At 45.4% G+C, this 144179-nt stretch overlaps 6 protein-coding genes, 3 long non-coding RNA genes and 2 pseudogenes across 11 annotated transcripts; 9 read left to right on the plus strand and 2 right to left on the minus strand.

Annotated features, from left to right (window-relative positions):
- Positions 1–1252: 1252 nt before the first annotated feature.
- On the plus strand, positions 1253–2451 carry LOC120712523. Its single transcript, XM_039998324.1, has 2 exons — positions 1253–1725; positions 1841–2451. Exons 1-2 carry the CDS (start codon positions 1382–1384, stop codon positions 2031–2033), a joined length of 537 nt encoding a protein of 178 aa, XP_039854258.1. The 5' UTR covers positions 1253–1381; the 3' UTR covers positions 2034–2451.
- A 20700-nt stretch (positions 2452–23151) lies between these two features.
- Positions 23152–30480, minus strand: LOC120712524 (annotated as a pseudogene). The gene is made up of 15 exons (XR_005690913.1): positions 30254–30480; positions 29492–29705; positions 29226–29414; positions 28970–29023; positions 27997–28425; positions 27867–27923; positions 27724–27755; positions 26897–27032; positions 26639–26809; positions 24932–25525; positions 24703–24840; positions 24220–24318; positions 23828–23928; positions 23647–23737; positions 23152–23553 (listed from the first exon to the last, which is right to left on the minus strand). The product of XR_005690913.1 is annotated as an AT-rich interactive domain-containing protein 4-like (transcript).
- A 1071-nt stretch (positions 30481–31551) lies between these two features.
- On the minus strand, positions 31552–32496 carry LOC120639209. Its single transcript, XR_005661325.1, has 2 exons — positions 32235–32496; positions 31552–32020 (listed from the first exon to the last, which is right to left on the minus strand). It is a non-coding gene; the product is annotated as an uncharacterized LOC120639209 (long non-coding RNA).
- Positions 32497–47464: 14968 nt separating this feature from the next.
- On the plus strand, positions 47465–48865 carry LOC120639210 (probable E3 ubiquitin-protein ligase RNF217). The gene is made up of 2 exons (XM_039915202.1): positions 47465–48442; positions 48659–48865. Exons 1-2 carry the CDS (start codon positions 47535–47537, stop codon positions 48729–48731), a joined length of 981 nt encoding a protein of 326 aa, XP_039771136.1. The 5' UTR covers positions 47465–47534; the 3' UTR covers positions 48732–48865.
- Positions 48866–52751: 3886 nt separating this feature from the next.
- LOC120713460 lies at positions 52752–53718 on the plus strand (annotated as a pseudogene).
- Positions 53719–71814: 18096 nt separating this feature from the next.
- LOC120712526 (probable E3 ubiquitin-protein ligase ARI8) lies at positions 71815–74856 on the plus strand. The gene is made up of 3 exons (XM_039998327.1): positions 71815–72556; positions 72658–72735; positions 74543–74856. The coding sequence occupies exons 1-2, from the start codon at positions 71868–71870 to the stop codon at positions 72728–72730; spliced, it is 762 nt and encodes a 253-aa protein (XP_039854261.1). The 5' UTR covers positions 71815–71867; the 3' UTR covers positions 72731–72735; positions 74543–74856.
- A 2387-nt stretch (positions 74857–77243) lies between these two features.
- On the plus strand, positions 77244–80361 carry LOC120712525 (subtilisin-like protease SBT1.5). The gene has a single exon (XM_039998326.1). The coding sequence runs from the start codon at positions 77528–77530 to the stop codon at positions 79964–79966; it is 2439 nt and encodes an 812-aa protein (XP_039854260.1). The 5' UTR covers positions 77244–77527; the 3' UTR covers positions 79967–80361.
- Positions 80362–87127: 6766 nt separating this feature from the next.
- LOC120712527 lies at positions 87128–88122 on the plus strand. Of its 2 annotated transcripts, XR_005690915.1 has the most exons (3): positions 87128–87275; positions 87654–87816; positions 88043–88122. It is a non-coding gene; the product is annotated as an uncharacterized LOC120712527 (long non-coding RNA). The 2 variants fall into 2 exon arrangements; XR_005690914.1 differs by lacking the exon at positions 88043–88122 and having other exon boundaries at positions 87654–87898.
- A 28717-nt stretch (positions 88123–116839) lies between these two features.
- On the plus strand, positions 116840–118806 carry LOC120713461. Its single transcript, XM_039999419.1, has 2 exons — positions 116840–117095; positions 117785–118806. The coding sequence occupies exons 1-2, from the start codon at positions 116840–116842 to the stop codon at positions 118804–118806; spliced, it is 1278 nt and encodes a 425-aa protein (XP_039855353.1).
- A 7296-nt stretch (positions 118807–126102) lies between these two features.
- Positions 126103–127877, plus strand: LOC120712528. The gene is made up of 3 exons (XR_005690916.1): positions 126103–126300; positions 126859–127063; positions 127379–127877. It is a non-coding gene; the product is annotated as an uncharacterized LOC120712528 (long non-coding RNA).
- Positions 127878–130434: 2557 nt separating this feature from the next.
- On the plus strand, positions 130435–131310 carry LOC120712529 (auxin-responsive protein SAUR76-like). The gene has a single exon (XM_039998328.1). It carries the CDS (start codon positions 130614–130616, stop codon positions 131184–131186), a length of 573 nt encoding a protein of 190 aa, XP_039854262.1. The 5' UTR covers positions 130435–130613; the 3' UTR covers positions 131187–131310.
- Positions 131311–144179: the final 12869 nt, after the last annotated feature.

Consider the following 144179-nt stretch of genomic DNA (forward strand, 5'->3'; position numbering starts at 1 on the left):
ACAACAGAGGTTCAGCATCCTGTTTGCATTAGATGCATGCATAGAATTATAGAAACAACAATAAGGTTGTTTGCATTGATTGATAACATAGAATCACCCTACAACGAATCTGACTTTTAATTTGAAAGCACGCCTCATTTTCTTGTATGCATAAACTGGTTCCGATTGCCATCTCTGGTTTACTTTAAAAAGGGAAGCCTAGTGATTTACTTTTAATTAGACTTATTAAAAAGGGAAAAGTCTGGTTTACACCCTTGAATTATCAAAAAAGTCTAATTTTAAATCTTCAACTACAAAACCAGAGAACTAGGGTCATCCAACTGTTGAAACCGACAAGTTCAGCCCATTGGCTGGTTTCAAAGGTGGTTTTGTATTTTTTATAAAAAAATAAAAATTATTATTAGATCTAACATACAAAAACTAATTCATGAACTAGTACCAAACTTTTTCTAAAAATGTAACATATCTATTATTCTCTATTTGAATCTTGTTTATTAAAAATAATAAGCATAATTGCAAGCAACCAAATACTATGAACATGAACAAATTGAATCCGAATAACTTATAAGTATTACATTTTAGTAAAAACCGTTGATACTTATTTCATAATTTTATGATTTAAAATGAATTACTTATGAATTTTTAAGTTTAAATTTGAATATTTTTAATTTTTATAAAATAAAAAACCACATTGAAACCACCCAAAGGGCCAAATTTGCTAGGTTTCAAGAGTTGGATGATCTTTGTTATCCAATTTTGTAGTTAAAAGTTGAAAATTAGACTTTTTTTTGATAATTTGAGAGTGTAAAACGAACTTTTCCCGCTTGAAAACAGGGATCCCAATAGACCTCAGCCTTTACTTGAAGACATATTACAAACTATAGAGATCTATATGCAGTCCTATCAAATGAATCAATTTACATTATATTACCATAAAACGTACCCAAATCGTTAATAAGGAGGAAAATTTAACATCTAGCCATCCAGGACAGAGTAAAAAGTGGCTAATCTCTTTTTTGTTTTGGCTAAACTTAAAATTTGAATGCAAAAGGTCATCTGGATTTTTTCCCAAAGTTGACATCCTTTTTCTTTTTGCACTGTTATAATATTTCTTTTGATGCACACACTGCCCCACACAAAACGGGTCCCAGCCCAAGAGATTCTTCTTCTATTATGATCATGTGGAAGCAGTGACAAAAGGCCTTTTGTGGACATCAAGCGGTTTTAAATACCGATCACTACTCCTCTCCCCTTCACCACCTCATCTCCCCTCTTTCTCTCTCCTACCCACCTATAGAAAGCTCTCCCGGTGCTCACCACCTCAAGTGAGGAGGTGAGGTGGGTGATCCCCACCCTCCTCCCCTCTCCACTCCTCACCGCCATGCTCCCGAGAAGGCAGAGCATCTTCCACCTCGGGGAGGAGGGTGGCGCCGCCGCCGTCCACCACCACCGCGTCGGCATCGTCGGCGCAGCCATGGCCGGAGCCAACGCCCGGCGCGCGCGCGATCGCGAGCGCCTCGTCGTGGGGCTCCAGATCCTGGTGCACCACCACCACCACAGCCATGGCCGGCACGCGCACGCGGCGGCGAGCATCGTACTGAAGCAGATGGTGAGGCCGCGCGCCGCGGCCGCCTCGCGCCACTCCGGCGTGCCGTGCAGCTTCCTCAAGGCCTGCTCCCTCTGCCGACGGGACCTCAGCCCCAGCAAGGACGTCTACATGTATAGGTATACAGACGACTGATCAGCAACGAACCTGCTGCTCGATCAGATCAGATGCATGCGAGGTGTCTTGATTGGCAGGGCGTCGATCGCTCACGCATGCATCTACCTGTTCGTGCAGGGGAGACCAGGGCTTCTGCAGCGAGGAGTGCCGGTCGGAGCAGATCATGGTGGACGAGGCGCGCGAACGCCAGGCGGCGGTGGCGGGGAACAAGGAGCGGCAGCGGCGAGGCCAGGCTCACCACCACAGCCCCCACTGCACGCCCAACCGAGGCCGCCCGCCGCCGAGGAAGCCACTTGCCGTCGTGGCCTAGCTAGGAGAGCTAAATACAAGGCAACGAAAAGACGATAGCCAAAGGCAATCATGATGCAGGATCAGTACAACTAGAACTATAATTAGTTAATTACAATAATCTGCTCTTCTTGTCATCACCGGCCTGATCGAGGAGGATGACTATTGGGGATGAACTCTACTAGCCTACTACACATAATAATTATCAATCAAGGAGCATGCGTGTGTGTGCATGCAGCGAAGAACATAGCATGGCGATCGAAGTGGGTTCAACAAAAGGAAGCAAAACTTTAGAGAGATCGATTGGGTGTGTGTGTGTTTTTTTTTAAAAAAATATGTTTTTGCATGTTGCAGTCTTGAAAGTAAAGGGTGTAATTTGCTCCTGTACTCTACTACGACATCCAATTGATTGGAGAGAGGTTAAGTGAAAAACAGGTCAAGAAGAGAGCACTGCCAGAAAAATTGGCATTTGTACCGGGCGGGAACCCCCTGTTAGTACCGGTTTTCCGCCCGGTACCGCCCCATCGGTACTAAACGCGCCTGCGTTTAGTACCGGTCGGGCTGACCGGTACTAAAAGCACAGTTTAGTACCGGTTCCTCGTTCCAGCTCCTGGCGCCGCAGGTTACCAACCGGTACTAAGTGTTTTTTGGTTTGTTTTCTTTTAATTATGTTTCTCATCTTTTCATTTTAGTTTTAGTTAATTAGTATTCATATTTCATAGCCATTTGCGTATTTGTATTCGTATCTAGCATTCATATATATTTGTTCGCGCAAAGCAAAAGCAATTATATATACATATTATATTGATATACACTTCATTAATTACAAGTACTTATAATAGTAGTGCAATTTTGAGTACAAAAATATTTACAAGTATTCATGATCATTAGTTTTTTCCGACAAGTATCCAAAAAGGAGAATAATACTAGTCGTCCTCATCGTCGTCGTTGTTGTCGCCCCGCGGTTGTTTCTATCAAGTCGACCCACGCTTATCCTTTGATCCAAATAAAATTCTCCTTTTCGATTTATGACCTTATCTAGAAGGAATCCACAAAGTGATTCTTGAATTGCCCTGATTCTTTCCGATTCGATGAGGTCCTCCTTCATATGTCAAATCTGTCAAGTGCAAACACCAAAATTTTCTATTAGTACCAGCATGGAATTAAATGCAAGAAATTGTTATATATTAATGTAACACGTACATCGAATTATTGTTGTGTCATCCTCTTGGTGGAGGAGCAAAAACAATGTATGTGCTCACATACATAGTAACCACATATGTTGGTTCCTTGCTTCTGTCTCAAACACTGTATATAGATGTGGGTTATGAAATATTCATGACGTTTAATGATATCACAGTAGATGCGCGATATGTATCCGTACCGGAAAGTCAGTTTTGATATAAAGATCCGAAGGCGATGTCGCGACTCCTATATGATTACGGATAAACCGAGCCCATGCGCTTTGAAGGATGTCTATGAGAGATTGATACTTTTCTTTTGGTTTCCGCAAGGAGTCGAACACCACAACTCGGGACCGATCGATTCAGTGAAGTGATGAAAAGAAGTTAAAGGACTCACTTAAATTTGTTCGATAAAATGAAGTGATGTAAAAAGTTAAAGGACTCACTCGAAGTTGTACGGCAATATAATGAATGTGCAAGCGTGCTGCCTATACATGGCCGTGAATATAATATTCTTGGTGCGATTTGGCCATTTGCGTACCGACTCTTCATTTACGACATGTGGATCAATGAAGCCGATGTTGTAGATCCCATTTTTTCGGCATTCTTGCACCTTCATCCTACACGATTAGAAAAACGAGGACGGGATGAGAAACCACAGACTTAGTATAGCTAGAGAGTATAGAAATGAGAGAGGAAACACTTACATGCAGAATGCACTAAAGAGGGACTTGTCTAGAGCATTTTGATGGAATAGATCCCACAGACTTACAAGTTCAATCCATACATCGTCCATCCCCCGATGGAAATGGCTATCTTTAATGCGAGCAACGAACATAATATTTCCCTCTGAAGAATATTTCATGTACCAGTTATGCAACTCACGCATTCTCGCTGGTAGTCTGTCAATCAACTCTGGCAACATAAGAGGTTGTCCCAGTACAAATGGTTTTCTGCCTGCTCCTTCGTGAACTGGGTGTTTTCCTTTCCCTTGCAGCTGAGCTTTTGAGAGCCCGGTTTCAGCCACAAAGTCTGCAAGTGCTTCATCCTCTTTTGAAAGGACCTTGAGATCGGGTACCCTTTGTTTGGGTTGTTCGCCGAGTTGGGGGACTTGGTTGTAGTTCCGATTACTCTTCTTCTCCCATGATTTTATAATCGAGCGGTCGTAGTCCGACAATATTTCTTTCTGCTTTGGTTGGCACATCATGGATAGAAAGAATTTCTTCCCTGCTGGATCCACTAGTTTCTTTGGTAGAGGCTTCTTTGGCTTCAACTGCTCGCGCACGTCTTTTTGCACATAGGCTGTCAATTCCTCATCGGTCATTTCGTAACCTGACTTTTCTGGCGGGGGCTTCTCTTTCTTCTTGCATTGTTGGGTCTTCTTTAGCCTTGGAGGTGGCGGTGGCGGAACCCAAGCACATTGCTTCTTCTTTGCGGGGGGCGGAGGTGGAGGAGGTGGCGGAGGCGGACTAACACTGGGGTCCCGGGAAGCAGCCGGTGATGGCGATGGACTAACGCTGGGGTCCCGGGCAGCGGCCGGTGACGGTGGTTCCACTGGCTGGTGACCTTAGAGACGGGCTAGGATCCCTTTCTGCGAACTCTGTGTTTCTTTGGGCAATTCTTATGTACTATTTTTTCCAACAGATCCAAGTGTGGAGGGCCTGTCCTAGTTCCTCTTCTCCATCGCCTCCAGGGATCTCGAGTTTGAGGTCTTCCCATCCTTTCTCGACACGGTCAACCATGACTCTAGCATATCCGTCTGGAATCGTCATGCCATGGATTGTCCTGCCTTGAACAGGAACATCAGCAATCCCGTGAGCGACTACTTTTAGTTTTTTCCTTACCTGATATACAAGCTCACAGGGGGTCCTCACGGCGATGTCGTCCACGGGGTAATGTTCTGCAACCGTTTCCTCTCGATCTGTAGCTGGGTGTTCCGTTGAAGCGACGCTGCTACGACGCTGCGAGCCGACGGGGCTAGTCTCCAACTGAGCCATTGATCTGGCTTCTGGTTGTTGCTACTGGCTAGCTGCGAGTGCACATTCGATCGAAGCAACCCAGGCACGCATCTTCTCTGCTTCTTCAGCCTTTCTTCTCTGTTGGCTTCAATACGTCTCTATGTCAGCGCTGAAGCCATGTTTTCATGGAACTACGCCCATGCCTCGCACACATCCTGTGTGTTCTGGTGTGCCAAGAGTGTACGTCAGCTCATCTTTCTCTCTGTCCGACTTGAAGCTGCCTTCGGACATGGACTTTAGTGCCACATCGAGCCTGTCGGCCACTTCCCTTATGGAATCGCTAGTGATGAATGACCCATCTTCCATATTCAATGTGCCTCCATGAGCGTAGAAGTAATGTTTTACTCGCAATAGCCAGTTGAAAGTCGCCGATACGATTCCTCTGGCAATGAGATCATCTTCCATCTTCTGCCATTTCGGAATCGCCGACGCATATCCTCCTTGCCCAAGATAATGGAAGTGCTTCTTTTTGCTCGCATTCTCTTTGGCTTGGGCTGTCTTCTTCTCGCTATCCTCGGACGATTTGTACTGCACGAAAGCCTCCCAATAAGGACGTTGATTCTTGAAGTCTTTCTCGAAGTCCGGCGTGAGTCCCTTTTTTACATAATCTTTGTTCAAATTTTTTTTGAACGTCTGAAAAGCAATAGCCATCGTCTTCATGACCCAATCCTTAAACAGTTCTTCTTTGTCCTCCGGAAAGCTGAAGTGTCATTTCACATCTACCCATAACATTTCTTTCTCGGTCTCGGGGACGATGTCAGCATCAATATATGTGGCTTTACTTTTCTTCCATAGCTTGAAGCTAATGGGAATGTGGTCCCTAACATAACATCCACATTGATTCACCACTGTCGTCTTCACACCCTTCGGAGACTTTGATTCACCGTCAGGATGCATCTGATGTCGTTATCAAAATCTGGGAATTCTCTATCCACATTTCTCCACTAGGACCCATCCGCAGGGTGTCTCAGCATCTGATCTTGCTTACGCTCTTCTTTGTGTCATCGCATCAATTTAGCATTGGATTTGTTTCTGAAAAAAACGCTTCAAATGTGGTATTACTGGGAAATACCACATCACCTTAGCGGGAACTTTTTTCCTGACGGGCTCCCTGTCGACCTCACCAGGATCATTTTGCCTAATCTTGTACTGTTTTGCATCACAGACAGCACAAGCATCCAGTTTCTCATATTCTTCGCCTCGATAGAGAATACAATCGTTAGGACATGCCTGAATTTTCTGTACCTCCAATCCACGAGGGCAAACAACCTTTTTTGTTTCGTATGTTGTAGAGGGCAGATTGTTCCCCTCTGGAAATATTTTCCTTACAATACCTAGTAGCTCCTCAAATCTCTTATCACTAACACCATTGGCAGCCTTCCATTGCAGCATTTCTAGTGTGGTACCCAACTTTTTAAGCCCTTACTTGCAATTTGGGTATAATAATTTTTTGTGATCCTCCAACATCATCTCAAACTTTTTTGACTCCTTCAAAGTTTCACTGTCTCTCTATGCATCGACTAAAACCTGACCTAGTTTGTCAGGTGGTTGATCTTCTGCAGAATTTGCTTCAGTCTCGACCATTGGTTCATCTTTAAAGGCACCTGCTTCATATAAGTGAGCCTAGTTTGTAATATTATTATCATCATCATCTCCTTCACTTTCTTGCATCAGAACTCCAATTCACCGTGCTTGGTCCAAAGTGTATAGTTATCCATGAAACCCTTTTAATAAATGTGGGCATGTAGTGTGTGCCTGTTAGAGTATTCCTTCTTATTTTGGCAAGTGTGGCATGGACAACACATGAAACATTTGATGACTTACGGGCCTCCGCCGCATCAAGAAAAGATTTTAGACCATTAATCCATGCCATGGTGCACCTGTCGCCGTGTAACGAACATGGCACCATTTATGTCATTTCGAGTGATTTTGGTGATCGAACGACAACGCAATCAATGGGACTAATAGTTTTGTTGAGTGGACATTTCTAGATCCCAGGGATGAAGTAAAAAGGACATGCAAAGTAAAACACGAAGAAAGAACTCAAAGAAACACTGAATTGGACGAGTTCTATTGAAATCAGTAGCACCAGAAGAACCGATGCCCATAGCATCGGTGCATCCGATGGTTGTCGGAAGATCCGATGGCATGGCTTTGGTGCAAGACTGAGCGCCTCTGGAGATCAAGTGAAGAAAAGAATGAAGCACCGGTTGAACCGACGGTGTCAAGAGAAGCGTCGGTGTAATCAACGTACTATATTCCAGAGATGATGTCAAGCACGAGGGAGCCACGCCTTCAGCACCGGTTGAACCAGTGGTGTGTCGGAGCAAGGCGTCGGTGAAATGACGTCAGCAAGGGCAACAGCTACATGGAAATCAAGAGGCACCGGTTGAACCGATACTAAGTCATCGGTTAAACCGGTGGTTGCCAACTCAGCTGCAGAAGCGTCTGTAAGGATCACCGGGGTGTCCGACCCTAGAGGGGGAGGGGTGAATAGGGTCGCTAATAGCTTCCTATCCTAGGGCTCAAACTACTTGCATAAGATAAACCTAACACGTCCTATACATGCTAGTTATGACTAAGGTTTATCTTTGCTACTCTCTACTTACCCCAAAATACTTGCAACCTATAGCCAATCCTAATCAAACTAACTAGGAAAGTAGAGGCACGCAAGATAAAGTAAATGCGGAAACGTAATAAGGTAAGTGCAAGAGGGATGCAAACTCCCGAGTATACACGGTCATGTAACGTGGTTCGGCACAAACGCCTACGTCTACGGGACACCGAGGCTCTTCCGATCTCCGTCTTGCACTACGCCACCAAGGCGATGCCGGCAAGCAAAGGCAAGTGCCCACAAGACACCGAGTCTCGTGCACCGCCACCGTCTCTCTCGGTCACCCAGCTGAAATCCACTACGAAGCTTCTCCACCAAGGAGGGGGTCTCCTCTTCCCCTGCACAAAGTGTCGTTGCCACTCCACACCAAGTTGGAGGGTCACACAACGGATCACAAGGATTGCTTGCCACAGCAAGACTTCTCTCAAGGGAGCTCTCGCAAGAACTAATCCCTATTACAAGCACTAAGCACTCTCACAAGTGTGCTTAAGCCTATATGATGTACAATGAAGCTCTATGATGGTTGGAGATGATCTTTGGTTCTTGTATACTTCCTTGGTCTCCAGCAACCTCAAATGAGCCGTGGGGTGGCATATATATATAGCCCACACACCCCAAACTAGCCGTTGGAAAAAGGCTGACAAAAAACGCTATCACCAGTTAAACCGATGCTCCCGTTTTTGTCATCACCGGTTTAACCGGTGAGTGCATTTTCCAACTAGCCATTATACTTCAACGGCTACCTCAATCGACCGACGTAATCAACCGATGCAGCGTGGGTTTAATCGGTGAGTGTAGTTGCTGAAAAACTAACTCTCTGGACAACTGCACCGACGTTCACCAATATCTAGCATCGGTTCATCTGGTGTATAGATTTTGCCTCAGCTGCTGAGTTCATTGCACCGACGTATTCAACTTTCCTGGTGTCGGTTCAACCGGTGTTACCAAAACTCCCAGATGTGCTCCAAGTCAATGCACCGATGTATGTAATTTTCTTATCGTCGGTTCAACCGGTGATACTAAAATATCTCTGTCTTGATTGTTTTGACTTGGTTTCTTCACGGTTTCTTCAATCTTCGAATCCTTTGGACCGAAGAGCTTTTAGGGCGCTGCCCTGAGACTCACTCAAGAGCTAACCGGGTAGCGGAACCCCGTAGGGGCGGCCCTTCGGGCCTAGCTATGCCTATCTTTTCTTTGTCATCACTTGAACCTAAAAGCCTGAGAATGGTCATCTTAACAAACATATTAGTCCAAGTGTTGTGTGTGTCATCAATCGCCAAAACATTATATTGAAATATGGCATGAGAGGCCATTTTCGCTACAGTGTCAGAGAAGCCAACGGCTAGTTTCAGCCTGTGAGTGACCGGAAGAACCAATACAGAAGCACCAGAAGTTCCGATGCCCACGTAGAAAACTGCTAACGGCTACAAATGGCTAGTTTTAGTTGGTGGCCTATATATATGAGTTCCCCCAGTCATTTGAAGTTTGCTGGAGTTGCTGGACATCCCACACACACCCAAGAACACCTCCAAGCCATCCAAGAGCATAAAGATCAAATCCTTAGTCCTTAGCACAAGCTTTGTGAGTGTTAGTGCTAGGTTAGCTCTTGAGTGAGTGATTAAGCAAGGTTTAGATCCTTGTGCTATGGTTCTAGAGTGAACCAAACTTGTATCTCGGTGCGCCGGCCTCCTTAGAGCATTGGTGGCTCGCCGGCACGTCAACGACCCTCCGGCTTGGTGTGGAGCGGCGTCGACGACATTGTGCGGGGGACGGAGACCCCTCCTTCGTGGGCAATCTCCCTTAGTGAAGATCGGGATCAAGGTGACCGTGATTGTGTTCACGGAAGAGACTTGATTGCCGGGAAGCGATACTCTTCGTGAGTGCTTCAACAACGTGGACGTAGGGGCGCCTATGTGGCAATCCGAACCGTGGGATAAATCCTCGTGTCGAGAGTTCGCTTCCTCTCATCCCTCTCTTTAAGCTTCCGCATTTCATATTGCAACTTGTGTGCCTTTACTTTCTTAGTGCAGTATCTTGCTAGGATTGGCTATGGTTGCAAAACTCTTTTGGGATGAGGGTTTCACACTAAGGTGCACCGTAGTTGCACATCTAGATAGCTTGATTTAGTTTAAGTTTTGTGCAAACTAGTTGGAGCCATATGTTAAGGTTTTAAGAGTGCCTAATTCACCCCCTCCCCCTCTTAGGCTAGAGCACCCTATCGCTTTCACGCCGTACATCCATTGTCAGTCCATCGTTCTACAATAAATTGGCAAATTTCACACTATAAAATTTACATAATCAAGCATTCATAACGTTGCAAAGGCATTTCTGTGAATTAGACATTCAAATGTAAAAGGTCTGTACATCCATTACATAACATGCTTAAAGTACAAAACATAATAAATTAGAAGGTCCAAAATAAAATATAGATTAAACTAAATGCTAGCTACCTAATACAAACTACTCATCATGAGATCTTTTGACCAATGCCTCGTGAACTGCCTCGCGAAGTCTTGACACAGAACGGTCATATTCCGCCAGTCCCGACGCTTCACGTCTTACATTATATCAAACCATCAACTCACAATCATCATCAGTACCATGCAACTCGACGTTAAATTCACGATGAAATTTACGGCTTTCTTTGCCAAGGGAGAATATATGAAAAGTTTTCTTAATCAAACAACGAATATGACCGCTAACAAGACCAACACGCTCTGCAGGGTGGAACTCAAGCGAATGACCGGTGCACTCCAATTGATTGCGTACCGCCGCCCGAGCCACAGCTCGAAGTTCAAAGGCATCATGTTGCAAAGGCATTTCTAAGAAGTAATATTAATAACAGGTTAATTATATGTCTCATTAAGAAACAAAACTAATTCCATTATAATAATAAAATAAATGTAAATAGCTGAACAAATTATTATAATAAAAATGAAAACATAAATCATAAACCACAATTATTTTGACACTCTTCAGTTCAACGCGAACACGTCGTTCCACGCCATAAGGGATGCGCAATCAATGTTCGCGGCTTTGTTTCAGGCTCACTTTCTCTAAAACCATCGAGAAGAAAAAAAATGTTTGTTTCGAAATATGTCTATGTCGTTAACCTTGACCCGGCGGTGATGACACTAGCATTCGGGGCTAGCATTGATATCCACGACACAGTGCAGTACAATAGGACCCGATGAAGGAGTACGACCTTGGTCCGGATAATTTCATTCTCAACTCGCTCAAAGATGGGGATTTCATTATTGGGACAAAGACCGTACTCCTTCATCGCATCCTCATATATACCGCATCGCATCGTGGATATCAATGCTAGCCCTGAATAGCAGTGTTTTCACCGCAGGATCAAAGTTAACGACATATTCATGATCCGAAATAATGATCCTAAACCCTAAATCCATATGAGCCCGAATAAATACATCATTAGAGTGCCAAAATAATATAACTAATAAATGCATAATAAATACCAAAATAATTAACCATGCCACTTGAAAAAAATTGAAAAAAATCACTATAAATTATTCACATTGAAACTATCCAATAGACCTTCTCCAAATTCAAGTAATGGGTTCTATACATCTAAAATCCATCCATAAATCAAAAACATCGTGCTCATTCTATATATTTCTAAAAATCACAAATTTCTCAAACTATAGAGCATGAAACAAATAATGAATACCATCAAATAAGAGAGGATGAAGTTGCAAACCTTTAGTGCACTTAGATGTGTGAAATTCCCACAAAACTTGAGAAAATAGGGCAGCATCTCCTCTCTAACTCACCATGGGAAGAAAGCCCGAGCTCGGTCAAATAGTTGGCTCGGGCTCGGGGAGGAAGAAGGCGAGCTGATTTATAGTGGCTGAATTAGTACCGGCTGGTGGCTCCAGCCGGCACTGGAAGTCCCTATTTATTACCGGCTAAAGCCACCAACTGGTGCTAAATGTGCTCGACTCCATTTAGTATCGGTTTGTGGCTCCAGCCGTTGCGCTCGGCTGTCGGTGGCGCACGTTAGTGCTGGCTGGAGCCACCAGCCGGTACTAAAAGGCTCCTGGGGTACTGTAGCTTTGGCCCGGTACTAAAGAGACACATTAGTACCGGATCAAAGTGGGCCCGGTACTAACGGACGCGGACGAATGAGCCGTTTTCTAGTAGTGGAGAACATGTTCTTATTCTCTCCTTTGAGAATTTTGCTAGGCTTTAGCTAGCTGCCTATGGGGTTCCTGACTTCATGTGGTGTAACCTGTTAGGCTGTTACAGAGGGAGCATGAGGCGTGCTTCTATTTGCTCGGTGTGGTGAAGTGTGTGACCATGCTATATACTTATGTGTGGTTTATGTCTTCATTCACTATAGTTTAAACTAGTCAGGTTGGCGCGCTACGCGCGCCTATAAAAAAACGTGGACCTAAAATATTAATAGAAAGATATTATCCATTACTATGTTCGAAGCAACATCGTATCGATGTATTGAGTTAAATCTAAAAATTACAGTAAAGCGGCATAGTAGTTTTATGTCTAAGAGCGCGCCAATCTCAAGCATTGTTAGTATAGAGGTACATGTAATTTTTCCTTAGGAATTTTTTTGTGCCAGTAGGTATAGTTTAATTACTTTAGTAAGAAAAAAAGTAAGATTAGAAATGAATGAACATTTTAATTATATTTTGTGGATTTACAGAGGGAAATCAAAACCCAAGAAGTAGTACAACTACCACATGTAAATATAGTATACAAAGTTTAGTTATTACTTTTGTATGTAGGAAGTAGTAAAATATATTTTGTATTGTCAAATAATGAAAGAAAAATATTTTTTTAAGATAAAGAGACTAACTTAATAGAATCGTGGGCCCCACGTGGGTCCCGCCTGAATAGTACGTGGGTCCCACATGGGTCCCGCCTGAATAGTATGTGGGCCCCACGTGAGTCCCGCGCAGGGTTAAACTATCCGACCGCTAACCGGTAACCGCCGGCCTCCGGTTCCGGTATACCGGTCCGGTTTGGCCGGTAACCGGTCGGAACCGGACAAATTCAAATTTGAATTCAAACTTCCCAGTTCAACCGGTTTGTACCGGTATACCAGCCGGTTTGACCGGTATACCGGCCGGTTTGTCCGGTAACCGGCCGGTTTGACTGGTAACCGGTCAAATTTAAATTTTTTTCTTTTTTGGTTTAAATTCAAATGCCCGCAAAGTATACTAAATAAATGTTTATATAATATATTTTAGTCTAAATGAACCCTCCAACCCTCTTTTGTACTACTTTACATTGTATTTGTATACTTTTGTATGCACGATTTTTTTTGTTTAACTTCAAATCCCCGCAAACTATAATAAACGAACGCATTTTTGAGAAAATTTGACACCATTAGATTTGTCGCATCTTGAAGTATTTTTAGGATTTTTTTGAGAATTTTTCATTTTTTTGAATTTAAATTTAAATTTTGAATTTGGACCGGTTTCATACCGGACCAAACCGAAACCGGTCCGGACCGGTTTGACCGGTTACCGGTCAAACCGGACCGGTTACCGACGGTTTGGGGAACCCTGGTCCCGCATGAATAGTATGTGGGCCCCACGTGGGTCCCACGTGAATAGTATGTGGGACCCGCATGAACAGTGCTCGGGGGCCACGTGGGGCCACGACTCATGAGGAGGCCCCAAATCTTGGCCCTTTAGTATATGTACTTAACTACAAAATGCTGCACTTTTGGCGCCCCCGAGAGGCCATTCACAGACATATAGATCTGTGTTTATAAAGTTTTGTTGCGGGCTCGGTCAAATTTGATTTGGGTTCTTAAATATATGTGTGTGAGGTATGAACCGTTGAAATATGTCTATGGATCGTCCATGTGTTTGTAGCGAAAAAGCTTGTATGTGACAGTCATCATAGGTGTCAAATATTGCGGCATATGTAGTGTGTAAATGTGCAAGGCAATTCAACCCATCACCGATACACATTAAGGGGTTGGTTTTGCAAAAGTTTGAAGGGTTTTCTATGAATTTGATGTTCGTGGAGTACAGATTGGTTTCGACAAAGTTTAGGAGTTTTTTCATAAAGAGTGCATGTTGATTTTGTTAAATTTCATGATGTCTTTTTGTTTTCGCCAAATTGGGGGGGGGGGGGGGTCGTAAAATTGCCGTCAGTAGAGTGCATGTCGATCTCGTTAAAGTTTAGGATAGTATTTTGTAAAATTAACATTCACAAAGTCTGGGTGCTCTTTTGCAAATTGCTATCCATGGACTACGGATTGATTTCACCAAAGTTCGAGGGATTTTTCACAAAATCTAGGTTCCCAACAGTTCCTGTCCGATTCGACGGATGAGAAATTCTGGCCTATGCGCGAGTGTGTTCAACTTTGTACTGGAAACAAAAGGCTACGGTAGTTAGGTTTCGATCAGTTGTGTCCAACGTGTGACCGGCAGGAAGCCAGGAACAGATTCCCTTGATCATCACTTTGGTAAGTGCTAGTTAAAGTGGATGCCGAGCTCGACAGATACCTAGCCAAGCTGAAGGAATTGTGGGAACTGGCCGGACGGAACAATGTCAATACGCCATGCCGTCTGCCACTTGTGCCGAGAGGACGAATAAGCCGGCTAGGCTCGGACGCGTGTGGAATCTCTCTCGCACGTACGCCCTCCACTAACCAAAGAAGATTCGGAGGTGGAATCTCTCTGCTGCAGCCGGTCACGATTTTGACTAGCACCCGAGTGGAATCTCCGCCAGGGCTATACATCGCCCGCGCGATACAGTCCATTTCCACCACCTAAAGAAAATTGATGGGCCGACGAAGTAATTTTGACCCATAGAAATATTCTGCTGTCATGGTTTGCTGATTAATTACATGGACACCATACATCTTGTCACAACCCAAAAAAAAATGAAAATGAAAATGAAAATCGCGCTCGGGCCCACCTGTCAGCCTCCTCTCTCCCTCCTCTCTGTTTTCTCCCGCGCGTCGCGGCACGCGTCGCCGCCGCCGGCCATCCTCGTGAGCCGCGCCACGTGCCGTTCATCGTCGTGTGCCGTGCCGCCCTTCGCTCCTCCCTTGCCCCTCTCCCTATCCACGCCCGGCCCGTCCCCGTTCCCCGCCTCAAACCCTAGCCCCCCTCCATTGCCGCCGCCGCCCCCGAGCTCCCGTCGCCGCCCGCCGCCGCGATTCGTCGCCGCCGGTGAGGTTCTCCCCGATCTAGCGCGCATCACGTAGCTCTCCTCCTCCTCCTCCGATTTTGGCCCTCACCCGGCCTTCTCTCCCTTCCTGCAGCGCCGGCGACGAGCGCCTCCGCCCGCCGCCGCCTCTGCTCGTCACGCCGCCGGTCCGCCGCCGCTCCTCGCCCGCACCACCTCCGGTGAGCCTCGCCGCCACCTCCGCCTCGCCGTGCGCGCCTCCACTTTCCCTCTCTGGCCCCGCCCCGTTGCGCCGCTTCGCGCCGCCGCCGCTCGCCGTCGCCGCGCACGCGCGTGCGCGCGCGCCGCGCGACGCGCGCGACGCCGTCGCCGCGCCCCGCCGTGGGTCAAGGCCCCAGGGTGGCCTTGACTCGGCCTGGTGGGCCGCTGGCCCGTGGGCCCGGCTTGTCAGCCGCTGTGCTGGCCGGATTTGGGTGCATCTAGCGATTTTGTTAGGGTTTCTTTAGGATTGTTTTATCTGCAACCTTGTAAAATCCATAGAAATTCATATATAGCTCCAAAAATTATGAAACTTGTTTTGTTGTATTCCTCTAGCTGAGATCTACTTAGGAAAAATATTGTTGTGCATGTTACTTTGTTGTAGATTTATCTATAGATTTATCTTGCAAAAGTGAGTTTATTGCTTGGTTATTTGTGTACTGCTAGAAAAATGCTAAACCAAATTTTGTTAGACTCCTTGTGAGGTGTAGTTTTCAGTGGTGCAGCTTGCTCATGTGTTTCCTTGCTGTTGGTTAGGTTTTATTTCGTTTTCGTGCTTGCTGTCCAAAATATGGTTTATTGTGGAACTTTGTGCTGGAAAGTGAGAAAATGGCAAAACCAGTTTTGTTAGCCTTGTGTTGCTGCCTAGTTTCAAAGATAATTTTTCTTGGATTTGTTTAGTTTAGGTTGCATGTCTTTCCTTATTTATCCTTGTTGTTTAGTTTATTTCTTAATTCTTGCATCGCATTCATGCATTTTAGTGACCGGACCGTCGGAGAACGAACCCGTGGAACCCACCGAGTCCGTGGAGCCTGAACCCGGAGCCCCGTTCGTGGTCGAGTCGGAAGTTAACCCAGGCAAGCAGCTAAGCATATCCCTTGTACCTATTTAATCTGATTTAGTTTACCTATCTCACTGGGTAATGTTGGGTTATATATATTATCTATGTATTGCATTCTTGTACCTACTTTGATGCACTAGTCTTCCTTGAATTGTTTAACCATGTCCTTGCCACATGTTAGTCAGTTATTAACTTAACTTGACTAGATGCTTAGCTCTGCTTAGAATACTTATATTGCTTGCTAGAAAGGAACGGTTTGGAGTATCACACTTACCTGTTCATCCTTGATCGCACTGGTTTGGTTCGGTGGCTAGTAAAGTTTTAGTACCGAGATTCGAGCGGAATGGTAGGGCCTAGAGAATGAAGTCACATGGGCATAGTCCGCTTGGATCGATTAAGGACCGAGTTGATGCCATCGGCCTTGAGCACCTTTCCGTGCTACCACATATCCAATATAATGGAACGGATGAGCCAAATACCTTCTTTGACTTGATCATTGGGGCCCGGTCCCAGATGCGTGGCCAGCGAGCTATGCAGGGAGGCTTAGCAGGTCCCCGAGTGGGACTATGTGTAGGAAAATTTAGAGATGTCCTCGGTGGAACTAAGTCTCCACGCGCAAGCTGGGCGTACCCTCAACGGTTGAGCCTGGTTGGGAACGGTTGACATGAGTACCCCTTGCCCGGCGTGATCGGTTGGGCGAGTCGCATGGTCCTCGCGTCGTGTGGGTAAAGTAGTACACCCTTGCAAGGATTTAATCAATTCGAATTGCCGCGCTCTCGGATATGAGCAAGCTCTTGGTTCGTCGAATTCTTCATAGAGAGTTTCGGTATTGTTGGCTTTGGTTTCATGTCATGTTGAGGATCTGTTATGTATATTGTGTTACTCTCTTAATCAACTAAAATTGTTTGGGTTTGGGCAAGATTAATTAAGTTTGCTAGGTGATAGTCTAGGCAGCTTATGCTTATGCAATAAGTACTTAAACTTAAAGCTTTTCCTTGAGCCTTTGCATGATCCTTGTTTATATAATCGCGTAAGTCTTGCGGAGTACCTTTTGTACTCAGGGTGCTTTCTAAACCTAGTTGCAGGTGAGCCAGGAGTGGTGTTCGGCCATTTCTACCCCGCCGATCCTAATGCGAGGGAAGAGTAGGCTGTTGCGGTTGTGGTGATGTCCTTGAGCAAGGCATCATCATCTTAAGTAAGTTTTATCGTAGCTGAGCTTCGGAAGAGCATGTATTTTCAATAAGCTCTAAATCTCTGTTTAATATGACTCGCGTGAGCCCAAGGCTTGTAAGTGAAGTTTGGACCCACCTATATCAAACTTGTAATATTAAGTGTATAAAACTGCTCTTTGTGGAATATTGGCAATGTACGCGCTTGTATAACGGTACGTGTGCTTAATCCTGGGCATGTGGCAAACACGTACCGGGACTACCGGGTTTGCTCTCGTTCTAAGTGATTTGTGTTGATTAAGTGCCTCTAAGGTGTGGATTAGCGCGTGGCGTGTCGAGAGACGGACACGTGCTAGCTCTCAACTTAAAGGATTAATCAATAATTTCACCTAAACCGAGTGCAAATTGGGCGGTTCTCACACATCTGATCCAATAAAAAATAGCAGCTACTGCGCTTTGTGCTTCTGTTGTGCACGCGGAGAGCGAGCAACAGCCATTTGAATGTTTTTTTCCTCCTCCTTTTGTTTTATTTTTTATTTGTTTATTATGGCCGGCGTTCCAAATGAGTTGGCCATATTCTAGTATTCCGTTCTTTCTTTTCTGTTTATTTCCTTCTAATTGTTACTTTTTTTTCTTGCTCTAGTTCTCTCTCTCTCTCAACACACACAGATATATATATCTTTTTCTCTTTCTTTCTATTTAAACTCAAGCGGATATTCTTTCATGGTAATTATTTTTTCAACATTGTACACGCATTCTACTACATCTTCTCTTTATTTTATTATTTATCCATTTCCTTCCGCATGCATACAAATGGTTGTATCTTAGCCTCTCTTTATTTTATTACTATTTATTTCTTCCATATGCATGCAAGGCCCTGGAGCTTTTCTTCTCTAATTATTTATTAATTTTCTTTTCCCTTTTATTTCTAATGCTCCATTAAATATTTCTTCAGTACTCACTCCGTCCAAAAAAATAAATCATTCTAGGAATTTTGGAACAAACTAATATAAAGATAATGACAATTTACATACCCATATTAAGCACGAATTGATTTTTGCTTCGTTTTTGGGGGACGGAGGGTATTTAACATTTTTTCCTTTGCTTCTTGTTTATTCTTTTTATTCTCTATTTTCTTTATTTATTTTAAATGTACTTATAATTGATACTCAATGTAGACTAACTTATTTGTATTGTAAACTCATAAATTTGTGTGTGAAATGATTTTTTCTCACTATATGCTAACTTGTTTAGTAGGTGTAAATATGTTTATAAAAAAATTTGTGATGTAAATGTATTTATCTTCAAATAAAGTTATTTATCTGTGTCTAACCAATTTGTTCGCAACACCACATTGTTTGTTTGCTTTGGAGATTAAATTGTTCTGTGATGTTGAGTCATTTGTTCGCAATATTCATTTTTTATTATTTATCCTATATAATCAAATATTCGTGATGTGCTATATTTTGTTTGTTGTATATTATTATTTGTTCATTCGGTTTAACTTTTTGTTCATATAAAATAATAATTTGTTTGAGTTATCAAAATATTTGTTTCCAGTAGCGAAAATTTATTATTGAGTATTAAAAAATATTTTTTTAATAAATATCGTGCAAACATAGGTAAGTGAGGTCTTATTTTAAAGATCTTGTTATAAGAAAGATAATGGTGTAATTCAAATTAAATTTGGACGCCCAATTTTATACTTATAGTTTTTTTTTAGTTTTAAGTTTGCATAGACAAAGGTGACGTCATCTCTTTTCTCTTCTGCATGCAGAGAATCTTTCTTCTTTATTTTTTTTTGAGTCGGTTTTTGTTTATATAAATAAAAGTATAATGCAAAACAGTCAACCTTAAATGGGCTTAGTTAGAGCCCAAGATTCTATCTATGTACGCTTCTGGTGACGGTTTCAAAACTATCGCTTCAAGTGACATATAATCACACCCAAGCCCCAAGGGGTGGGTGGGCGACGCCGGGACTGTGCATCGCGCGGGCTGCAGAGCAGAGATCCATCGCCTGAAAAGTGATTGGTTAGAGTTTGAGCTTTTTCTTTTCTGTATTTGGCCAACAGTGGATGCGGCCTGTTTCTCTATCATATAAATGTGTTTGCAGTAATATTGCTTTTGACGAGAGAAGACGAATTAGCTTTCACGGCCGGGGGAGCTGCTGTACGCTTGAATGCTTGGTGTTAGATTCTGCAGAATCAAAGTCTGGTTCTCCCGTTCATTTTCTTTTTTTTTTTTGGCTCGTGTTGCTATTCATCGGTCACTTGTTTTATTTTCTTCCATATCCCCTTTCTTCCCTCATTGATTGTCTTGTTTTCTTTCAATACTTTTTAAAAGCGTTAGAATTAATTTTGTTTGTGATATCAAATAATTTATTTATTTTTAAACTAATTTGTTTGATGATATTGACTCATTTATTCTCAATATTCATTTTCCATCACTTATTCTATACAATCAAATGTTCACGATGTTCAATATTTTGTTTGTAATACATTATCATTCGTTCGTCATGTTTAATTTTTTGTTTGCTGAAAATAATTATTTGTTCGTGTTGTTAAATTATTTGTTCCTAGTATTCAAAAATAATTATTTAGTGTTAAAAACTATTTTTTAAAATATCTTGCAATTTTACAAATATAGTCAAGTGTGGTCTTGTTTTGAAGATCTTGTCATAAAAAAGATACTGGTGCAATCAGAATTTTATTTTAGATAGACAGTTTAAGATTTATTAATTTTTAAATCTTCAACATTTTTGTATGCTGATGACGTAAAGAAATTTGTCTCTTTTGCATGTGCATGTGCATGTACATGTGCTCATTGTATATAAATGTTTCTTGAATGTTGAGTTTTCGTTGTGCTAAAATTTGATTGGGCCGTAGTAGATTGGTGGAGGTTTGACAGTGACGTAAAAATAATTGTCGACGCCTTCAGGCGATGGTTGGTGGGATCGTCACCTGAAGCGATAGCTATAATCTCGCTTTGGAATCTCTCTCTCACCCTGTCTCTTTTTTTGTTTTTTTAGAAACACAGTATAGATACAGACGCTCGTAAACGCGTACGCACACTCATCTCTATGCTCTGGAATCTCTCTCACCCTCTCTCTTTTTGTTTTTTTAGAAACACAGTATAGATGCAGACGCTCATAAACACGTACGCACACTCATCTCTATGAATACATGCACGCAACCCTACTTCTATGAGCACCTCCGAGAGATTGAGCTTTATGAATACACGCACGCAACCCTACCCCTATGAGCACCTCCGAGAAACTGAGCCGGCAAATCTTTGAGATTGACGAAGTCACCATAGTCGCTCCGCTGTCGACGGGAACGTAGTCTACTACTGAAAGCACAAATACAGTTAAATTCTAAAAAATTCGCTCACACGAAGAGTCGAACCCACAACCTCACATCCTATAAACGTCTAAGGCTCTTGTAACCACTGGAGCTGTAGCCCTTTCGCGCGCGGTCTCTCTCTCGTACCCTTCCCGTTTGGTGCTGATTTTTTGGCGAGACACGAATTCAGGCCCGGTCCGGCCCAGATTCAGCATAGACCATGAACAAATGGGCCTAACACTACATGGACCAGTAGTTAATCCTGGGAAAGTCCATGGGCTGGAACTCGAACTGGGCCAAACGCGGTGTTCTCCATAAGAAAAAAAAACTACCCCGCCGCAACGACGAGGCCGTCAGGCCGAGCTGGATGACGCGCAGTCGACTCGCTCGTCTATAAAAGCACCGCACCACGCCGCCGCCCCCACGAAACCTGCGCCGCTGCGCGTCACCCTGCGATCGCGGAGAGGCCGGCCACATCCGCCGCCCGAAACCCTAGCGCTCGCGCGACGCGCTGCAGCAAAGCTTAGCTGAGCAGCGATGGCAGGGCCGGCGCGCGCTCTCCTCTCGTCCCCGCTCGCCGGCGTTTGCCGGGCGAAGGTGGCAGCAAGCTGCGGTCGCCGGACGTACGGCGCGGCGGCGGCGGTGGCGCCGAAGGATCCAGTCGTCGGAGCGGCCGGCAAGGAGAGGCTGCCGGGAGCGGGAGCGGGAGCGGGGGCCAAGCCCAGGGAGGAGGGCTTCTGGATGAGGGACCCCAAGACGGGCTGCTGGATGCCGGAGAACCGCCTCCACGACGTCGACGCCGCTGACCTCCGGGCGCGGCTGCTCTTCGCCAAGAAAGATTAGTTAGTTGGCGATCGAGACCTTTTTTTTTCCGGGGATCCGAGAATTCAGCAGATGAGTTTTTTTGCATGCATGCGGGCACCGCTGGCATAGTTGTGGCCGAAATTCAGTTTGTTCTCTGTTTTGTATGTAAAATGCATGCGAGTCGTTTAATTTGACGTGGAAGGAAAGTGTTGGTCGACATTTAGTTTGAGTTCAGTTTCACTACCTGTTAATTGGAGAATATTGAACGTATACGCCGTGCTGTGGATTCATTTAATTTATACTGCTATCCGCTTCGTACTATATATATTATCTTTGCTGAAATTTATAAACTCTCGGAATGAACTCTTATTAAATTCTTTATCAGATTATTAACACCGGTAGGTGTTCGAAAGCTAGTGTCGTCCGTGCATCCAGTGGTATGTGTGCGAGCAGAGCACGCAGAGATGAAGCCATGGCGAATAACTGTTGCAGATGCAACCATTTATCCCGTGTCCAGGTGGCAGGCAACACAAAATCCATCAGTAAAATATACTTCCTCACTCCGTTCTAAAATATAAGGTATTGTGCTTTGTCTTAAGTCAAAGTAGTCTAAATTTGATCAAATTTATAGAAGAATATTAACATTTAACACATCAAACAAACAAATTATAAAAATATGCCATAATGGTTCTAATTATTATTATTTAATATTCAAAATATTATTACTCTTTTCTATATACTTGGTCAAATTTAAAACAGTTTAACTTATTAGGACATTCCAAAATATCTTCCATTTTAGGACGGAGGGAGTAACAATTTATCTAACCAAATGTGCATTATTTAGATAAAGGAAACGTTATTGATATAAAAAGAATTACATCTAGATGATAGAATCGGTCATGACCATTGCTGACCTCGCAGTACATTTCGATGCGCACCCCTTATAATTATTAATGAAAAAACAGTACCTTCAAGAAGAAAAGGACACGCACGCCACTGTTGCCATGACATAACCAATTAGCCTTCTATTGATCGATGTACTGCAAAAATATGGGTCTTTAAGTGTTAGACATCTGGTGTGTAGATCATGCTGTTAGAGTTAATTAGGTTGCATTTGATAGGAATTTTCAGCACTATGTATATATGCAATGCTATCAAGATTCTGGAACTGATATGTTCTTCCGCTTGTTTTTAAGTGTTTTGGCCAGTGATAAAGCAGGACGCCAAATGTTTTGGCAAGTGACTAATTTCGCTTCTTCATGCCCTAGAACAACCTGGTAAAAAGCCCAGTTAGAATGTTCGAGGGATTAGAGCGTGGCCTTTTGATACGATATTTTCTTTTGACCTTTGCCCAGTTCCAGCCCCATATGTTATCATGGGAAACATTGCGTCTGAATGTCTGATCATAGAGCATGTTAAACATTTATAGAAAAGATTGACCTAGATTTTACCCGGTTGTTCTAGGACATATTCGAATGAAGTAGCGATTGTTGGACCTATGTGATTAGTCATGGGTATGTAAAGATTTGAATGGGGTGCAGGTATTTCACCCCTGAAAAGAAGGTTTCGTGGTTTGAATTAACATCCAACTTTACAGGATACAGGTTGATGGGAAGCCTCAAACAAACTCGAAAAACTTTGTGAAAAGGCAGTCCCGCCTTACAACAGGTGTCTATAAGGTGAGGTAGGCCGATCTACCATCCATGCAGAACATGAACTGCAGGAGCGATCGTGTAGGTGCATATTGCAACATGTTAAACTAGCAACATTGTAACTTCCGTGGTTACCAATATATCCCTAACAAAAGTATCCCAGATTCAACTATCACAAATAAGTTATCTGGCCACAAAATTCTGAAGTTCATGAGTTGCCAATGATTACAAGCTACATTATAACTTTGGAACCTACGGATTAAATGATAACACAGATCAACACTACACATGCTATCTCCTAAAAAAAGAACACTACATATGCTCGGCTAATATTATCTACCCAAACAATCACCACCAAAAAATGGGACAAAAGGCAATGGGAGAAGAAAAAATAACGTAAGTTAATTTACAATTCGTGGTCCAGAGGCGGCTAAGCCATTGCCTACTCTAACGGGCAGTGGTGGCTTTTTGCTTTTCGCAAGGCTACACTGGGGGCAAATATATTCCAACCCATCTGTCTTCGCATAGTCCTGTTGCCACAGCAGCAAATATCAATATATAACCTAAACTTTGACATTCCTGAAACTTAAACAAATGGTTACTCTAGGTCAGCAAGTGTCTACCTTGAAAGTGCCCAGCCCTTGCCGTCTATCACAGCCAAAGTGGGCCCATTCTCCACATAACCCACAGTTCACCCAGTCGCCCAGAGCACTACTGCAAATATATTTAGGATCACATGTTAGATTCTACTAAAATATAATATAGTGTCAGTGGATACACTAGACTGAAATCAAATCCTCAAACCTGTGGCAAATCAAGCAACACTCCCCATCAACATCGTCATGTGCAAGTTCATATTCCAGCAAATATGTCTCGTAGTGCCTCTTTAGTGTGTTCCCTACACCCTATACGTAAAAGTGTGCATGATTAAAGTTGTACTATGATGGTAAATGAGCCTGATTGAGAGGTAGCAGTATGTTCCCAAAATAATAACTTTTAGCAGTAAACAATTGGTACCATTTACTCCATATAATAGCTGAAGTTATGTGAAATTCAGAACATCTTTTCTATATACTGAGAAACCAGGGTAATAGTATGTTAACATCAAAACTACAAAAATATGGCAGCATAGAAAATAACAAATTCAGAGTCTTATTGGGGAAGATAGTAAATATATAAGACAAGTAAATACATACTGTCATTTTGTTTGTAACTGTATGGTTGCGCATCTTTGAAAAGACTTGACCTTTCCAATTTATGCCATTGCCTACATAAAAGCCACCTCGGGATACCACCTGAACGATAGCAGTCAGACTATTTGTCAGAAAAATCATTATAGCATCATCTGTTGTTGTTTTCTTTATTTTTCGCAATATCTCCTATGCGATAACAGTAGCTCTAGAATAACAGGAGTTTAGAAGCCCACTGTTTTCATGTTCAGCTGTTTGTTATTGTACAGGATAGTTCTCTTTATTTCCTAGATCTGTGATACCATTCATGTCCGGTACATGTTTTTGTACAGATTAAATTTTAGCATAGGTCGACTGATTCATGTCAGTTTTTGTAAGGCTGAACATTCTTCTCTCTGTTTTAAGGGCAATGGGTTTATTCCATATCAATATGAAAAAAAAATGGCTGCAAATAGCTGATAAAAGAGAATAACACAAGTGTGCAATTACCTCTTTGTATAAATTATATAAATCAAGGCGTTTTGTATTTAAGACTGAATCAGGAAATTCAGCCAGTCCACCTTGAGGTATGAGTCGGGTGTGGCCTCTCTGAAGTAGAAACTGCATGACATCTTTCAAGAAGTCTTCCTGTAAGCAAAAGATACCACAAAATGAGATGGCTAATTGCTAGGAAGATGTAACAAAACAAAAGGAAAAAAGGATCGTCCAAGAAGCGTACTTCAGAGCAAATGCGGATAGGCGACCGATCGCACCCATGTTTCTTCATTGGCAGAGGATTCAGTAGAACTGATGGTTGAACATGCGACAGCCGAGATGATGATTTTCTTTGAGTAGCTGGGACAACAGGTAACACACTATGCTTTACAGGTGGAGGGGCTGGCAAGCTAGGCTTAACTTGACTAGCATCATGAATGGTAGACTGAGGTAAACCCATAAAGAGATGCATTTGTTGCTTGGGAGAGTGGGGAAGGGGTCTAATTGTTGCAGGCTTTAACCTTGGCTTCAAGGATGAAAGAGAAGACCCTTCAGTAAGATGCTTATTATCCTCTCTAACTCCATTTGCATCAAATGAAATTTGTTTTGACTTGAGACTTCCAGTGATTCTATCCTTAGTAAGGGAGGCTGACCATCGTGATAGATACGCACATGGAGTGTTTTGAATCACTTGATCTTTGTGCTGGTTAGAGCAAAAGAAAAGAAGACGATCTGCATCCTTCCTGTCAAATGAAGACACGGGTGTGCCATTTACACAAGCAATTCCAAGCGCAACCAAGCTTCTGTAAGAGATTTCTGGCGCAAGATGTTTCAAAACCTAAGCAACGAAACATAATCTCCATTAAGAGATGAAACAGGATCCACTCATATAAAGTTATGCAATGAAATGGGGACTGGAAGAATGTAGTTCAGAGAACTATTGTGTAACTGAGGCCTCTTGATTAAAAGCGGCACACAGTTAAAGAAAACAGAGTCTTCATAGGCTCATAGCAGATTTATGTAAAGAGTGCAAGCACAAACACTTGTTATTGAAGCCTTGTTATTCCTTAGTGAAAGAGAATGGAATTTGGGGAAATAGCAGATTGATTATGGAGATAGACAGGGTGTACAATATATAGGCAAGGATCGTCTAGGGTTTGTAGAATACACCCAATCAACGGAGATCCTTGCCTAATCTATAACCAATCACTAAGGTCATGTTCAGATGATTAGCTTGAAGCAGATAAAGAACATGGGACAGAATTATACACTAGAGCACTAGGTACTAACATATATAAACTGTACCTGCAACTTGCAGCAAAACACAGATAAATTCCCTAAAACAGAAAGCCACCCTACAGAAGGGCACAGTTCTACAATTTGAATTCTAAACTTTTGAGTATGAGATACTTTTCAAGGAGAGCGTAACTGCAGATCCGGAGTACTCAACAAAGCTAGTGTTTACAAAATGCAATCGCAATAAACAAAGGTGCCAAGATCATTGATGTCCACCACTTTTATCAGAGGCTGACACAGCCAATTTTTAAATAGGGATGCAAACGGGTTCATCTGCAAGCCCACAAATAGGTCATTTTTGGTGACTCACTTGCATCCCGATTTTAAACAAAGGAAATAGAATATAACCGAAGACACAGAAAAGAATGCTATATACTTTACCTCCCTCCATTCCAAATTGTAGGTCGTTTTGGCAAATCTAGATTCATAGTTTTTGCTATGTATCTAGATATAGTGTTTTTCTAGGTGCATAGCAAAAACTATGTATCTAAATTTGCCAGAAACGACCTACAATTTGAAACGGAGGGAGTAGAAAGGTTTGCAGTTCCACCAGATGATGATTGAAAAATAATTGGGTAAATTTTTAGACATAAACATAAGTAACTAACAATCTGCTTAGCGCATCAATTGATTGAAAACTTCAAAGAAAATTAACCTGCGCTGCCCATTTTGGCAGGGTCATCCAGACTTCAAAAGTAGAAGCTCCACAAGCCAAGCACATGGACGGCAAAGGCTCAGCTGAAGATGACTTATTATCATCACCATTCGATAGAGCACGAACTAGTTGGCTCTTAATAATTTCATTCTTGATATGGCTCTCTAAAAGCTACATATGTCATAAGGCAATATATGATTTTTTTTCATATATAAAGATAAGGGCTAAGAAATGCTGCATTATTGTAGAAATTGATACCTGATCATCAAAACAAGTTTGAGCACTACCAGAAACAAGAAGTGACACATGTGAAGAACTGCATGTTGTGATATCACAGCGCATGGTAACAACCCCATGTGAAAGAGTTTCAGCTTGTAGAGGCGGAGCAGCAGCACTGGAAAGAGAAATGCTGTGAGCTTCTGCTCTGAAGAAAAATAAACATTTCTCACAAACAATAATATTCTTATTTCTATTTTACTAAGACCACAAGCACTGATATTCACAACAAAGAACAACAGTCTAGAGAAAATAGAAGCATATAGAATATAATTAGTGAACTTAGTAAAAATACAGCTTCAAGACTATACCAGGTAATCAATGAAAACACAAATCTGTGCCACCAGTTTCCTTTCAAATGTAGTTAACTTCAGTTTCTGTTTGGTTGACACTTCATAGTCAAGAAAAATTATTATATACTCCCTCCGTTCCAAAATGTAGGTTGTTTTGGCTTTTCTAAATTCATAGTGTTTGCTAGGCACCTAGATGTAACATGTGTCTAGGTGCATAGCAAAAATTATGAACCTAAAAATGCCAAAACAACCTATATTTTGTAACGGAGGGAGCATTAGTTAATTTTATGTGTCATCAAATTTGAGCTTCAAAACATGCTTAGATCAAAATTATCAACATGATTACTGAAGCAAGAGCAAAGAATACAACGTAAACATTGTAACATATCAAACAGGCATCTAAGATAAAGAAATTATAACATATTACAATAGCAAAAGGGCAAGCAAACATTGTAAACGTGAACTGTGCCAAAATTATAAAATGTTTGAGAGGTAGCGCTCGGGGGCTCAAGATACCTGACTCGGTTCTGAAGTTTACTCCCACGAATCTGAGACAAGTAAAAAAGCTCAGCCATCGATCAGGTCCTAGCAAATATGCTAAAACTCAAATACAATGCCATCAATCACCTAATCTTGATTACTAGAAAATGGGCACGTACCTCAATATTCAACAGAGCATTCAAACCATCCTCCAGTGCGCCCAACAAACATGCATCCTGCAATCGATACAGTTGTGCAATCATTTTGATTGGAAACAAGAAAAACATTGAATGATAGAATGAGGCATACCAAGGTGCATGGCACTCCACAGACAAGAAATTTCATGTTCACATCTTCATCATATATTTTAATAGCCAGAAAAGCTTCAGAACAACCTTCTTCCTTATCCACATCATTCTCAGCAGGGATGATATTTATTTTTGGAGCATCCCCAAGTAGGCGAGGGCCAAGCTTAACACTTTGTACATAATTGTTTCTTACACAATATAGTCGAAACGAGGCATGTGCAAGTTGAAATGCATCCCATGTATGGCTGCAGGAACTACATCCAGAATACCTGAATGTTAGATGTGAAATAAAAAAAAAGTGGCACCGGCACAGACCAATAATGTATTTATGGTAGTGATACCTTTGAATGACTGACATTAATGCTTGGAGAAAATGAGATGCTGCATAACATGGAAATGATTTCCTCCAATATATTACATATGGTATCCCCTGAAGGCAAGAATGTCAAGATAACAAGATTACATATTGCTTGTCGTGCAGAAAAAAAAAAGTTTACATATTGCTCAATTAGCACTTAAATTACATAAATAACAGTCACTTTGCTTAGGGGGGAAAGGTTCATTAGCACATTCTAACAATCAATACCACCTAAATTTGTCCAAATGAGACACTATAAACATATATGTGCTATCTCCAGACTAACTCTGGCAAATGTGGAAAAAGAACCCACTTCTTGAAAAGTGGTAAAAACATTTATTAAAGGGGAACATATCATGTGCAAACCAACCTCTCCGTGCAAACCATGCAAACTTCAATTTGGGCCATCGGATCAACATCCATGGGGAGAGGCGCAGGGGGGTGGGAGGGAGGATTTGCAAAAGTGTGATTACCTAATCCAAGGGCGGGCGGTCAATTGTAAAATTACCCAATCCCCCATACCCCTTGGATGTTGATCCGGTGGTCCAGATTGAAGTTTGCACGGTTTGCACGAAGAGGTTGGTTTGGACCTGATATATTCCCTTATTAAAGATACCTTTGAATGAAGTGACTGGGCAAACTTTTCCCCTATGGGAACTTCCAAATAAACCTGTGTAGTGTGTGCACATTAGTAATTATACAGGGAAAAAAACAAAAAGGAGATGAAAACCACATAATAAAAGTAAATTGAATAATTAGTTTAACGTGCACTTATGCATCTCATTTTCGCCAGTCGAGAAAAAACTGATGAACAGAAAATTACAGCGATGAATACACGCTATGTAGACATTCAATAAAAGTTTGGAGCTTACTATTGTCGGAAATGGTGGGCTGATGAGTGAGCTAAATGTCTGCAGGTCAGATAAATCAGTATCGCCCCAAACGAGTGAACCTATCTCCTAATTGTCTAGCTGCTGCCCCTGAAGATACAACAAGTTAGGTTGCACCGCCTGCTGCGCCTCTCTAAATTGCTCAACTGAGGGATTGATCAGCATGTGCACCTGCATCCCCAAGTCCACCTTTAAACTGATAACTCAAAACAAACATCTGTCCACAGTACACAGCAAAACGAACTGACCTCTAATCTCCCACAGGAGACGAGCTCCGGGAAGGGGTAGGATGGACACACCCGCTTCGGCTCAGGCGCCAGGCGAGCCGGCGTCTGCTGCTTCTCGGCGAACCTCCCACATCGAACAGCAAGGATAACGCAGTTCTGCCGAGAGGTGCTCTGGATTTGAGACATGGCCGAAGGAATAACTAGCTCCTGGACCTCAGCTCATGCCAACACTGACCTGCAACAGGATAATTGGAACAGCAAAAAAAATAAACCCTCACAAAAATCCGACCAAAACCCACCAGAGTGACCAGACCAGCCAGACCAAATTGAAGCCCGGGGCTGAAAAATCCGCTTACCCAAGGGCCGCAAGGACGCCGGCGGAAACACAACCGGGAGTGCAGGGGCAGATGGGATTCGATTTCGGACAGGAAGGAAGGGTAAAGCTGCGGAGCGAGAGAGGACGGACCCTAATTTCTCCGCGAATCCCCCAACCAGAATATCGACGGCAATGCGAGGTGCGGTGGCGATCTGCGAATCGCACGCGAGCCTCCCGTCCCAATCCAATCCGGTCAAACAAGCATTATAACGAATCTCGAAACCCAAAAAATAACCCCACTAGAATTCAAACTAACACCACCAACCCTTCCCCGTCTTAATTAACCCCAGCAGATTAGGAACCCAACGAGCAACTAGCCGAGCCAGGTAGGAATCCAGACGAAAACGAACGCGCCAGGACGGCCCCTAATTGTTGGGGAGCAGAGCAGGGCAGAGGGCGAGACGAACCGCTCGGATTGGGAGAATCGCGTCGCAGGTGGCGGCGCGGATTCTCCTCCTCACGCGGCTTCTCATCGATGCTGCTGCCACCGTTGCTGTTTGCGGGCTTCGGCGACGAGGATCGTGACGATTCATTATTCCTGATGGATGGTGAGAAACAGGAGCGCGGATTAAATTAGCTTTCTCGAATCGGGAGTGCGAGGAGGAAAATGATTTTTGTTTTTGTTTTTGGGACGAGATGGATGGGCGGATGGATACCTGATGCTGCCGCCGCACGAGGGAAAGATCCGACGCTGCTTTGGGGGCTCTGGCGCGGGGATTCTTCCATGCCCATCTGCCCAATCGAATCTGCTCCAGCGCATTTCGCGGGATGGGCTCCCTTGACAATGCAGTCAACGGATTTCTACATCAAATCTAGGAAGGGCACGGCCCGCGGGCTGAACGCTGGGAAAAAAATTCCATGCAGGAGGGCTGCAAAGCGCCCTCCGTGCAGCACCGCTCCTGATTTGTGCCGCGTGGCCAGCTCTCATATCCAACGGCGCACAGCAGACGCAGCTCCGGACGGCAGACGAGGCTCCGCTGCTACGATTCGATCTCCACGGCTCGGCTCAGGAACGTGCGATCTGTTGTGCTCGGCTCCTCAGCTCCTTGGACTCTTTTTTTCTCTTGACGATCCGTTCACCTCGGATCGTTAGTCCTGCGGTGACGGCGCAACTCCGGACGTGCTCCCGCTATGCCAGGAGGCAGCCCAATACTGAACGGCGCCCCTGAGATGCCGGGAGGCGGCTAGGGTGATGAGGAAGTCGCCATGGTACGCCATGTTCTTTTAATTTACATTGTTATCTGATCATGCACGCACTACATGCCATCTGACTAGTACTGATTCATGAATATATGCTAGATTGCACAGAAAACCAATTCGATCACCTTGGAGTCAGTGGTAGATGAAGCAGCAGAAGAGGTAACAGATTTTATTTGAAATTTAATTATCATTCCACTGGGATAAGCCCTATTTAAGTCTGAACTCATTCTAACATTGGAGCAGCTTACATCCAAGGAGGCTATGCCAATGCGACGATTCTGCACTTTAATATGCACGACAGTTCTTCTAACATTGGAGCAGCTTACATCCAAGGAGGCTATACAAATCTCTTACTTGGAGTTGATCGAGCTGCCACATTGCAGACAGCTGCTAAGAAATTAAATTTTGATAGAGTTCCAAATCCAGAAAATATGTAATCTAGCTGTGTCTCAAAGTTAATTTATTTAAATTCGCACAGCGTCAGCTGGACCATGAAACAATCACATTTCTGTAACACATCCATCAAATAGCATATTTGAGAACATGTCAGACATATATATTTCAGAGAAAAACATTGCACAGATTACAGGTATGCACCTATATTTTTCAGTGCTTACAACTTGCCTACAACAGGTTACAAAAAAGAAAAGAATCATCAGATGTAAATTCTTTCAACACTATCCTCTTTAGGCATATTCACAGTGTTGTTTGCTGCCTTCAATGACATGGCTTTCAATTAGGAACCTGGAATGTCACCAGGAAACACAATCAATCCAGTCCAATGCATTGAGTGTCCATTCTGAAATTTTCAATATCCATTCTCAATTGTATCACCCACGGCAGCAAAAGGAATGCATCGAAATTGAACAGCATTATTGCCCTTAGCTTGTCGCAGTCCCTTTCAGAATTGCTACAGATGGTTTCTGAATCCTATATGAGTTGGTTTTCCTATCAACCATTTGGTTCATGGATCCCTGCAAAAAGGCAAACATGATATAGTCGACATAAGTACCACATAATAGGCAGTTAGAACATCTCGATCACAACCTGTCAACGATAGCACTTACCATACTTATCATTTATTCAACATGTAAATGGTAACACTTCTGAAGTCGCATGATTAAGCATACAAGACAAAAACATCAATTGCTAAACTGATGCCTCATATCCAACAAAGAAAAGCAGTACCTGATGCACCATACTATTGGTCTCACATCCAGTCGGTGATTCATGATTGAGACAGAGGTAGAGACAGCAGCGGCCAGCGGAGGCAGCGAACGGCGGCGGCGACCTGCGAACGCGGAAGCGGCGAAAGGCGGAGGCCGGCGGCCGGCGGAGGCGGAAGCGGCAAACGGCGGTAGCGGCGGCCGGCAGACGCGGAAGCGACGAACGGCGGCGGCGGTGGCGGCGGCGGAGACGAGATGCGAGGAGAGGATAAATTAAAGCAGCCATTGCATCCTGCTGAGCCGAGCCGAACGTCTGCGAGCCGAGCTAGCGTTGCGCCTGGAGCCACGCGGACCACGTCGTCTGCCGTCCGGAGCCGCGTCTGCTGTGCGCCGTTGGATATGAGAGCTGGCCACGCGGCACAGATCAGGAGCGGTGCTGCACGGAGGGCGCTTTGCAGCCCTCGTGGAATTTTTTTCCCAACGCTGACGGAGGAGGAAATGGGAGGAGGATGCGTAACTTTGTTTTCCTTTCAAGGAACGGCAGCGTGGTCTGGGTTTTGATGGATTCCATAGAGTCAAAATATATTAGCAAAATAGACATATTAGTCCTTCAATTTTACTTCAAGAATTAAGCTAATTTTAAAAAGCTAATTTAATCTCTTTACTTTTGTTTTTAAGTTAAATTCATTTTTATATTAATGTAATACTTCATAATATCATGAGACTAATGCAAAAAAAAACTCCTCTTTACCCGTAGATATTTCCTCTCCTTCACAATCTGCATGTTGAGTAGTGCTGCGGAAAGTTGATCAAACATATGTATGCATGTTGTTCTTATATGATCTAAATTAAATTTAATACAAAAGGACACTTCAATAAATACGAGATAACAAACCATGAGAACAACGGTGGATCTATTATATCGTATCATTGATTAATTATTGAAATACAATAATAAAAATTGAGTATGAGACAAGAGTAAAAGTAACTTTTCACATCAGTCTTATTCACTCCGTCCAAAAAAAGTAATTCTAGAAATTCTAGACAAATTAGCAGTAAGATAAAATGACATATTTGCCCTATTTATCATATATATTTAGCACTAATTGATTTTTACACGGAGACATACTTTTTAAATAGAGTAAGATGATTTTTTTTACAAATTTTGAATCCTAACATGCTTATTTTTTTTTCACGGAGTGTGTTAGTAGGAAGAGCCACATCAGCACAAAGAATAAGTTTGATAAAAACATAAAAAAATATTGAGGAATTAGAATGGTCATCTGAGAGTTGAGGGACTGACTTTAGCCTCCCAAATAGTTTAATAATAATTTAAAGGTAGAGATTAATTGTTGTATCAATTTTATACTATATGGTTGTCTACTAATAATACAGTTTAGTTTTGTTGCGCGAGCGACACGTAGCCATGCCGGTGGCGACCGGGGTCAAACTGACCTGACCTGGTGAGCGCAGGTATTATAAGGCTGGTTCCAACGGGGGTCGGTACCGACCCCCGCCGGTCGGTACCGACCCGGCTACCGACCCGCGCCGGTCGGTAAGCGCGGAAACCGAGAGCGCGGGGCGGCAGCGCTACCGACCAGCCGGGCGGTCGATACCGACCGGCGTTGGAGCCGCGCGCGGTCGGTACCGGCCGGTCGGTACCGGCCGGTCGGTACCGACCCGGCGTCCGGTCGGCTGCCACATGGCGCTCTGTGATTGGCCAACAGCTGCCACGTCAGCTAGCCGTTGCAATTAGCCGTTTTTGACCGTTTGAACTCCAAAAAATTCGAAAAAAATTCCAAAATATCACAAATTTCGTCCCCAACTCATCTATAAATAGAGAGGGCTGGTTGGAGCTCATTCCACACCTCTCACTCCCCATTTCACTCACTTCCTCACCCACGCCATGTCTTCTTCGAGTTCAAGCGACGGGCTAGGCGATGCTCTCTTCGCCGCCGTTGAGGATACGATCGCCGCGCTGAAGGCGCAGATGGAAGCTTCATCCTCAAGACGGCGGGGTCCTCGTCGCTACATCCATCGTGATCGCGAAGACGCTCACACCAGGCTGCTCAACGACTACTTCACCGACAACTGTATCTATCCTCCCAACTACTTCCGGCGAAGGTACCGTATGTGTAGGAGTCTTTTCCTACGTATTACAGAAAGGTTAGGTGAATATTCTTCATATTTCACTGAAAGAGTTGATGCCACTGGACGTAGAGGTTTATCTCCTTTGCAAAAGTGTACTGCTGCCTTGCGCCTGTTAGCGTATGGCATAGCCGCAGATTCGATCGATGAGTACCTCAAGTTAGGTAAATCTACTGCTTTAGAGTGTTTAGAGAATTTCTGTGAGGGCATCATTGAGTGTTATGGGGCTGAATTCTATCGTCGGCCTACTGAGTCGGATTTTCAGCGTCTACTAGCTAAGGCAGAGGAGTGTGGGTTTCCTGGTATGTTAGGGAGCATCGATTGTATGCACTGGCAGTGGAGCAATTGTCCAGTGGGTTGGCAGGGCCAATTTACCAGGGGGACATCAAGCATCCAACCATCATCCTTGAAGCCGTAGCCTCATATGACCGTTGGATCTGGCATGCCTTTTTTGATGTTGTGGGATCCAACAACGATATCAACGTGCTAAATCAGTCCCCGTTGGGCTGAGGCTGCAGGCTGACTGATGGAGCGCTGGGGTCGAGTGGGCTGGCGAGAGCTGACGTGGCGCTGACGTGGCTGTGGCTGTGGGCTGGGGCTACAGACCCGCTGTTGGAACCAGCCTAAGGCTGAGTAGGCGGGCGAGTCGCTGAACATATCAGCAAAAAGTCTCGCTGGCGGAGAGAGAAGGTAAGAGAGAAGGATACTAAAATGCCGGCGTGAGCCAGCGCATACACCATCGCCCTTCGGGTGTGTTAGCCTTTCTTTGTTGGAGCCCTGTAAACGAGTTAGGGGATATTTCCGAGGGTGGGATCTACCTCGGGAGACTATTCGAAGGTCCAATCCCCAACAGTAGTATATTTCATTGTTATTTGATAAATAATATCCAATCATAAACTAATTAGGCTTAAAAGATTTATCTCGTGCTAATCAGTTATACTGTGTAATTAGTTATTTTTTTCAACTGCATTTAATGCTCCATGCATCAAAATTCGATGTGACGTGTACTGTAGGAAAATTTTTGGGAGGCCGGTTCATATCTATTTCCTTCATCCCAAAATAAATGCAATTCTAGGACCGAACACGCAAACCAATGCTACATATAAAATTATCAAAATATCTTGTCTTTTATGAGGAGTGAATAAGATGTTAGTTGTCTTTTGTGAGTATCTTCCGGAAATTATCTTATCTTTTGTGGTAGGTGAGTCAAAGTTCACATTTTTTGTAGGACAAAATTTAAACTCGAGAATTACATTTATTTTGGGACGGATGGAGTATGTGTAGAAAAAACTGAAAAGAGAGAAAAGAACGAGCGTCTAGCTACACGTCCACTGCGACCGGCAAAAGAGGCGCGGCCCATGCTGCTATTGGCTCCATCAGCATGCACCGTTAAATAGCAGCAGACCTGCTACCATTGCGGAGGCGTTGCCGGCGAGGAGCGGGCGAATCTATTAAATTTGCTCTTAGACTATTAACACTCGTTATATTTTAAATCTATTATCTAAAAAGAATGTTTTATTTTAGTTATCGAGATTTTATCATTTTTACTTAATTTTTCTGCAACTATTCCCCTCTGTACCAACTACCCGCCGTAGGGCCCACAAGTCAAGAGACATGGAAAGAAAGACCTTGTTTGGTGTCCAAGGAAAAACTTAGGCAGTTACAGTAGAATTTCATGATATTATATATCATTAATTTTGTTGACATAATAAGAAAAGAGAATGATATAGTTTCATAAAATGTGAGAAAAATTTCATCATTGATATTTAGTTCTCAATCTAGATAATTATATCTATAAAATTTTCACTAAAACTTGCCTTAATGAGCCAGTATCCGCTCGCTCGAACCATCATTCCGCACTCGATAGGCGCGGCTGGTCCTCTCCTCGCACCGGCACACGCTGACACGGCGCACCGTCTACGCCAACGCCGATCATGTGGTGCTACCCGGCGCTCACGTATCGCAGCCCCGTCCGCCCACGTCATGTCGTCGTCCAAATTAGAGTATATTTGGAGGGATCAAAATTGAATGCTAAACTTTAGCATCCTTCAACGCAAATATGTTTACTAAAATTTTCGTATCTTATGTAAACTTTAGTTGATCTATTAGCACTTCTATTTAAATATACTAGTATTAAAATTTAGCACTTTCATCTACTAAAATTTGGATCTAAATCGAATTCTAGACTGGCCCGCCGCCCTTTTCCATCAACCCCTAATCCTTTTGTTTCACCGGAATCCTCCCCGGGGTTCCACGCGGCGTGCATCACTCCAGCGCCGGCGGCAGGGCGAGGGGGAGAGACGATCGAGGCAGAGCCCGCTTGGGTCCTGGCCGTAGCCGCCTTTCAATCCGGCATGATCTACCCCGGGCAGAAAGATCTCCGCCGCTGCTGCTACTACTCCATGTATGTGAAATTTTTTCGAAAAACATGCGCGGAAAAACTCCTGAGGTAACCAAACACGGCCCCAGCAACGCGCTAGTGCGCCTGAGCTAGCTCGCACAGCTCCCCGTAAAGCCCACCGTCTCTGATAAATGCTGTGCAGCCGGTGATTTCTCTTATTTTATTCTCTCTCCGCCACGTCGAGTAGCTCATGGCTACAGTTGTTGGAGGCGGCCTAACAGCAACCGCGACGTGACCGACCGTGCAGTGCAGTGCGGCGGCATAGCCCTGCCGCGCACCCACCGCTGCGGCCTGCCCCTCCTCTCTCCCCAGCGCGACCGCGGCCGCACGATCGGCGGATCCAGCGATCGACGGGCGGAAGATACGGTGGGGTTCCGGCTCCGGCCCCGGCCCAGCGGCGAGCACTGGCAGGCAGGCATGGGGCACGCCGTGCTGTAGGGCTCCCCCGTGGGGCCCCCGCGCGTCACCTGTGCTCAGCAGCCGGGCCAGGCCCCTCCCCGCCGCGCCGCTGCCTGCCTGCCTGTCTCGGGTCTCGACCGAGCGGCGCGCTGCCCGGCCGCCGTCTGAACGGCCTCCGGAGCGCTTGGTGGCTCTGCGTGGCTTCAATAATTGCCGCGGCCGGCCTTGGCCGGATGGATTCGGATGTCTATTCGAATATCAGATTTTTAGTTATTTTTTTTCGATTATAGACAAATAAGATATATAATTTACTATGTAAATTCATAGTCTTGTATTTAACATTAATTTTGTAAAGATTTATAAAAACTAAATCTCAAATTTATCATATATATTCTCAAATAATAGATATAAAAATTCGAATACGGATCGGATACGGATACGAATCTTTTTTCACCTTTTTAATTGTAGGGAGCAAATAATACATAAAAAAAAATTATATAAAATTTTATTTTTATGTGTAATAATATGCTTGATAATATAAAAAAAGATTAACATAAAATTTTAAGCATATCTATTTTAAAATATCAAATTTGTTTTAAAAATTCGAATGTTTAGATCCATCCTTACGCCTTGCATTGCCCCCGGCGCGACAAGCGTGACGCCACCGCGGCGATGAAAGCTCGAGCACGAGTATGTGTACTGGTGCTGCTGCTACATGATGTATGTACGCGTACGCAGATGGTCCCTTTTCATTGGTAGCTGCTCGTACAAATACCCGTAGATTCGTACACGTACTGGTGGTAGAGTCGAGCACGCGGCAGCACTCTGCACTGGTGGTGGACTGGTTGTCGTTGTCATGACACGCCGGACCACAAGCACGCACAGCGCCTGACAGACACCAGCCGATAGGAGCAGCGGCGCACACAGCAGGCCTACGTGCTTCCCGGTCTCCTATTCGCTGCGCGTTGCTGCTGAGGCGCAACCAGTGTTTTCCTTACCGATCGGTAACCGCCGGTTACCGCCGATTTTTACAGATACCGCTACTAGGCGGCAACCCATACCGGCGGTAAATTTCGAAAAATTTCGCCCGAATTTAAAATTTTCAAAAACATTTGAAATAAAAAAGGAAAAATATGGTAAGAAAGTAGAGATGACATACATTATTCTAATATAGAACATGTTCAAATATTTGACTGTTTGGGCACTCAAAAAATAAAAAAACTTTCGGACCGGTAATCCCGAGCGGTATCCTCTAATCCCGAGCGGTATTCGGCGTTTTCCGAGCGGAAATCGGCGCGTTTGGACCGGAAACCACTGCATTGTGAGTATTTCTTGATTTTACATTGATTTTTAGATGTTTGTTGTGTAGCTATATTCAAAAACATGTGTTCATATTAGCTATATGGATCCATTTGTTCATGGTAGTTGGATGTTAATTTGTTCATTTTAGCTATATGTATATATGTGTGTTCATATTTCAAATATGTACATATATTTTCATTTGTTCATTTGGACCGGAAACCACTACTATGTATTATATATATTGACGATGATGGTTTGTGAGGACTATGATTGTGATGATTTGCATGGACTATTGTTGTGATGATCTATATGGACTCTGGATGTGAATTTCTATTTTTATGGATATGAACTTCTATTCTATGTATGTGTAAATGTTATATAATTGTTTGATATATACCATCAGTAATGATATTTACAAAATTACAGTGAAATGCTGCCAAAATTTTTAATTTTCCAAAGTCATACGGTGTTTACCGGTTAAAAACGACGGTTACCGGTCGGTAAACATCGATTACCGGTCGGTAAACAACGGTTACCGGTTTTTTGAATTTGAATTGTCATTTCGAGCGGTTTCTAGCGGTTTTCGGCGATTTACCGCCGGTTTATCGATACCGCTAGTTGGCGAAAATCGCTTTACCGTCGGTAAGGTGAACCCTGGGCGCAACACATTAAAAGCTCGTGGACACCACCACTACCGGCTGAACATTACTGCTGAGGGGGAGCAGTAGCACGAGTCGCCGGCTAGCAGACGCATCCATAATCCTTGCTCTGGCCTGTTTGCTTCGTGCCCTGCCAGGCAACACGGTCACCAGGCATGCATCGCAGCCCCAGGCGACCGAAATCGGACGCCTGGGAGCGCTGCCTGCGCCAGGCGTGTTTCCCAGCGTGGAAAGCAAACAGGCCTGAGGGCATGAATAATAACCCAGCCGGCTTGCTGGCTGCATGCGCCAGCGCCTGCGCCCGCAGCAGGCGGCTGGGTCTGTTCCGGCCCACGAGCAGAGGTGAAACTGTCCACTTGAGAGCATGTTCAATAAGGCTGACCTCAACAGTCCCCCCCCCACCCGTCGCCCCGTCGCCCCCCCCCCCCACGTGGCCCAGCATCGATGCGGCCGCGTCCGCCGCCCCCGCCCACGTGGCCCAGCCACGTCTGCCTCCGCCACACGCCACAGGGGGCTGCTGAGGTCAGCCTAATTACGCCGGCTTGCCAGCTGGGACGCGAGGCCAAGCGCCCGCTCCGCGCCTGCTACAGGCTGCAAGCCGGCGGGTATGCTGGTGTTGGCCCACAAGCAGAGAATAAAGCTTTCCTTTCAGACGGCGGTTTGTGAAACACCTGTTTTTTTTTTCTCTCCTCTCTTCTCTCTTCCATGTAGAATTGAGTTTATTTATAGTCTACTATAATACACTTGCTCTGAGCCGGCGGATAGGAGAACATCCATTTTTCTTTTCTCTCATCTCCTCTATTTTTCCACTTAGAATTCAACTAATTTATAGCCTCTATAATATAATACTTGCTCTGACCGCCCCTGTCATCTGTCATGTCGACTGCCGCAGCTTCAACGCGGGTCCCACCCTCAAGCCTCACCCTCGGGAGTCGGGAGTCCTCATGCAGTCGCCCCTTGCGTGGCACTCTACCGTGGGGCCGTCCTGCTCGCCGGCGCTGACTCATGGCCTCCCTAAGGCTTTCTCCAACCATTCCCCCATCCAACTCCCCCCAAACATACTATTTACTACCTCCCTCCAAAAGATTCCTCCCCCTATAATTCCTTCTCTCCAACCATTCCCCCATATCTATTCCCTTTATGTATATCACTCATTAACTAATTATTTATTTAACGTTTTTGAATTTTAAAAAAATCATACAGTATTTGTATTGTCATAATACACATTATCATCGTGTTACGGGGCTCAAACGGGATTAATATCGCGAAGAAACGGTGTGATTAGAGATATAAGGGAAGTTTCAACTCCCCCCATATGTGGGGGAGAGTTTCATCTCTCCCACTACGCAGGGGGCGTTTTAGGGGAGCTGTTGGAGCGCTGCTCCCCCAAAGGCCCCCCTACGTAGGGTGGGGGGAGCTGTCCGTTGGAGCTCTCGCCTAACGTTCCACACTGATGGGTGCATTGGGATATATGCCAACCCTGACAGCTTCAGGTACTATTTGGTTATAAATAAGGTTTTGTTTAGTTCCTTTCAAAATTCCAAAATTTTACAAGATTTTCTGTCACATCGAATTTTTCAATACATACATGAAGTATTAAATGTAGCTAAATAAAATAACTAATTACACAATTTATCCATAATAGAACAATAATTACCAAATACAAACGAAAGTGCTACAGAGTTTTACATCCAAAAGTTTTTGGGTCTAAACAAGGCCTAAATCACTTATTTATAAGACACGTAATTTAAAATCAGTGACTTATAAATCAGAAATATTTGATTGTTAAGTGACTTAAAAGATGTGGGCCCCACATAAAAAAGGAGAACTTATAAGTTTTAAGTTGGGATGCAGGCAGGATGGATTCGGATGTTTATTCGAATGTCAGATTTTTTGCTATTTTTCTTCGATTATGGACAAATAAGATATATAATTTACTATGTAAATTTATAGCCTTATATTTAACATTGATCTTGTAAAGATTCATAAAAACTAAACCTCAAATTTATCATATATATTCTCAAATAATAGATATAAAAATTCGAATACGGATCGGATACGGATTCGAATCTTTTTTCACCTTTTTAATTGTAGGGAGCAAATAATACATAAAAAATCTATACAAAATTTTATTCTTATGTGTAATAATATGCTTGATAATATAAAAAAAGATTATCATAAAATTTTAAGCATATCTATTTTAAAATATCAAATTTATTCTAAGAATTCGGATGTCTAGATCCATCCTTAGATGCAGCTGGTTAAAACTTATAAGTTGAGGTGACTTATAAATTAGGATTGTTTGGCAAATTAAATTACTTTTTTCATTTTTTAGTTTATAAGTAGGTGATTTATTTGGAACCAAATAAAACCTCATTTATTTGTACTGTATAGGATTTTTTTCCACATGTATTCACTTTATTATGGCTACTGTAGCTCTGTCAGTTGTGTCACCAACGGCCCTCTCGGCTCCCGCGCTTCATCTCTAACGCAAGATCAAGAAGCGCCGGCGATGAACGTGGCTAGCAACATACAGCAGGCCGTCATCGACATGTGCGATATGAAGACGCTCAGCATCGTCTTCGCAGCCATGTCCTGCATGTGTACCACTGAATGTCAATCATCTGATGGCATATAGCCAAAGCTAACACATGTATTAATTAGCATATGTGGCTGCAACTGCTCTGGGAGCTCTTGCAACATCTCAAGTGAATTACTTTATGGTACGTATAGAGGTTCAAATCAATTGATACATCTGAACTTCAAGTTCTGATAGACAATTGATCAGCAGAAGCCCAACGCATATTGCTACATGCAACTCTTGGTGACATGATTCTAAATAATGTTCTACTGTTTAATTATCTTTCTATTCAGGTTAAATAACTGAAATGCTAAGATGTTATGCCTTGTGTTACACAAATAAGGCTGTCTGAGAATAACCAGATCAAGGAACAGTACGCTGATAGAATTTGTTCTCTGCTTATTATATCCATTTCATGATGCACACAATCAGGGTGTCAGGTAGTGTGTCGTATCTGCTTACCTAGAACCATCTTGCACTCTGACTGTACAAGTACCGATAAGCTTCTTTCAAAAAAAAATGGAGAGGCACATCTAGATTATGTATTCATCATTTGTTGCAGTTTAAATACCAATCCCTCTAGCCCAAACCGGTTAACTACTAGAGCAAGAGTTCTTTTTCCTTCTGTAAATTAATATGTTCACATCATAATTCAAGCTGTTCCTGGCAACCATGTTGTCAACTACATATGTGCTTCATTGTAATATAAACAATCAGTCCCGTTGCATTGTCCCAATCCAACAAAAAGACAACGGCGACCTCAGAGAGGATTACCATTCCCCAATCCAAACGAAAGACCTGCCTAGGTCAGGAAGAGCATGTCATATTTGCAGTTACATGATAGGAAGATAATATTGGGGGTTCAATACAGTTCATGCTCTCTAGAGACAACCAATACGAGCAATTCAGTAATGACATGGAAAACTAAAATAAGTGTCCGTCAAATTCTAAAGTTACTGTACTGGATACAAGGGGAAAATAAATCCCTGGTGTCCAACTCAAAGATGGTGCGGCAATGCCGCGCCCTTGGATTTCTAGTATGATAGAAAGCAATCCGGCCTGCACCGCTTACATATTTGCTCTAGTTTCATATTTTTCTGAGAGGGGATGAATATACCACGATTTTTAATGGAATTAATTATAGAGAATTAGGAAAAATCACTCGCTCCTGAAAATATAGTTGCAGGGGCTGGTGACATTGCACTGGCCCCACCAAATACATTTCAAAGGCCGGGTAACAATAACATTTGTTCCTACGAATACATGTCCAGGGACGATGATATACTTGTAGTTTAAATTGGAATTACCTTCATTTAGAACACAAAAATTTATCTAAATAAAAGAAAATAATAAATCAACTTAAATATTACTAAAACTCGTACAAGACAACTTTTATGTTGGATATTACATATAAAACATATATTTGGGATATATGAGAAAAATATGTAGTCCTTTCAAAAAATAATCATAATTGTTTTCCTTGGCCAAACCGAATTCCAGGAATGGTCCATAGCTCGAGCCACCATTGGAAATGCTTGTACTAGAGGTGTCTATATTTTGGACCGCCACTAAAAATTATGGTGATTTGAAGGGCAGTTTGCCCCATCACCCGTCACTTGAAAGTAATTTCCACGTACGGATTTAGTGCTACAGTTCCTATCATCAATACTGGGTGCAGGTGAACTTCTCGTCTGCCCCTAAAAAAAGAGAGCGCTCCTAAAAACTATTTCTGAAGTAGTGAAAAGGAGTTGAATTTGTTACTTCAATTGACTTGTCAATTTCACAAGATGCTGTCCTTTTTTCTTCATGGTACATTGTCCCCTCCTTTGCTGAACAAATAAAATATGAACTCAATAGAGATATCGACATTCAAATTGATACTGGACGTTGAATGCAGGTATCTCACTCATTTGAGCATTCTGAATTATGCCATGTGTGTTGCGAAGTAAATACTTTGAGCAACGCACGCTCCATAGTCCATACTGGCCACGCACGCTCCGGTTAGGCCCTGTTTAGTTCCCTTCAAAATTCCAAAACTTTACAAGATTCCCCATCACATCGAATGTTTCAACGCATGCATGAAGTATTAAATGTAGCTAAATAAAATAACTAATTACACAGTTAGATTGTAATTTGCGAGACGAATCTTTTGAGCCTAGTTAACCCATGACGGGACAACAATTATCAAATACAAACGAAAGTGCTACAGTGTTTTACACCCAAATCTAGTTGAGATGGCGAGGGCATCGTTTCCATTGTAAGCTGAAATGTGAAAACCGTACCGAGATCTATGACAGAACCATCAAATATCAATAGCCATGCACAGACGGCTCGGTACCCAATAATATATTCATACGGATACGCCATGTACAAATGCAAATACGAGTGACATAAAGCTGACCCACCCCATATGTGTCCAAATCTCGAGGTCATGTACCAACGAACAGGATAAGCCCCTCTAGTATGTACTGGTATATAGAATCTTGATTCAGTTCAATGCACGTATCCAGAAACGGATTTCTACGGCAAATCTACTGCTGTTTGACAATGACATGAGTGCCACCTCTTCCGATCGCTCTACGCTGGACGGTGGACGCTCCCGTTGCTCGACAGGTAGCGCATCCAATATCCATCTCCCGTTCGCCGGCAATCCTTGTCAGTCCGACGACTGTCACGCCGCTGCCGTTTTCTGGCCGCCGCTGATCAGCCGGAGGATGCGTATCGGCGGCCAATGTTCCTCTTTTAAGGGTGCGACGCACACCACACTCACACCATATATACATACATGCCCAAGAGAAGAGATTCACCGTGCGTGTACATAAGCAAGAGAAGGAAGAGAATGCCGTCCTCATAGTGCAGGAATCACTTTTTTTTTGAGAAACAGGAAACACTATATATTGAACACATTCGCGTGTGTATCCATAGCAATTTAGAATAAATAAATCAGAAAATAAAAGTAGAGAATTTTTAGTCACCTGAAAATCGGCATTTCCCTTTGAATACAACTCGATCGGGAATGTGAGGAATGTGAGTACTCTATCCTGCCTGTGATGAGTGAATTGCCAATCGTGCGGTGTGATCGTGCGCTTGATCTTTGAATTGCAGGTACACGGGCGTCGAGTGTTGACGGGGAGCTGCCGTGGAGGTGCTATGGCCGATGGACCGTGCGGTGAACGGCGGTGAAGGGCAGCCGGGACCGGAGCTCGGACCGGGCGGCAGCTGTGGCGTCCACTTCTGGATCAAGGGCGCAAGCGGCGACGGAAGGTGGGTTTCTTGGTTTGCGCCACAAAACCAAGGAGGCGGACGGCGGTTGAAGACGCCAAGTCGAGGCACGGGCGTCGGTCTCGGGACCGACGGAGGCGACGGGCGTCGACGGCGTCTAGGGCCTCGCCGCGGGCGAGGAGGTGACGGGCGTCGGGCGGCGTCTAGGGCCGTCAGAAGGCCGAGGCGGGAACGGCGTCTAGGGCCACGGCGTGGAGGCGAGAATCTTTCCGCGCGTGAGGTTTTGGCGGTTTTCTCAAAACCGGCCACCTACCCGGGATTCGCGGACCCTCCAAAACTGCGGATCTGATCTTCATCAAGATGGCGGCATCGCGGAGAAGACTTCGTTTCGAAGAAAGAACCTCGGCCGTCGGATGAGATCGTGTACAGGGGGTACTGCAGGCCAACCAGTCTGACCAGTCCCTGGCACCGGTCTGACCGGTCTAACCAACCGGTCTGACCGGTCCCGCGAGTATAAATACCCCTTCACTTGTGTTAGATTAATTGTGGCTTTTGTAATCAGTTTTGTGAACTCTTCTGTTCTCCAGGCCGCCACCCCTGTGTCTCCCTCCCTCTGTTCTTCTCTTTAGAGTAGAATTAGTCCATGGATTTCTGAGAGTTTGTATTGGATTTGATTGGGAAAGGAGGCCCCATCCTCCTTGTGCCCTCTGGGCTTTTGAATCGATCCAATCTCGTCGTTTTTATGCCCGTTTGTGAAGGATTTTGGTTTCGTTTTTGGTGCACACGATTGCGACGGTTCCATGAGCTCTTTGTAGTGGTTCCTCTGCTTCTAGCCTCGTGCCAAACCTTCTGGAATCGCTAGCTCTTCAGAATTGGAGTTTTTGAGTTTTTGAGAAAACCCCAATCCTTCTTGATCTCCCCTCGAATTCTCAAGTTTTGTTGATCTTTAGAACGAGGTCTCTTAGGGATATGTTCACGGGATAGGGGCGAAGCTATCCCCCAAGTTTCATCGATTTTTGTGGTCGTTTGGTTGAGATTCATAGTTTGAATCCAAGTTTTCGGGGGTTTTCTGGGTGCCACCGGTCAGACCGGTAGGCAAGACCGGTCAGACCGGTCTGCTAGTTTTTGAACAGCCGCGACCGGTCAGACCGGTCCAGTGCACCGGTCAGACCGGTCCTGGCAGATCAGTTATGCGGTTTCTCTCGATTCGCTTCCGATTTGCTTCGTGGTTTCGCTCGCACGTTCGAGGATTTTTGTGTTAGTTTAGCTTTTCAATAGCTACTCCAAACTTTGGTCAGAACGTTTGAGGGCTTGGGTGATTTTGGGACATAGGCCGACGATTCGAAGTTTGAAGAAATTTTGATCGGCTCCCATTCACCCCCCTCTGGTCGTCGGCTTCGGTCCCTCAGAATGGGCGCCTCAAAACTAGTAGAAGTGGTTCTCCAAATTCCCACTCCGATTAAGCCGTTTCCGAAACGAATCAGGGCAGTCCCAACCCAGACTCTAACATGGAGTCTAAGCCTCCTATTTATTGTGTTTTGCTGATGTGACAGTATATTTATGGAAGAGAGAGGGAGAGAAATCAAGACTCCAAGTCTTATTTAGACTCTAAGTCTTCACGCAAATAAAAAATGAATGTGAGAGAAACAAGTGGGCCATATAAATTAAAGTAACACATTTTGCATTGGGAAGTATAGTTTTTTGTGATGGAGTCTTTGATGCTTAGACTCTATGAGTAGAGTCTGTATTGGGACTGCCCTCAACGAGCAACCCCGTACGTGGACCCTATTAGGCTATCTCCAACCATTCCCCACATCCAACTCCCCCCAAACGTACTATTTACTATATTTTACTAACTCCCTCCAAAAGATTCCTCTCCCTATAACTCCTTCTCTCCAACCATTCCCCCGTATCTATTCCCTCTATATACTATCACTCATTAACTAACTATTTATTTATCGTTTTTGAATTTTTAAAAAATCATACAATATTTATATTGTTATAATACGCATTATCATCATACGGGGCTCAAACAGGATTAATATCGCGAAGAAACGGTGTGATTAGAGATATAGGAAGAGTTGAAACTCACCTTATATATCAGGGAGTTTCAACTCTCCCTGTATATACGGGGAACTTTGGGGAACCGTTGAGACCCTGTTTAGATCTTTACATATAAACACAAAAAAGTCGTAAACGCATTAAAGTGAAACGAAATTTTGCTAATTTGAAGTATTAAATGAAGTCTATTTACAAAACTTTTTGCATGGTTGGGCTATAAATCGCGAGACGAATCTAATGAGCCTACTTAATCCATGATTTGCAACAGTGATGCTACAGTAACCATCCGCTAATTATTGATTAAATATGGATTAATTAGCATCATTAGATTCGTCTCGCGATTTACAACATATCTATGCAAAAAATTTTGCAAATAGACTTCATTTAGTACTTCAAATGCCCTCTTTACATCTTTACACAATTTTGCAAAATGAACTAAACACCCCCCGAATCGGATTTGGTAGCCTTAAATCACCCACTCCTCCGCTGAAGGAGCTCCTTCTCGGCTGCTCCTAGCGGCTGCGCCTTAGCTTCCGCTTCTCCCACAAAATGGCAGCCGGATCTTCCAGCGACGGCGGCCTCATCGCCGGCGTCGACGACTTCTACTTCTCCGTCCTCGCCCACGGGCGAAACGACGACGACACCGTCAAAGACGAGCTCTTCCCGATATCCGACAAGAAGTACGCCGCGGAGCTCCAGCTGCAGGAAGTGATCATGTCCTCCGCCGTCGCGACGATCCCGCCACGTTGCGGCAGCCCGGCCGCAGCTGCCTCTAGCAACAACGCCGCAGCAGAAGCGGCGGCGTCGGTTCACGGCAAAGGTGAGTGCTCCTACGCCTCGTCGTCCCGGCCGTCGACCCCGCCCCTTGCCTTCGCCGCCGCCGCAGCCGCGGCGTCGCTCGTCTTCTGCAAGATCTGCATGGACGCGGTGCCGCCCTCGGACGCGCACCGCGCCAGCCGCGGCTGCGCGCACGCCTTCTGCGGCGGCTGCCTCGCGCGCTACGTCGGCGCAAAGATCCAGGACCGGATTGCCGGCGTCGTGTGCCCCGAGCAGCGCTGCGGCGGCGCGCTGGACCCGGAGCTCTGCCAGGGCATCCTGCCCCGGGAGGTCTTCGAGCGCTGGGGCGCCGCGCTCTGCGAGTCCATGCTGCTGGGCGCCAAGAAGACCTACTGCCCCTTCCAGGACTGCTCCGCGATGCTGCTGGTGGACGAAGGCGGCGGCGACGACGTCGCGGAGTCGGAGTGCCCGAGCTGCAGGAGGCTCTTCTGCGCGCGGTGCGCCGTGGCGCCGTGGCACGCCGGCGTGACCTGCGCCGAGTACAAGGGGCTCCGGAAGGAGGACAGGGGCAAGGAGGACATGCTGCTGCTCGAGATGGCCAAGGGGAGGAAGTGGAAGCGGTGCCCCAAGTGTGAGTTCTTCGTGGAGAAACGCGATGGTTGCCTGCACATCACCTGCAGGTACGCAGTAGTATTGCTGCGTCCATTTGCTGCATCCATTGTTTCTGCTGAAGTGAATGTTGAGGCATTGTTGGGGTGTTGCAATTTTTTTGAATCAATTATATATATTAGCCGGATCTGAGCTCTTCTTGCATTGAATCAATTATATACGCAGTTATTCCTAATCTTTAGTGTCTTCATTTTGCATTGAGAAAAAATTGATGAGTAATGTTGCAGGTGTGGCTTCCACTTTTGCTATGGATGCGGCGGCCAGTGGGGGACTTCTCATTCTAGTTGCAGCACAGCGTGAGATGTGATGGAAGCGATCTGGGATAAAAGCTAGTATATTCTGAACAAGAAATAGTCTTTCAGTATTTATCACGTTTTTTGGGTTTGCATGACTGATAAAATCTTCTGAAGCTAAATGTCTTCGAACTGGGAGAATTCGTCATGTTTTACTGGATTTTCCGCGTACTAGATCGAATGTGTTTTGCTATGGATATGGGGGCGAGTGGGTCATATACAAAGTGTAATATATGGTGTGAAAACACTTTCCAGATTTTCTGCAGTATGTGCCTGGGCTGTCTGGCCGGTGTACAAACTCGGAGAATTGGTTATGTTTTGCTGGATGAGTGGCAGATTCTGGATTTGGCCATCTCCGGAATGCTGTTCAAAACTTAACATCCTTCTACAAACTAAATTTGAGATCAATGTAATCTCTATCTCCAAAAATGGTCGGATTCAGTCCCATGTTGAAGAACTTAATTATCCGTGTGCCCATGATCCTAACCTCCTAATGACCCCAACTTATTAACTTCTCAAAAATTGAAAGGGACAGTATAGAATAGAGTGTATGAACAGTGATAAGAGCAAGTTTAATAATGGGTGAGAAGCTGGCGAAATTCTACGTGTGAGAGAAACGAGCCTCTGACGACACGATTCCACGGAGTCGGCGAGAACCTATCGAAACGCGCTGCAGCGCACACCACATTGAAAGGGACAGTATAGAATAGAGTGTATGAACAGTGATAAGAGCAAGTTTAATAATGTGGGCGTGATTATTAAATTTGCTCTAATGATTGGCTACAAAGCATGAAAGCAGTATTAAGAAAATCTATTGCTTATCCAAACAACCTAGAAGTCGATAATCCCATAATCTCGCATCACTAGTTCAATTAGACCCCATTTGGATCGGGTGATCCGGGGCCTAAACATTACTAAATTCTGTCTATGCATATTTAGATGGGATATATCACGTGCAAACTAATATCTCCGTGCAAACTATGCAAATTTCAATATGGGCCACCGGATCAACATCCAAGGGGCATAGAGAGATTGGGTAATTTTACAATTAACCGCCCGCCCTTAGATTGAGTAATCACACTTTTGAAAAATACCCCCTCCCACTCTGGGCGGCCCTCCCCTTGGATGTTGACACAATGACCCAGATTGAAGTTTGCATAGTTTGTACGTAGAGGTTGGTTTGTGCCTAATATATTCCCTATTTTGATATATCAACTAAATTTTAGGGATACATAGAAATATAGAAATGTTATTTTTGCTATAGGATCATGCTGTCGTTGTATCTGCATGCGCATAGATGAGAAGAACTTTGTCTTTTCAAAGTTGGTTGGTTGGTTGGTTTAGTCCAAATCAGATGGGTTTCGAGGATTAATCGAAGTTTTAGTTTTTTTAAATATATGATTCATATTAAGGAAAATAATTGGCAGTACAATAGAAGGGCAACTTGACATAAGATGACATAAAGAAAATAAAATTACACCGAAGAGTTTTCTGGTCGTCTTCTTCATCCGATTGTTCGCCGCCCACCGGAGCTTGAAAAACACACTGAAAAGGCAGTAAGAAAAAGGGACACTTGCAAACGCTATCGCCACACAAGGCTTTGAAGACCGCAAAACCACTCGCTGCTTGCAACGAGATCTAGCAACTGCTGAAAGAACCTCTAAAGAACATCGGCTGGGGGAACACCCTAAGCAACACATGCTTGCAATCCTTCACCACCAAAACAGAGGGTTGAAGAAACCGGATCTTGTCGCCGAACAAACTGAAAGAAGAGGTTGAAATCGCCACAACAAAGGACAACCAACTGCATCTCCTAGCTGACACACCAACCGCAAAGATCTGCAGAGAACCTTCAGATCTGGCAGAACTAACTCTCACTTGGCCATCGTGGGAGCCAGAACAGACTTCGTCGAGGTAGGGAAAGGCTGGAGAGACCTTATTCCAAAACGTCATCGTCACCACCACCTCGTCGAGATGTCGCTGGAGAACCAAACCCTAAAGAAACTAAACAGATGTAAGAAAAGGATAGGTCCCCCCTCGTAGAGGAGGGGGACTTAGAAAGCAGCGGTGGGAGGGCCTGGCGGCAGCGACTGAAGGGCGGCGGAGGCGAAAAAACCCTTGGGATCTGGAAATTGTTTCTCAGGAACTTAATCGAAGTTTTAGTTGGGATAACACTAAACTTTAGTCTATATTTTAGTCCATCTGTTTGGATCATCTAAGAGCAATTCCAATAATGGCCGTTTAATCAGGAGCCCTCCTTGGTTGAGTAGGGGCTCCCTCTATTTTTAAGGGTCTATTTTCTATGCTCAACTTCAGCAAAAACCTCTAAAACTTACCCTCTGTTTCTTTTTCTCTCCTATTTTAACATACTCTCCATATATATTCTTTATCATACCACTAAAATTCAAATGTAAACATTTTAACACGTAGAATGGACCAATTTCAAATTTCAATTTCAAATATAAAAAATAAATATTTTAAATATAAAAATATAGGCATGTCGCAATCATCCAGCACATACATAGTTCATTGCAAAAAAAATTATCATCAAATTATAATGAATCATACTGGCTAGCGCTATGACGCGCCAACGCTCCACCAGAATCACGAAGTTTCTCAAGCAATTTCTATATCTGCATTATTATTTTTACTACACAATTGCAATTGGATGGATAGTGGCCACATTAACCAATTCGAGATGCTTGCTGCATGTTCTTCGTGCTTTCAATCAAACCATGCATGTCTCATATAATACTAATAAGAAATACTCTGTTTCGAATTATAATTTGTTTGACTTTTTTTTATCTCAAGTTTGATCACTTGTCTAATTCGAAATATTGTGCAAAATATCACTTCTTTTATTGTGTCTTTCTTGAGGAATTTTACAATGATTGAAAAAATAGGAGCTGTCTATCTGATAAAATCATACGATTGTGAAGGTAGGAAGTACCTAGAATAAAATACCTGATACTTCAAAAATATGGACCAGGTACCAAAAAGTGAGATCGAATTCTAATTTAATTTAATTTAATTTTATAAATACTTTCTATAGATCAATGGCTTGAAAAAATTCAAGGTAAAAGTATCTGAAAGTAACCTTTGAACTTTACCATCATTGTAAAAGAATTCTTGTTTGTTAATACAAGTTCTTCAAGAATCTCTACTATTACAAGTTCTTCAAGAATCCATCAATCGGAGTCCTAATCGAAATCCGGTTGACCTTATATTAAGTTAAGGATCAAGACCTTTTAGAATTAGCATTTGATGAGTAAAATAGAAAAAGTCTAAAGTTCTCAATCGACACGTTATGTTATTATAAAATAAATACGGTATGTAATATATATGTTTTTATATGCTAATCAATATATTTATATGGCTTTTCGTAGCAATGCATGTGCATATCTGGTGGTAGCTTAAATTTAACTATGTTTGTATAAATTTTTTGAACAAAACAAGTGCTTAAACGTAGATGCTATTTTTCTATTTCCAATGCATTTACATTTATTAAGAATTTTGGGAACAATTAATAATGCACTGATATAACTAATTTCTGGTGGTATCCAGTTTTTTTTTATAATATCTACATCCATAATCTATATCGTATTAGACTGGATTCTCGCGATGGCCGTTGTATCGCGAGGAAGGCCCAAGAGAGAACAACGCAAGTGCACATATTCTGTTCTGGTGTTTCTCCCTTGACGGGATGCGATCCGTACTGTACATACATGCTATCCGTCCTCTCGTGAACCCTTCCCATGATGGAAAATACGGATTTTTTTCCCAAAGAAAAGGAAAAAGGGATATACTCGTGGATCCTTCCCATGGAAGTCGTCACCAAGGGAATCACCGGAATGCCCCCCGACCTATATATAGAAATCCCAACAGAACCCTGAATCCAAACCGCTTTGATCGCATCTGATCCGAGTCGCGGAGGCGGAGATGAGCTCCTCGTCCGGTTATTACCTGCGGGAAAGGAAGAGAAGCCGGCGCGGCGACCCTCCGCCGACCGCTGCCCACAAGCGGCGGAATGGCGGGAGCCGAGGGGGCGCAGCTGCAGCCACAGCCGCAGCAGCAGCAGCACCACCCTGCAGCATCTGCATGGAGCCCATGGCGCCCGGCGCGGCGCACCGCGGGGGCGCCGACTGCGCGCACGAGTTCGCCCGCGCGTGCCTGTCCGGCCACGTCCGCGCCAGGCTCGAGTCGTGCGGCGGCGGCGGCGCCGGGGCCGCGGTGCGGTGCCCCGACGCGTCCTGCGCTGCCGCGCTCGACCCGGAGCTCTGCCGCGCGGCGCTCCCGCCCGAGCTCTTCGAGCGGTGGTGCCGCGCGCTCTGCGAGTCGCTCTTCCTCGGCGCGCGCCGCACCTACTGCCCCTTCCAGGACTGCTCCGCGATGCTGCTGGTCGACGACGACGGCGGCGACGTCCGCGACGTCGCGGAGTCGGAGTGCCCAAGCTGCAACAGGCTCTTCTGCGCGCGGTGCGCCGTGGCGCCGTGGCACGCCGGCGTGACCTGCGCCGAGTACAAGGGGCTCCGGAAGGGGGACAGGGGCAGGGAGGACATGATGCTGCTCGAGATGGCCAAGCATAGAAACTGGAAGCGGTGCCCCGAGTGCAAGTTCTTCGTGGAGAAACGCGAAGGTTGCCTGCACATTACCTGCAGGTACATACGCAGTAGTATTGCCGCGTCAATTTTTTCAATCTGCTGGGGAGTGAAGAAGCGTTGGGTGTCGCAAAATTTTCAGTCAATTAGATTAGCCGGAATTGAGCTCTTCTCGCATCCTATGCAGTCCTTATTAGCAAATCTTTTGTGTCTTTATTTGCATTGAGAAAAAAAAAATGATGGGTATGAGATGTTGCAGGTGTGGCTTCGAGTTCTGCTATGGATGTGGCGGCCGGTGGGGCGGCCATACTCATTCCAGTTGCCGTGAGATGTGATGGAAGCGATCTGGGATGCAAGAAATAGTCTTTGAATATTTATCGTCTTTCGAGTTGCGCCACAGCGTGAGATGTGATGGAAGCAATCTGGGATGCAAGAAATTGTTTTTCAGTATTTATCGTCTTTCGGGTTTGACTGATGAGTCAGAAGCTAAAATGTCTTCAAACTCATTCTAGAATGTGTCTTGCTATGGCTGCGGGGGCAACTGGGTCTCATACAAGTGTAATGGTGTGAAATCAGTTTTCAGATTTTCCGCAGTATGTGTCTGGCTTGTGTACGAACTGAGAGAATTGGTTATGTTCTGCTGGATGAGTGGCAGATTCTGGATTTGACTACTATCTCCGGAATGCTGTTCAAAACTTTTAACATCAAACCAACTAAATTTGGGATCTCTGTAATCTATCTCCAAAAATGGTCGGATTCAGTCCCACGTTAAAGAACAACTTAATTATCCATGTGCCAATGATCCTAACCCTGCCAATGATCCTAACTTATTAGCTTTTCAAAAATTGAAAGGGACAGTAGAGTGAAAAAAATGCTAACGATTGGCTACAGAGCATGAAAACTGTATTAAGAAATTCTATAGCTTATCCAAACATGTTTGATCATGGTGTAGAATATAAACATCCAACAAACTAGAAGTCGATAGCCCCATAATCACGTCACTAGTTCAATTAGGCCTCGTTTGGATAGGGTGAGTACTGAGTAGGGTGATCCGGGGACTTTAGTCCATGCATATTTGGATCTATGAACTAAATTTCAGAGATACATAGAAATATAGAAAAGTTATTTTTGCTCTCGGATTATGCTGTCGTTGTATCTGCATGCATGCGCATAGTGCGTAGTAGTTTGGTCTTTTCAATGTTGGTTGGTTGGTTTCGTTCAAATTAGATGGATATCTTTATTAGTTGGGATGAAACTAAACTTTATTCCATATTTTAGTCCACCTGCTTGGATCACCTAAGAGCATCTCCAGTAATGTCCCAGGCTCCCTACTTGATTGAGTAGGGGCTCATTCTATTTATAGGGGCCTATTTTCTAGGCTCAACTCCAGCAAGGATCTCTAAAACTTAGCCCGTGTTTCTTTTTCTCTCCTATTTCAACATACTCTCCATATATATTCTTTATTTTACCACTAAAATTCAAATGTAAATATTTTAACACGTAGAAAGAACCAATTTCAAACATAAAAATTCAAATTCAAATTTAAATATTTTAAATATAAAAATACAGACATATCACAATCATCCAGCACATACATTGTTCATTGCACAAAAAATTACAATCAAATTAGAATGGATCATACTAGCTAGCGCTATGACGTGCCCATAAACCCTCCACGAGAATCACAAAGCTTCTCATGCAATTTTGAAAGTGATCGGGTGCTCTAGTCTAAGAGGGGGAGAGGGTGAATTAGGCACTCTTAAAAACTTAACCTATGGCTCCAACTAGTTTGCAAAAAAATTAAACTAAAACAAGCTATCTAGATGTGCAACTATGGTTCTTCTAGTGTGAAACCCTCATTCCAAAAAGAGTTTTGCAACATATAGCCAATCCTAGCAAGATACTACATTAATAAAGTAAAGGCACACAAGTTGCAATATGAAATACGGAAGCTTAAAGAGAAGGGATGAGAGGAAGCAAACTCTCAACACGAGGATTTATCCCATGGTTCGGATTGCCACAAAGGCGCCCCTACATCCACGTTGTTGAAGTACTCACGAAGAGTATCGCTTCCCGGCAATCAAGTCTCTTCCGTGAACACAATCACGGTCACCTTGATCCCGATTTCCACTAAGGGAGATTGCCCACGAAGGAGGGGTCTCCGTCCCCCACACAATGTTGTCGACGCCGCTCCATACCAAGTCGGAGGGTCGTTGACGTGCCGGCGAGCCACCAATGCTCCAAGGAGGCTGGCGCACCGAAGTATAAGTTTGGTTCACTCTAGAACCAGCCATAAGGATCACAACCTTGCTTGTTCACTCTCTCAAGAGCTAATCTAGCACTCACACTTACAAAACTAGTGCTAAAAACTAAGGATATGATCAATATGCACTTGGGTTGGCTTGGAGGTGTTCTTCAATGTGTATGGGGTCTCTCTAGTCTCCAGCAACCTCAAAATGGCCGGGGTGAGACGTATATATAGGCCACCAAGTCTCGGAGCCGTTGCTCTAACGGATAGCTGAAAACAGCAAACCATCGGATGAATCGATGCCTCTGCATGGGGTGGCGTCGGTTCATCCGGCCACTCTCAGACCTGAAGTAGCCGTTGAGCTTCTGACACACTGTCTGCGGAACCATCGGTTTAACCGATGACTGGGTGTCGGTTAAACCGGTCACTCACAGCATCTGAACTAGCCATTGGACCTCCTTCTTCAGCTGACGTCATTGCACCGATGGGATGCTCCGATGCACCAACAGTTCAACCGGTGCTGAAAGCGTAGCTCTTCCGCATTTTACATCATCTCTGGAACATAGTATGTTGAATGTACCGATGGTCGTCTTGACCTCGTCGGTTCAACCGGTGCCACTGAGATTTCCTCACTTGGCTCAGTTGACACACCAAATTGCGCCGATGCATAGGGCGTCGGATCTTCCAACAACCATCGGATGCACCGATGGTGGGGCCATCGGTTTAACTGGTGTAGCTAAATCTGCAACTTCTCGTCCAATATGTCGCGGCGATCTTTTGGATACTTCAAATATCTTACTTTGACACCTCTACGACGGATCGGACTTGTCATCTTGATGGTGGATTGGACATGGCGTCTTGACGATGGATTGGACATTGCGTCTCGACGATGAATTAGACGTGTTGACTCATATCTATGGGACCTAATAACGCCTACAAGTGTGATCTCACAAACTCATTAGTCCCATTGATTATGTTATCACTCAATCACCAAAATCACAAACAATTGCCTAAATAGGGCCATGTTCCTCACAAATTTGTATATCTACAATATTATTTTTACTACACAAATGCAATTGGATGGATACTGTCCACATTAACCAATTCGTGTTGCCTGCCACATGCTACTTCGTGCTTTTCAATCAAACCATGCATATCTATACCTATACTATAAAGAACCTTAACTTTTAAAATCACCATCCACCAAAAAAATTCCTACCCACCCCTCACACCCCCTCGCTATCCCCATCTGGAAGGAACATGGACAAAGAAATCAAGAAGAACAAGAAATCTATAATATCTATTATTATACTATAAAGAACCTTAACTTTTAAAGTCACCATCCACCAAAAAAATTCCTACCCACCCCTCACACCCCCCTCGCTATCCACATCTGGAAGGAACATGGACAAGGAAATCTAGAAGAACAAAAAATCTATACTATCTATTATTATACTATAAAGAACCTTAAGTTTTAAAGTCACCATCCACTAAAAAAAAATCCTACCCACCCCTCACATCCCCCCTCGCTGTCCCCACTTGGAAGGAACATGGACAAGAAAATCTAGAAAAACAAGAAAAAAGGAGTGTTTCTAAAATGTTTCCTAGCCTTTGGGCCATTTTTTTCTCACCTTACGCTGCCGTACCCCCGCGCGTACCCGCCCGGAATCTACGCAGCCCCTGCGTGCAGCAACGACGCGAAATTTTGGCGAGCCAATCAGGCCGCATACCCTGCGTTGCCGCGCCGCTTCTCGTCATGCCAGCGTCCGCGGCGGTGGCGGCCTCTACGCCAATCAGGCCGTAGATCCTGCGTGGCCGCGCCAGTGCTCATCACTCCAGCGTCCGCGGTGGTTGCGGGTTCTACGCGCCACCACCCCTCGTTGCCACGCCGCCGGCCCGATCCTCTACGCGCTGCCGAGTCGTCAAAGCAATGTAGCCGCGCCGCCGAAGCCGCCAACACCCCGATCCAATACGCGCCGCCCGGAGCAGGGGAGGGGCCTCGCCATGGGCCGCCGCGCGCGGTGTCTCCGTCTCGCCATGGCCGCCGCCGTGCGCCCCCGCACCGCCGTGGCCGCCCTCCTCCCTCCCGTGCTCGGTCCCCTGTGCGAAGCGGCGGCGGGGCCGGCGCGGGGCCTGAGCGAAGCGGCGGCAGGGCCGATAAGGGCGTGGGGCGGCGGCGGAGCCTTCTCTCCCTCCTTCCATCCTGCTTCTCTCTCTCACGACAGCAGCGGGCGTTCGCTGCCATCTGCCAGCCCGCACGCGGCCACCACGCCGGATCCGCGCGGGTGGTGGGTGCGCGCGGCGGTGCGGAGTGCCGCGGCAGCGGCTGCGGCGGTGCGGAGGCGGAGGCGGAGGCGGCGAGGCGGAGCACCCCTCCGCCCTGGGGGCTCGCCTCCCCATGGAGCTCTCTAGGCCCGCCCCCCTCCCTCGGCCGGGAGATGCTGCAGCTGTTGGATTGATCTCCTTCCTAATAGGCCCAACGGCCTATTAGGCCCTTAATCCGCGCCCTGATCGGGGGCGCCCAACCCTTAATGGTTGGTGGGCCCCCACTGTACAGCGCCAAAATAAAAAGGGGTGAGGGGCCGGGGCACTAGTAACGAGGTTCACCGCGCCGCCTAGACCCTCACCCACAGTAACCCTAAGCCGATCTACTAGGGGGCGCTGGAGCAGCGGGAAGTTCCACCATCGTCGCCGCCAGCTCCGTCACGCCGTCGCCGCCACCGTCCTCGACGCCGTCGCGCTGGCATCGACCTCGCTGCGTCACTCATCGCCGCCTTTGAGTGGATCTTCATCAACGAACCCGAGATGGCCAGCTCAAGCTCTTCTGCAGGCGCTGAAGGTCCTATCTCTCTCCCTCTCTCTCTGTGTTCTTGTGTAGATCTAGAGACTCTTGTACTTGATGTAAAGAAAAGAAGGTTGAAACCTCACTGATCCGTGCACTAGTGTGATCCTAAAGCAAACAATGGTATCAGTCGCCTTCCTAGCGCATAGATCCAGTAGGGGAAAGCATGATTCAAAGACGAATCGAAAGAAACCAAGAATAGAAATGGAAAATCGGTCATGGATCGAAAAAGTGACAAACCCTAACCCTAGCCAAAGAACAGAGACGACGAGGCTTACCTAGGCTTTAGTCGCCAGCACATCAAGGGCACCCGCGACGCCGGTACGCCGGCGCACGGGATGGACCCGCTCCGCCGCTCGTCGGCGAGCGGCACAGAGCCGGACTCCGCGCGCGCGGGTACTCCGGAAAGGGCTCCACCGCCAACCCGCTCGACGGCGGCGCGCTCCCGCATGGGAGAGTGCGCGCGCCGGCGAAGGGGGTGACGGCGGCGCTGGTCGTTCCCTCCTCCGCCTAGAGAGCCGCCGCCGTTCGCGTGGAGAGAGAAGGGGGAGAGAGAAATGCCGCTAGGGTTCAGGGGGGAGCCGGCGTCGCCCGTTTTGGTCGCGTGAGGCGTGCGGGCGGCCGTCGGATTCAGATCCAACGGTCAGGGGCGACGCGGCGGCGAACTGGCTGAAAATGGCCCAAGAGGGGCGCCGTGTTGGGCTGAGTTGGCGGCCTGGCCGTCGGCTGCCGGGCTGAAGGTCCGAGCGCCGTGCGCGCCGAGTGGACCGGGCCGAATTATCGCCCGGTCCGCTTGAACAGTGTAAGATTTAATTGGTTTTTTCTATTTTTTCAGAAGCTTTTTCAATAGTATTTTGTATGAATTTGTTTATAGTTTGATCTCTATTCAATTTTACACCAACGTGTATGTTGTTTAGAGCTAAAAGTTCACAGTATTGCTTCTGAAAATAGAAATTTTCTACATGTTTCCGCTGCAAAGTCATTACAGTTCACTATTTTTTGAAATTTTCAGCGGGGATGAACTTGATGGGATTCATCAATTACATCCCAACTCTAAAAGAAGACAACTATGGCGAATGGATCAAGAAAGTTGATCTTGCTTTCGTCTGTGGAGAGGTGGATGAGATAATCACCACTCCAAAGCCCACTGAGCCACCAGCTCCAGTGAGAGGGGAATCTGACACTGATGCTGAGTGGCAGGAAAAGGAAAGGGACTATGCTCCTTTAAAGATGGCCTATGATCTCCAAAAGATAAAGTGGAATAAAAGAATGCCAACAAGAAATGTGTGGCAGTGATAAAGAACAAAATTGATCCTAACATTTTGGGTTCAATTGGAGAGTGTGATTCAGCTGCAGAGTACCTTGAAAAGATAAAGAACTAGTTTACTGGTTCTTCAAAGACTTATGCCACACAGATCATAGAGCAGTTGGTCACAAAGAGGTACTATGGCAATAATGGTACTATAAGAGATCATATCATGGGGATGTGCGCCTTGAATTCCAAGCTCAAACCAATGAACTTGGATCTCAAGGAAGAGTTTATGGTGCACTTGGTATTCGCCTCTCTGCCAAAAGAGTTTGCAACGTTCGTTGTAAACTATAACTCATAGCCAGAGAAGTGGAATATGGAAAAAGCAATTGCCATGTGTGCACAAGAGGAAGATAGACTCAAGAAACAGAATGGTGGGTCTATCAATTTTGTGCATAACAACAAGAAAAGGCCTTTCCATGCTGCTTCTTCCCCTAGGTCCAAAGACAAAGCTCCTATGCCACAGAAGTATCAGCAACAGTGTCCTCCAGCTCAAGATGAGTGCTTCCACTGCCATGACAAGGGGCATCGTAAAGCAGATTGTCCCAGCTACTTAAAGATGATAATGGCAAAGAATGGTGAGAATGTAATTTCATTTGTTAATGAATCCCTGTATATACAGTTTTCTAAATCTACTTGGTGGATTGATTCTGGTGCAACTGTGCATGTTGCAAATTCTTTACAGGGATTCTGTTCGACAAGGACTACGCTAAGAAGCGAAAGACACATTAAAGTCGCAAACGGAGTACAAGCAGATGTGGAAGTTGTTGGCAATGTCTCCCTCGAGCTAGTTAATGGTTTCATGCTTGTATTAAAAGATGTTTTATTTGTTCCTTCGCTTCAAAGAAACTTGATCAGTGTACCACGCTTAGACACAGATGGTTTTGGTTGTCATTTTGCGAATGGCAAATGTGAACGATGGTTTGATAATAATTGTATTGGTGATGCTTTCCTTTACAATGACCTTTATTTATTATCTATGCGTGATAAAGTACATTCTGTATGTGATGTGAATGTAAATGAATCCTTGTCAGAGAAAGAAACAAAGAAAAGAAAGAGAACTCAAGATAATTCATCGAAATTATGGCACTGTCGTTTAGGCCATATTTCGAGGGGGAGAATTGAAAGATTAGTGAAGAGTGAAATTCTTCCTCAGCTAGAGTTCTCTGATCTTGAACAATGCGTTGAATGCATTAAAGAAAAATTTGTAAAGCAAATTAAAAAGGGTGCCAAACGAAGTGCAGGAACATTAGAAATAATCCACACTGATATATGTGGCCCGTTTCCTGTGAAAAGTATGGATGGCCATGATTTGTTCATAACATTCACAGACGATTACTCCCGCTATGGTTACATTTATCCAATTAAAGAAAGATCTGAGGCATTGGATAAATTTAAAATATTCAAAGCTGAGGTTGAAAATCAGCTTGACAAAACAATTAAAATAGTAAGATCAGACCGTGGAGGGGAGTACTACGGTCGACATACCCCTTATGGACAAGTTCCTGGACCTTTTGCAAGATTTTTACAGGAAAATGGTATAGTTGCCCAATATTCCACACCGGGCGAGCCTCAGCAAAACGGAGTAGCTGAAAGGCACAACCGTACACTGATGGATATGGTGCGCAGTATGATGAGTTATTCCACACTGCCATTGAGTCTGTGGATGGAGGCGTTAAAAACCGCCATCTATATTCTCAACAGAGTGCCAAGCAAATCGGTACCCAAAACACCGTATGAGCTATGGACAAGAAGAGAACCCTCACTGACTCACCTTCGGGTCTGGGGGAGCCCATCTGAGGCTAAAGTGTTTAATCCAAGTATTGGAAAATTGGATCCCAAAACTATAAGCTGTCATTTCATCAGTTATCCTGAAAAGTCGAACGGTTTTCGTTTCTACTGCCCAGACAGACATACAAAGTTTGTAGAAACGAGACATGCTGTCTTTCTAGAAAATGAAATGATCATGGGGAGCATGGTACCTAGAGAAATTGACCTTGAGGAGAAGCGGGTGTATGTGCCTACTCCTATGATTCAAGAGCCATTTTTCTCATTACCTGTTGATGTTGCACCAAAAGTTCATGAAATAGTGACGCCAGTACCTTCTTCGATTGTTGCTGCGCCAACTATTCCAGATATTACGGTGTCAACACCTGTCGCAACTCCACCCATACCAACAGTGAGCGAAGGTTTGGAACCTGTCATCCAGGAACCGCCTGAACCCGCGGTTGGACATGAGGAGGAGGAGCTACATCCCCCTATGGAAAATGTGCCAGAAGTTGAGGCACAAAATGTGCCACAAGCAGTGTCCCTTAGAAGGTCACAAAGAGAAAGAAGGTCGGCTATTTCTAGCGACTATGAAGTTTATAATACAGAAGAAGTCTATATGGAGGGTGATCCCACTTCATATGAAGAAGCCATGAGAAGTGTTCACTCATCTAAATGGCTGGAAGCTATGAAGGATGAGATGAAATCAATGAGTTCCAATGGTGTTTGGGACTTAGAGGAAATTCCTAAAGGAGCCAAAATAGTAGGTTGTAAATGGGTTTACAAAATAAAACATGACTCCAAAGGGAATGTAGAAAGGTTCAAAGCACGACTCGTGGCAAAAGGCTTTACGCAAAGAGAAGGGATAGACTATAACGAAACCTTTTCTCCGGTTTCGTGTAAAGATTCCTTCAGGATTATAATGGCATTGGTGGCACATTATGACTTAGAATTACATCAGATGGATGTAAAGACGGCGTTTCTTAATGGGGATCTGTATGAAAATGTTTACATGGATCAACTGAAAGGTTTTGTCGTGAAAGGAAAAGAACATATGGGATGTCGCTTAAAGAAATCCATTTACGGATTAAAGCAAGCCTCCAGGCAGTGGTATTTAAAGTTTGATGAAACCATAAGGAAATTTGGATTTAAAGAAAATGAGGAGGATAATTGCATTTATGCAAAGTTCAGAAGTGGAAAATTTATTTTCCTGATCCTGTATGTGGATGATATTCTACTTGCTAGTAGCAATGTTGGTCTGCTACTGGAGACAAAGAAATTCTTGTCCTCAAACTTTGATATGAAAGATCTCGGTGAAGCTTCATTTGTTTTGGGAATTGAAATTCACCGAAATAGAACAAAGGGGGTATTAGGACTGTCACAAAAGGCATACTTAGAAAAGGTTCTAAAGAAGTACAGTATGAATATGTGCAAGCCTTCACCTGCTCCAATAGTCAAGGGCGATAGATTTGGGAAATTTCAATGTCCCAGGAACCAGTATGAGATCGATCAAATGAAAGCGGTTCCATATGCTTCAGCTGTTGGAAGCCTACAGTATGCTCAAGTTTGTACACGCCCTGACTTAGCATTTGTTACCGGGATACTTGGCAGATATCAAAGTAATCCAGGACAGGCACACTGGATCATGGTAAAGAAAACTTTACGTTATGTGCAAGGCACAAAAGGCCTTATGCTAACATACAGAAAATCCGATTCCCTAGAGATAGAAGGGTACTCAGATGCGGATTTTGCGGGGGATATTGATGACCGAAAGTCCACGTCCGGTTATGTGTTCACACTCGCAGGGGGAGCTATATCGTGGAAAAGATCCAAACAAAGCGTCACTGCATCATCGACGATGTACGCTGAATTTGACGCATGTTATGAGGCCTCGGGGCAGGTTGAATGGTTAAAGAAATTTATACCTGGTTTGAGAGTGGTAGACAGCATTCAAAGACCACTCAGAATGTACTGCGACAATGAACCAGCAGTGTTTTATGCTCACAACAATAAGTCAAGTGGTGCTACCAAACACATTGACATAAAGTTTTATGTTGTGAATGAGAAAATCCAGAATCACTCTATTACACTCGAGCATATAAGCACAAAGAAAATGCTTGCGGATCCGCTCACTAAAGGCTTATCACCCAATGTGTTCATGGAACACATAGCCGGCATGGGTTTAAGGGAGAGCCTGTGATTTCTGGAGAATAAAAGGGCCCAAAAGATAAAGAATTTGTTTCAAAACAGTGATGTCTGTGGTAGCTGTTGAGTCTATCGGTCTTGGACTGTGACGATAAAGCATGCTCTATTCACTAATCTGTGATGGAACAATTAAAGGAAAAAGTTTCAAGTTAAAGTATAAAGTTAAAGTAAAAAGTGAGATCAAGGGGGGAGAATGTTGGATTGATCTCCTTATTAGGCCCTTAATCCGCGCCCTGATCGGGGGCACCCAACCCTTAATGGTTGGTGAGCCCCCGCTGTACAGCGCCAAAATAAAGAGTGAGGGGCCGGGGCACTGGTAACGAGGTTCACCGCGCCGCCTACACCCTCACCCACAGAAACCATAAGCCGATCTACTAGGGGGCGCTGGAGCAGCGGGAAGTTCCACCATCGTCGCCGCCAGCTCCGTCACGCCGTCGCTGCCACCGTCCTCGACACCGTCGCGCCGGCATCGACCTCGCTGCGTCACTTGTCGCCGCCTTTGAGCGGATCTTCATCAACGAACCCGAGATGGCTAGCTCAAGCTCTTCTGCAGGCGTTGAAGGTCCTATCTCTCTCCCGCTCTCTCTCTCTCTGTGTGTTCTTGTGTAGATCTAGAGACTCTTGTACTTGATGTAAAGAAAAGAAGGTTGAAACCTCAGTGATCCGTGCACTAGTGTGATCCTAAAGCTAACAGCAGCTTGCCGCGCTGCCGGAACCACCACCATCTGCCACGCTCACGCCGGAGATGCCAACCCTAACCCTAACCCTAACCCAGTTGTCGCCAAGGTCATCCTCTCCCTCGATCCCCTCCGCGACGACGACGCGCCTAGCCAGGCAAGCCTCCTCCTGCTCCCCCCACCTCGCCTCGCTGTGTTCTGGTGTTCTGTGTATTGCATTTCGGTCGATATATTCGTGCTTGATCTGTACTTCAATGTAAACGAACTGTGGGGACGGATGGGATTGTTGAATCTAGCATGCCTTCAAGTTATCCAATATTATTCGTGGAGGTTCAGCGGATTGAAGTTGAAGTATGTCCTACGGGCTATATGATTTTGGAAAAAGTTCAAATTACTACCTCCAGGTATATGGTAGGTCCAAATAACTCCCTAAACAATTAAATGGTTTACTTAACCCCCTCTTTTCCCTAAACCAGATCAAAACAAACCTTTTATACATACTTGAAACCGGTTTTGCTGATTAGGTGGAATGAGAAACCTGGTTTGCTAACTAGGATGGACACGTCAGTAGCCCAACGTGGCTGGCTGGCAGCTATGTTTATGTTCATATCACCCCCTGCCTATATAGAATATTTGTGTCTCTTCTCATTTCTATCTTGTTCGACGATGCCCAGCTCCGCAGCAAGGCACCGGCACCCTTCTGCTTGATCCAAAACCTCTGTAATAGCAGCCTTGCCATGGGTGGCATCTGGCTCTTGCCTTGCGGCCACTTGCTGCTCGGCGCACGGCTGGAAGAAACGTAGAAGATTGAAACACTGAATTTTTGAAAGCAATAATGCAGCTCTGAAATGTTCAAAGTGACAATGTACCACTGAATTAAACCAACATATCCAAGTAACTAATCAAGAGTAAAGTACATTGGGCTACCAGCTAGCAATTATTACATCGAAATATAAGGAATGCTGGCATATTGCAGAGCATGTTACTGCCTGGAAGTTTTTTTTCTTTTGCTTGGCAGCAGCTAGTTTCTTTTTGTTGCTCACGGTACTGTTGAGGCTGCTTTGGGAAGGCATATTAGCTGACACATCTTGAGTGTTGAGTGGTTTTACTGCATTATTTCTGAATGTTTTTTTGTGGCTTACTGCAGTCCAATAACTAGAACAAAAAATTCAGTTAACAACACTTGAATAATGATTAATTGTATAGCAAAAGAATAAGAAATGTTACTTGCCTCTTTTCCTTTCTCCATGATGTTTCTCTTCTTTGATTTAGACTTTGGTCCACATGTTCTACTATTGTGACCTGGTTGATGACACTTACTGCAGTTACCTCTCGAGCCTACCCTAGTGGATTTTGTGGCCTTTTTTGCTTCACTAGGTTCCCTTCTTCTTTGCTTTCTTGGCCTACCTGGCATCTTCACATAGGCTGGAGGCTTAGGCTTGCGGGGATCTCTTGGCCACTGTTGCATTCCCTCCATTGGCATCATGCCCAGGCTATTGGATAAATCTGGTTATATGCATCCCGACCTAGAGCACATAACAGCTCACCGTTGCAAGCTCCCTTGAAGAAGCATCCATATACTCCAATTACTTTCCTACATCCAGCTTGGAAACCTTTTTTGCAAGCATCAAAGCATACATAAATCCTCTGAAAAACTGGGTCAATATACTCTGGATCCAAATACACGGCAACCGTGCTCCCTGGATTGCTTCTAAGTATTTCTGCTTGGTACTCAAATATCTTTGCGTACTCTCCTCTAATGACTCATATATCCTTCTGATCACAATGGCCTTTGCTCTCTTGACCTTCGATAGCGACACATCTACACCCATGTCAAGCAAAATAGTCACCTTGATGTTCTGAAGCTTCCATGATGGGTTTGCCTTAATGATATATGCTCGTACTTATCAGCTATTCTTACTCCAGTGACTAATCTATTGTCCTTTCTTTTGGGACAAATGTGTTCATTATTGAATGTCTTGACCTGAAATCTATCACTGTTTGTCTTGTTAGAGGCAAATATGAACCAAGGGCAGCCCTTCCATGAACATTTCTCTCTAATCCTGTCTTTATCATCTTTAGGAAAACTCAAGTGTCTTTGAGTAGCCAACCCATACTTGATCAAGGCTTGCTTAAATTGCACCCAGCCACTGAAAGTCATGCCAACACAAAAGTTTGGAATAACAGCTTCACTGTCATACCTTATAAACCTACTTTTCCTTCTGAGTTCAATGAGTAACCATCAAAATCAAATTCGCACCCAAAGTGAAATCTTACTGGCAGTACCTCCAGAGGGCACATATCCCCTGTCTAGAATTGTAAAAAGCAAGGTTTATAAGCATAAGATTTTTTTTTCCAGAAAAAAGTGAAATCATACTTCAGTACTCCTTGCCACTAACTTGAGTACTAATTATCCCCACAACCAGTAATATCCATCTACACGTCACTACACATCATTTGCACAAACGAAGGGTCCTGCTCCAATTTCTCTCTCAACTCACGACAACATCGACAGTTTCTACCTGTGCTACGAAGACACGTTGTCGGCTGCTATGTCACAAATACACGTTCCAACGGATCCAAATCCCCAGCCGCAAGTGCAAATTAATATGTCATATTTGCATCACACGAGGGAGATTGGGAACATACCTGCTGCCAGTTTTCGTTTGTGTTGATGAACTTGTCCACTGTATCATTCACCTAATTGATCTGATTGTGTCACGCAGAAACTTAAGGCGAGGGCTGGCGGCCGGCGGGCGAAATAAAATTGACGAGCGAGAGAAACGAAAGACATGGGAGGGCCTGTTTTGGATCTAAAGATACTTGCCATATATGACTGCCACGGTGTCAGTCCTAGTCATCAAAAACCGGCCAAGTCAGCAAAACTGGTTTTAGTTTGTGTAAAAGGTGTGTTTTGAACTGGTTTAGGGAAAAGAGGGGGTTAAGTAAACCATATAATTGTTTAGGGGGTCATTTGAACCTACCATATACTTGGAGGTAGTAATTTGGACTTTTTCCTATGATTTTAGAGTTATCAGTCCCCAGAGATGATATTTTAACTGATGAACATGTCAATTTGTTTGTTTTTTCAATCGATCGGAGAGCTTTTGATTTTCTTTCTCAGAACAATCGGGAATCTATGTCTTTGGATAGTTGGAATTTTGTTCTCCATATTCACGTAGAAATTGATTACTCCGTATCAATTTATATGCCTACGGAGGTGGGTCAGAAGAAAAGTTGAGATTCATGCAGCTCGTGTCTTAGTGTAAAGAGACAGAAGAAATCTATACGCTATCGTTCAGGAGTGTGCCCCAGTTATTCCAGTCACTATAAGACAACTTTGCTCGATAAAAATGTTTTAGATCTTTATATGCTATATCTAGCACTTATGGTACCTATGTTTCTTACGTGCTGTCAACGACACAACAGATCAAGATGGAGATGGCACAAGGGTGCAGCGGCAATACACCAAAGAGTTACTCTCTGAATATGTACAGTGATTCTGTGCCAATGTGCATTTTTTCCGAGTCTAACCAAGATTCGAGCCAGCTGTATTTAATTAACTTTCTTCACGATGTTTCCATGTATTATCTATCTTCGCTTGTGCAAATTTTCATATAGACAATGTTGTCAACACTAACTGTGTGCATGAGTGAAAGTTGTTGTCACACTGTATGCTTCTTTTCTTATTCTTTTATCTGCTGATGCATAGGTTGAGTCTCGAAGAAAGGCTGTTGCCGGTAAATTCAAAGAAGAAATTGTGCCTGCTCACACAAAGGTAATGCGGCTTAGTTTATCTTCTGAAATAGTTATGTTAAATGTTGAAGAATCGGATCAAATCTAAAGTTGAAATATTTTGTTTCTTTTTGTTATGATGACACAATCATCACCTTATGAAGATTGTGGATCCAAAAATTTATGAGGAAAAGGAAATCATTGTCTCAGAATATGATAGAATCTGATCTGGTACTTCACTGGCGGTCCTTGCACCTCAAACCAGCATTTTTGAAGGATGGCATCAGCTTGTAAGTAAAAGTGAAATAAAATTGTGTGCCAATGTTTATTAGTTGTATTCGGGATGTTCCTATGAAGAAGGGTCTTCCAGTTCTTGGCGTCTTTAGGTTCACTTTTACATTTGACTTATAGGCGTGTAATTATGATTGGTGGTTTGTGCTAAAGCCTTGGAATGAGTGCAATTATTTGATCTGAACTATTGAAAACTCTGTGGTTCCGTAAGGTAAGAGCTACCCTGGTGGTTGTCGTTTCCTTTTCTCTTCTTTTTGCAGCCCTTCTTTTTCTGCTATCCTCATCTTTAGATTGAAGTAGTGAAATTATTGTTCATCTTTGCTTGAAATCAGGAGAGTTTGGAAGTGGATCAAAACAGTTTGATGGCCCGGAGGATGGACTGGAAACTTTTTTCTCGTTGAATTCGAATGGTTGATTCTCTAGACAGTATGCACTTGTGTTTCTGGAGATTACACTCTGTGGAGAATATTTCTGAAGCTGAACATGTAACTGCATTATGTGATGTTGTCTCTCAAAAAAAAAGTACATTCTGTTATGTTACTATCTGTTAGCACTATTATCAACCAAAGTTGATAGTTCCATTGAAATGAGAAGGGTGCATGTGCAAGTCGGTAGCAAATGCATGGGCATTAACATTAACATTTGCACTTCTACCTCGACTTGTACACGCCATCCTCGCCACCAGTGCCCTGTCCTAGTCAGCAGCACCTGTGGCCCTAGACATCGTCATCCTTGCCACCGGCTGTATCGAAGCGTGCCGGTTCCCCAAACTCTGAACCCTCATCTCTCAACCCCGTAGTGTAAGTCGGATTGCTTGTTTGGTTTAATTCGGGTGTGTGTAGTGCACCCAAAAGACGATCGCGGAGTCATGTCTTCTTTCTTTCTCCCTCAGCTGGGGAATTTTCTGGTCTTGTTTTGTTGTTTGTGCTTCATGTTGGGTATTGATGAATTTTGACGCGGCCATGGCACCAAACTTGACCACGGCGATCTAGGACTTCCATGGCATCCAAGGCGTTTGACGCGACCACGGCGTGCGACCAAGACACCGGACGTGACCACGGCGATGCCACTGGTCGCGATCACTTATAGCACGACCATGGCTCGCCGCTGGCCCTGATGGATCAACGTCTTCCACCTTGGAGATATAACGACCCTACCCAGATAGGGTGTTCGTTCTAATATAAAAGGGTTGTAGGAGTTCATGAAGACGGTGAGTGCCACAACATTCTGTTTGCAAATTTCTAATCAAAATGTACCTATGAACTCTTCCGCAGATGATGAACTAAGAAACATAAGGCGACACAAAGATAGAGATCGCTATGCAAAGATGCCATTAGATAAGAAGGCAGAACTTGATGCAAGGAAAAGGGAAAACTATCATCGAAGGAAGGTGTAGAAGCAATCAGGACATTCGTTTGTCAAGTTGACGTGTATGTACATGGTTTGTTAAAACACACTACACCCCAATTGAATATGGGACTAGAAATTGTTCTCATATTATTTACTGGTGTGCAGATTGGGGAAAATGATTCTCATGACCGGCTTCATTCCATTATTCGTATACAAGGAACATTCGCACCAACAGCAAAACTCCTATGGCCAACACAAATATCACAGAAATGGGTATTCCTAACTAGTTATATGCGTGTACAAGTTGTATTCCATGCGATCTTTTTATGTAATCCTAGAGGCTTGGTTTTTATGGTAATGACTGAAGAAATTGGTATGGTCTCTACTGTATTGACAAGAAAAATAGGGAAAATCAGAAAATAATGCCTACGTGGATGGATTTGATTGGCTCCAAATACTCATGTAAACTCCCTTTGGTTATTCTATCGCACAACAAATGAAGCTTTTTAGCAGTAGTTTGATGCAATCCAATCATTTTTAAATAATTATACGCTGGCCTGGGTGCTAGATTGAAAATATGGGTAGTTTTATGATTTTATCCTTCCTCTGCTTGGCCTCCACTCTTACCCGATCAAATTGTGATATAATTTTTTATTATTCAATTGGTTCTTATTTATTTGTGTTACTAACTGTTTTTTCATAACTCTAAGCGGTGGTATCAATTCGTTTGTTAGATTAGATTAGATTCAATTGGATTGCTATGAAATTAATAAATATTTTTTAAATTTTTAGTATGTGTTCGATTCAATTCAATTATTTTTAATATAATTGTTTTTCAAAACAATTATTAATAAGAAATACTCTGTCCATTTCAAATTATAATTTGTTTAACTTTTTTTACCTCAAGTTTGACCACTCTTTTTATTTAAAAATTTGTGCAAAATAACACTTCTTTTGTTGTAGTTTTCTTTATTAATACAAGTTCTTCAAGAATCTCTAATACTACTAAAGCAAACAATTATTCATTGTTCCATCAATAGAAGTACTAATCAGAATCCAGATGATCTTATGTTGAGTTAAGGATCCGAGACCGTTTAGAATTAGCATTTGACAAGTAAAATAGAAAAATCAACACATTATGTTATTATTATAAATTATATTTGGTACGTAATATATACATTTTTTATATGCTAATCAATATATGTATATGGCTTCCCGTAGCAACGCACGGGCATATTTAGTAGTAACTTAAATTTGACTATGTTTCCATAATTTTTTGAATAAGACAAGTGGTCAAATGTAGACGCTATTTTTCTATTTCCAATGTATTTGCATTAATTAAGGATCTTGGGAACAATAAACAATATTGTATCTGTAATAAACAATATTTCAACAACAGCGGCTATAATTAATTAGGTTAATTAGGGCACCAAGATCATTTCTCACTACTAATATTGTATCTGTAATTTTCTTATTGAAACAGTCTTTGTGGGCAGGACCGAGTATTTTGAGTAATAAGGGTCTTGTTTGGGGACTATGACGAAGTTGCTTAAATGGACTGAACTCCCCCACCTGCTATAATGTAGGGATCCGAATATCTAGACCAAAGATTAATGTACCCCATATTTCTAGTATCCAGTTTTTTTAAATATCTATATCCATAATCTATATCGAGACTGGATTCTCGCGAGGGCCGTTGTGTCGCGAGGAAGGTCCAAGAGAGAACCACGACTGGGAGGATGGTCCGGCTCGTGGCGTCAACTGGGATCGTGGCGGAAGGGAGCGACAAGAAGGCGAGGCGCGGCATGTCGCAGGAACGCCGATCGTGCTGGGCCGACGGTTACGCACCAGAGGCGGATTAGCGCGAGGATCAGTTAAATGGAAAACACGGATTTTTTTTCCAAAGAAAAGTAAAAAGGAGATATACTTTTTTAAGTAGAAAAAAAAGGAGATATACTTTGGGAACCAGCAGCAGGCCTATTGCACTCCTCGATCCTTCCCATTGAATGGAAGTCGTCACCAGGGGAAAGACCGGAATGCCCCGCTAGAAATCCCAACAGGCAAGAACCCTAGAGATCCCAAACCGCTTGGCCGCATCTGATCCGCGTCGCGGAGGCGGCGATGAGCTCCTCCGGTTATTACCTGCGGAAAAGAAAGCGGCGCGGCGACCCTCCGCCTCCCACGGGCGGAATGGCGGGAGCCGAGGGAGCGCAGCCGCAGCCGCAGCCGCAGTACCACCCCTGCAGCATCTGCATGGAGCCCATGGCGCCCGCCGCGGCGCACCGCGGGGGCGCCGCCTGCGCGCACGCCTTCTGCCGCGCGTGCCTGTCCGGACACGTCCGCGCCAAGCTCGAGTCGGGTGGCGGCGGGGGTGCCGTGGTGCGGTGCCCCGACGCGTCCTGCGCGGCCGCGCTCGACCCGGAGCTCTGCCGCGCGGCGCTCCCGCCCGAGCTCTTCGAGCGGTGGTGCCGCGCGCTCTGCGAGTCGCTCTTCCTCGGCGCGCGCCGCACCTACTGCCCGTTCCCGGACTGCTCCGAGATGATGGTGGCGGACGACGGCGGCGGCGGCGGCGGAGAGGAGTGCGTCACCCAGTCCGAGTGCCAGGGCTGCCGCCGGCTCTTCTGCGCGCGGTGCGGGGTGCCGTGGCACGCCGGCGTGTCCTGCGAGGAGTTCGCGCGCCTCGGCGAGGGGGAGCGCGCAAGGGAGGACCTGCTGCTCGTGGAGGCCGCCCGCGAGGGCAACTGGAAGCGCTGCCCGCGCTGCAGGTTCTACGTCGAGAAATCCAGCGGATGCCTGCACATTACCTGCAGGTAAAAAGAAAATGAAAATGCCTCTTTTTTCGCAGTGCGAAAAACCAAACCAAACTGATTGTCGTTGTTGCAACTTCGATCACCTTGATTCAATTGTGCAGGTGTGGGTTTGAATTCTGCTATGGATGCTGTAAGCCATGGGCACTGATACATGACGACTGTCCTGGGGCATGAAACAGGTTGGGATCATGCTACTTAGTGTACTTTATCTGGTTTTCCATTAGAACCTTGAATCGTGTACTTTGTCTCTTGCTCTGATCTAGAGGATGCTGTCCATCTGGATTTTGTTTGACCTTAATTGAGTAGTAATGTGCAGTTATTGCTTAGTATGCCTTGCTCTGATTTCGGCTAAGTATGTAGCACTTACAATTCTGTGACATGTTACGTGTGTAATCAAATTATCTGAACAAAATCATCGCATGCTAATTCAAATAGCTATTCTTGTTCAGTAATGCAATGAGAAATTATTGAGACACGAAAATTCTTCTTTTTTGGTGCTTTGTGCCTGTGCTGTGTGATGGGAACATTTCCATTTCAGAGATCGTATTTTTGTTTTCTGTTTTTTGAACTGGAAACAGAGAACTAGAGTTGGGGTGTAGTGCTATGTCACTGCTGCATGACTTTTACTGTGGGCCTAGGGTGTTTAACTGTTTGATATATGTCTACTTGTTGCCTTGTTGGTGTGGGCCTGTTTTCAGTATTTGGTTCTATATTGGACTAAGCAGTAGTGTTCAGTTAGTCGGTGGGTTTGTATGAGCATTGCCTTTGTTGGGAAAGGTAACTTGTGCTGTACACAAACAACTTTATGCATAAACTTGGTCTTCTTTGAGTCAAACAGCTTAAACTGAATTACTGACGCTATTCAAATTTTGTGTAAATTAGTCTTGCATAGAACTACTGATGAGCTACAGAGGCTTGTTGTTTTGTACTTCTCTTTTGGTACCTTATTGTCAGCCATATCCTCGTTTCTGTTATCCTTACTGAATTTGAGACTTAGTGCTTGACAGATAAATTTGACAGAAATTTGTGTAGAATTGTTCGTTTGTTTAGTGGTGATTTTCAGAACATCTGGTGCTAATTGCTCTATCATGGTAGTCCTTATTTTCATTACTTCATTCTCGGATTTACTACAAATTCACTCTTTATTCCTTTATTCTTTTAAGCTGAGAATTTGGGAAATATGCTCCTGTGCATATAATATTGTGTCTGTTTCCTTTCACGTTGCTATGTTTCCTTTCAGGTGCTAGTCTTGTGCACCGTCACATTGCAAAGTTTGGAAATGGAAAAAATACAAAAAACATTTCTACCCATTTCAGTTGTCTTCTTCTAGCACTTCCACCTCGTTTACAAAAGTAGCTAGTGATAATGCCCCATTGCTGCTTTCTGTATATTGTGATTGACCACATGGCACCATGCCATTAGCCCATTACACCCCCAATAAGTTAGTTGTCACTTGAGGAAAATAGTGTAATGAGAAGGGTTAATATCTTGCTTGGACATTAGAAATGTATAAGATCTTCATGAATCTTGATGTTGGTCCCACATGCTCTGAGGCTTGCTTTTGTTATGTTTGAGATGAAGACTAGGCTTTAAGATGGGTCCCACTAAAAAAATCTCCCCATGGCCACATGTGGCCCCACCATGGTGACAGCAGGCCTTCCTATGGTAACACGGGCAAACATCCCTGCTATGGTCTCATGTGTTTATTCCTTGACAACGGCTCTCAAACTTTATTTAGGCTAGTCATGTGTATTTCATTTAAAGCTGGTGCTTGTTATGCATACGGTCCACTTTGATAATGCCAACTTATCCTTAAGATCCCTGCTTTTCACACGCTACTGTCTACTGGTGCCCTATATGTTTTGTGCAATACTGCTTTTATATTTAAGCATAAGGAGTAAGCTTACAATGCAGAGAATTAACAAATGTAGCACTAGTATTTTGTTGTACATTATAGTTGATAGGAGACGATTGATTCAACTGCAGGTCTGGCTTCACTTCTGCTGTGGCTCTGCCGCTCCGGCAAGCACTGGGAGCTGAATGCATGACGGCGGTTTCAGAATGAAGTAGGTACGAATGTTACTGTCAGTAGGGTTTCTCTGAACTCTCATGTGAACCATGAAGAGTCTGATGGCCTCCTCTAGAGAATGTTGGAAGGTTCTTCTGTATGTGGTTGGTCTTAATGAACCTTCATTGCAACTATATGGGTGCCAGGCGTCTTTCTTTAATTTAAGCTAAGCTTGACAGTGCTTGAAATTTGCAATGCATTACAAATATGGGGAATTACGTTGACAAAACTATTCCATTGGAGTCTAACTGTCTTATGTTTGATAATGACATTAGGAGTTATATAGGTTTGTTATCAACTGAACAGAATGACGCTAGAAGAAAGTGCAGAAAGCATTGCAAATCAATCTGATACCCTGATTTGTGATATAAGTTATCAAGGAGGTCGATTTGATGACAACACGTGACAGCATCTTTTATGGTTGGAACTGTTGAATTTGCAATTTCAACTGGAAACCGACCAATTAGAATGAGACCATGAAGTTGGCCCTTTCTTCGCCATTGTTTTTTTACGAATACTGTTGCCATTGTGCATAATTTCCATTGCTGCTTTGCACCGCACGCCCTTTCAGTCTTACAGCTTATAGGCGAAAAACTTGACAGGAGTTACTATTACCATGTAGAGAAAAATAAAATAGGCCGGTCGACTGGTTCATACGGTATAAAGATTGAGCTATAGTTTGAGCATCGGCGTATATGACGATCTGCAGATCTCAGTACCAGCGCTTGCAGTTGCAGCAGAACATGGAGTACTATCAGGCATGGAGCACGAAAGAGGAGCTTTGCAGTTGCAGCCTGCATGGGCATCTGTAGCACCTACCCATACATTCCGTCCACGGAGTGCGGATTTTGCTGAATGACCACATTAGCAGTTGTCCTAATTCCATGAGAACATTCAGACGCAGTTCCACAAAGCACAGTTGGAGAAGTGGGCTTTTTGTGGTTGCCACGAGCACATCGGATCCGAGCACATCATGGTCAAGGTTGCATGGACCTGGGTCACCTGGCTGGTCCACGCCACGCAGCTGGCGAACACCATCCGCATCCAGGCTGGCAGGCGCTTCTTGCACCCGGCGGATGGCTGCCGCGGGAAAGGAAAACGCCACGGAACTCTCTGCTTCTCAACCCTCCGGCACTTCACCTTTCGAGAAGATCACGCTAAGGGTGTGTTTAGTTCCACCAAATTTCCAAATTTTCTATCACATCCATCATATCTCATATCACATCGAAACATTAAATATAGTAAATAATTCATGTATGAAGTATTAAATGTGGTTAAATAAAAAAACTAATTGCATAGTTTTGATGTACGTTGCGAGACGAATTTTTTGAGCCTAGTTAGGTCATGGTAGGACAATATTTACCACAAACAAACGAAAAGTGCTATAGTGTGCTACAGTGACTGATGTGACTTTTTCTCCCCCTTTTCACCTCATCTAAACACAGCCTAAGGCCTTGTTTAGTTGCGTAAAAATTTGAGTGTAAAACACTGTAGCACTTTCGTTTGTATTTGATAATTATTGTCCCGTCATGGGTTAACTAGGCTCAAAAGATTCGTCTCGCAAATTACAATCTAACTATGTAATTAGTTATTTTATTTAGCTACATTTAATACTTCATGCATGCGTTGAAACATTCGATGTGATGGGGAATTTTGTAAAGTTTTGGAATTTTGAAGGGAACTAAACAGGGCCTAAATCAACTGGGGAACTCATGTTGACGCCGAGGTCTAGGCGCCGGCGCGCCAGCCGCTAGCTAGCACGCCGGCGCGCCAGCCGCGAGGGGGGCCTTGTTGTCCGGAGCGCGGTCGCCGCATCCCCGCGGTGGGCGCGTGAGTTGTGGTGCTGAAAAGGCCAAGCAAACACAGGTGCCGGTTCCCCGATTTGTCCCACTTGTATGTGACCGGTGGCTTCGGGTGACGGCCAGAAAAGCCGATGCTGCTGCTCGCGTTGGGAACGTCAAGGCTTTTTTCTTGGCTTCCCACGCACTGCCTCTCCTTCCTTGCGCGCCAGTCGAGCCTGCTGGGTGGTCGCCTGCCACGAGCCCACAAGCATGTTGGAAGGAACGCGCCCGCCCTGCCTGCCCCCGGTGTCCTGACGTCCTGTGCGAATCTCACTGTCACTCCAAACTTGTTGCATCGCGTGCCCAATCCCAGTCCCAGTCCCAGTGGTGCCTTCGCGCCGGGGATGGCAACTGTGAGGTGCCTGACGAATTGAGACCTCTGAGAATGCCGCGCACAGGCACGGCCAGCCCTCGGTAGCGGTTCATGCCCACGCGCAAAGTTGACTCCAGCTGCGCCCCAGAAGATACAGAGATAACAGAGAATGGAACGGGCTGCGAATAGTGCTAGCAGTTCATGCCCCATGCACGCGTGCCCGAACGAGAGAACGGTGAACTGCACGGGATCTTTTTTACAGCTCCAAATCGGCAAATCTTTACCTTGGCGCTGCTATTTCGAGCCGTCCTCCTCCTTCCCACCCGTGACCAGCATTCCAGCAAGTGTAGCAGCGGCCGCACACCCACAGGAGACGAGAGCCGGTGGGATCCGGCCGGACTCCGGAGCCCCAACACGCGGTGGCCCACGCCCGCGTCGGCCCATCTGGCCATCCATCCTCCCTCCACTCCACTCCGCTCCGCTCCTCCACTCGACCACTCGCTCCGCGTCTCCCACAGAGTCCGGCCGCATCCACTGCCGCGCCGCGTCACCGCTCCTCCTCCGCCCCCGTCTACCGCACCGCCACGGCACCACCGCATCTGGCCTGGCCGGCCCGCCTCCCCCATTCCCTCTTCTCTTCTTTACTTCGAGGTAGCAAGCGAGGCGCCTCGCTTTCCGCTCTCCACCCCATCGCCCCGCCGCCGCCGCCGCCATCCGATCCCCCCCCCCCCCCGATCCGGCATTGCGCGATGGCGCTGCTGACGCGGCCGCGCTTCCGCCACTACCCCGCCCTGCTGCCGCTGCTGCTGGTGGCTGCTGCTGCGGCAGCGGCGTGCGCCGGCGGCAGGGGAGCGGAGCGGACCTACATCGTGCGGGTGGACGCGGACGCCAAGCCGTCGGTGTACCCGACCCACGCGCACTGGTACGAGGCGGCGGTGCTGGCGGCGGCCGGGGACGGCGCGGGGAGCTGGCCCGAGGGGGGCCCGCTGATCCACACCTACTCGGCCGCCCTCCACGGCTTCTCCGCGCGGATGTCCCCCGCGGCCGCCGCCGCGCTGGCCGCCGCCCCCGGGGTGGCGGCCGTGGTGCCCGAGCGCTTGCGGCGCCTGGCCACCACGCGCTCCCCGCGGTTCCTCGGCCTGCTCTCCTCCCCGCCCTCCGCGCTGCTGGCCGACTCCGACTTCGGGGCGGACCTCGTCGTCGCCGTCGTCGACACCGGCATCTCCCCCGCGCACCGCAGCTTCCACGACCGCGGCCTGGGCCCCGTCCCGCCCCGGTGGCGCGGGGCGTGCGCGTCGGGGCCCGGGTTCCCGCCGGCCTCCTGCAACCGCAAGCTCGTCGGCGCGCGTTTCTTCTCCAAGGGGTACGAGGCCACCTCGGGGCGCATGAACGAGACCGCCGAGGTCAGGTCGCCGCTCGACACCGACGGCCACGGGACGCACACCGCGTCTATCGCCGCGGGGAGGTACGTGTTCCCGGCGTCCACGCTCGGGTACGCGCGCGGGGTGGCGGCCGGGATGGCTCCCAAGGCGCGCCTGGCCGCGTACAAGGTGTGCTGGCTCGGCGGGTGCTTCGACTCCGACATCCTCGCGGCCTTCGACGCGGCTGTTGCAGACGGCGTCGATGTGGTCTCGCTCAGTGTCGGCGGCGTGGTCGTCCCGTACTACCTCGACGCCATCGCCATTGGGGCGTTCGGCGCGACCGAGGCCGGGATCGTCGTGTCGGCTTCCGCCGGCAACGGCGGCCCCGGCGGGCTCACGGTGACCAATGTTGCGCCCTGGATGGCAACCGTCGGGGCCGGGTCCATGGACCGCGCGTTCCCGGCCAACGTGCGGCTCGGCGACGGCCAGGTGCTCGACGGCGTGAGCGTGTACGGGGGGCCCGTGCTCGAGCCAGGCAAGATGTACGAGCTGGTGTACGCGGGGGCTAGCGGCGGCGGCGCGTCCTCGTCTGCGGCCGACGGCTACTCGGCGTCGATGTGCCTGGACGGGTCGCTGGACCCGGCCGCGGTGCGCGGCAAGATCGTGGTGTGCGACCGCGGCGTGAACTCGCGCGCCGCCAAGGGGGACGTGGTCCGCCGCGCGGGCGCCGTCGGGATGGTGCTGGCCAACGGGGCGTTCGACGGCGAGGGCCTCGTCGCCGACTGCCACGTCCTGCCGGCGACCGCCGTCGGCGCTGCTGCGGGCGACAAGCTCCGCAAGTACATTGCCTCGTCCACCAAGCAGAGGCCGGCCAAGGGCACCATCGTGTTCGAAGGCACCCACCTCGGCGTGCACCCGGCGCCGGTGGTGGCCGCGTTCTCGGCGCGCGGCCCGAACCCGCAGTCCCCGGAGATCCTGAAGCCGGACCTGATAGCCCCCGGCCTCAACATCCTCGCCGCGTGGCCCAGCGGCGTGGGCCCGGCCGGCATCCCCTCCGACACCCGGCGCACCGAGTTCAACATCCTCTCGGGCACCTCCATGGCCTGCCCGCACGTGTCCGGCCTCGCCGCGCTGCTCAAGGCGGCGCACCCGACCTGGAGCCCGGCGGCGATCAAGTCGGCGCTCATGACCACGGCGTACGTGAGGGACAACCGCAACGGCACGATGGTGGATGAGTCGACCGGCGCGGCGGCCGGCGCGTTCGACTTCGGCGCCGGGCACGTGGACCCGATGCGCGCCATGGACCCGGGGCTCGTCTACGACATCGCCCCGCGGGACTACGTCAGCTTCCTCTGCAACCTCAACTACACGGAGCAGAACATCCGCGCCATCACGCGGCGCCAGGCGGACTGCCGCGGCGCGCGGCGCGCCGGGCACGCGGGCAACCACCTCAACTACCCGTCCCTCTCCGCCACGTTCGCCGCCGGCGCCGGCACCGGCGGAGGGGCGGCGGCGGCGGCGGCGACGACGACGATGAGGACCCACTTCATCCGGACGGCGACCAACGTCGGCGGCGGGCCGGCGGTGTACCGCGCGTCGGTCAGCGCCCCCGTGGGGTGCAACGTGACGGTGCAGCCCCGGCGGCTGGCGTTCCGGCGCGACGGGCAGCGGCTGAGCTTCACGGTGCGGGTGGAGGCCGCGGTGGCGCCCGGGGAGAGGATGGAGCCCGGGAGCTCGGAGGTGCGCAGCGGCGCGCTGACGTGGAGCGACGGCCGGCACGTCGTCCGCAGCCCGATCGTGGTGACGGTGCAGGCGCCGCTGCAGTGAGAGTGGCAGACCGGATCGATCACGACGGAGCAGGTGGCGAGGTGTTGGGACTTCAGTGAAGTGAAGCGAACACAGGCTCCGTGTTCTTGTAAGCTTATCGCTCCGAGGGCCTTGCGTCCATGTCCGTAGGGCGTAAGGTGTTAGTGCTGTTCGATTTGAGGTTGCTGTTAGCTGTAGTATACGTACGCCATGGAAGAGCTGTATAATTAGTAGAAGTATTAGCTACGTAAGCTATACGGGAAGACTGGAACTCTGGCTCGGAGTTCTCTACTTGTCTGGCCTTCTTCTCCCTTCCCGATCCTTTTCCTTTCATTTCCCCCCTGTTTTCTGAAGCATGGCACTATGGCAGTGTGCGTTTTTTTGCAGTGGTGCAATGGGAGGGTGTTTTTGAAGCAGTCCCTTTTTTGTGATGCCTGCCGCGTGTGCATCCATCTACGATCTGGTACCACCGGTGACGGACTGAATGGTCCTCACCTGAGCTCACATGGGCATGTCAAGTGCGATGCTAATGCTTGGCGAGCGAGATATGGGGGCAGTGTGTACTTGCAGTGGAGGATCTCACGCTTTCAATTCGCCTCGCTCGCTCGCTTTCGATTTCGCAAGGAGATGGAGGGAATGGCTGGCCGTTTTGTGAAAAGGCAAACCGCCGTAGGGAAGAACATGCCGCCATTAACAGCAGCTTTGAGAAGAGACGCCGGTTCGTGTGGTACGGCAGGAGCAGGCCACAGGTACGCGAGCGAACCGGAACCTTTTAGGGCTGCTGATGTCGCCTTTTTCGTGCGGAAACCGGATGATACTACCTGTGAGTTGATGAGTTTGCAGTGTGGTCACGGCCGCACCGGGCCAACAGAGATGACAATCTCTGACGTGGTTCCGTTTCAAAAAAAAAAAAGACAATCTCTGACGTGCTAGTGACTAAAAAGTGAGTGTGTTGTTGACCTGGTTTGATCTTCGTTGACGACCGGGGCTTCTGCTTTGTGCTGCTCAGTGTTAAACTTTCCGGAAAATCCGGGTTTCCGGACTTTTTTTCCGTTTCCGGCCCGCACCGGAAAATTATTTTCCGGCACTGTTCATCCGTTTCCGTCACTGTTCATCCGGTTTTCCGTTTCCAGTCCAATCCGGAAAACAGCTTTCCGCCGAAAAGTTTAACCCTTGCGTTGATCAATCAACCATTCCCGGCGGGGCGACCGGACGAAGCATCAAACGTGTGCTGATGCCCCAGCACATGGCTTGCTAGTTGCTACTACTGCTTGTAATTAAGTATGGCCGTCCCGTGCTAATGACATCCGCTGCTCGGCTGCTGCTGGGCTGGTCTCCCTGTCGTTGACCTCCATCGACGACCAGGCCATGGCCACCATTGGCTTCATCGCTTGTGCAGTGCCCCAACACGGCGACACAGGCTTGCGTAGCTGGAGTGAGGGGAGTGACTGCGAGGTGGAGTGACCGACGCCGAGGCCGTCGATCTCTTCTGCTCTCGCTCGCTTCCCGGCTTCGCCTCGAGGCGCGCTCGGCGTGCCTCTGCGGGCTCCTGCGCCCCGGTCTGCCCCGAGCGGCGCGAGCCCGCAGCCGCGCCGCGGCCTGCGTGCTGGCCTGCGGCCACGGAACCGGTTCCTCTGGCACTACACGGGCGGGCAGGCAGCGGCACCGCGCGTCCAGGATTCAGGTCGTGTTTAGATGCGAAAATTTTTGGATATAAAATATTGTAACACTTTGTTTTTGTATTTAGTAATTATTATTTTATCATGGATTAATTAGATTCAAAAAATTTATCTCACAAATTATAGATAAACTATGTAATTAGTTATTTTATTTAGCTATATTTAATACTTCATGTATGTATTAAAATATTTGATGTGATAAAAAATCTTGTAAAATTTTGAAATTTTAAAGACAACTAAATAAAGCCTCAGTTTGCTTCGGTTCTTCTGTTGGGTAGGGTTCCCGTGCGCGGCCGCGCTCGCCACGACCGGTGTCTGCCTGTCCGACTCCAGGACGGACCTCACCTGCCTGCTGGTGCTGGTGCCTGCCTCACCTTAAAAAGTCACTGACGACGCTCTGCCGGCTGTTGCAGCGGCCGGAATATCTATCACAGTAGCGCTCCCCTACCTATGGCTAGTCCTCTTCTCCCTCGACGCGTAGTGCAGGACGGGCCGGGAAGGAGTGATTCGCTGCAGGTGCGGACTCGAGTGTTGGAGGCAGAATTCCAGGGTTCTGATCAAATTGGAAATGCAAAAGACGGTTTTGTCCGTGTGGTCAAGGCGGATTCTTTTGTTCATTCTGCGAGATCAGTATAGATGACATTGACTCCGATTTAAAAAAAGATAACTAGAGCTAGATTGCTCCATTCATAGATGTGTATTTATTTTACAACAAATTTTAAACTCTAGAAATGCGTTTATTTTGGGATGAGGAATAAGGCCCTGTTTACTTTCCAAAAAGTTTATTACAGTACTCGTCACATCCATAGTCACAAAGATTCGAGGTCAATAGGAACGGGGTCGAGAGACGAGATACGATCCTCGTGAGAGGTTTTTACAAGGTGGGAACAAAAACGACCCGGCATTTCTAGGATGGCGTCGTGTTTCTGAGTCGAGGAACGATACCCTCGACTCTAAATCCTGTGACTATGGTCACATCAAATCTTTGAACACATGCATGGAGCATTAAATGTAGTTGAAAAAATAACTAATTACATAGTCTAACTGATTACCGCGAGATAAATCTTTTAAACCTAATTCGTCCATGATTGAACATTATTTGTCAAGTAACAATGAAATGTGCAATAGTACTAAAATCCAAATTTTTTCACCAACTAAACACATCCTAAGCAAACGATTGAGAACCTCGACAAACTAAGCACGTCCGCAGTTTTAGGTGCAAACTCGTTCTGTTTTACTCATAAAAAGTTACTACAAGTTATGGGTGCATGATCTTACTAAACTGTTCTCCTTTTTCGGCAAGGAGAATGATCCAATTCCAGCAGGTGCCTTGAAGCTCTGCACCTCTCTAATACTTTTGTGCTCTGCTTGCTGCTCTGCTCTACTGCGCATACATATGCGTGTGTATGTGAACACGGACAACCGTGCCTTGTGTATGTGCTCTATGTTGTTTTATTTCCTACTTACAACAAAAAGGCGTACAAAGATCCAATTTAGGCTTCACCTTGTGTTATGTGTCCATTCTTATATTAAATAACTTGTAGACAGACTTACAGATGCTCCAGGTAGTCTTTACTATTATCTCTGTGCTATGTTATAGATAATTACAGACAGCAAGCTGTCTGTGGGTTGTATATGTCTTAAATGGAGTCTATTTACAAAAAAATTTCAAGGATGGATATAAGTTTTCGCGACGAATATAATGACAGAAATTAATCGATGATTGACTATAATAATGCTATAATAACTATCTTTTAATTATACAGTCAAAGATCTCATTAAATTTGTTAGGGTTTCTAGCGTAGAGGTTTCAAAGTTAGTTTAATTAAAGTATTGATTTCCTCGGATTTTAGGAAACGAAACGTTACAACATTGTGGTTGTCCTTACAGTGAGGTCACTGGCGCACCGTATCAACTGGGATGGCCATTTCTGACGTGCCACTGTGCTAGTAGTACGTTGTAAAAGAGTGCGCGGTTGTTGACCTGGTTTGACCTCCGTTGGCGGCCGGGCCTCCTCTGCTTTTGCGCTGCTGGGCTGATTAGGGGTGTTTAGATTCAGGGACTTCAAAAAAGTCCTAGGGACTTTTTAGTATTTAGAAGTATTAAATAAATATTAATTATAAAACTAACTGCAGAACCTTGGGGCTAAACTGCGAGACGAATCTAATGAGGTATCTTAATCTATGATTAGCGAATGGTTACTGTAGCATCATTGTAGCCAATTATGAATTAATTAGGCTCATTAGATTCGTCTCGCAAAAAAACACTCAGCTGTCAAAAAACATTTATAAACAGATTTTATTTAATACTATAAAATAGTAAGATTTCTTTTGATGTGATAGGGATTTCTGAAAAAAGTTCTGGAACCAAACAAGGCCTTAATCAGTCCCGATGGGCGCGACAGGCGACGAAGCATCAAACTTGTCCTGATCCCCCAACACATGCTGCGCTGCCGGAGGGGCCGCCGTTCAGAGCGCCGGCACATGGCTGGCTAGTTGCTACTGCATGCGATTAGTATGGTCCTTCGGTGCTAAGGTTAGTCTCAGTAGAAATATCATTGACATAATTATCTAAATTGAAATTTTAAAAACTATGCCAATGGAGGGTTACAGTGATGATATTCCTCTCTTCTCTCTTCTTATATTATTAATATATATTAGCAAATTTAATATTTATGACATTCTTATAAAACTCCAATTGAGATCGACTTAACGACACCCGCCGCCGCCGGACCGGTCTCCCTGTCGTTGACCCGTTTCTCCATCGACGCCGTGGACACCCTTGGCTTCATCGCTCGTGCAGATTGCGGAATCGCATGCCCCGACTCGGCGACACAGGCTTGCTTGCGTGGCTGGAGTGAGGGGACTGGGGAGTGACTGCGAGGCCCGTAACGGCGCACAAATCGAGAGGTTTAGGCGCCGTGACCGACGCCGAGGCCGTCGGTCTCTTCAGTTCTCGCTCGCTCGCTCGCTCGCTTCCCGGCGTCGCCTCGAGGCGCGCTCGACGTGCCTCTGCACTCTGCAGGCTACTGCGGCCCCCGGCCTTGCCCCGAGCGGCGCGAGTCCGCAGCCGCGCCGCGGCATGCGTGCGTGTGGCCGGGCACGGGCACGGGGCCACGGGGGCACGGGCACGAGCACGGGCACGAGCAGCGGCACCGCGCGTTGTGGATTCAGTTTGCTTGCTTTTGGTTCTTCTGTTCGGTTCCCGTTCGTGGGCGGGTGCGCCACGGCTGGTGTGGGGACTGGGGAGGGGTGATTCCTTGTCGTGGCGCGTTCGGTGGCGACTCCGAGACGGACCTGCCTGGGAACCAGAATAATATACACCATACTAGCATGGTGGATCTTATCTGGACCCTCCTTATGGGTATGGAGATTGATGCTGTACACGAATTTTGTCAGACCGGCGTATACATCTTTCTGTCAGCTATACATATACGTATTCACATGTTCCGATGTATACACCCGTCCTGGCTGGACGATATAGGCGAGGTGGAATGCAGTTCAAAATTTGAAAACCAGATCTGAAACACATGTACAGGAGGCCACCTCCATTACAAGGCGGAGCACGGGCGCGCAGCCGCGAGGCCGGCGGCCGCGCGAACGGGCAAGGAGCGGCCGCGCGGGTGGGCGGGCGGGCGGGCGGATGGCAGCGAGCCGCGGCAGCACGGGTGCGCAGAACAGCGGCGAGGCGGGGCTGCGTCGGCGCACGCGGTGGCCTCCTACCATCACGCCTGGGCCACCGTGGGCGGGCGGGCGGGCGGGCATTAGGCGGCGAGCCACGGCGGCACGGGCGGGCGAGCATCGGCGTTGGCGGCCGAGCAGGGTCCGCGGGAAGCCGGCGGGGCTGCGCACGGCGGTGGGGCGCGTCCGCGGCCGATGGAGCTCAAGGAGGCCGCAGAGCCCCGCCGTGGCGGCGGGGCCCGACAACGACCGCGCGGAGCTTGACGAGGGCGACCGCGGCGGCGAGCTCGCGGTTACGGTGTCGGTACCGTTGCCGTTGTCGCTTGTCGTTCCGAGCAGTACCACCAACAAGACGGCGGCTGCGGCGTCTACGGAGAGCGGCATCAGCAGCGCGAGTGCTACGCCGGTCGGCGACATTGTCTACGGCCACCGGCAGCCGCAGAACGAGGACTACGGCGGCGACATCTACGGCGACCGCCGGGGCTCACACCGGTGGCCGCGGTACAATGACTGCCGGAGGGCAACGGGCGTGATGTAGTGGACAGCGGCTGTGGTGTTCACGGTGCTGGCCATCGTGGTGCTGTTGTCGGCGGTGACCGTGCTGGTGGTGCTACTGCTCCAACCTCGGTCGTCATACCTCGCCGTCCGGACGGCGAGCCTCGACGCGCTGGTGTACGATTAGCTGGGCGCGCTGGACGACATGTAGCTCTCGCTCCTCGTCGAGGCCCGCAATGCCAACACGCGCTCCGCCGCGTCGCGGAGGCGAGCTCGCGAGCGTTGGCCTGGATCATGGCTCGCGGCGACCTCGCTCCTCCACTACAACGCGGATGTCCAGATGGACGCCGGCGTCTAGGTGGGGCACCCCAACGACCTCCTCCTCGAGGTGTTCGCCTGCGTGCTGCCCTTCCTCTTACGCGGCTCCGCCTCCGCCCATCTCCTACCGATCCATCCTATAAGGGACGGATTGAATTAGGCTAGGACCACCCGTCCTCGTGCCCCCCGCTGACATGCACACAACCCAGTTTACCAACTAAATTGTACCCAGAAAACACAACTCTGTAAAGATCAACGCTTCCAAACACTCCTGCCTCCAATCCAACGGCCCTGGATCGTTGGCTTCAACGCGTTGAAGCGGAATCGCGTTGAGCCCGCGCGTCGCCCGCCCCTCTGCCCCCCGCGCCCCGCGTTCGAGTTCCTACCAAAAGTAGTGGCGCTTCTTCTTCCTCCCGGCGGGATCCCGCGCGCCGGCTTCCAATTCCAGCGCCCACCTCCGCGGCTCCGCCTCGCCCGCAGCCGGCCCCTACGCCGCCTCCGGCCGTCGCGAACCGCACCCTGCGCCGAGTCCGGCCGTGGCCTCCACCCGTGGCCGCCTACGCCTGCGCCTCCTCCGCCCGTGGCCGCGGCGGCCTCCGGGTCCGACGCGGCCGCCTCCTGCGCCGGCCTGAAGCCTCGGGCCTCGCCCGTGGCCGTGTCCGGCCGTGGCCGCGGCCGCCTCCGGGTCCGCCTCCGGGTCCGACGCGTCGCGGAAGGAGGGGGACGGCGACACGAGCGCCGGGGAGCCGTGAAGGAGGGGCGGAACGAGGCGCTGGCGAGGGAGGGGCACGGCCGCGAGCAGGTTCGTCCGCCGATGCCGTGGTCCGCAGGCGGGCTCGGCCGCCGCTGCCGGCACGCGCGCGGGTTCGGCCGCCGCCGCCAGCACACGCGCAGGCGCAGGATCCGACTACCACTCAAAAGGAGGTGCACCCATCGAACGCCCTGAAGAGAGCTGAAGGTGAGTAGATGGGACTTGCTCGATTTCACCTGCAGCGATGTTTTTTTTTGACTGGATCTGCAGCGATGCTGATTCTTGCTGTTGTGGTAGTGCTGTAGTGATGCCTCCTTTTGAGTGGTAGTTTCCCATGAGTTCTATGGATTTGCCGATCGAAACACAGAGCAGGTAGGCTGGAGCTCCAGTACCAAGACTGCAGACAGGTGAATAGATGATTATGCAAAATACTAACCAACGATTGACTGACTAATAATAGCATATGTTTAGATGTGAAGATATGTACCAAATGTGTGCGTGCCAGTCTGTAGGTTCTGAGTCTAATTGTCTTTTACTTTTTTTTCTTGCACAAGATAGTTACAATAGTGGCCAATGTTATCGAATTGTTCCGTCATAGACAATGCAAATATTTTGATTGCAATTTGCAATGCTGGATGGAGTGGCAGATTTTATATTCTGCTGACCAAGCATAAGTTTTCAGGTTTTCTATTTTGTATTTAGGAAACTAGCTGGCAGCATCATTTGTATGCATGTTGATTAGTCACCACCTTTCTTAAAGTGTTTCTGTTTCATGTGTCCTGTAGGGCATTCTTCTTGAATAGAGCTGAGAAGAGTCAACTATTTCAGCAGCAAGGCATTACCATAAGCATTGGAGAAGTAACTTCCACAATGAAGCCCATAGTTCGTGAGATATGGCAAATCCCACAAAGAGTAAAGAAGCTAATAGAGCTCTTACCTCATCAAGAGGTACGGTTTCTTTTTCATCTGAACCTGCACATGGGCTGATTTCATTTTGTGTGTGGGTATGAAATGCAACAGTCTATGGTAAGTAATTTAAAAATTAGAGAACTAATTTGCAATTGGATCATTATTTGCTTATTGCCTAATAAATCCAGTATATGTATATGCATACAAATGGAATTGGTTCCTCATATGGCGTTCACAGTATGTCTTTTCCTCCTGTTCCAATCAGATTTGTAGAGCACCACTGAGGTGATTGTAAAAAAGAAAGAAACTTTGGGGGCAAGGTAAATCACATAATCAAGCTAACTGCGATTTTCTGGGGCATTGTCTTCAAGCTTTATTTTCCACGGATTAACCTATGTTCAATTCAATCAGAGTGAGGAAATTGGCCCACCCAAACTTACCATGTCCAACTTGACTCTGCCGAGAACTTCAAAAGGGTTGCTGTCAAATTCGAGAACCAGGTGTTCCATGAGGCTAACAGTAAGGTAATCTTTTTTACCCTCTGGAAAATAGAGTTAATATCCAATTTGATCCTAATATAGTAGAATCAGAGTTATTTTGGCATGTGAAGTAAAGTCAGCCTGAAGATTTATCCTATGACAACTTAACTGAATACCTAATTAATAGAAAGCCAATAAAAGTGCTTCGTTGGATCTTTGTTCGATGTCACACTCGATCTGTATTGTGTACATTACTTGCGAGATGCCAGCAGTTGAGAAAGGAAACCTCATGCAGCCCATGCTAGACCATGATAGATGCAAGCAGACTGCTGGTTTCTTTGGAAAGGCCTTATTTTTCTGCCTGTCACTGACCATCACAAACTTGTGAGCACGCGCACACTACAAATTTTAAATTTCTGCAACTCAAACTAGCATCAGTAAGGTAGATTCAGCTCATAAAGCCAGTGTACCATATAACTCTGGACAACTTAATGCTTCAGTTGCTAAAGATAGCACTGGCACCAAGTTTAATTTGGAGGATGCAAAGCATGCATTCGGAAATTGGTTGATCAGTTATATCTTTTATTTTAGGTTTTTATTTTTACCGTTTACACTTAGATTAGATCAGAGTGTCAGACAACATTTTGCTGTTTTGCTGGTCCAAATATAGATTTTCTATGAGTGATCAGTTATATCTTTTATTTTGGGTTTTTATCTTTACGGTTTACACTTAGATCAGAGTATCAGACAATATTTTGCTATTTTGCTGGTCCAAATATAGATTTTGTATGAGTCGTAGCTTGTAGGAGAACTAACTGGAGTTCATATCACAATTCATGTTGTGTCTACTCAGTAGGAATATTCAAAGTAACTATGTTTTTGTCTTATTGGATATCCATGGAAGCATCCTACTTTCTATTATCATAAAATTTGTCTTAAGAGAAGGTCCAGTTCATAACAGATATTAATAATTCATTTAGTTAGTTTGTAAGTATGTAGCACCCTTACTTAGAGTTGTTGTTCTAACCTGACAGATGCATGCTCTGAACTAATCCTTCTTGCCCCTCTGCTACTCCTAATAACTATATGTTGCATCTTCTTTGTGTGAAACATTTATTTCTTATTTTGGACTATAGATCATGTGTTGTTTTTTGTATGTCTGAAATGCATCCATAGCGTTAGATATGATCATTTTAGTAATTTTCATTTGCATGGATATGATCATTTTATTCTTAACTATGGAAACATATTATGTCTTTTGGTTGTTTTGATGTGCATGGACAAAGTGTCACCCGGAGTGTTAGCACGGGCAGCCTGTCCAGGAACACAGCCTGGACGGCAGAAATACCAGAATATGCTCAAGAGTTTTAAGTTTTGCCATGGATAGAATGCATGATGAACTGCTGAAGCTTAATGGCAATGGCTTGCTATGCACAGTTGTGATGATATTTTTTATGCCTGAAAACAAGATAACTTCTTTCTGTTCTTTCTGTATCTCTCACCCTTTTATCATTGCTAATCCGAGGGATATGCTAATGGATTTGCCAGACTTTCTTTACAATGTAAAATATTGCAGTGAGAAAATTTGCTCATATGTGCTACAAGAAGATGCTATAAGTGAGCAATTGCTTCAAAGTTCTTTCTAATTTTATCTGGAGCACAGGTATGTTTCTCTGATGATTACCTTGAATCATGAACTTGCCACTTTGCATTGCTGTTAGTTTTTTTTGTTATCTTCTCTGGTTAATTGAGTGATCTTCTGATGGATGCTTAATTCTAATACACTTGATCACTGAAACTCCAGAGATTCCTGGGCAATATAATCTTACTCAAGTGTCATGCTGAGAATGAGATAATACACACCCTTGCATTCTTAGCTGGTGCCATGGTTTGGTCACAGGTACTAATAACTCACCTCTCTAGACCATAATCTATGTTAAGTCAATTATGTTTCCCCCCTATCTATATTGCACTCTGATTAGCTTTAATAGTCTTTCGGCACTCTGATTAGCTAATAATTGTTATGACTTAGGAGTCAGGACTGGCATAATTATGTGGTCTGCACTTAAATATATTTGTTTTTTTAATCCGTAGCGTTAGCACGGGCCAACTTACTAGTGGAAGACTAATTGTTTCATCATTAGCACATGTCTACTGTAGCATTAATGTAGCAATTTAGAGTCTAATTATGACCTAATTAGGCTCATTAGATTTGTCTCGTAATTTACAAGCAAACTATGCAGTTAATTTTTTATTTTCTCTAGATTTAGTGCTCCATGCATGTGCTAGTTTAAAAATTTGGAATTTTGAATTTTGCATCTAAACAAGGCCTTGATGGCCTTGATTTGATAAGCGAATTTACAATTTGTTTTTATCAATCTAATATGTACAGTACCTAAATCGTTGCATTTGAAGAGTACCAACCTAAATCGTTTGGTACATGAATGAACAACGCGTACTAGTAGCGGCTCCGGGAGAACAAAAGTATCTGTACGGGGGGTGAGAGAGTGGAACGGTAGTGTGGAACGGTAGTGGGGGTGTGAGGGTCAAAAAGGTGCCGATAGTGGGTACAGCTTTACGCAGGAGCATATGACTCAAAGGCTGCTTTACGTCCAATCAGTCAACGTCGGAACAGTGCAATGGCAGTATACGAAGCCAAAGAAAAGGAAATACGCAAGTTATACGGAGCATGTGTACTTCAGATCCAGCGGTTGCTGCCGGAATGGATGGACAGGATAAGATCAAGCGCAGCTCCAAGGTGTACCGTTCATTTTTCGGACCTGCCTGTTGGTGCTGGTACCTGCCTCACCTTAAAAAGTCACTCAGGCTGCCTCCAGCGGTGTCGTCAGCCCATGTGGAGCTAAGAAACAGTAAAAAAAAGAAAAACAAATTTTTGCCCACGCTACCACACTCAGTACCTGGAAAGACACATCACAAGCTAGCGGCAAGTTTCTTGCTAGCTGAAGGATTTTCGTCATTCCTCACTCCGCCAGCTCAGCCAAAGCGAGCGATATCGTCAGCCATTGGACAAGGCTGACGACGCTCTGCTTGTAGCAGCCAGAATATCTACTAGAATTGTTAAAAAGAAAAAAAAAACTACTAGCACAGTAGCGCTCCCTGCCCTAGGGCCAGTCCTCTCCTTCCTCACGCGTAGCGTAAACCGGGCGATTCGCTGTAGGTGCAGACTCCATATGAGCCGACCACGAATGGAATAGGTTCTCGAGAAAATTGATTGTATGACATCGAAAGATGTAACTATCCTTTTATTACCATTGAAAATTAGAGTATTCAACGAAATTTGTCAACCCAGTTAAAATAATGAGGCGTGCTCCCGCCGCTGCGACGGCGACCTGGCAGCGATCGCGCCTCCCCGGCGCGTCGCTCGGCAGCTGGCCTCCCTCGACTCTGATCTGGGGGACAAGCCCCCCTCCCCCCCGAGTGGTCTGGCTAGGCTTGGCTCGGTTGACTAGGTTCGGCGCGGGCGGGAGTCGGGCACACGCTTCACCATTGGAGAGGCCCGGGGCCTGTGGCGAGGTCCCACCCTTCAGCCTGGGCTCGAGGGTCGCTCAGATCCTCCATCTACGGTTGAGGACGAAGGGGCAATTCAGGAATTTTACGGCCAGCTTTGGTTCGTTCTGCGAGATCCACCCGATTTGGGGATTAGGGCTCAGAATAGGGAAGAGGTGTTCGAGAACCTAGTCTGGGTCAGGAAGGACTTGTGGGAATCCAAGTGCTTCGAGGCGACCAATTGCTACCCGGTGAAGAAGACAGATAGGTGGGATGGATCTCCGCGTCGTCTGAGTTTCGCGAGTCTGTATTGGGGAGACGAGAAGAAGAGGTCCTTCGCGCAGGTGGTGAAGGATTCCATGGCTGGGAGAGGAAGAGGAGGGCGCAGACCGAGATTTCCTACAGAGGAGAGGGAGGGTTAGGGAGGAGGCTGGTTCCCCCCTCCACAACCAGGTTACCCGCACTCTCCGTATCATCCTCCTCCCCCTCCCCCACCCCCGTTTGGCTATTACCCGGATCCACACCATCCGCAGCCACCGCCCTTCGGGCAATTCGATCCCCCTCAGTACAAGCCCATGCCAAGAGGCCAAGACTTTGGAGGAAGAGGAAGGGCACCACATCACCCTTATCAGAATCAACACCACCTGAACAATCGACAGCTGAATCACTCTGACAAGCATGGCAACAGTTAGTTGGATCGAGATCGACAGCAGAGTGAATCTCAAGTCAAGATGCAAGAACCTAACCAGTCCTCAAATCCCCAGCTAGACAAAGGTAAACAAGTTGACACAGGCTCTTCCTCAGGCTCAGGTAGCTCCTCTGAGAAATATCCTCATGTGGTCTGCTTCAATTGCGGGGGTTCAGGGCATTTTAGTTCAAGGTGCAGCCAGCCTAGGATTTGTTTCATCTGCCAAGGGTTGGATCATGTTTCAGCAGATTGCCCAGAATGGAAGAAGCCAACTACTACTGCTCTGTTCCTGGGGAGTGCCAATAGTGGGCTTGGTTTTCATCATGTTGATGTAGAAGCCAGAGAAGGCAGGTTTAGACACTGGAAAGGATTTGACAACTATGGAGTTTTTGTGATTGAAGAGGGAGAGGTGAGTGAGGAAGGTATTGTGGAGAACCTAAAAGAGCAGGTGGACAAAGAGTGGCCCTGGCAGGTGATCAAACTAGAAGAGTACAACTACCTGATAAAATTTCCGCCTCACAAAAGGGTGGATAGCAATGTGACAGATGTCACATACTTCTACCTAAAAGTGGGGGGGGGTGTTGGCGTCTCTCAAAGTATGGAATGGTGATATGGAACCAATTGGTAAATTAGCTGAGGTCTGGGTGCAGATAAGAGGGATACCACCGAAGTGGTGTGATTGGGTGACAGTTAAGCAAATCTCCTCTTGTTTGGGCAAACTGGTGGATGTGGATTGGCACTCCTTATTTTCCAGCTCCTTCAGTATGATTAGGGTCAAATTGATGTGCAAAGATTCCAAGAAGATTCCCTTGCAGAGGATCATGGAGATGGGTGACAACCTCTACCTTATAAGTTTTACAACAAAAGGTGTAGATTAGATTCAGAAGAGTGGTGGTGACAAGGATGAAGGAGGAGATGATGGAGATGAGGATAAAGATGATGGACTAGGAGAGGATGACCCTCCAGGAGAAGATGCAGAAAGTGAGTTTCAAAACAATCTGGCCCCTGGTGGGATTGCAGGTGCCAGCAGTAATTTGACCAAGAATGATAAAACTCCATCTCAAGGGTCAAGTAAAACTAAGACAAAGGCTAATGGGCTGGTCAATAATCTGTCCAGGTTATTCCAGACCCAAGAGAGTGACAGGGCTTATGATGTGTCCCAGTCTGATTGTCTCAGTCTTCTACAAGCTATGGAATTGGATGACAAATTTGAGAATGATGCTAGACTCATGGAAGAGGAATAGGGAGAGGAAGAGGAAATGGTCAATCTGCCAGATGATTGGATATTCAACCTGCAACAAGAAAATGCTCTTGTCCAGGATGCTATAGAAATGGTTCAGGTTGAAGGGGGGTCTGAGTTGCCAGACTTCAGTGAACCACTGGTACCAACAAAAGGGAGGAAGAAGAAGAAGGAGGCAAGTTAGGGTCCTGTTGTAGCTGTGAGAAAAAGTAAAAGAAACATCAATGACAACAGACCTATAATGGGTAGGGCACAAGAGATCAAGAGGAAGCTATGTCCTGAACAAACTAATGGTAAGAAAATGCTGCCTACCCAAGCTTCTGTTAATTCTGACCTTGTTTCTATTGCTAAAACAAATGGCCTTGATGCTAGTAGTGGTAGTCTAGAGACAGGAGCAAGCCTAGATCTTTTGGTCAGTTTAGAAAAAGAGAGGGAAACCTCTTTTTCTAATGACTGTCCCACTTGTACTAGGTGTGGTGTTTTAGAGAGTGATAAGGAGTAGGATGAGATTGGCCAATCTCAAGTTGTTCAGGCTGAGGGGGCCTATTCAACCAGTGCTCTAGAGGTGGTCACCTCCCTTTGTGTCAATGGTTGTACCTCTGATGAGGTCTCTAAACAAATAGTTGGTAGGAAAAATTATAGGAGACATGCCAAATGATAGGGCTATTTTGGAACATTAGAGGACTGGGCAAAATTGGTAGACTGCCAGCTCTAGTTAGTAGAATTAAGGAGTCTCATGCTGATATAGTTGGTATTATGGAGACTAAGAAAGACAATTTTACCCCAGGTTACTTGAAGTCCTTAACTGGTCTGGCTCCTTTTGACTAGACTTTTCTCCTAGCTAGTGGGTCTGCTGGTGGAATCTTGGTTGGTGCCAATTCTGATTGTTATACTTTAACTGTAGGTGATATCTTGAACTTTTCTGTTAGTGTGTCTCTCTTAGATAAGAAAATAGTTTTTTCCTAGAAGTTAGTGGTAGTATATGGCTCCCCATATGAAGAAGGGAAACAACCCTTTTTAGATGAGTTACATATGGTTATGTCCAAATGGTCTGGACCTACTCTTATTGCTGGAGATTTCAATCTAGTCAGGTTTAGCAGTGACAAGAATAATGGCATTATCAACCACAAGTGGGCAGATGCTTTTAATGAGTGGGTGGGTAAATGGGCTCTCATTGACCTTGATCCTGCCAACAAAAGGTTCACCTGGACCAATAACCAGGAGAGTAATCTGGTTCTAGCTAAGATTGATAGAATTTTTGTAACCACTACCTGGGAGGCTGCCTTCCCCCTAGCTAGAGTTAGGGATATTGATAGGCTACCAAGTGATCATAACCCTTTAGTGTTGAACTCGGGGGATAACATTTTCTTTGGGAAAAAGCGCTTTCCCTTTGAAAAATGGTGGCTAGAGAATGATTCTTTATTTAACATTGTGCAGAAAGTCTGGTCTGCTCCCTGTAAAGAAACTAGTAGTATTGAGGTTTGGCAGTTTAGAATTAGGCTGTTCAGAAAGATGGTGAGAGGCTGGGCAGCCAATGAAGTGGCTGCCTTGAACAAAGAAAAAGCTAACTTTGCTTTAGAATACAATTTCCTTGATAAAGAGGATGAGGCAAGACCTCTAGATGATAGTGAGTGTAAGAGACTAGATGAAATCACTAAAGAGCTTGACAAGATTTAGGCCCTTGAGGAAATCAAAGCTAGACAGAGATCTAGGGATAGGAACCTTTTAGAAGGGGATAAAAACACTGCCTACTTCCAAGCAGTAGCTAACTATAGAAGTAGGAAGAAAAGTGTTGATAGTTTGATGGGCCCTCAGGGTTTGGTCCATGATCAGGCAGGGATGATGAAAATTGCCTTAGATTTCTACAAGAATCTCTTTGCTAGGGAGGATATAGGAGATCTGATTTTAGGCAGGGACTTTTGGGATGCTAGTGACCTAGTGTCTGAAGAGGAGAACGAAATCCTTTGTGCCCCTTTCTCAGAAGATGAGATCAAGGAGGCCATTTTTAGCTGCTATGCAGAAGGTGCTCCTGGGCCTGACGGGCTCCCTTTCTTGTTCTACCAAAAATTTTGGGATTTGATAAAACATGACATCGTTAGGATGTTCCAGGATTTCCATAAAGGAGAGCTAAGCCTTCGAAGGCTTAACTTTGCCATGCTGACTTTAATCCCTAAAGTTGATAATGCTAACAACATAAAAATTTTCAGACCTATTAGTCTAATGAACTGTAGTTTTAAAATTTTCTCAAAAGTCCTTACCCTGAGGTTGGGTAAAATTTGCACTAGACTGGTGCCACCAATTAAAGTGCCTTTATTAAAGATAGATACATTTTAGAAAGTGTAGTAGTTGCCCACGAGATTGTCCACAGTATACATTCCTCTTATACTCCTGGCGTAGTGCTTAAACTACACTATGAGAAGGCCTACGATAGAGTTAGTTGGGATTTTCTCTTTGAAGTCCTCAGAACAAGGAACTTCAGCCTTGTTTGGATAAACTGGATGGAGCTCTTAGTTAAAGGTGGTTCAGTAGGTGTTAATCTGAATGGGGAGGAGAGCTCTTTCTTTAGCCCTGGGAAAGGGTTGAGGCAAGGAGATCCCATATCCCCTCTTCTATTCAATCTAGTGGTAGATGCCTTGAATAGGATGCTGGAAAAAGCAGCTAGGGGAGGCCTAATTAATGGGCTTCTCACTGATTTTACTCCTAATGGTATAATTTTCTTACAATATGCTGATGACACTATCCTTTTCTCTGATTGTGAGGTATCACACCTTAGAAACTTGAAAAGTTGTCTGTGCTTGTTTGAACAGATTTCTGGCATGAGAATTAATTTTCACAAAAGTGAGGTAATACCTATGAACCTAGACCAGGCCCGGATTCATGAGATTTCCCACATTTTTGGCTGCCCTGTAGGGTCCTTACCTATGAAATATCTAGGAGTGCCACTTCACTTTGACAAGCTCAAGAGGGAAGAAGTGCAACCCTTGGTAGACAAAGTTCTCAAGAAAATAGGTAGTTGGGGAGGGAGGCTTCTTTCTTCAGCTGCTAGAGTAGTGCTTATTAAGACATGCTTAGCGAGCATACCTGTTTACTTATTGTCTTCCATTAAATTCCTAAAGTGGGCCCTCCAGTTGATCAATACCCACATGACAAATTGCTTGTGGGGGGACAAGGATGATAAACATAAGTTCCACTTGGTGAACTGGGAGATAGTTTCCATGTGTAAAGATTTTGGAGGCCTAGGAATTCCTAACCTAAGGGATTTGAACCTGTGTCTCCTTGGCTCTTGGCTGAGAAGGTATCAAGTAAGTGGAGAGAAATTATGGAGGCAGCTTTTAGATTTTAAGTACAATACTAGTGATCCAAACATCTTTCATACTGGGGTTCATGTGGAAGATTGGCAATGGCCAAAAAGTGAAGTTTTGGGAAGATAATTGGCTGGGTACCTCCAGTTTAGCTATCCAATTTTGGAAGCTCTATGAAATTGTAAATGAAAAGTCCCATACAGTTAGTGAGGTGTGGGATGGGACCACCCTCAGGTGCTCCATTAGAGAACTGTGAGTGAGCAGAGGTGGAATGACTGGCTGGAAGTAGTGCAGCTGGCTTTACGATTACCTTCTCCTTTGAGAAAGACACCTTGATTTGGTGCTTTGCTTCTAATGGCACCTATAGTTCACAGTCCCTCTATAGAATCATCAATTTTAGAGGCATCATCCCTGTTCATGTCTCGGCTGTTTGGTCCTTAAAAATCCCTCCCTGAGTGCACTTCTTCCTTTGGCTTCTGGTCAAAAATAAGCTCCTGACTAGAGATAACTTGAACATCAGGAAGAAGTTAGATGATGTAACCTGCTTGTTCTGTTCTGAGATTGAATCTGCCCACCACCTCTTCTTTGATTGCGTGGTCTCGAGACAGATTTGGGCGATGATTTCTGAATGTCTAGGGGTTAATATTGGTGACAACTTTACTTCTGTAGCAGCCATGTGGCTGAGTAACAAACGTTTTTTAGCTCATAATATTATTACATCTGCTGCTTTATGGAGCCTTTGGAAATTGTGGAATGAACTCTGTTTTCAGAATGCGTCCTGGAGGGATGTCAGAGATGTCATGATGAGGATTGTCTCAACGGCACAGAATTGGCTAATTCTATGTCCAGAGAGAGCAAAGGATAGGTTGTCTCATATACTGTCCAACCTCAAACTGATCGCGACAAGACCTGGGAGAATAATTGGGTGAAGAAAGGTATGCCTATGGACATGGTTGGAGCTGGAAAGCAGCAATGTCTGACGAAGATCTGATCAGGCGCGTCGACGTTCAATTCTTTCTGATGGAAAGGACAAGTTGCTGCGGTGGAAGTTCCGCGAGCTGAGACCCGGTCTGAAGCTCTTCTGGCGGAGTGATTACTTTGACCCCTGTTGTGTGGCTTGATGGAGCTAGGATGTTCCTTTTGTTATGTTTGTACTGCTAGCTTTCTTCTTGGGTCGTTGGCCCTTAACTCTGCTGGGCAGTTGGTTCCGACCTGCTCTGTGCTTCGATGTATCAACTCTGTCTTTCGTTCCTACGTAAGACGGGAGCCCCTGTGGGTCTCTTAAACTCTAAAAAAAATTAGAGTATTCTTTTATTACCATCAATTTTAATTTACAGTTCCTTATTTACCATTGCCTTTACTTTTGGCACAAAACACACCATTAAAATGTGTATAAACTTTTCTGCTGTCCCGATTTTACCCTCCCAATTTATCCTATATCCCCAAATCACTCCATTCCAAACCGGAGCTTGAGCTTTGCTCGCGGCCGTTGGAAGCGAGAAGGCGCGTGGGGCCCAAGGACCAGGCACGCACGGGCCGGGCGGCGGCCCAGAGCCCCAGAAGGCGCGCGCGGCCGAGCAAGCACAAGAGCCCCGAGCGGCGGCCGAGCGGGCGAGCATGTATGCACACTCCGTATAGGAGGAGCGCCGCCGTGCCGGCCCGCCCGTTTTGCAGGCACCCCTTCTATCAGTGCCACTCCCTCGCGCACCTCCAACCGCTCCGTCGGTGTACTTGCCTGTGGACTTTTTTCTTTTTTATATCTAAAAAAATCAAAATTTCAAAAATATATATCCGTTTTGAAATATTTCAAAAATACCCCCTTGTCGCCCTATGGGGGGCGACAGTGGTCCTGTGCCCAAGCCACGGGCGACAGGACCCTGATGTAATTTTTTTTTGGAATTTGCAAAGAGATCCCTGGCCCGGGGGAGGGGGCCTGTCACCCCCCCAACGGGCGACAGGGGCCTGTCGGCCCCCCAGGGGCGACAGGGGTATATAAGCCCTGGCCGCCATTCCCTTCTCATTTGAGCCTAAAAATTCAAAAAAAAGAGGGGTGAAGAGAAGAAAAGCGGCAAAGCTCTGCCGAATTCCGCACTTGTGATCTACCGGTAACTTCCGTGTGAATCCGTCGATATTGTATAACAATTTAATTTAATTAGCGGATTAGCTGAATTAGATTTGGTGCTTTAGAACACTCATTTAGTATTACAATTTGAGTACTATTACAGACTTGTTTTTAAATTAATTATGAATTAGAATAGAATTATGATAGTACCTTATTGATATTGCAGCATAAGACAATAGAATTATGACAGTGCCTATATTTTCACGCATCGATTTGGTATACGATATGTGCATTATTGAAATTATTGTTCGTCATTTGGCGCACCACACTATAGCGCCAATGTCTTCGTCAGGATCAACCTACATTCTGTGGAGCAAGTGTGAAGCCACCGTACCTGAAGGAATTGATGTGCCAATGTGCTTCTGCGGTTCGTTATGCAAATTCATACAATCTGAGGTTTTAGGAGATGACTACAGCATGAGGTTCTTTATGTGTGAGAACTACGAATATGATCCACCTAAGCGATACGGCAAAGACCGGGCCAAGGTAGCAGGACAACATACGCTATTTTTCTTTGTGACCTAACATTGAGTTATGATTCTAACTTTTGTTGGACAAAGTCTCCTCCGCCACTTTGTGATTTTATGCAGTGGTTCGACACCGTGCAGTCGCAGCAGGCAAAGGACTTTGTGGAACAACAAGCAAGGTGGGCTGCAGAACGTTGACGCCGAATGAAGCACGAGGAACAGCAAGAGGAGAAGCGCAAGAAAGAGCAAGAAGAGATCCGCAAGAGGATGGAAGAGGTGGATCGTAAGGCGGCGGCGGAACGTGAAGCTGACAAGGAGAGAAAGCGAGAGAGGGCACGCCGTGAGAAGGAAGCCGGGCCCGAAGCAATTAGGAAGGGCAAATATCCTTGGTGCACTCAGTAGAGTAGTACCATGTAATCCCGGAATTTTACATTTCATAAGGTATGGTAGGTTTAGATGCAACAAGAAATTACCGTGTCGCGTGCACATGCCACTGCAATTAGTTGTTTATGTTTTCAGTTGAGAGCTTGACTGTGTGTGTTGTAACTTTTACCATTAATTTGCAGTTGTAGCCGGGAATCTATGAAATCTTTGAACTTGTCCTTAATATTTTCGGAGCTTTTCATGTCACTAGAATACTAAAAAGCACACATTTAATTAATATAATGAGAAGAAATAAGAACTAAAAAATGCATTACATAATGTGAACCATCAAGTTTACATCATAATACAACGGTAATGAAACACACGTCACACATGCAGTGGCATGGCAGAACCCGTTGCAAACTACGGTAAACAAATTCTGGACTAACCTAACATGCCTTAGGTAATTTAAAAAAAAGGGAAAATTCGATTCATGCCACCACAACTCTGTGAAATTGGGTGTCATGTTGAAAATCATACCACTCAATGGCATGATTTTCAACATGAGATCCAATTTCAAGAAATTGGAGTGGCATGGATCCAACTGACCCTAAAAAAACACAACAAACACAACGATGCAGCATGTCACTAGCACTATGGTAGTCCTAGTAGCCGTACCCCCACGTAGCAAACTACGTTGAGCCTTCTCCGCAGTATCCACCCATTGCAGGTGGTGCAGGCGGTGGTGCCGGAGGCGCAGGGCCCTTCTTCTTGCGACAAGGACAGTTGTAGTAAGGAATAGTGTATGGTTCATCTTGTGAACCGGCAGCATTGCTGGTATCATCATCTTCGTCGTCTTTGTTACCCTCGCTCACTTCCTCATAATGGTTCACCTTGCATTCCAGATCAAAGATCTTTATCTAGAGATACTCGATGAACTCCTGAACAGAATCAATTGGTGCAGGATCGACACACCTAGTAAAACCACAGTTTTCTGGAGCATCGAAAAACTGCAAAACAAATTTCATATAAGGTGTCTCATTGAAGATAAAGAAATAAAGCAACCGAGTATTACCCATGCGTGTGGACATTTAAAGAAACGCCGGCCGCCATCCATCCCGTCGGTGCACATCTGCACTAAGCAGTCCCCACCATGTCTGCATTTTGGCCACAGTTCTCTACGGTTATCGTATTGTCGAAGAGGAGTTTCATTGGTAAATTCACTCTTGTGCTCTGGCGGAAACTCAAACACTGGTTCCGAAAAGGAATCAGGTCCAAGAGGCCCCTCCCATATTATGGGGTCTCCCTTTCTTCCCCCTTTTCCTTTCCCAAAACCGTAGTAATTCTTCCCGCTAGACCCACCTCCAGACATTGGGTATACAATGAGCTTTGGTGTTTGAGTGCTGCTGGGAGTTCACAAACTTTGGAGTATTTATAGGCGCACAAAGGTCTGATACCCAAAGTGTGGAGTGTAAATGCACCTAAAAAGCCTACATGACAACACAGTGAAGAGGCTAGCTGACCTAACACTGAAAAGGCTAGATTCGATTCTCAAAATGACTACTCGATGCCTCTCTGTGCATGTAGAGCATCTAAGTGCATGCAGACTCACAGCACTGCATTGCTGCCGCTCGGTCGATCGCGCCTAGATGCCGCCTTCCCCACTACACGCCACAGACCTTCGCTATAGAATGACAGGTCCGTCGTCCTCGCCAGAGAGACTGCTTTGAAGGTAAGCTGGTGTGGTTGCCGTGTTGTCACATATTTTTGAAATGGTGGAAGGGCACTGCTATTGGGTTGTCGTCTTTTGTCACGTATGTCTGGGCAAACAATGCGACATTTGGGAAACCCGTGATCGCCGTGCTGAGCAGTGGCAACCAGTGATCTCGTACTCGCAGCTAGATACACTATGGTCCCTATTTTGAGCTATTCGAGCGTGTCACGAAGTTTACACTGTATGCGATAGTCGTCATCATCGTCGGCGGGATCTCGGCCGCTAACTCCTACCGCACCTAACTTGTCCTTCATTAAATCACGGAAAAAATTCGCAAGAACTTCCCTTATTTCACGAGCATTATGGAACCCACAAACATAACAAGTTCACATCAATAGTATCTATAGAAATAAATGACAACTAAACTACCACAATCATAAACATCGGATACAAATAAGCGGTCCACAGCTATCTCATTACAAATAAACATCAGAGATACAAACATCGGATATATCTAACCACCCCTAGGGCGTCGGACCCTCTTAGTCCTCTGCTGGGCACGGACATGGCCCTCGGAGTAGGTGTGACGATCCGGAGACCTCACCTGTCGCTCAGGACGCAAAAGGGGCTGCGGTGTCTGCTGCTGAGAGATCCTAAGTGGTGCTCCTCCTAGCTGTGAATACCCCAAGACATCGGGGTCACCGTGCGCGCCAGGTGAGTCTGGAGTCAGGCTGTCGAGGTCGTCTAAGGTGAAACCCTCGTTATCTGGAACGAACGTACTCGAAACAAACCCTGCATAACATATAAACGTAAATCAACATATGTTGCGTGGTAAATTAGTGAGTGCATTGAGAGAGTGTTATGTACCAGGTCGAAAGGAGGAAGAAGAAGGTCTAGCGCCCGCATCGGGGTAGAATCCTACGCATAAAATGCGGATGTTAGCGTACGCTCGTGTCTTTCATCATGACATGTAGAAACCGAAATACGAAACATAAACTAACCTGTGTAGGCCGGTATCTGTGGCCCCGGTACCATCCCTGGATACGGTCCGCCAACTGGTGTTGTCACTCTAAACATTCCAGTATGGCCGAACGCAGTAGCTGGATCGTATCCTGTTTGTGATAATAGTAAATATGTAGGAACACTTGATCTAATTTTAAAGAGATATCTACGTTACCTGCAGTTGTGAAGAACTGCGACGTCGGTCCGTGCACGGTTGACGGACACGGGAACGACGACGAGGCCTGGGATGACCCGTGGCTGTCTTCGTACTGCACACGGCTTCCCAAGTTGTGCACTACCTGACGCAACTGGTCACGCTGCCTCGACCATGCCTCTGTCTGCTCAAACTGGGTCATTAGGGATCTGGCACGTACCCTCGTCAGGTAAGTCGAGCAGTCCGTCTCCATCATGTTGCAAAGGCGAAACTGCATCCATTCAGTAAAGAAACAGTTAGAAACACATGAATTATCTTATGAATATATATATATATATATATATATATATATATATATATATATATATATATATATATATATATATATATATATATATATATATATATATATATATATGATCAAGAGACTCACCGCGCCAGCTAATGCCTCCACGTGGTGCCGGGCATAGCCATCCCAAGGCCTCGCCTGGTGTGGCTGCGGATGAGTGTCAACATAAACCAGACGAGCCCGAGTCCGGGGTAAGTACCAGGTGTGGTAATCCCTAAAGGAGCTGTCTGTGTCTGGTCCTGTTGGATGGACCAAGTGCTCGTCAGCCTGTTCCCATTGGTCCACCCACGGCTGCATCTTGGTGAGCCAATCATCAGAGCACGGCAAGCCACTAATTGACAACCTACAAAAGTGGACCACGAAGAATCGTTAGATTCGACACAAATTTATGAGCCAAGTTCATTCATAATTACCTGTGGTCCTGGCGACTGACACGCTCCAACGCGGTGGGCACCGGAAACTCCTGGCGCTGCCCAAACTGTCTCCTGACTCTCCAGGGGCAATATACCTCAGCCACGATGTCATAAACCAGGACGGCTGTAGTAAACCACAGGCTCGCTTTTGCAGAGCAGTGCGAAGACAGGCCTGCTGGTGCACGGGTAGCCACAGCCTCTGGGCTGTAAGGCTCCCAGACAATGTCCTCGGGCGTCAGCATGTCGAGCTCCGAAACAAACTCAGGATATGCGCGTCTAACCTGCGCATGCGCCCAGGACCTCTGCAGTCCGAATAAGTAAAATTAAAAGTGCGCTAATGCATCATGTAACAATGAATAACAAAATTAGATTTGTTGCGAATGTACCTGACGCCAGATCCAGACAGTTCCCATAGTGGGCCTGTCGTCCTCCTCGTAGCCGTACATGGCCTCGTGGTAAGGCTCGTGGCTGATGATGGGCCGACCAACGGCTAGCCTCTCGTATGACCAAAGCTGTACCAGTAGTGGACACCCTGCCAGGATACCATTCCCATGTGTCTTCATGCAGCCGTCGCAGAGTCCACGGTAAGTGGCTGCAAGTACCGCCTCACCCCAGCTGTAGGCCGGTACGTCCTCATCTCCATCCGCAATCTCCCGTGCATACGGAAGGATAGGTACCTATATGTTTCATACAAACTAGACGCATAATATTTATACATTACAGATAGGTTCGATACAAACTCCACGCACGATTACTACATATTACTGATAGGTTCGATACAAACTCCACGCATGATATTTATACATTACAGATATGTTCCATACAAACTGGACGCACGATTACTACATATTACAGATATGTTCGATACAATTGTGGATCATGACACCGAATGCCTTCCACGAGCAATTCTCGCCAATGGTCGTCTGAACGTAGGAGGTGCTCCATCTCTGGGATTTTCAGAAGGACCGACGTCAGCAGCATCGTGAAGTGCATTCTGAGGACACTTCTTGTAGTTGTGACCCAATGCTCCACATTGGCTGCAACGCTTTTGTGCCTTGCTTGCTTCGGACTCGTCCATACCATTCTGAATACGACGTGTCTGACGGCGGCCTTTACCTTTCTTAGTGGCTGGATCAGGAATAAACATCTTATTCTCATTATTTTGAATGAAAGGCCCCACTATTCCAATCCCGTATACCTCATGTCCCCAAGTGGATACAGCTGCTTCCTTGTTGAAGTAAGGTGAAACAAATACTCCTGGCTGCAACCCAGACTCTGCACATGCCGCAATGAGATGCGAGCATGACAAATGCAATAACTTAGGCTTCATGCAGGACCAGAAGGCTTTGTCATCTACTATAATCAAACTCTCATGTACCACCCTATCTCTACGGATACCACGACCAGTTCTATCCTTGTATAGAACCTCAAATATATGCTCCATTGTACCTGTCGATATCACGCGGTGCAGTTTGGCCTTTTCAATCTTCTCTTGCATATATTGTGTCACTCTTGTGCAAAACTGAATTTGAGGGTTGCTGATGTTTATGCTTGCAGCCATGTAACGCTCTCTGAAATACTTCATGCACCCATACATGATGAACTCAACAATTCCCACAAGAGAAAAGGCACGACAAGAATGCATAACCATATTGAAACACTCTGCATGGTTCGTTGTCTGAATATCATACCGTATTCTGTTGGTATCATAAAGGAATGACCATTTCTCCTTAGGTGCACCTCGAATCCAGTGTGAAAATGGCTTCTCAATTGAATCCCTAGCCTCTGCAGCCTGACTCGTGCTTGTTCCTGATGCCCTTACCTTCACTAGCTCTGCATTCAACTGATCAAGCATATGCCATAATGCATTGAATTTTCTCTGTTGATTTTGGGTGCACAACCTCTTAAACATGTTCTTAAGATCCTTGTTCTTGAAGTGGTCATAGAAGTTTGCACCCATATGCCTAATGCACCACCTGTTTTGGACATCGGGCCACAATTGAGGCATTGTCGCAGTTCTACGTTGCAATTTTAGTATTGATTGCAGCAGACCTGCATGCCTATTACTAATAAGGCACACATTTGGACGTGCAGCAACAACATGAACCTTCACTCGTTCAAGGAACCAATACCAACTGTCTAAGTTCTCATTCTCAACAAATGCAAATGCGAGCGGAACTATTTGGTTGTTGCAATCTACCCCGATTGCGGTGAGTATCTGACCTTTATACCTTCCAGTCAGAAATGTGCCATCAATGCATATCACCGGAAGACAACACTGAAATGCTATAACACAAGCACCTATGCAAAAGAAGGCTCGTTGCAGAATGCTTTGCCCCCTAGTCACGGCTTGTATGAGGTATGTGTCATAAAAGATTCCAGGATTTCTAGCAGCAACCTAGGATAACATACGAGGTAGGTTATCATATGATGCCTCGTATGTGCCGAACCGCATCTCGAACACCCTTTGTTTAGCCCGCCATGCCTTCAAATAACTAATGGTGTACTGGTAAGTCTGCTCAATGTGTCGAACAATCATTTTTGACTCATAATTTAGGTTGTCCATAATCAACCCATATATTTGCTTTGCAATAAAGTCGCATGATATATTGCGATGCGAGGGAAGAACTTCTGACAGCAAACAAGTGTGCTCTATCACAATGGAATATTTCCAGTTCGACTTCCATTTTCCCTTGAATGCATGTACTCGTTATGTACATCCATCATTCACACACTTCACCTCATATTCTTTACTGCCAGACTTTACGACCCTAAATTCTCGTTTCAATGATATTGCCCATAGTCTCACAGCATCTTTTACGGCTTCAATGTTTGGATTTGTTGCACCTTGCACTACCTCATTGCCTCTGTACTCCCACTCCTGATTTCGTACGTCTTCTACGACATGACTGCCAAAACCTTGCTCCTTCCACTCTTTTGGCAATGAGTACTGCTCGTCATCAGATGAGCCCTCATATTCTTCCATCTCTATTGCGGTTTGGTCTTCTGCCTCCATCTCGTCCACAATGCTATGTATCCTATCTCCCTCATCAGCAAGGCCATGTGGTCCCATGTTTTGGTTCTCTATCTCTTCTGACTCATCTTGCTCAACATAGTTGGTCTCTCTTCGAATACTCGGAGTTGCTTGATCTGCACCATATTGGATTTCATTTTGTGTCTTCTCTCGGATTTGAACAAGAATGGCCAGAGGCCACCCACGCTCTAGAGCTGCTTGCATGTACTTCTGCCAGTCATCAGTGCTGTGTATCATCATCAATTCCCATAAATCACTTTCTACATCCCAATTAACAAGAGACTGGACGGTCATCACATGTGTCAATGGATCAACACGGAACCCACGCTGCAGCCACTTACATATGGAATCAAAACTCCTTTTCAGAGGTTTATCTATGGCGCTAGATGTGCACTTAAAGGCAGAAATGTCTACTCTATTTGGCCCATACAAAACATTGTAGTCACCATAAAATACTTTAAACTGCATCTTTCTCGACATATCTGTATATCACAGAATACTTATCGAGTTATACTCTTTACTTCACTACCTTATTCAATAATCCATAAAAACTAAGTATGGAATTCAACTACAACATATAAGTATTCATAACTACGTGATGACACTCAAATTCTATACTGCATATGCGAAATTCTATTATAAATTGTAATTAATTTATAAACACATCTCTAATAGTACTGCAATTGTAATAATAAATGCGTAGTACTAATTTTCTAAACTAATTTACTACTACGTAACTAAAGTATCATTAAACTCCTACTTAAATGGTTCTACTATAGCACTAATTAAATTAAATTACTCTACAATACCAATGCAAAAATACATAAACTAAATGTATTAACATGCAGATCACAAGTGCGGAATCCAGCAGGGCTTCGCCGCTTCCCTTCTCCTCACCCCTCTCTTTTTTTCTGGATTTTTGGTGGAATTTTTGGGCTCAAATGAGGAGGGAATGGGAGTAGAATGGTTATATAGGAGGGCAAGACCCGGTCGCCCGAGGGGGGGGGGGCGACAGGCCCCCTTGCACGCGCGCCCCCGGCCAAGGACCTCGTTGCAAATTTGAAAAAAAAATTACATTTAGGGCATGTCGCCCCTCCAATAGGGCGACCGGGGTATATTTTTGAAAATTTTCAAAACGAACATATATTTTGAAATTTTGATTTTTTTAAATATAAAAAAGAAAAAAGCGCCTTGCCTGTCAGCGCTACTTGCAATGGCAAAGTGATGACACACTAGAAACGTGCTACAGGTAAGTATGGTCTTTTGACCCTCCACTTAACAGCAACTTGACTACTCTGTAACGGCAATGGCAGATAAGCGAATGAAAATTAGAATTGGTAGAAATGAAAAGGGATGCTCTAATTTTGGATGGCAATGAAGGGATTATTATAATTTTGGATGGCAATGAAGGGATTATTATAGCTTCCAATGGCACACAAGTAATTTTCTTTAGACTCTTGAGAATCCGAGTGTTGGAGGCTTGAAGGCAGAGTTCCAGGGTTCTAATCAATTTGGAAATGCAAAAGACGGTTTTCATCCGCGTTGGAAACGAACGAAATGCCTACGTGGTCAAGATTAGTCAAGACGGAATTGACTCCGCCTAAGAACTCCAAGAGGGAGAGTCTCTAGTAAAAAAACATAAGCAAATGATTAAGAACCTTGAGAAACTTGGCATATCCAAAATACACTACGTGACTATCTTTGTAGTAAAGTTTTAGGTGCAAACTCGTTCTCGTTTACTCATAGAAAAATTACAAATTATGGGTGCACGTTCACTATATGATGAAAATTTTCATTAAGAGTATGTTCAGCTGAACTTTTATTATTTTTGTACGAATCAAATTCGATATACTTCAGACCTCAACTTTGTGACTAAATATGGCATGGCATGAACGACGGATGTGAATTTCCTTTTTTTCTCTTTAACTTCAAAGCACACTTTTATAGGGATCATTTTCCTATCCATCATTTGTTCATAGTTGCCTCTAATAATGGCACTAGTAGCAATTTTAACTTCAAAGTGCGGTTTTATATGAATAATTTTCCTATCCATCATTTGTTCATAGTTGCCTCTAATTGTGGCAATAGTAGCAATGAGACATCGCTAGTAGCATCTTCATATCCAACCGTTAGAACACAAGCCATTACTAGGTCGCATAGGGTGCCACTATGTAGCTACTAGTGATTGTCTTTGCTAGGTCTTGGATTGCTATAAGTGGCTTGAGATTGTTTATTAGTGTCGCCTTTATTAACCATACACTGTACACACCAATTGACTATCATCAACATTATATATATTTTTTTGAACGGAGAGAGCTTATATTAAACTTATGGAGCATGTTCACAATCATGGTCTAAAACCGCCGACACGCAGGCCAAAACGCCTTCAGAAATAAAACCAGAAAACAACTCTCTCCTACCAATCTACCCTAAGTCGCAAGCCACTCCATTTGCTCTCCAGTTGCACTGTGAGACTTTGAAGTGCTGAAATATTTGCAGCATCTTTTTGGCTTCTTCTATGATGAAACGACTGGTGAATTAGTTTGGAGTACTATCATTAAGAGTTTGTACCATAGCCATACAGTCTGATTCTAGCTAAATAGAACCTTTTGGTAATTTGAGAGGGTTCTGCGGATGCCCACCAGGACTGCTAGACATTCAAAGCCTGTTCGGTTAGGTGGCTAACCCCCGACCAGACTCCCGATAGCCACCTCATGCGCGTTTGGATAGCTGCATAACGCACATAGCCTGTTTCCAGCTGTGCATAGGGCTATTGGCCTGGCTCAGGGAAACACGAGGATCGGCCGTTTCCGCGGAGCCAGGCTTTGACCAAGCAGTACCTGCTCAACTACTGTGTATCCATTCACCTCCTGTGCTTCCACCGCCCTTCACTCCCTTGCAGCTCCCGACCGCACGGCCGGGAGCAGGCGACTGAGCTCGCCAGCGGGTGCTCCGGCGTGGGAGCGGGGACGGAGCTTGCCCGCGGGGACGCGCCGCAGCTCCGCCGCCAAGGGCAGCAGCTCTCCCGCGGGCGGCGGCGGAGGGGCACGCGCGGCCGGACAGCTCCCCCGCCGGTGGCCCGGGGCTGCGGCCTGCGCCGCGCTAGACCCGGAGCCGTGGATCTTGCCTCCGTTGTGGGCTTGCAGGGCGAGGTGGGGCTTGAGGAGGGGGCTCGAGGGCAGGGGCGGAGCCACCACTAGGGCGAGCTTGGGCGGCCGCCCTAGGTCCCTGTGGGCGAGCTCCGCATCAAATCCGCAGTCTGCAGCAGCTCCGGCGAGGCGCCGAGGCCTAATGGCGGCGCTGTGGCGCCCTCCGACGCGAGGAGGACGAAGGCGTCGTCTGCCAGGCTGGGATTGGGGTGACTTGGCGAGCGTGGGCCTAGTGGGCCACTGGCCTGGTGGGCTGCAGCCTCCGCCCTCCGGCCCAGGCGCCAAGCGCCCCGCGGGTCTTCGTCTTCTGGTCCGCCCAAGCATCGAGCTGCAGTCACCGCGTTACCCTCAGCGCTTGAGCGCCTGAGCCCCGCGCCCCCCACCCCCTCCACCGCTCGCGCCCCGCCGGCCGCCGCCCCGGGCAGTCGGCCGCGCGCCCGCGCCAGACCGCGCCGGCCCCCGGCGCTGGCGGATCCCGCACAGCGCACCCCCACCCCCTCCACCGCTCGCGCCCCGCCGCCCCCGGCAGTCGGCCGCGCGCCCGCGCCAGACCGCGCCGGCCCCCGGCGCTGGCGGATCCCGCGCGGCGCGCCCCCCACCCCCTCCACCGCTCACGCCCCGCCGCCCCCGGCAGTCGGCCGCGCGCCCGCGCCAGACCGCGCCGGCCGCTCGGGTCGCCCGCCGGCAGGGATCTGCCTGCAGGGCAGTAGGGCCAGCCGCCCAGCCGGCCAGGGCGGCAAGCCGGCAACCCTCGCCCCTGGCCGCCGGCGTTTCCCGCGCGGCGCACGCCACCCCCGCCGGCCACCGCCGCAGGATCCTGCAGGCCTCCTCGGCTCCTCGCCCCGCCCGTCGCCCGAGGCCCCGACCCCCGTGGCCCGTGCAGCCGTGCTCACTGCTCAGAGTCAGAGGACTGCCCCGAGCCCCTGACCCAGAAGCTTCATTTCATTTGGATTGGATTTTTAGGGATTTTTAGTCATTTGGTGATGGATAGAGAAGCAGATGAATCTGTTGTGGGTGGGGAAAATATATCTGGAGATCAAATTGGTTCAAACAGCGGTGGCATTGCCACTACAACTAGGCAGGCATCTTCAATTCCAGTAGGAAAGAAGCGCTATAAGAAATTAGGTATTGCAAAGTCTGTGCTTCATTATTTGATTTGATTATTTATAGCCAATTGACTGATTCAATTCGTGAACTATACAGATTTGAAAAGCTTCTATGCTACTACTAGTAGAAACTCAGGAAGTGATGGTAACTCGGGCCCAAGCACTCATGAAAGTGGTAATGTTGCTCAATCTGGAGAACAAGAGGTGCTGCATTCATTAGAAACAGTACAAGAAACAGTGCAATATGCTGAAAATGAGGACCAATCATCACATCAGCTTGATGTCGAAGGTATTAGGGTTTTTAATCCAGATGTTCATGTTGTTTCTGATCCGGGCCTTCGTGTAGCAATTGAGCAATTCCATCCTAACATTAGAGATGATGTTAGGAGGGCTTATTTGGTGAAGGGTCCAACCAAACCTTTTGGTCATAATTTTCCTCAAAATCCAACTACTAAGAGGATGTTTGTAGAGAATTGGTTAACTGTCAATGATTGGTTGGAATATAGTATTAAAGAGGATGCAGCATATTGCTTCTATTGCTTTCTTTTTAAGCAGCAGCCTTTAGAAAAACACTTTGGTCATGATGCATTCACTAAAGTTGGGTACAGAAATTGGAAAAATGCATATCAAGGACTTCCTCAACATGTTGGTGGCGCGAATAGCTGCCACAATAGAGCTAGGACAGCCTGTGTAGATTTTCAGAATCGAAGGGCAAGCGTCGAACATAAGGTTGAGAATTGGAGTGTTGATGCAGAAAGGAAATATGAAACTCGTGTGACAGCTTCGTTAGATGTTGCAGGTTATCTTATTGCACAAGCTCATGCATTTAGAGGTCATGATGAATCTGACTCTTCCTTAAATAGAGGGAATTTTTTAGAGATGATTGAGTGGCACAAAAAAAGGAATGATGAGGTACGGCTTGCATTTGAGGAGTTATGTCCATTAAATGCTCAAATGGTTTCTCCCGACATTCAAAAGGACCTTTGTTCTGCTTTTGCAAGAGAGGTTAAGAAAGTGATCAAGAAAGAGATTGGTGATAAACTTTTTTCAGTTTTGATTGATGAATCTCGTGATATTTCAATAGCGGAGCAAATGGCTGTGATTGTGAGGTTAGTTACTATTTAATTGCTGAATTGTAAATTGTCATACTAACCGGTGATCTCATTTAATCATATATTCAAATGTACTGTTTTGCAGGTACGTCAATGACAAAGGAATGGTAGTAGAAAGATTTTTGGGTCTTAAGCATGTGCCAGACACAACATCTAGTGCATTGAAGAAGGCGTTGCTGGATGTTCTTGCTGAATATGGTTTATCTATTGCAAGACTTCGAGGGCAAGGATATCCTGGCAGAGCAGCCGGTTTGTTGAAGAAAATGGAGAGCTTTACGTTTGTTTTGAATATGAAGTTGATGTTGAAAGTGCTTCGTATTACTAATGAGTTATCCCTCTTATTACAAAAAAAGGATCAGAATATTGTTCAGGCCATGTCATTGCTTGTTGATGTCAAAACACGTTTGGTAAACTTGAGAAATGAAGGTTGGGCAGCATTATTTCAAGAAGTCAAAGATTTCTGTGTTGCAAAAAAGATAAAGCTGCCAGATTTCAGTGAGCTTAGACCAAGATGGGGTCGTTCAAGGCTTGACGATGACTTGATAACTAAAGAACACCATTATCGTGTTGATACTTTCTTGGCTGCACTTGATGCTATTCTCACAGAGATGGATCATCGCTTCAATGAGGCATCATCAGAGGTACTTGTTTGCTTCTCTTGTCTTGATCCAAGAGATTCATTCTCCATGTTTGATATTGATAAGATTGCTCGTCTAACGGAGATCTATGATCAAGATTTTTCACTTACTGATCGCTCAAATATAAGGGATCAACTTGAGACATTCATTTTACATGTGCGAAGAGTTGATGCTTTCAGATCTTGTAATGATTTTGCAAGTTTGGCCATGAAGTTGGTCGAAACTGGGAGGCATCATGCATTTCCATTGGTCTATCGCATCATTGAGCTAGCATTGCTTCTTCCAGTGGCAACCGCATCAGTTGAAAGAGCCTTCTCAGCTATGAATATAATCAAAACTGATTTGCGCAATAGAATGGGCGATGAGTGGCTTAATGACTTGGCTTTGTGCTACATTGAGAAGGCGATTTTTAGAGCACTTGATCCGGAGAAAATTAAGAGGACTTTTCAATCCATGAAAGATCGGAAGATGAGTTTTCCACATCAAAAGCGGCCTCGAAGTCCTTAGTGCTTTAGGAAAGGTATGTTTAGACGTCCTTTTTACATTCTTCAATGTTTTATGATTAATGTTGTTTTCTAATTGACTTGTGTAAAAAAATGACAGGTTCTGTACTTCATTTGTCTATTGAAACATCTATTATTGATACTTCCATTATTAAAAGGTAACATCTTGATTCTTGTTGGTTGTTCTATCATTTTTGCTCAAAACATGCAAGCTGTCGTTAGTAGCGAAAATTTTAGAGTATGAGTCCGCCCTAGGTGAATTCTCGGGCTGGCTTCGCCACTGCTCGAGGGCATCCTGCGGGACGGCGTGGTGAGATTAGGAAGGAGGAACGTTTGGCTTCCACCTCGTTGCTCTTCGATTTTTCTGGTCTCCTCTCGTCGATGGGCCTCGTGTCCCATAGAGAAGCTTCCAAATCCCATGGGAACACGTACTTTGCTTGCGTTCGTGTGTGCTGCGAATGGGAGGGGGATTTGAGTGCTGAGGGCGAGCTCCGCCGTCGCGGCGCAACCCGTGCGGGTCGGCGGAGTGGGCACGCGCGCCGGGGCAGAGCCCCCACGGGGCGGCGGCGCACTCTGACGCAGACGGCGGAGAAGCCAAGCGAGACAGCACGGCGGTGACGATGGCTCGGCCGGGGACGAAGCTCGCAGGCGCGGCCGGGGTGGCAGAGCTTCCTCGTGCCAGAGAACTCGCACAGGCAGAGGAGAGGAGATTGGGAGGTGACCCTCACCGTAAGAAGGAAGAGGTGATGCTACTCCAGCAGACCAAGCAACCAAACACAAACTTGTATAAACCAAACTTAGGGTCTGTTTAGTTCATTTTGCAAAAAAAATTTGTAAAAGAATCTTAGTCATTTGAAGTACTAAATGAAGTCTATTTGCAAAACTTTTTGCATAGATTGGTTGTAAATCGCGAGACGAATCTAATGATACTAATTAATCTATGTTTAATCAATAATTAGCGGATGGTTACTATAGCATCACTATTGCAAATCATGGATTAAGTAGGCTCATTAAATTCGTCTCGCGATTTACAGCCCATCCATGCAAAAAGTTTTGTAAATAGACTTCATTTAGTGCTTCAAATTAGTAAGATTCCGTTGTAAAATAATGCGTTTACGGTATTTTTGGGTTTACATGTAAAGAACTAAACAGGGTCTTATCTAAGTGATACAACAAACACCCACATTGCATTCTCAAAGCCAGACTTGAGCTAGCCAGGCTCAGGGTTAACATTATCGACCGGTCCGGCCAAACCGGCGCGGTCGGGAACCGGTATACCGGTCCGGTTTGGCCGGAAACCGGTATACCGGTCCGGTTTGGCCGGAAACCGGTCCAAACCGGTTGAATTCAAATTTGAATTCAAAAGCCGCGGTGCAACCGGTTCGGAACGGCTTACCGGTCGGTTTGGCCGGTTTACTGGTCGGTTTGACTGGTAACCGGCCAAATTCAATTTTTTTTCTTTTTTGGTTTAAATTCAAATGCCGGCAAAGTGTACTAAATAAATATTTGTATAATATATTTTAGCCTAAATGAATCCTCCAACCCTCTTTTGTACTACTTTTACATTATATTTGTATACTTTTGTATGCACGATATTTTTGTTAACTTCAAATCCCCGCAAACTATACTAAATGAACGAATTTTTGAGAAAATTTGACACCATTAGATTCGTCGCACCTTGAAGTATTTTTAGGAATTTTTTTGGAATTTTTCATTTTTTGAATTCAAATTTAAATTTTGAATTTGTGCCGGTTTGGTACCGGCCCAAACTGAAACCGGGCCGGATCGGTTCCCATCGGTTTGGTGAACCCTGGCCAGCCTTAGAATTTTAGCAAGGCTAGACTTAGTTCCATAACCAAACAGACCCTCAGCTTCTTAGTAGAGGCGATCACTGGACCAACCTGGAAAAAATGACTTCACCCAAGTGATTTCTAGCAATAAAGTCCGGAGCAGCATGTCGTGTGTTAGAATCGAAACCAGCATCGACGTTAAGTTTTATCATTCCCGAGGGAGGGGCGGTATCCAAGAAGCCTTTCTCTTAGACATACTTTGGCCATCCAGCTGCAGTGAAGCACTGAAGCTGGCTCAAAGTGATAAGGTAGAAACTTTCAAACACATTAGTGAAAATGATTCCAGCAGTTGTGACTGAAAACTGTGTTGTTTATTTGTTCCCTAGATTTTTAATAAATACAAATGCATTGTAAATAGAAAAATAGCATCTACTTAAGTATTTGATAGGCTCCATACCCTTCTCTACATAATAGTTTTTTGGTACTTGATATTGCTTTAATTAGATGAACCTCGTTATAATCTAAACGAATATGGAATACAATTTTAATATTAAACGAACACTTTTGTAGGATAGATGGAGTATTTTAGAAGAGGCCCTTGGGACTTTTTCCAGTTCAATATTCTTTAGTTCCAACTTCACTTTTTAACATTTCGATTTTGAATGTGCTATCTAATAGCAAGATCACTATTCTGCATGAGAAGCACATCTAGAGTCTCTAGATGAATCAAGTTTCTTTCCATAATCCCTCTTCAAAGTATGGTGGGAAAAAAACAAAAGCCTTGCTACACCTAAGGCCCAAATCAACTCCATTTCAAAAGGTAAGATACATGGTCTTTATGGTTCATGCAAATCCTTGCAACGGAACACAAAAACCATAATAAGGGCCAAGAATGCCAAAAATATCATATGTCACCTAACTTTCACTATTCCTTCAAAATACATGCTAATCATGATGTTTCTAATCACCAAAATTCAATTAGAGTCAATAATATTTCAATCTCTCCCTTTTGGTAGTTTATGATAGCATAGCCTCCAGTATAATGATATTTGAAGCACATATGTATCTTGTTAGGCATGCGTATAAAAGCACTATGAAGCAATAACAAACAAATAAATTTATGTCCAGCTAGTGATCACAAGTTTATATAATAAAAGATACAAATGAAGCATAAAAGCATAAACACAATATCATGTCATAGAGATATAAAGACAAGCATCCATGATATAGAACTATATGGCATGACAACATAATAAAAAAAACAATACTCATGAAAGGCCCAGTGGAGGTTTAGGGAAAAACCAATAAACCACTAACACCAGGACAATACTAATTTTCTATGAACTTAATGTCCGGTATTTGTAAAGTTGTGATGCATGAAGTTTTATGTGAACCTTTTAGTCTGTAAAGTATCATACTTTTTTAATTGTTAAATTTGTCAAAACTTACTTGCATTCACTTTAAACGTCATGAAATCTAAACCGTCACTTTAGTATTATATTTTAGTATATCAGCAGAGAACAAATCCTCACACACACCGCTTTCTTCTTAAGATAGAAAGAGAATGGAGATATAATAAAAAAACAAAGACAATTAAAGTAGGAAAAGATGGTATCCTAAAGAAAAGTATGGAATACAATCTACTCTTCAACATATCATCACAGTGCATGCACATCATACTTTTTGTAATGAAAAATACCGTGCAAGCAAACATTCCCTCACATGATTTATGCCCCAAATCACATGTTTGTTAGCCCTTATAGCATATTCTGTCGTATCTTGCCAAATCAATTTTGTAGGATTTATAAATACATGCCTCTACTCCTTCCTCTGCACCAAACACATTCTTCAAAAGAATTCTAGGCTGTCAAATCAAGTTCTAACGATGTGTAATGGATGGGTCAATTCCGACTTAAATATCCAAGCACCGATGGCTAGAATCACAAAGAATACAGTTGTAGAGATGGGCCAAGAGAGAATTCAAGAAAAGAAGATCGAGAACCATGGTAAATGTCAAGCAAATAAGGTATGGAAGATAGATGAAGATGAGAAAGACTATGAAGCTGATTTTCAAGCATTTTTAAAAGAAGATGAGGAGGAGGATAAGGGCCGCTATAAGTTTAGGGCACTCATGGATGTCTCCAGGAGAACAAAGGAGAAAGCTGGATCTGATTTTCTAATGAAAGGTAAGGATTTACTAATGAAGCTATGTATTTCTATGTGCATCACTAGCGTAATATTTGAATTAGTATGAATTTTTTATCACAATCTATTTGCAATTGAAGAAGTGAATTATTCTTTCTTTCGGTGAGAAAATTTAAGGACTGTTTTATTGTTGCCGATGATGATCGCAATAGAAAGGTGATGAGTTCGATGAATTGGTGGTCATATATTTCTGATCAGTTATTTCCTCACAACTTTGCTTGTTTTACAACAATTTAGGAGGCAAAGGATGGTGGCTGGGTAGAAGTAGACATTTTTAATTGTTTTGAGTTATGATATGGCACATGAATTTTATATATTAATAATATCAATAATTGGATTCTAGATATAGATTTAAAACTTTTCTTATTAGAATATCTCAATTGAGATGGTTTATTTATTTTTTAAATGATGTTCACATGAGGGAAACTTATTCTAATTTTTAGTTGCTTCATGATAGTGTGAATATCTCTCAAGGTAAATTTCATGGTATTCAAGTTTACATTTCTTCTTGCAAAAAGAAATTAATGAGAGCCGCCATGTCTAGCTAGTGTCATTTAGCACTCATAAATAACTCATGTCCCTCTCCATTTAATTACTACATGTAAAACTAGAAACTCGTTTTCTAGATAGATTAAGTTAACTAATGCAGTTCAAACACTTCTACTTGCAGATGCTATGATCTTCCAGAAACCAACCCCTACTAATGAAGGTCCTATTACGAAGCCAAAACAGAAGCGCAAGAACCCATATAGGGGCATCCGCCGATGCCATTGGGGCAAATGGGCTGCTGAAATCCGCGATCCTAAAAAGGGTGTTCGTGTTTGGTTAGGCACATATAAAACACCAGAAGATGCTGCTAGTGCGTATGATGCTGAGGCTCGCAAGATTAGAGGCAATAAGGCAAAGGTGAATTTCCCTGACGAGGCACCACCAAACATGATGAGTAACATACCAAAGCCAACTGTTCCCGCAACGCCACCAATTCTTGTCCCAGTAGAGAAGTTTAATGCCAACACACTGGTACACCATGTAAACAACTCAAATGAGGATTTATTTTCGGTGGTGAACTTTAGTGGCAGCAATGCTTGCTCGGTTCCTACTGAGGGCTTTGGGTTACTTTCCATGAATGTGCCTTATGAGATTTCAAGGATGGGAGTGTGTCCAAGTCAAAATATTTTTTCAGCCTGTTCATCAAGCAACGGATTAGTGGACTTTAGTGGAAACAATGCTAGGTCAATTGATATTGAAGGTTTTGGATTGCCCTCTATGAGAATGTCTAATGCCCCTTCTGAGATTCCAAGGATGGGCCATTGTCCAAGTCAAAATAAATTTCCAATTGGTGCTTCAAGCAATGGATCGGGCAATGGCACTATCAAGAACCTAAATGCATGCTCCTCCTTACCACATCTTGGTATGCAGATGTCCGGTCAACGTATTTTTGCTGGTCCACCAATGATGATAGAGAGAAATATTGGCGTGCTTGCTCCTACTCTCAGCAATGCCACACCCATTGTTCCATTTGATGTGGCTAGTGTTGACGCTGGGACAAAAATAATTGATCAGCATCCTACCCTCCAGGTGGTGGAAAACGAATCTATTCCTTTCAATTTACAAGGTGATGTTAATGAGGATGTGGCTGCAGAAATCACAATGTGGGATTTCTATGACCAGCTGCTGGCCAAGGCAAATTGAAGGGTCACAGACCATATGGCTTGTGCCTTGTGGATGCCAAGAAGTGGTGAGGGCATCCACTAATCCCTAGCACTATTAGCAGTTATATCAATTCTTTATCCTTTATTTTCCTCTATTATTTTTGCACTTTTTTCTTTAAAATAAATATTTGAATCCTTTTCTTTTTTAAATTTTTATAGGATTGATGCATGGATGATGAAGATGGAGCACTCACAAAGGCTTATTTGTGGTATAATCTATTCCCAAATAAGCGTAGTTGCTATTTCCCTACCTTTTATCGTGTACCAGTTTGGTTTTTTTTTTGTAATTCGAGTAGTGGAACTTGGTTTTATGCATATTGTAATGGTATGGTTTTCATGCTTTACCTATGACATAATTGATGGTAAGTTTTGAATATGTTAATGTCAGTTTGGGATAGGGTTCAGACCCCACAATGTGTGGTTTTTGGTGATGCATGCTTGTTTATTTGTCCATGTTTTCTAGTAAGTATCTTTGTTACTTGTGCATCTATTATATTTCATAATGATTTTTCTTTTTGGTTTATTCCATGATTCCATGAAAGAGTGAAAGAGAAATCTCTGCAATTTTTTTTTTGCGAGGATACAAGGCCCATTGACCTTTAGAAGGTGGCTGGCATCTTTCCTGGATGAGCAAAAGGACCGGAGTGATAGCTCAAATAACCTCCTTCCCTTTGACGATGTTATAGTATGGAAATGGGGGCATGGTCGTCAATTCTTGATAAAATTTGTTTACAATCACCTGATTTGGGTATTGGGATGTGTGGTCGAGGGAAAAAAAAGAGACATATCTAGTGCAAACCGCGACTTCGTAAAAATCCATGCAAATCACAGCAAAAAAAAGTCATCTAAATTCAAAAAAAATCACATATGTAGATGATATGATGATACAACATCTTGTAAAATATCTTGTCCAAATTTGACTTCGTCTGTGAGATATAAAAAGAACAAATTTCAAGCCAGGAAGCTGTCTAGATGATTTGTTAGAAATTTATTATTTTTATATCTCACAAACGAAATTGAGTTTGGATAAGATATTTTACAAATTTGTGTATCATCATATCATCTATATGTGTGATTTTTTTAGTAAATTTAGACAACTTTTTTGTCGTGGTTTGCATGGGTTTTAAAGAAGTTGTGGTTTGCATGGGTTTTAAAAAAGTTGTGGTTTGCACTAGATATATTTCAAAAAGAAAAGTGGACGTGAGCTTATGGCTTAGTGCTGTTGTAACCCTGGGCTCTGTATGATACTCCCTCCGTTCCAAAATCATCTCAAAGTTTGACCAAAATTATAAAGAGAAATATAAAAATTTATGACATCAAATAGGTGCACTATGAAAATATAGCTAATAAAAAATTTAATGATACTTAATTGATATCATAAATATTATTATCTTGCCATATAAATTTGGTCAAACTTGAAAAATTTTGACTCTCCAATTTTTTTGGAATAATTTATAATTTGAAATGGAGGGAGTAATAAAAAATAGCCCAGCAGTTGGGTGAAGCACGCTCGGCCGCGGATTCGTGCCGAACTGCCGATCGATGGTTTTGCTTCTCGGCCGCACATCGAATCGAATCGAGGGAAGCCGGAGCGATAACTGCCACGGCCACGCACACCACAAGCCGCAGCAGCGGCCGCTCGCCGGTCCTGTGTGCGCGGCGCCGGTTTGCATCCAGTCCAGGGGGCTCTAACTAAGCTAGGCAGGCGACGTGCACGTCCACACACCACACACGATCAGATCAGATAGTTGGGGAGTGCTCAGAATGTCTGGAAAATCTTGCACGCCCACGATCCGAAACGATAGGCGAAGACCAGGGAACAGTGCCGAAACACACTAGTGTAGCTAGGACGAATGAAGACAGCAGGGTACAGCTAGGCTCCCGTCGGTGAACAGTCGCGCACGCTGTTTTGCTCCAAACGGAGGGCCGCCGCGCGCAGAGGCGAGGGCGCCAACGCAGCGCACGCACGGCGCACCAAAGTCAAAAGCAAAGCAATGCGTACGTGTAGCGGCCTAGCGGACACCAGTGTCGTCGTCAGCGCACACGCCTAGAGTAAGTAGCCGGCCGGGCAAGCCACGGCAGCTCCCGCTGCATGCGCACGACGCGTGCCGGCCTGCCGGGTGCTTCCTGCCCCGCGCGCTGCCCGCCACCAGGGGCCACGGCGGCCGCCGCGCGATCTTTCTGTTTGGTTGTTTGGCCTTGGGCCAGAAAAGCAGGGCGAGGCGCGCTCGCACGCCCCCGGCGCCGCCGGCTAGCCAGATGCGGCGCCGATCGGTGGGTTCAGCGTTGGCCGTTGTGAATTGTGATGATCAGCCACGCGGAATCACGGGCACTACACGCCGCTGCGGAGAGCAAGCAGGCGAGGGCGTGCGTTCCGCGGCGTGGGTGCGCGGCTGATGCCGCCGCCGAAGGCTCCTCTTTAACGGCCGGTTGGTGGGTGAGATCAGATCAGATCAGACAGCCGCGGAGTGTACGTACACGAGCACTCCAGCTGCCCCAGCTGCTGTAAGCTGTATGTGTGGCGCACGAGCCGTGCAGACGACACGACTGCCTGTCTCCAAGGCATGGGCACCGCACCGTTGACCCCAGGAGCTGTCCTGCCTGCCCCCTGCGCCCCATAGCCTAGGGATCAAGTTGGCAGCCGGACTTGCCGTGTTTGGTTGCAAAAACCAAAATTTAAAAAAAATTCCGACACCTGTATGGAGACTTAAATTTAGACGAAATAAAAAACACATTGCGACTGCTGTCTGTAAATGGCGAGACGAATCTAATGAACCTAATTAGGTTGTAATTACATACTAAATTGCTACAGTAATGCTACAGTAAATTAACTCTAATGACGGATTAATTAGGCTCATTAGATTCGTCTCGCGATTTACAGACGAGTTCTGTAATTATTTTTATAATTAGTCTATGTTTAGTACTTCAAATGTAGAAAGATGTCTTTTCAAAAAATTTACGGGAGCCAACCAAACACGGCCTTGGTATTCAGGCCTTGGTCTCGGCGCGCCAAAATTTAAAACGCGGTGCGGGACCGATCGGGAACAAGCGACGACACGGACGCGCTGTCGGATTAGCCTGGGCCAGCGGCCAGCGCCACTTGCGATCGGCGGCGGCGGCCTGCGAGACAGCGAGAGCATGGGTCGGGCGTTGGGCTGGACGCTTCGGCGGCGTCACGGCGTGCACAGAGCGGGAGCTAGATTATTTAGCGAGAGCTCTAATGCGGGCGTGTAGCTAGTCGATCTGCTTGGAGGTTGAATAAGGAACGCCCAGTGTGCCCTGACGAGCATTATTTTTCCAAGCAGCAGCGATGGGGCTCACGACGAGATTTAATTTAACTAAAACGACACACAAAAATTCGACCTCGAGCGAGCACAGAAGTTTGGGGTGGAGGTTAGAGAGAGTAATAGTATAAAAGGGCACTGTTGGATGTCTCTGCAAATCATACGCTACAGGAATGGAGAATGGCCCAAAAACTATTTGAGGCAAATGATGGAGCGGTGCTCTTTCTCGGCTTTGTTGCTTCCTTTGGTCAATCTTGTGGTTGGCTCCCTTGATTCTTGCAAGAAAAATCAGAGGAGGAGGAGAGGAAACATCAAATGATTAGAAGTAGTTGTTGCTCCGTGGCATGCACTACACACCTATGACTATGAGTGTCTCGCACTTCCAAGAGTGCAAGAAAAGGCCGGAGTGGTTGGTCTCTCTGCCCGGCGGGTGGTGTTCAGAGCAGTCTAGCTCCAAGCTTGTCTAGGATTCGGTGTCCAGCTCGCCCTGTCGGTGCTCCACTTCGGCGTCGACAACGAGTCCGTGCCTCTGTGGAGCCTCTGTTTAGGAGTTGACGGCCGGCGGCTCCCTCACCCTACAAGGAAGAGTTCATGGAGCTTTTGCTTGGTGGATGCAGAAGAAGATTGGCTTTGTGGATGCCTGAACAGTGGAGCAAATTCAATCATCAAGGGGCGGATTCAATTGTAAAGTGATGCTTTTCCAACTTTTGGCCGCTCGAAGAAGCTATCCTTGCTTCTCCAGGAAGCTGGAAAAGCCAAAAGCTCCCCCAAACAGGGACCTAATCTCAAATCTTGTTTAGTTGGGTGAAAAAACTTGTTGGAATGTTACATCAAATTTACCGATGCTAATTAGGAGGACTAAACATAATATAGTTGAACTCCAGGTGCTAAACACTAAGTACAAATGACCGTAGTCATGTGCTTGTCTTTTAAATGTCACCACTACAGGTACGTGTGGATCTTTGACTGTACCAAAAGTGTCACCACCGTGGTTGTTTGCCGTCGTTTTGTGTGTTCCGTTGCAACTCACGGGCATATTGCTAGTTACACATATAGATTGAAAATTATGAGATGAATCTATTAAATCTAAATAAATAATCATTAAAAATATTTAATATTCCTAATTAACATGAAAACATTTGAAATAGTAAAAACCTGTCGAAAAGGCCTAGAGAAACCGGTGCGGTTGCTTTGCCGAAAAGGCCGGCCGAGGGACGAGAGAGCCAGCCGTCGGGATGAGTCGCGGACTCTGCTAGTGCCGACGTGTCAAGTTGCCCCGGCACCAAACGCCGGCGGTGTTCGCAGTAGCAACGGCAGCCACAACTCACAAAGGGAGATTCGCGATGACAAATTCTTACATTCTTTCCCCCCTTCAGGCACGACCGTATTAATTAACCACCGCTAATTACCACCCATTATCCATGCATTATCCCCTCCATTTCTTTTTACCTCGATCAGCACCAGTCTCCTTTTCCATCCTTTTCAGGTCGGGGAACTCCACCGAGAGCTCGAGTCTTTGGTGTTGTTGTGCGCTGTGGCCTCGCGTGTGTGCGTGCGGGGGGGGAGGGAGGGGCGTTCCTGGCGGCTCGTTGGCAGCAGCCACCCTCGCTCGCGCGCGGTTGCGGCGGCAGGTGACGACGCGCCTAAAAAGGCCCGGAGAAACAGGTTTGGTTGCTTTGCCGAAAAGGCCTGCCGGGGGATGAGAGGGCCAGCCGCCGAGACGCGTCGTGGACTCCGTTAGTGCCGACGTGTCAAGTTGCCCTGGCACCAAACGCCGACACCGGCGGCGTTCGCAGTAGCAATGGCAGCCACAACTCACAAAGGGAGATTCGCGATGGCAGATTCTTACATTCTTCCCCCCCCCCCCCCCGCCCCCTTCAGGCACGACCGTATTAATTAACCACCGCTAATTACCGCATATTCTCCATGCATTATCCCCTCCATTTCTTTTTACCTCGATCAGCACCGGTCTTCTTTTCCATCCTTTTCAGGTCGGGGAACTCCACCTAGAGATCGAGTCTTTGGTGTTGTTGTGCGCTGCGGCCTCGCGTGCGTGTGGTGGGGGAGGGGGCGGGGGGTTCCCGGCGGCTCATTGGTAGCAGCCACCCTTGCTCGCGCACGGTCGCGGCGGCAGGTGACGACGTGCCTAAAAAGGCCCGGAGAAACAGGTGCGGTTGCTTTGCCCAAAAGGCCGGCCAAGGGAATGAGAGGGCCGGCCGCCGGGACGCGTCGTTGACTCTGTTAGTGCCGACGTGTCAAGTTGTCCTGGCACCAAACGTCGCCGGTGTTCGCACCAGCAATGACAGACACAACTCACAAAGGGAGATTCGCGATGGCAGATTCTTTTGAACGAGTACCATTTTTTAAAAAATTTCATAACATATACTAACATTTTGAAACAATGGATTCAACATTTTTTTTGTTCTTCTCCGACGATGGCGCCTGCCGCCACGCAAAGCGTTTAGTTTTCAATCTCATTTTTATGGTTTTCCGATGGGGAGGAAAAGAGGTGGGAAAAGAATAATATAATAATAAGAATACGAGGATCATGATTAAAGGGAGAAAAATAAAAAGAAGAAAAAAAGAAAGGACAAAAGGAAAAGGTAGAGAAAATAAACAGAAAAAATAAAATGAGAGAGAAAAAGAAAAAAATATAAATAAATAAAAGGAAAATTTTTCTCATAAAAAGTTGAAACAATTGAAACCCTTTCTCACCAAGATTAAGCTCACTGTATCCCTCACAGAGGCCCTACTTGTCAGGCCAAAAAGTTTGACGAGAAAGAGGGGAGATTGGTTTCGTCAATGTTTCCCACCAAAATCTTAATACTTTTTACACCAGCAATTTCTTATACCCTCACCTCTTATACTCGCGTATTACTTTCCTTTAGCAGATACTTTTACTTTCCTTTCCATATACATTCACCTATAATTCGTGTCATTATTTATTTTGAAAGGATAATAATTGACATCACTGTTTATGGAAGATAAAGAAATCTATAAAAAAGTTCAAACAATTGAAATTCTTTCTCACCAAGATTAGGCCCACTGTATCCCTCACAGAGGCCCCACTTGTCAGGCCAAAAAGTTTGATGAAAAAGAGCAGAGATTGGTTTCGTCAATATTTCCCACCAAAATCTTAATACTTTTTACACCAGCAATTTCTTATACCCACCTCTTATACTAGCGTATTACTTTATTTTAGCATATACTTTTACTTTTCTTTCCACATACATTCACCCATAATTCGTGTCATTATTTATTTTGGAAGGATAATAATTGACATCATTGTTTATGGAAGAAAAAAATTATTTATTTTGGAAGGATAATAATTGACATTATTGTTTATAAAAGAAAAAATATTTATTTTAGAAGAATAATAATTGACATCATTGTTTATGGAAGGAAAAGAAAGACGTGTATTGTTTTTGGAAGAAAATAAACAACATCATTGTTTGATGGAAGGAAAATTAGGCACGTACATCTCCGCTACTTTAGTTAAAATAATCTTTCTTCTATATCTCAAGTCCCGCAGCAACACGCAAAAAATCACTTAGTTCACAAAAATGAGAGCGCTCTCCTATTTGAGTTGGCTTCCACTAACTCAGACTAGCAATATGGGACTATTGAATGCCACTGCATTCTTTGCTTTGAGATTATTAAATGGGCCTCTCCATGGGCCATTTTTCAACACCAACGAGCCCAGCGGCGACAACGCCCAAGCTCCGCCAGCGGTGCATGGGGGCTCGGGCTGGGCATTCGGGATTTTTACAGAAGTTCGGTTCTTGAAAAATAGGAACCGACCGGTTCTTTTTATAAGCAAGAACCGAGGAAGTTCGGTTTCGGGAAGTTCGGTACTAACCGAACTAATCGAGCTGCTTTGGAGCAAGCTGCCGTCGCCTGGGGGATTTTTTCAAGTTTCCATAGAAAAATGTGCCGTTAAAATTTCTCTTTATTTATGATTTATGAAGCATTGCTCTTTGTATACAGGTCAATGATCAGATCGTTGAGACAGCAGGTGACCTGTTTGAGTGTGATGCTGTCGAAAAGTTATTTTCATCTTACTTGCGCGATGTTAGTCTGTGCATTAAGGATACATCTGGCATTAATTGTGAGAATTGGGGCAATCTGAATCTTGCAACAGCTCTGATAGTGATATTGGCCCTGAAGAAGACGACAATGATTTTCATGAGGTAATCATACTAACTATTTTGTATGTATTCTCAGCTGCTCACATTGCATTTCGTGGAAGATTGTATCACTCTTGTCTCACTTGTATACTATGTTCATATTTTGCATTTGTACCATGCTAGTTGTGTGTATACCCTGATAGGCTAGCCACCTTTTAATGTTAGCATGTGTTATCCTCATGTATATCTTGTCGTGCTAGCTTTGTGATATTTCTTGGTGGATTAGTCACTTTTTCATGTTAGTGTGTATATGCTTCAAATTGTTCAAGTGGCATGTTGTTCATTCGGTATCATTTGTGTATACCTGTGTAACTAGTTGACATGTTTGCTAGTCTTATTCATTTGATTGGTTTCATGTTGCAATGCTTTAATCCCTCAAATTGATATCTTCATGACATTGTTTAACATGATTTGACCTTTAACTTGCTTTTGGGCTTGTCATGTCTTCAAGTTGTATTTTGCTTTTTCTTTGAGTTCTACCTCCCTTGTAATTGGTTTTGGAGTCTTTCATTTGATTTTTGTGTGACTCTTTTGTAACGTGCTGAATCGTGTTACTTTCAGGTGCTTTCAGAAGATGAGGTATCAAAGTTGATGGATGATGCACGTAAATATTATGGTGTTCTGTCGATGGCCCTTAGCTTGAGAACCTACAAGAAGATTCGGTCTGCCTATCGAGTTAGGAATGAAAAGAAGATATTGTTGGAGTCCTTAATTAAGAAAGCTAAGGAAGCGTTTGAAGCAGAACAAGCCCAAGTGTGTGAGAAAGGTAAGGTGCATGGAGAGTCAGAGCAAACTCCTCAAGAGCATGTGATCTCTGCATCTAAGCCACCTTATGTGTATGAGCATCCTCTGCTGAAGGGTCTCAAGAGATCCTGGAATTCTGCTTTTGATCCAAATGTGCTCAATAAGTCTACCTTTTGTGAAAGCTTATCACTTGGTGAGACTGGGAGCAGGAGGATTGCAAGTATTTCTGAAGCCCAGCCTTCAACTTCCAAAGCCATTGTGCCATATAAGCCTTTTCCTCGTGTTGTGCTGCTGGATCAGAACATTGATGTTGATAATCTTGTGGGCATTTCTGCAGTGCCTCCTCCTTTGACTGAATCTGTAGAGCAAGTTGAAGTTCTTGGTGACGGCAAGGATGAAGAACTCGTTTTAGCTGAGTTTTCAGAGCAAGCCTTTTCCTCATGCTGTGCTGCTGAATTAGAACATTGATGTTGATAATCTTGTGTGCATTTCTGCAGTGCCTCCTCCTTTGACTGAATCTGTAGAGCAAGTTGAAGTTCTTGGTGACGGCAAGGATGAAGAACTAGTTTTAGCTGAGTTTTCAGAGCAGAATGTGGTTAATATTATAGACACAAGTTGAATTAGTCCTAGATTGCACCAATCAAGGAGCCTTGTACTAATATTAGTATTTAGTTGTAGTACAATTGGGACCCCAAAAAAAAATCAATCAGGAGATTGCAGAACCTCCAGCACGTAATAAGCTCCTTGATTGGTGCAATCTCGGACGCAGACTGACTAATGACATTGGATAGGGGCATTATTGTTCATGCTTGTCAATTTTAGATTGCTTATGTCAACACTGTGGAGATATCTTGGCAGTACAGAAAAATTTAGGTGCACGATTAGGGATGGAACGAGCGTTTTTGCAAGTTCCTGAAAAACATTTTCTGCATTCAGTCACAGTTTCACATGGAGTATCATGGACATGTCATGTCAGAGCATGCTGGCCGATGGCTCCAAGCAAAGCCAGTACAGCCGGTCGCGTACCCAACTCCAACTGGTCTCTGCGTTCTAGGAGTATATACATGTGCAACCTTGGACCCGTAAACATTGCCGCATGGTTCCTATACATTTGTGGTTGTTGGAGTGTTAGTCTGGAAGAATAGCGTATCCTCTATCTGTCCGCCGTCTTCTCTATTGTGCTGCTAACCACCCTATGGAATTGTTAAAAGAACACCCTATGAAATTAAAGGATAGGACCTGCAAAAAGCTAATCCGTATCTCCGGACAAAAAAAAAGTTTCATTTCCATTAGCATGATCTCGAAACAATGCACTTTCTTGCAGGCGAGTCATTTTCGGCACACATCGAGAGATAACTTTTCAATATAGTTTCGTTGTTTACTCCCTTGTTAATGGCTATCTTCTGTAATCATCTCAGGCTTTTCTTTATGCACAGAAATAATTTTATGGAGTGTTTGTCATATAATTTATTGTTTTAACTTCTTCCATATTGGTCCAACTTCTTCCTCTTATCAAGCAATAAAATGCATTGTAATATAGTACAACAATAAGAATAAAAAGAAAAAGAAAACCTGTAGAAAACCTCACACTCCCAAGCGAATACGGAAGCAGAGAATCCAATTGCTTACCCACAGACAGAGGCGGATCTAGCGTACGGGCATGGAGCTGGAGGCCCCTCTCCCCTACCCTCGTACCTCCCATGAAGCCTCTCCAACAATTTTTAGCTATCAATGAGGAGGAGGACGGAAAAAAGAAAAACAAAGACCCCCCCCCCCCTCCAAAAATAAAAATAAATTCTTGGATCCTCCACGGCCTACATAATAAAATAGAGTCCATCTTGGTTTCTATACAAAAAGTTCTTTATTTGCATTGAAATAACAATGAGAAATCATAATTAGATTGCAGCATCCGCCGCTCACAATCACCCATTGCCACAAAAGGGCAGAAATCTCCAATCGATTCCCACGATCGCCCGACACCAATCTACACAAGCTACAGAACAAGGCAGAGCGCACCCGGAGCAAATCAAATCTTCAGCTCCGGCGGATCAAGCAGAGAATCTTTGCCGAAAACCTGTAGACCAAACCCATTTGATTACTCCAAACCAATGCGGTTGAGCATCAGGGTATCTCGCCGAAAATCTGAACTAACAAGAGCAGGGGAATGGAGACGCTCGCCCAACTCCACTGCACATGTCTGTCACTGCCTATCACTAGTCTGATTTTGTTCGTTTGACCAATCGGAGATGAATAGGATTTCCCTCGCATTATCTTTGTATATTTTCAGTGACCTGCTAGATGTGGCTTCTAGGTGCTCTGTTCTTGTGTGGTCGGTACGTGCTGTTCTTTACAGAACAGAGGACTGAAGATGCTATCAAGCCTCTGTAAACACAATGTTTCAAATCACGTTTTGTATCGTTATGCCTTGTAGTTTTGCATGTCGAGTCAATTCTTGGCCAAAGTTGGGGGTGGCACTGGCACCGAGTGGTCCAGCTGACCCACGGCGTTTTCTAGTACCAGCACCACTCTCGGATACAGCTCGCACACGAAGCTGTCGCGTACTCGCGTGGCAGCCTGCCTCTGCCTGCCTACGAGGGAGTCGGTCCCCGGATCTCTCTCTCTCTCTGTAGAGCAGCAGCTGGCTGGTCCGTGCATTTGGCAAATGGCAACGCCACGGCCGCGGACCATTCGCACTGATGCATCATGCAGTGATCCGGCACGCCGAAGATATCTGGCTTTGGACTCCATCTCTACCAAGCTGTACCTGTGTCCAGCTTCCAATGAGTCTCCTCTGCAGTACTACGAAGTGATTCCGATCACCGGCAGCTGCACCCAAAAAAATAAAAAACAGTTGCTTCACTTAGATTTTTGCCTTATATGCACTCCCTCAGCATAATATTCTGCACCCCCCGCCCCCCCCCCCCCCCCCAACAGGCTTGACTGTTCAACAGTAGTCTTATCGCACCCCTCAGTCTATACCGGTGGACCGCAGTAAAATTTCTGTTTCATTGTAGAAGTACCATATAACGTTCACACTCAGACGAGACGACACGGTTAAAAAAAAACTGCCAACTCGCTGCGGAAGTCCTGTGTCACAAATTTTGGCTGGTTGCACGGAAGAAGAGGAACCTACCCAGGCAAGATTTCTCTGCTGCTCTGCTCCCGGCGCGGCGCCTGAGCCCACCGGATGCCGGAAGGGGCGGGGCAGGAGGGGAGGGGGGGTGGTAGTGTGGTACAGGCCAGGCCAGGGCCAGGCCGGCTGCTCCGGACAAAGAGCGCCGGGCACGGCCAGTTGCCCGCTGCCGCCGCTCTGGTGCCGGCTAAGCGGCAGCGGTTGGCGTCCACCTCCCGCCGACATGCCGTCCCCACGCCCACGCCCCCCTCTTCTTCGCCTCCCTCCCTCTCCCGATTATATAACCATCCCCGGCCGTCGCCTCCCCTGCAGTCTCTTCTCTTCTCCCAATCATCACCATCTTCCATTCCTCCCCAACTCCATCTCTCTCGTTCTTGAATCGCTCGTGCGCCGCCGCGTGCCGTGCCGTAGTCAACGGAGGAGGAGCGCGAAGGCGGCAATGGCGAAGGGCGGGCTGGGGAAGCTGCGGTGCATGATGAGGAGGTGGCACTCGTCCAGCCGCATCGCCCGCGCGCCGTCGCCCGGCGAGGACGCCGGCGCCCGGGGCGCGTCGTTCCACGGCGCCGCGGACGAGGTGCCCAAGGGCCTGCACCCGGTCTACGTCGGCAGGTCGCGCCGCCGGTACCTCGTCGCCGAGGAGCTCGTGGCCCACCCGCTGTTCCAGACCCTCGTCCACCGCGCCGGCGGCGCCGCCGAGGCCGGCTGCACCGTCGTCGGCTGCGAGGTCGTCCTCTTCGAGCACCTCCTCTGGATGCTCGAGAACGCGGACCCGCAGCCCGAGTCCCTCGACGAGCTCGTCGAGTACTACGCGTGCTCACCGCCGCCAGCCACCGGCCCGGCCGCCGGAGTCGGGAGCCTCTCGAATCTCCCAGCCGCGGCGGCGGATCGCTCTGCGATTTCCTGTGTCCTGAGCCGTAGGATTAGAGTAGGGGAAACCATTGTTAATCACCGTGCTGTGCAGCTCACGGACGCTGCTCTTCCGGCTCCGTTGATCCGATTCGATTGCCTCTAGTTTGCTACAATTTTTTTAATGCTATCCTCCTAATAAGATCTCTGGAGTCTGGGCACATGTCTCCATGTATATTGCGATGCAAAAAAAAAGAAAGCAAAAAATTGCTCATCTCGACTCCTCGATATGATTTGCAGAGTTCTTTGTTTCTGCTGGCGCTCTTGTTCGTCACCGGTGCAATACAAGAATTTTATTTTTAAGCCTGTATACTCGATTACGTTGCATTTTTTCTCAAATATGCGGAGAAACTACGTATCTTTGTATTAAGGAGAAAGAAAATTTAATACAACATGCTATGAGCGCTCGTGAGGTCACTACGGATTACAAGAGAGCAAAACGGAGCAAGGCTGTAAGCTCAATTACGCTGTGTCAGAATGACATGCATTTTAGATTCAAGTGCTAATAGATAAGCTAATAGATAAAAGTGCTAAACTTTATCGTTAGTCTATCAGTGATAATGGAGTGGGCTAAAATTTAAATAAAGACTTAAACTCTTTAACTGTTTAACATATGCATGATTCCCTTGTTAATATGTATTAAAGTTTAGTGATTAACTTTAACTCATTCAAACAACAGTCCTTAATCGCAGGGGCGGAGCTAGGTTATAAGTATTGGGTGCGGCCGCACCCACAAAAAGATCATAATCATTCATTACATTTAGTTTTTTCACCATATTTGTTTGAGTATTATTTGTTTGTTACAAAGCGTCGCACCCCCCTCCGTCTCTCTCTAGCTCCGCCCCTGCTTAATCGTCTTCATCCACCGTAAAGCAAAGAGTTGTATGTGCACGACTTCATCTAATCCTACAGTTTTAATGTCGTGGACTGACTATAGCCAGCTGCTACCCAAACACGATGAGCTTGAAATGAGCCTACTCATCATCAATGAATTCGGAATGGTGTGTGTGGCGGACTCAACCTGGGGCCCTACCACCAGAAGGAAGCCCCTCTCTGAGAAAGCTTCTTGTGCCATTACAAAATCAGACACACGTTGCTGTCAGGCCAGGGTTTCGCTCGACGCTTTGGACCCAATCCTGCTCATCCTCTTCGCTGTCTGTCTCCATCTAATCCGAGCTTAGCCACTTCTTAACGACATGCAACACGACATGGGGCCGTGTACTCCGCTAAGCTTCATTTGTCGCCGATTCCTTCTACCCCTGCTCAAACAAAACGCGCTGCCCTCCAACGTACAGCCCTGAGAATTTTCTAATCACCGATGGGCTCAAGATAAAATTTAAAAAGGTTTCAAATACGCATTGCACTGCTTATTTTATTGAGTACGGTGTCGCTGCTTTTTTTATATAAAAAAACTGAGTGTAGTTGAGGCATTATTTTTGGTGTCCGAACGACGACCCTCCCATGATTGCAACGTTGATACGTGTCTTTCGTGGGAATTGGAGGCCAAATCCCTACTGCTAGTCGGCAGATGTGACCTAATATTTCAAACTTGACTAAGTTAATTACCCTTAACCACCCTTCCAAAGTCATAACCTTTGATTAGTGTGTGGACCTCAAGCATACAATTCAAAAATTTGGGTTGGAGGTTAGAGAGAAGAATCTAAAAAGGGCACTGTTGGATGCATGCCTGTGCTGAATCATTGAGCAGAGAGAACAGAGGAAGATGTATATAGAAGAGGAATTGGAAGATGGACACACAGTAAGGCGAATGGAGTGGTGCCCTTTTGCCTTTGTTGCTTCCTTTGGCCAATCTTGTGGTTGGCGCCCTTGATTCTTGCAAGGAAAATCAAAGGAGACTTCAAATGATTAGCAGTAGTTGCTCTGATTAAAGTAGACTGATGCGTGCCTTCGAGTAAGGTACTGTGTGGCCATGCATCCCTCTATTTTATATGCGCTACTTGACATAGACATATCTGAATTGTACCGGTGTCCCGCACTTGTCTTTGCAAAAATAATAAACATAACAATAAAAGGAAGTTGGCCCTGAAAATTATATGAAATCCATTTGGACTTTAAGAGCTTATTCAAATTTGGGTCAGGAGGTTATAGAGCCAACTACCATACATCCATGATCCATGTCTAAGGACAGATTTTTTTTAATGAAACAGGAGGGGTTCCCCCTAGTGGTTTTATATTAATAAAACAAAGTACCTATTAGGACAGATGGATGCAAAGGCGAATAACACCATTGATCAGCACTTATTAGGACAAAATTGGGTGTTAAAATTTACTAATATTGGCATGCATTGCTAGTACAATTAAAGGCCCAAAATCATTCAGGACACCAAAACGACCTGCAACACGCAATCTAAGCACCTTAATTGGCGCAATCCATAGCTCGGACGCAGACCGACTAACGACGTTCGACTGACAGATACGTTCATCGTGGTATTTAGTTTATGATCGTCATAATTTTCAGAGAGGGGCTGCTGATGTTTCAGCTCAGCACAGCTGTAGCGAATTAGCGATATTAGAACACACCACAGTGCTTCAATTAGCAAGTTCCTGAAAAAAAAATCTGATTTCTGTCACTGTTTCACGTGGAGGATCATGGAAATGTCACGTCAGAGCAATGCTGCATGATCGTTCCAATCAATGTTCAGAGCAGGGCACCAAATGGTGTGTATGCATTAAACATGTGCAGCCTGATGAGAGCACCGTGAAATTTAATTTGTAAGAATTGTGGTGTGTGAGGTCTTGCCGCCGTATGGGCCGTCCTACAAAATTTATACTCGATTCTGTACCCAATCATTAGAGTTTATAGAGAATCAGCCGATGGAGATCACTCATTGCAGCAAGGGCATGCAGAGATCTCCGAACGATTCGCGTGATCATCCTGCACTGATCTACTCTAGCTACAGAACAAGGCAGAGCGCATCCGGATCAAATCCTGTAGCCGCGGCGGATCATGCAGGCTCACTTGACAACAGAAACCTCCGGACCTAATCCATTTCTTTACTGGAAACCCATGCGATTATTATCCGCCGGAGCCTGAATTTTAACGAGATCAGCAGGGGAATGAGTTAGCCGCCGGAGATGTGGACGCGCTCACCCGACCCCCAAGCACATGTCTGTCAGTATCAGTGATCTAGTTTCCTTTGTTGGTTTGATCAATCAGAAATGAGTAGAATTTGTCATGCATTATCTTTAGGTCCTGTTTAGTTTCCAAAAAATTTCTACAGCACCTGTCACATCGAATGTTCGGACATATGCATGGAGCATTAAATGTAGTTAAAAAAATAATTAATTACACAGTCTAATTAATTAGCATGAGACGAATCTTTTAAATCTAATTAGTCTATAGTTAAACATTAATTGTCAAATAACAACGAAAGTACTTTAGTTGTGATCGTTCGAGACCTGTTCAGCTAGGTGCTCTGTTCTTGCGTGGTCGGTACATGCTGCTATTATAGAATACTATTGGCTAAAGCTGCTACTATAGACTTATGTTTGCATTAGTCAGAACAGCCCAGAGTTCAAATGATGGATGGTGCTGCTGTGTTGCATGCATGTAGTACCAAGGTTTCCCAGGGATTTCTTTTATCGCAGTTCTGATCAGCTTAACCCTTTTCCTTGGATTCAGTAAGTGCTGTACATATATGTCCAAGAGAAATGTTGTGAGCAACTTACCGCTGATCTTCTTGCCTATTCCGAGACCTTCACGATTTGATCTATTGTTAGAAATTTAGACAATTTCAGTAGCAATTTAATCCAGAAAAAAACAAACATGTGTGTGACATTAGATATGTGCACATGTGATTTAAACGTGATGAACATATAGATGATACTTATTATCATAAGAAAAATATACCCAGCGGCAGAGCCGGATGCACTAGTCGACATAGTGCTTGTTAGTGTAGTCGTCCCGCTCAATGCAGTGCAGAACGGAAGCAGTGCCAATAACCAAAGACACCGGGAAGAAGACGATCACCGCAGCACCAGGAAGGAGAGAACGAAGCGAGTAGTCGTGCCACAGCGACACTCCACAAAAACGTGATTGCCGGCCTTCACCCGAGCAGGAGAACTCGTGGACAACAGCGTTTCGGAGGCCTACTCTTCCCGTTCTTATGCGCGCAAGAACAGGAACGGGAAAAACAGTCCGGCAGCAGAATCAATGGAATTGTTGTGTGTCAGTCAGGAGAAAGAGTGACCAACCGACACTTTTATCATGCGCGTGCGGAAGGTGAAGTGTAGGAGGTGCCCTCTCATTTCCGCACTGTCATCAATCACCAGAAACTCCCAAGTTAAGGAGGAAACTCCCGCAATTACTCACATAAACTCCCAACTTAAACAAGGTAACTCCTGCATGCCTTGATAGACAAAACATCACATACATGCATGTGTGTTAATAAGCGAAACTCCTGCACTTAATTGACTTCACGCACGCCATAGTCATGTCCATTCGGTCACAATTCCAAATGGTATTAAACCATCACATGCACACTATTTATACATACAGGCCTTAGAGTTTATTTGATATATTAAATATTATATGAGCAAAGCCCATAATATATCCAACAATCCCCACCAAACTCTAGGGCATGTAAAATAATCTCAAATCCATAGTTCTTTGATATACCATAATTTCAACGGAGACTGTTAAGTTGAACATCTGTCTAGAACAGAGATTCCACTCACTTACAACTGAACAATGGACTATGCCTTGAATTGACAGTTTTGTGCGAAATGAGCTTCACCAAAATTCATATCATGGTACTAGGCTGCTATAAGCATCCCCTCTGATTTGAAGCTATAAGTCACACTTCAAAGCCTTTCATGAGCATCTAGAGATTACCCACATCTCATAGACTGTGACTAGTAGTCGAACTCATATAGGTGTGCTCCTTTTAGGATATTTTGTAGGACAATATCCCTGCTTAAATAAGCCACTCGGATCACATTAAGGATTCATCCAACCTGCCATACAACATAGGAGAAACGGCGCATCTCCAATGAGTTTGGACTTCCAAATAAGGGGTCTCTCCCTCAGTCAACCACTAGCTTGTTTCGCCATTCTAATTCACGGGATCTCCGATCGCATAGAAAAGGTTGCCACTATGGTATGACTTCAAATGGGTCTCAAGCCCAACTCCCTCGACGCACCTTCTATCACATTGCGTGACAGACCCTTAGTGAATTGATCTGCCAGATTTTTGGATGTATTCACATAGTCCAAAGTAATTACTCTGGAGTTTCTCAATTTTCTGACAAATTTAAACCGTCTTTTCACATGCCTAGTAGACTTCATGTTATCCTTAGAACTGTTTACCTTGATTATCACCGTCTGATTATCACAGTTCATAGAAATAGCCGGTATTGGTTTCTCAACTACGGTAAATCCATAAGGAGTTCACAAAGCCACTCAGCCTCAACTGTGGCGGTATCTAATGCCGTGAGTTCTGCTTCCATTGTTGACCTCGTTAAGATGGTCTGCTTGCAAGATTTCCATGAAACAGCGCCACCTCCAAGTGAGAACACATATCCACTTGTGACGTAAATCTCATCAGCATCAGATATCCAGTTTGCATCACAGTAACCCTCTAGTACCCTTGGATACCCGGTATAATGAATGCTATAGCTCATAGTCCCTTTTAGATAACGTAATACCCTCACAAGAGCATGCCAATGATCATCTCCCGGATTTGAAACAAATCGGCTGAGTTTGCTCACAGCAAACGAGATGTCTGGCCTTGTTGCGCTAGCCAAATACATAAGTGAGCCAATTACTTGAGAATATTTCAATTGATCTCGTGCTATTCTTCTATTCTTTCTCAATAGCACGCTTGAGTCATAAGGAGTTCGAGCAGGTGTGCACTCAGCTATACCCAAAGCGACTTAACACTTTTTCCACATAGTGAGACTGCACAAGAGTCACCCCACCATTTCCTTCATCTCTTAGTAGCTTTATGTTAAGAATAACATCAGTCACGCCCAAGTCTTTCATCTCAAAGTTACTAGACAAAAAGTCTTTCACTTCCTTGATCACACTTTCATTATTTCCAAAAATTAAAATATCATATACGTACAAGCACAGGATCACACCTTCACCACCACCAAACCAATAATATACGCATTTATCAGCTTCATTCACAGCAAAGCCTGCTGATGTCAAAGTTCTGTCGAACTTCTCATGCCACTGCTTAGGCACTTGTTTAAGGCCATACAAAGATTTTAATAATTTACACACATTCCCCTCCTGACCATTTGCTATAAATCCATCAGGCTGATCCATATAGATCTCTTCCTCAAGCTCTCCATTCAGATAAGTTTTTTTAACATCCATATGATGAACGAGAAGACCATGTGAGACAGCCAAGGATAGTAGCACTCGAATAGTCGTGAGACGGGCAACTGGTGAATAAGTATCAAAATAATCTTCGCCTTCCCTTTGGGTGTAGTCCTTGGCCACAAGCCTTGCCTTGTACTTCTCAATAGTACCATCAGGCCTAAGCTTTTTCTTGAACACCCATTTACATCCAACAGGTTTGCACCCGAACGGACGATCAACAACTTCCCAAGTTCCATTAGACATAATTGAATCTATCTCACTTCGCACCGCTTCCTTCCAATAGTCAGTGTCAGGAAAGGAGTATGCCTCTTCAATAGTTCTTGGTGTGTCATCCACAAGGCTATTGTTAGATTAATTAGGCCCATGGCGTAATAAAATCTAATTAATCAGTTAAATACCAAGGGTCATTTCAATGCTAAAAGTGATATGTGTAAATGAGAGTATTATGGATGAAGGATGAATGTTGCATGCATGCATGGTGCTGGTAGCCGTGGAGTCATTTGGTGCATGCGTTGCAAGCTATTAGATGCATGCAACGTTAATGCACACAAGCGCTATTTGTTGGCTTCCGTTACACAAGTGAAAGGACATGCATGCAACGTTTGTCTAATGGCTTTCTATCTCCCTGGTGATAATAAAAGTGGGGTGTTGTGTGCATTCTGGTTGCACCTTCATCCTAGCATACAAATACACATAAGAGGCAAGAACTTGTTAACTGTTGTGTTGCATTCCTGCTGTCCTTGCGCGCACAATAACTGGAAGAGTAAGCCTCCAAAACGCTATCGTTCGTGAGTTCGCCTGCTCGAGTGAAGGCCGGCAATCACGTTTTTGGGGAGTGTCCGCTAGTGACACGACTACTTGCTTCATCCTCTCCTTCCTGGTGTCGCGGTGATCGTCTTCTTCCCGGTGTCTTTGGTGATCGGCATTGCTTCCGTTCTGCACTGCATCGAGCGGGACGACTACACCAACAAACACTATGTCGACTAGTGCATCCGGCTCTGCCGCTGGGTATAATTTTCTTATGATAATCAGTATCATCTATATGTTCATCACTTTTGGATCACACGTGCACATATCTAATGTCAGAAACATGTTTATCTTTTTTTGGATTAAATTGCTACTGAAATTGCCTAAATTTCAAACAATCCAAAAACATGATAGGCATTTTTCGGTTACCGGCTTTGCACAAATGTGGAAACCAAATACTTTTGAGGGTGCTCACTACAAGAGGTGGCGTCAAAGATGTATTCTATGGTTTACTTCTATGCACTGTTTTTTTGTTGGGCAAAATAGGCAAAGACATCCCTGAACTCTTGGGAAAGGGTCAACTTCATCCTCGTACTTTCCCGCAGACCAAATTAGTCCATGAACTGTTGGATTTGGGGTCCGTTTCGTCCTTCCGCCCGTTTTTCCGTCCACACCGTCAGTTTAGCGGCAACAGGGCACGTGAAAGGACCAAACTGCCCCCGTTTTTTTTTCCAGCCCCAACCCACATCCACCTGGGAGGCGAGCCTGCATTGCTCTCGGCCACCGTACACGCTAGGAGGTGAGCCCGCGCCATCCCCTCCCATCCTCGGCGGTGCCTAAAGCTGCTCCTCCCCATGCCTGAAGCCACTCCTCCCTGACGTCAGGCCGCTTCTCCTCGACGGCAAGCCGCCCCTCCATCCTCGGCGGCCGCCGCACGCGCTGGGAGGGCAGGCCGCACTGTCCCCTCCTGTCCCCTCCCATCCTCGACGCACTAGTTTTCCCACGCCTCCCCTCCAGCCTCCGCGTCGCCTAGGAGGGGGCCATCGTCCAGATCCGGCTGCGTGCCCGCCGTTTTGCTGGTGGACGGCTGCCCAGCAGCTGCTCCGCCTGTCTGTTCCCGTCCACCTCCGCCCGACCCCAGCCTCCTTTTTCCTGCGGCCTGAAGGAGGTAAGCAGATAGCCCGCGTTGCGTACTGATTTAATGTTGCACTGTCCAATGTGGATGCACTGTCCAATGTTATTATTTTGCTGAATTTGACGGTAGAATAAATCATATAGGGTTAACAGAAGATGGGAGATTCAGAGGTATTGCTTGTTAGGTTTCATTTCAATGGGGAATTTGTTGTTGATGGAACCTTGGTGGAATATTGCAATGGGGATTATGGAGTTTCACACATAGATAAGGATAAATTGTCGATCCCAGAGCTTGAAGGGCATCTACCGGATCTCACAACCTCTAGAAGGACTATTAGGATGTTTTGGTTGCCACTTGGTGCACCACTGAATTCTGGAATGAGGATGCTTGTAGATGATAAGTCATTCCTTGACATGCTTGATGCAGTAGGGTCAGATGGGGCTGTAGACATTTACACTGAATTAATTGATGTGGACTTGGCTGCAATGAGTGAATCAGATGGTGGTGTGGACTTGGCTGCAATGAGTGAATCAGATGGTGGTGTGTTTGACCAATCTGCAGAATATGAAAACATGTTGCGTTTGGATGCTCCTGACACACATGAGGTTGCACAGGATGGTGCACAAGTTGAAGAAGAAGAAGAGGCAGATACTGAATATGTTGTCACTCACAGGATTTACATCTGATGAGGATGATGAAGCAATGGAGATAAGAACTAACTACAAAGCATATATGTCTGAAAGGAATAAGAGACAAGGCACACCATTGGACAGCCCAACCTCAATGGATCCTCCAACAGGGAATGACACTAACAGGGACAGTATCATTGATGAGGATGATTTTGGAGATGGCATTGCATATTTTGAGTCAGATGAAGATGTATCCTACGATGATGACTGTGGCAGAACCGCCTAAATTATCCCGGCTCAAGTGCGCAGGCCATCACCATAAAGGCAACATTAGCTTAAACGCACTTCAAACGGAACAATTCTTGGTCTGTCGGGTAACGTCCCGATACAACCACCGATTCTTGGATCGAACAAGCATACCCCGCACGAAGGCGAGTCCAGAGATATTACAACCATAATTTTACAACACAGGCATAGCAATGATTACAAACCAGTAAAAACCATTATTTACAAAGCCAACTTAAGTAAAACAGTTATAAAAACCATAACTTAAGTTCAGAGTTTAAAACAGCGGAAGATAAAACATGACGGCTACAACACGTCGCAAAAGGACACTAGGCTAGCCCAAGCATGGTATCACTCATCATAGTTATTGCCGGTCGCAGACGTATCCCACTCTACGGACCAGCCAGGAGGCAACGAGCAAGGGTAGGTTAAGCTAGCGATCTGATCCTCAAAACTCATACCTGAAAAAGGGTTTCAACAGCAAGGCTGAGTATTCTAAAACTCAGCAAGACTTAACCGCCAACGAGTATAAGTAGCCCACTTTAACTAGACTATGCAAGGTTTTGTGAGGCTCTGGTTTTCCTTTTTGCTGAAAAGCAATAAAGAGTATGTCCTTACTTTCAAGTTTTAGCTTTCAAGATTCTAGTTGATTAACCATTCTATGTAAGTAACTACTATCCAAACATGGTAGAAATCTAAGCAAACATCAAGATTGATTAAAGTATTGTTGCTCTTCTTACTCTGTGTGGCAAAGAGATCAAGCAGTCTCATTTCATCGTGAGAGGCGGACGATTCTGAATCGAAATTCAACCTTGCAAGGGTAACCTAGTACACACGTCTGGAACACCGTCGGGTCATTCCTAAACAACCGTTGACCTTTCTTTCCGGCTTGTGGATAGGAACACTCTCCCCGACTACAGGGCTCCAAGGTCCACCCTTCTACGAGGTCCACCCTTGTCCCTTGAAGTCGCAGTGTTGCGCAACATAAAAATAAAACCTATCCCTAAGAGAGAGTATCAGGTATATCCACTCCCCGGTCCAATCGGCTACTAGGCTTGCCGCATACCATATTGACGGCATGTGGCTAGTACTTTCAAAGACTTAACCAACGCTACCACACACCGCGACCTTAGCAAGTTCATTAACACAGACGGGGTCTCACATGAAGTTATGATATCGCTCACAACCCCGTCCGTCGTCCTTATATTGTTAACAGAAAGTAAACAGGCAATTCCTATAAGGCTCGTGAGTGACAGGCAATCACTCGACTTTTACCGGTCCTATAAGCTTAGCAAGTAGTCGAACTCAAGTCTAGTGTTCAGTACATAGGTTCCTAGGATCATGCATCTAGGGTTTCAATTCAAATCCTAAGAACTGTAAATGCACAAGTAAGTAATACAGTAAATGATATTAATTTGAAATATAGGTTATGTCCGGGGCTTGCCTTCTCGGTAGTTGCTAACTATTTCAGCCCTAGGCTCTTCCGAACTTTGGTCCGGGGCTTCAGTTAGTTCCGCAGTGTTTACTTGAGCTTCGAGATCACCTCCGTCAGACTCCGGGATCAGCTCGTACGTCCCGTCCGATAAGGCAGTCGTGTCTATATGTAATGCAAGAACAACATTAAAAACAGACATGGGCAATCGCTCATAGAGTAGTTAAATAACAAATTTAACTACACAAGGCATCATGATCAACAGCACAAGCAAGATATACTAACTTCATAAAATGAGTGGTGTTTGATTCTCATAGCACTTAACTCAAGGTTTGCTAATTAAATCAACCACTCAGATCACAAACAACAATAAATTTAGCAAAAATTATCCTAAATATACCATGAACAGACTAAGCTAACCTGCAAAAATCATGCCAAGACATGTAGCCAATTAATCACAATAATTCTTTCATTCAGATAACACCTAGATAAAGCTTGAATTATACAGGTCAAACTAGAGCAAAGTAGAAGCTCAAACTTTAACAGCAGGTCAACAGAGAAATAAACTAGCAACAGTGAATTTTTCATGATTTTATCTATAGATCAATAAATACGAGAAAATAAACAAAACAGACAACAGATTAGCAAGATTTATTTTTAGCCCCTGATCTAGCCATGAACTGAAGCTCAAACTTCCTGGCACAAGCTAATATACTCCAGATGAACACTCAGGAATAAAATCAGGATTTATCAAGAACAGAAACTATTTATCATAAATAAAGTCTATTAAACAAGGATTAAATCAAATAAATAGCTACACCAAAGAACTGATCATGAAATTTTTATAGAAAACAAGTGTTACAAGAGTGAACTACCATAAAAGTTTCACTGCAAGACATGGCTTTATGCAGTAGTTAAGAAAAAGATGAAAACAACTAATATTTAAACACTAGTAACACAAATCAAATTCTACAGCAAAAACTTGCAACTAAAGCCTATCATATTATGGTTCTACTGCATAGAGATCTTCAAGAGGATTCCAAAACATCAAGATTTGCTATTTTACGAATTTTGTACGAATTGATATTGAATTTCAAAGATCACAGCAAACTATTACAAACAAGTCCCTGCGGACACTATTCCTATGAGTCACTGTCTACGCCGATAACCCCCTGGGGTTTTTCAAATTCAAACACCGACGCCCTTGGCCGGGTCAGAGAGGGGAGGCGGCGGTTGACCGGCCGTTTCCCGGCGAGGGGGTCACCGGCGGCGAGGGGAAACAGGAGTGGGGGCTAAAGGAGTCCAAGGCGCACCTCTGGGTGCTTGGAATCGAGGCTAGGGTGGTCGGAGATGGAGTGTCGACGGCGAGCGGCGGCTTGCGGGCTCGGGGCACGGCGGCGGGGTAGCTCCGGTGAGGTTTGGGCGAGGGAAAGTGGTCGGGAAGTTGCGCGAGGGCGAGGCGGTGCTTGCTAGGGGGTCAGAGCGGGCGGAGGAGCGGCGGTGAGGCGGCTCCGCGGCGGGGGTGAGCTCGCCGGGGTTCAAGTGGGGCGGCTGCGGCGTTCTGGGGCGTGGGGTTAGGGAACTGGCGAAAAGAAGAGAGGAATAGCGCGCGGGGCTTCTTGTAGTGCTTAGGCGCGCGAAAGATCGAGAGCTGGGCCTCTGGTTTGGGCTCTCCACGGCGGCGGCGAGGTGGCATGCCAGGCGGGACGGCTCTGGAAGCGGCGGGGCACGTGGCACGGCCGGGAAGGCTCCAGCGCGAGGCTAGAGGGCGGTGGAGGATGGTCGTCCGCGACGCGTGGGTGCCAGCGCGACGGAAAAAGGCGGCCGGGAAGCCTCTCCACGACGGCGGCGTCGGTGCCGTCGGTGGGCGGCGGCGCGGAACAGAGCAGGGAGGTGGGAGAAGGAGATAAGGGTCGATTTGAAATTTCCATAACTTCCAGGGACTAAACTGTAAACAAGCAATAACTTTTAAACTAAAACTCAAATGGAAAAGTGCCCAACATGAAAGTTGTTCAATTTTTCAAGAGCTACAACTTTGATGTTGTGCAAAAATTTATTTGACCAAAGGATAGAGAGCTAAATTTGAAAACACAAGAGGGATTATAAATTCTAGGAATTTTGTCTTTTTCAATGCAAATTCACTTCAAAATTAGACTTAAAAACAAAATTGGCTGCCATGCATTAAATGCACTGCAAATTTTACAAAAACACCCTCCACAAAAGCTATATTCACAAATAACTATATAAAGGACCTTGCATAAAATCATAATTACACATATAACCTTTCATAATTACAAAAAGATCCTTTTCAAGCAATTCAAGCACATGACGCAAAGCAAACATACACAATTACTGTGCAGACACCTTTTTAATTACTGTGCAAACACCCGGGGTGTTACAGCCTTCCCCCCTAAAAGGAATCTCGCCCCGAGATTACAGGAAGAAAAGGATGCAAAGATTTGGTACCTGGATTGGTTCTAAGAAAGTCGGGAAAGTTTCTTTGGAGAAAATTTTCAGTCTCC

This window comes from Panicum virgatum, chromosome 6K (assembly GCF_016808335.1).
Source record: "Panicum virgatum strain AP13 chromosome 6K, P.virgatum_v5, whole genome shotgun sequence".
Taxonomy (NCBI): domain Eukaryota; kingdom Viridiplantae; phylum Streptophyta; class Magnoliopsida; order Poales; family Poaceae; genus Panicum; species Panicum virgatum.

Bases quoted from the DNA above. Each gene is read 5' to 3' on its own strand.
- LOC120712523 (XM_039998324.1), top strand. From the start codon at position 1,382: ATGCTCCCGAGAAGGCAGAGCATCTTCCACCTCGGGGAGGAGGGTGGC. The intron at 1,726-1,840 runs GTATACAGACGA...CTGTTCGTGCAG, and splicing joins AAGGACGTCTACATGTATAG to GGGAGACCAGGGCTTCTGCA.
- LOC120639210 (XM_039915202.1), top strand. From the start codon at position 47,535: ATGGCAGCCGGATCTTCCAGCGACGGCGGCCTCATCGCCGGCGTCGAC. The intron at 48,443-48,658 runs GTACGCAGTAGT...GTAATGTTGCAG, and splicing joins TGCCTGCACATCACCTGCAG to GTGTGGCTTCCACTTTTGCT.
- LOC120712526 (XM_039998327.1), top strand. From the start codon at position 71,868: ATGAGCTCCTCCGGTTATTACCTGCGGAAAAGAAAGCGGCGCGGCGAC. The intron at 72,557-72,657 runs GTAAAAAGAAAA...TCAATTGTGCAG, and splicing joins TGCCTGCACATTACCTGCAG to GTGTGGGTTTGAATTCTGCT.
- LOC120712525 (XM_039998326.1), top strand. From the start codon at position 77,528: ATGGCGCTGCTGACGCGGCCGCGCTTCCGCCACTACCCCGCCCTGCTG.
- LOC120713461 (XM_039999419.1), top strand. From the start codon at position 116,840: ATGGCTAGAATCACAAAGAATACAGTTGTAGAGATGGGCCAAGAGAGA. The intron at 117,096-117,784 runs GTAAGGATTTAC...TTCTACTTGCAG, and splicing joins ATCTGATTTTCTAATGAAAG to ATGCTATGATCTTCCAGAAA.
- LOC120712529 (XM_039998328.1), top strand. From the start codon at position 130,614: ATGGCGAAGGGCGGGCTGGGGAAGCTGCGGTGCATGATGAGGAGGTGG.